The following is a 144,179-nucleotide window of genomic DNA, read 5'->3' on the forward strand; positions in this document are numbered from 1 at the left end:
AGGTTTTGTATTTTGATCTTCTCCTGGGGCAGTAATTCATGGTACAATACTCTGGCAAACCTGGGCAGCTCCCAGCAGTCGTGCATCATCACAAGGGCAAACAACTGACACTGGAGTGTGGTATGGAATGAATTCTTCACTACAACTTTTTTCAACTTCACGGTGGATTTATCATAAGTCAAGGGGCATCTCTGTGTGTATATATTCATATTCTTAAGAAATTGGGGGTTCCTATAAAATGGTTTCTTTCTAAACAGTGCTGTTTGATATTTTTCATGTTAAATATATAGTCACTTTATTTAAATGAGTAACAGGTGACAATTACTGAATTCTGGGGAAAGCATCGGGCTCAGCCTGTGGGAAAATGGGACTCTTTCATACAGAGAAACCAAAATCTTCTAGGATATCAAAATTTAGTTGGAAAAAAATGGGAAAGAGAAAATATATTTTAAGTATTTCAAGGAGATAATATGGTTAAAACAGTACATGGGATGACATAAAGCAGTGGAGCAAATAAAGAATGTTTTATAATGAATGATACATTTAAATAGATAGTGAAGAATTTGATATACAAGAACAATTAATTTGATGGACATATCATAAGAAGTCATTTTCAGTTACTATTCATGCAGAAAGTTAAGAATCTGGGCAATCAGAAAACCAATGAGCTTGAAAACCTTGGATCTTCACAATTTATTTGTCAGATTGTAACACAGCAAAATGCATTATTCACCTTTATCTCTTTTCATTGAACAAACATTTCATAGAAATTTCTGCATGCAGCAGATAGGAGCACAGAGGCACAAGCAGGCAAACAGCCACAGCAAGGCATTAAGTGCAGACAGATCTGCGTACTACTTGTTCTTTTTTTTTTTTTTTTACCTTGGGTAATTTTATTAATTTTTTTATTGATTATGCCATTACATTTGTTCTATTCCCCCCCTCCATTCCCTTTCACTCTGCACACCCCTCCCCTACCATTCCCCCCCTTTAGTTCATGAAGCACAGATGGAGTACATAAGAAATAAAAAGATCCCAGAAATCTTCACAGAAGGCGTGATGTTTGAGTTATCTTTTAGGAAGAAAATAAGCGTGTCTGACAGGCAAGGGAGAGTAATATCTGCTACAATCACACTTTACTCAGTTCACCAGGATTTATATCACATATAACAATAATGAGACAAACAAAAGGGATCAATTCATAGTTTGTGTTAAACCCTTCCAATATGCTACGGAATGCAGTGCATATACCAAGTAATGAGTCAAATTGTTACTTCTCATCATGTCAATATAATATTTGTTGTCAATAACTTGTGAAATTCAGTTGTCCATATGGTTCATATAGAAGTAACCTCTTTGTATGTATTGACAATTTTTGAGTTATAGGTCTATGAGTTTTAAAACAGAAAATAAATTCTAAGTTTTAGACTCCTCTCCATGAGTAAAATAACATATTCCACCACTTTCTACAATGGTTTATTCTTTGGGAAAATGCTGCAATGTCATTGTATAATCTCTTTATTCTTCTTTAAGAATTGTCTAGTGAAATATATGTGAGGCAGCATAAGAGTCATTGTATATTAACTGCCTGTACTGTTTTTAATGAACCATGGAGATGTTTGGGATAGTCTTACTCATGTTATTAAAAAAATAATTCTTACTTTGGAAGGCAGCTTGGTAGTTTCTTACAAAATTAAAAATGATCTTGACATATAATCCCTGTGGTATTTACCAAAGGAGTTGAAAACTTATATTTATACAAAAAACCTGCACATGGGTGTTTATAGCACTTTTATTTATAATTGTCAAAACATGGAAGCAAACAAGATGCTTTTCACTAGGTGAATGGACAAATGGACCATAGTCCACTGAGGCAATGAAGTATTATTACTCAGCACTAAAAAGAAATGAGTTATTAAGTTATGAAAAGACATGGAGAAAACAAATACATATTACTAAGTGAAAGAGGTCAATCTGAAAAGCCTCATCCTATTTAATTTCAACTATATGACATTCTAGAAAAGGCAAAGTCATGAAGAAAGTAAAAAGTATCAAAGATATCCAGGAAACAGAGGAGGGAAGGGGTGAATAAGCACAGAGGATAGCAAACTCATTACATATGATTCTATCATGTTGGATACATGTCATTATATATTTCTCCAAACCCATAGAGAGCACAATGTCAGGAGTGAACCTCAAGGTAAACTATGGCTTTGGATGATGAAGAAGTGTCAGTATGGAGTCATCAGCTGCAAGAAGTGTAGCACTCTGACGGGGGGTGTTGATAACCGTGCAGGCCATGCAAGTGTGGGGACATGGATATATGAGAGGCCTCTGTATCTTCCATTCAGTTTTGTTGTAAACCCAAAACTACTCTAAAAAATTAAAGCCTATTAAATAGTTTCAGAAGAGAGGTTCTACTTTGGTTGCACAAACCACCTTTATGAATGAATACTGATAATCAGAATTTTTATTATATATTATTAGTAATTCACCTATTCTGAATACAATGTCATAGTATTCTCCTTTGCCCATCAAGGGGTGAAACTAATATATCAAATATTTAATATGTCATTTTATTCAGTGTTGAGTATCATATTATTTTACAGTTCTTTTCTTTCATTCTAATGTCACAGTTCTTTTGCATAAATTCCTATTGATCATCGAGTCACAGAAGTTTTTGTTAAATTGGATTATATACATTAGGTGTCAAGTGCCCCTATTTAAAGACAACACTAAAAATAAAAATACTAAGAATGCTATTATCCTTGATCTGTCATTTTTATGTGTTCTTTTCTATCTTATTTAACTTTTTACTTTCTTTTTTTTGAAAACTGATCAAATACAGTACATGCTTTTTTTAGTATATTTTATTGATTATGCTATTACAGTTTTCCCAATTTCTCCTCCTTTATTCCCTCTCCACCCTGTACCCCTCAACCCTCCAGCATTTCCCCACTTAGTTCATGTCCATGGGTTGTGCATGTAAGTTCTTTGAACTCTCTGTTTCCTATACCATTTTTGACCTCTCCCTGTCTATTTTATGCCTACCAATTATGCTTCCTTTCCCTGTAACTTTTCTCACTGATTCCTTGCCTCCTACTCCCCACTGAAAACCTTCCATGTGATGTCTATTTCTCTGATTCTGTTCCTCTTCTACGTGTTTGCTTGGTTTTTGTTTTCATTGTTTTTCTTTTTAAGGTTCGTTTGTTGATAGTTGTGAGTTTGCTGTCATTTTAGTCTTCATAGTTTTTTATCTTCTTCAAGTTCTTAGATAAGTCCCTTTAACATTTCATAGAATAGGGCTTGGTGATAATGAACTGCTTTAACCTGACCTTATCTGGGAAGCACTTTATCTGCCCTTCCGTTCTAAATGAAAGCTTTGCTGGATAGAGCAATCTTGGACGTAGGTCCTTGCCTTTCATGACTTGGAATACTTCTTTCCAGCCCCTTCTTGCCTGCAAGGTTTCTTTTGAGAAATCCGCTGATAGCCTTGTGGGAAGTCCTTTGTGGGTAACTCTCTCCTTTCCTCTTGCTACTTTTAAGATTCTCTCTTTATCTTTAATCTTGGGTAACTTGATGATGATGTGCCTTGGTGTGTTCCTCTTTGGGTCCAACTTCTTTGGGACTCTCTGGGCTTCCTGGACTTCCTAGATGTCCATTTCCTTTGCCAGATTGGGGAAGTTTTTCTTCATTTTTTTGTTCAGATAAGTTTTCATTTACTTGCTGTCATTCTACTCCTTCTGACACCCCTGTAATTCAGATATTGGAATGTTTCAGGTTGTCCCAGAGATTCCTTGGCCTCTCTTTATGTTTTTTGAATTCTTATTTCTTCATTCTGTTCCCATTAGATGTTTATTTTTTCCTTTTGTTCCAATTCATTGCTCTGAGTGGTGGTTTTCTTCCTCTCACTGTTGGTTCTCGGAATATTTTTCTTTATTTCATTTTTGGTACTATTTATTTGTTTTCTCCTTTTTTGACCAAGCTCAATCAGTTCTGTGAGCATTTTGATTACCAGGGCTTTAAATTCTCCATCAGATAGGTTGGCTATGTCTTCATTGCTTAGCTCTGTTTCTGGAGCTTTGCTCTGTTCTTTCATTTGGGCCATATTTCTTTGTCTTAGATACCTGTTGTCTATATCTTATTAACTTAATAGATATGTATAATATATTAAGATAATGAGTTGCTGATAAGACATTATCATTTAAATTCATTTTTCTTTGACAGTATCATTTATTTATTTACTTACTTTATCTTAAAAAAGATTTTATATATTTTATTTTTAGAGAGAGGGGAAAGGAGGGAAAAAGAAAAGGAAAGAAACATCAATGTGTGAGAGAAACACTGATTGATTGCCTCTTGCATTTCTCCAAGAGGGGATCTATTCCCTGACTGGAAATTAAATCAGCAAACTTTTGTTCTACAGGCTGGAGCTGAATCCACTGAGCCACCCCAGCCAAGGCAAATAGCATTGTTTAATTCACTTCTCCCAAACCTCAGTTAAGAACTTGTTTCTCTTGATTTTGATATATATTTTTTATTTTTCATAATTATTATTTACCCACTATATGAAAACTTAGTTAGAATTATTTTCAAGCATAGTGATTCTGGTTTGCTGTAGAACTTCAAACTTGGCTTTCTCTCACTTTTTTTGTACTAGTTCATGTCATTTTAATAAGATTCTCATGGTTGTTTTGCAGAAATATAATCTCTGTATTTTATGTGTTTTTAGGGTCATAATTTACATTTTTATTTAATACTGCCATTTGCAACACCATGGATGGACCTTGAGAATATCAGGCTGAGCAACATAAGTCAGACGGAAAAGTTAAGAACCTTATAATGCCTTATAAAAACTGAAAGCAACAAATTAACAAATAAGAAAAACAAACTGAAACTCAGTAGTCAGGCAACAGTGTGGTGAATACATAGGGAAGGGGTGGTGAGGTAGTAAAGGGTAAAATGGGTCAAATATATGGGGACAGAAGATGAGCTGACATTGGGTGTGGTAACAGTGCAGTATACAGGCCATGTATCACAGAAATGTGCACTTGAAAACTATATAATTTTATTAACCAATGTCACTACAATAAATTCAATTAAAAATTCTTATCTAACTGCCATATCATTTTTTATGTGTGTGTGCATATCTTCATCTATGTAGCTGCCAGAGAAGTCACATTTTCCTACCAGAGGCCAAGGCTCCCCAAACTGCTAGGTTTCTTTTTTCCCTTTTTATTTAATTTATTGGTTTGACATTGGTTAACAAAATTATACAGGTTTTAGGTGCACAAGTCTACAATAATCAACTGTAAACTGTGTTGTGTGTTCACTACCCTAAGTCAAGATTCAATCCATCACCATTTATCCCCCAATACCCTCCTCTACCTCCTCCATCCCCAAACTTCAAGGTTTCAAATTTTAAACAGATGTCTTTTCTTATTTGTTTCCTCCTAAATTTCTTTCCTCAGTATCTTATAATTTGCCAAGTATAGGTCTTTTATTACCTCCTTGATTAAATTTATTTCTAGGTCTCTTATTATTATACTTCTGCAATTGTAAATGGAATTGTTTCCTTCTCTTTCTGATAGTTCATTATTGGTATATAAAATCACCACCAATTTCTGAACATTAACTTTGTGTCCTGCTACTTTATTGGATTCATTTATGAGTTTTAGTAGCTTTTAGTGGAGTCTTTAGGGTTTTCTATTGTACATATATAGAATTATGTCATCTGCAAATAATGACAGTTTTACTTCTTCCTTTCTAATTTTGATGCCTTTCATTTCTTTTTCTTGTCTAATTGCTGTGGCTAAAACTTGCAGTATTTTGGTGAATAAGGGTGGTAAAAGTCAACATCCCTCTCTTATTTTTTATCTTAATACAAATGCTTTTAGTGTTTGACCATTGAGTATAATGTTGGCTGTGGGTTTGCAATATATGGCCATTATTATGTTGAGGTATGTTATCTCTGTTCCCACTTTTCTGAGATGTCTGACTTATGACCCAGTGATTCTACTACTGGGGATATATCTGAAGAAAGCTGAAACACTGATTCAAAAGGATGCCTATATATCCTTTTGAATATAGGCATATTCAAAATGAATGTAAGTATATACATATACCTATGTTCATTGCAGTGCTATTTATAATAGCTAAGATTTAGAAACACTGCAAGAGCCCATCAGTAGATGAGTGGATAAAAATCTGTGGTACATTTACACAATGGAATACTACTTGGCCATAAGAAAGAAGGAAATTTTACCTCTCAAGGCAGCATGGATGGACCTAGGTTATATTAAGCTAAATTAAATAAGCCATTCAGAGAAAAGTGAATACCATATAATTTCATTTATGTGTGGAATGTAATGAACAAAGTAAACAAACAAAATAGAAACAGACTCATAGATATAAAAAACAGACTGACAACTGTCAGAGGGGAGGACAGCTGGGGTCTGGGTGTAACAGGGGAGGGATTAAGGAAAAAAAAATCAGAGAAACAGACAACAGTATGCTGATTACCAGAGGTACAGTGGAGCGGGAACAGATAGAAGAGGAGAAGCAGGGGATAAATGGTAATGGGAGGAGACTAGACTTTGGTTGTTGAACATATAATACAATATACAGATGATGTATCCAAAATTGTACACTTGAAACCTATATAATTTTATCAACAAATATCACCCCAATAAACTAGAAAATAAAAAAATACACTATAAAAATAGATGTCTTTAAAAATTACATTTGCAGAGTATTTTTTTTACTTCCAGACTCTCCTATTTCTCCCAATGTGTTATTTATTATTTAGCATTGGATTCTTTCAAGTATCTTTTTAGTTTTATCTCAGCACTAAGTTTCCACAAAGACATTTTTACCTTCATGTTTAAATAGCTTTTGTATATATGAGTTCAGGATATGAGCAATATATATATACATATATACTGCTTTTTGCCTCCCATTCTTTGTAAAGAAGCCTTACAAAGCTTCTTTACCTAAGTAATAAATGTAGACTTTGTGATCCTAGAGAATTTAGTGGGGCATTTTATGAACAAAGAAGGAGTAAGCAGGATCAGGGCATAAACTCTGTTGATCCGGAGTATGGTTACAATATTTTGTCTTCCCTCATGATATTTGAGATTCTCTACTGACTTAATTGCTAAGGTTACCCCCATATATAACCTAAGAAAAACCTTTGCATCATCTCTTATTATGAACCATATGCCTTAGATAGACACCCTTGTTTAAAACGCTCATTAGGTTTCATTAAAGGGGACATAGAAATTAGACAGGGTAAGATAAAAATACTATATGAAATTTTGTTAAACCAGAGATTTAAGCCCTTGCAGAGAAATAAATGAATCAAAGGACTGGTATTACCTGGGTTGTGTAGCTTCCATTCTCATTAACTATTATATTACATCATTGATGTGAAGTTGTTGTATTCCTTTCATCATTTTTGACTCTGTTGTCCAATCATTTTATCTGAGGCTCCCTGCTGCCTTTTAACCAATCCATCTCACTGCTTTCTTTCCTCCTCAGTGTGTATCTGTATATGATCATCCACTGTTGTGCTACTTAACTAAATTACCTCTGCCTAAAGCTTCATTTCTTGTCAGAGGAAGTTTTGCCAAAGTGTAGTGGCCAAGCTGGGAGCCATTCAGGGCAATGTGATAGCTACTGTATTTGAGTGATAGAGAATGCAATTCTGAAAGGTAATGGGAACAATAAGGAGGTTAATTAAGGAAACTCTAATAAGGATTCTGAAAAGAGAAATGATTCTCAAAGCTACTCTTCAGAAATAATAGCATATTACATTCTCAAATGTTTGTCAGAACATTATATTTGCAGAGGATATGAAGATAGGCTCTCTCACCAGAAACATTCCTTTCCAGTTCACTTCCAGGAAGCATTGTATTTTGTTGCTCCTTCAAAATGACAGTTTTCATAATTTTAAACCAATGTATTATATTTAAGAAGACATATAACATCATATATGATAAAAAGCATTCATCTATTTATTTAGTGAACAAATTTCTGCAGAGTACAAAACACTCACTAGGAATTGCTGATTCAATTTCTGAAATGATACAACCTCTACTTTCAAGGAGTTTATTTTAATAAGGAAGACAAGCAGGTAAACAGGTTATTGCATATGACCTGTTAAATGTTGTGATAATATTTTGTACAGCATTTTGTGATCCATTTGCTTATAGGCCATTATGCTCTCTGTTTAGTATTCACATATTATTAATAGACTTACCTGAATATTAAAGACATGTGGAAGGGTATATGATATTGGTTAGAGACCTTCTGATTAGAATAAACCATCATTGGAGAGTTTGGAACCTGCCTCATTGGATGGAGTCTCTGGTGAGCCAATAGAGAAAATTGATTGTGCCTAAGATGTTGCCTTAATGTTTCAACTAAAAAGTAAAAGTAAAATTTTACTTTTCAGAATGTACAGAAATAGAGATATAAAATGGGTAAACCGCAGTACAATCAGGATGCTTTTCAAATTCCTACCATATTGACATTAACCTTTTAAATAAAAAGGAAAAGATTGCTAAAGTTGGATTTTGTGTCCTTTATCAGTTTAATCTATTAAAATTAGAAAATCTTTTCATCAAAAAAAGAGTAAAAGTACCAGTTACAAAGGGGAAGATATTTATAATTTTCACAGCCCAAAAAGGAATAGTATCAAGAATATTTTAAAAATAAATAGTACTCAGTAAGAAAGGCAAAACTACTCAACTGAAAAAAATGGTGGAATAGATGAATAGAAATTTTGCTGAAGAAGAAACATAAATAAAATTATTAAAAATCAGGGAAATTCAAATTGATATCACAATGAGATGCCTTTCAACATTATTCAATTAATAAAAACTGAGTCACAATATCAAATGTTAGATTGTAAATAGTCAATCAGAATCTCATACATTTATATTGAATATAAATAGATGCAAATATTTTCAAGATACTTAGCATTATCTGCTAAGGTTGCACACTGCAAATCTTACAAGGAAATAATTCTACTCCTACATTTATATACAGGAGAAACTCTCGTTCGTGTACAATAGAAGACATGTGCCACGCTGCTCACAGCGATACTGCTCGCAATAGAAAAACAAATTGGAAACACTCCCAGTGCTCATGAAGAGAACGCAAATGAGCTATAGTATATTCCTACAATGGATGATCATAAAATGGTCAAAATGAATTAACTATGGTAACATGTCCAACATGGTGAAGCTCAAGAGAATAGTATTTAATGAAACCACAACTCCATGAGTATTTCTAAAGTATGGTGCTTTAAAAAAATGGAACATAACTAAAACTGAAAAAAATCAGTCGTGTTTTAGGCAACAGTAAACAACTGTATACATCTTGGGAAATATTCAAATGCACAAAACAATATAAAGAGGAAAGGCCAAATGATAAACACAGACTTCAGAAAGATAAGAACGCATCAAGTTTTTCCTAAAGCAAGGCAATGGGATAAATAAGAACCTATGTTTAGATGTAGGTTAAATTGTCTTGTGGATTCACTTGTACTTGTTACATACATGAAAATACTTATCTAAATATTTGTAATTAATAAAAGCATACCATATTGGACCAGCAATTAGAGTGAAACAACTTTTATTATTAATTGAGAGGAGAGATTTCTAAGGAATTTTAATTGGTGATCATAGGTAGAAAAAATGCAAGTCATACAGACATGGCTTGCCATAGAAAATGACTGGGTAAACTGATAAAGAAGGCAAAAATCCAACGTCACAAGTTTCCTCTGTCACACTTCTCAGGAAATTATTTGACTTATTCTTGAGAACATTTTATATCACATGAGCAATTAGGCAGGTAAAATGACCTTCAAACCTTCCTTCTCCTGACCATTTCACACTGGCAAAGATGCTGTGAAAGACTGCAGGGAGAAGCCATGACATAATCTCCTGCCAGAGACCCACACAGGGAGCAATAGACAAGAACTCCTTTCTGCTGTAATTACACTCACTTGTCTATTCTCCTTTTAAGCTAAAGTCAAAAGAAGAGAAATCAGGTTGTCAACTTATTAAAAGCCAGCATCTCACCTCTCCTTCACATTTTTCTGTAATTTTTATTTTGATCAAATGAACAAGACTTACAGCTTTCTTTTTTGTTTTGATTATTTCTTACATAAAAATGTGTGGTCTAGCTTTTCAGGCCTTGGCCATGATGAGATAGAAGAATTTAGAAAATCATTCTCAATGCAACACTATTAATTGAAAAACTATTTCTATTTATATCTCTTCTCTAACTCTCTAATTTTCCTCTTCCCTAAGGCAGATATATATTCCAAATTAAGCAACTTTGTGGTCATAAACTCAAAAATGTAAGAGAAAAACTCATACTCATTTTCAAAAGGAGTATTCACACTAACCAGGATTTAAATAGAAAAGGTGATTCGTGCTAACCAAGATTTAAATAGAAAACACTATTACAAATTATGACATTTTGGGACACAACTTCTTGCTCACTTGAGAAAACAAACATGGAAAGTGTAGTATGTTCTCTTTATAGATCTTTATGAATAAGGGTGTCCAGAACTGAAGGCAATTTAAAAAAGCAATTAGGTATCAAACTACTTCCCTAATTCAGTTTTTATACATACCAAACACAAACACATTTCTCATGAGAATTTACTTATTAACAAAATTAGTTAGCTTTTCATAGAGAAATTTTCAAAGGAGACTATGCTTCACAGAGGAAGACCATGGATAGTTATAAGTATTTTTGATCTGAAAAATGAATTTTGCACTCTACTAAATATCATACTCACAAAAAGAAAACCAATTCTAGAAATATTATAGAACTAGATATGAAAAATGTAACAACTAGAAATATAAAGAGAAGTAAACATGACGGAAAACACTAAGTCACACTATATCAAAATTAGGAATGAGGGTTGATCAAAAGAATTTATCAAAGGAATAAAAAATACACAGCAGAGAAGATATTTACATGTGTGACTGAAAGTCAACTTTTAGCCAAATAGCTAATATACCCTTAGTAGTCAGTCAAGAAAGTCAGATGATACCCTTAGAATGGGCATGCCACAAAGGAGAATATCCAAACGCCAACATTAGTAAAGAAGGCAATGCAAATTAACATTGGTCATTATATTACTTTACTAGCGTGCAGTAACCAAGGACCACAACCTGGGTGACTCAACCACAGAAATTTACTCTTATGTTTCAGAGACTGGATGTTCAAAATCAAGGCATCAGCAGGGTTTACTTCTTCCAGGGGCTCTGAGGAAGTGTCTGTTTCCATGTTTCTCTTATAGTTTCTACTAGTTTGTTGCTAATCTTTGACATTCCTTGGTTTGTGGCAGAAAACTGCAATCTTCACATGACATTTCTCTTGTGCCTTGGTGTCCAAATGTCCCCTTTTGATTTATTTTTATTATTTAAATTTAATCTTTATTGTATTCTTTCCATTATTATTTAGTCCCCTGATAGAAACTGAAGTTATTTTGGATTAGGCACTCACCTTGACACTCATATGATCTGATTTTTACTAATTACATTTGCAGTGACCAGCTTCCTAATAAGGTTATATTCTGAGGAAGGAGGGATTAGAATTACAGCATAGAAATTTTGAGGAGAACACAAGTCAAGCCATAACAGTCATTAGAGAAATTCAAATAAAAACCACAGTAAATACCAGGACATTTGTAAAAGATAGGCAACACCAAGTATTGTTGGAAATACAAACAAATAAACAAACAAAAAATACTGTGCTTTCATACCTGGTTTGTGAGCTTGGAAAATCTCTTTGGAAAATGTGTTGACAATAAGTATCTAAACTCAATGTATGTATACAAAATTCTTCTTTAGGATATGGGCTCAAATAAAGTATATGTTCCCCAAAATATAACTAACAACATATTTATCCTAACTCCAAAGTGGAAGCAACACAAATGTCCATCAACAAGAGAATGGAATAAATACATTGTGGATGAATCATAATACCAAATATTATATAGCGATAAAATAGACTATTTTATTAGCAACAGTGTGACTAGAGCACTTGATTATAGTGCTTAGTAAAATGAACCAGATGCAGAAGAATTCATCTGTATAATTCTACTTATACAGAATTCAAATACAGGAAAAATTAATCCAGAGTCTTAGAGGTTAAGGTAATGGTATCCTTGGGGAGGGAAATAAAATAAATGATGAGAAGAAATAAGAAGAAAGTCTGGAGTACTGGATATTGCTATTTCTTAATCTGGATCTTACAGTGATGACCTCACTATGTGATAGTTTATCAGCAATATGCTTGTGATTTGTTTACCTTTTATAATGTGCTATAGCTCATTAAAATAAATCATTTTCTTTAATAATAGCTCTGTTCATAAGAAATAACAAGTATTGGTGAGAATGTGAAGAAAAAGCAACATACACACACTATGGTGGGATATGAATTGGTACAGCCACCGTGGAAACAGTTTTGAGAGTTCTCAAAAAATTAAAAATGAAAATAGCATGTGATCTAGTACATTCCACTACTGTGTATCTATTTGAAGTTAATAAAAACACTAATTAGAAAAAATACATGTATCACTATGTTCATTGCTGCATTACTTACAATAGCCAAGATCCAGAAACAACCTAAGTGTTCATCAATGGATGAATGAATTAAGAAGACATTTTATATATATATATATATATATATATATATATATACACACACACATATATATACATACATACATATATATACACACATAGTATATGTATACACACACACATATGCTACTCAGACATGTAAAAGAATGAATTCCTGCCCTTTGCAACAGCATGGATAGACCTGGAGAGTATTATACTAAGTGAAATAAGTCAGAGAAAGTTGAATACTACATGATTTCATTTATACATGCAATAAAACACACACACACACACACACACACACAACGTAACAAAATCCAGATTCATATACAGAGAACAGATTGGTGGTTACCAAATGGGAGGGAGGTTCTGGGGAAACTGTCAAAGTAATTGACTGGGATTAAGAAGTATAGCCTTCCAGTTAAAAAGTAAATGCCATGTAATGTACCACATAGGGAATATAATCAATAATATTGCATTATCTTTGTAAATCAACAGATGGTAACTACCCTTATAGTGATCATTTCACAATGTACACAAATGTCGATTCACTATGTTGTACACCTGACACAAATATAATTATATACATAATATCAATGATTTCTCAGTAATAAATAATAAATAATAAATCACACCTCTCAGATTTTTAATTTTCCAAACATCTGTACAAATTGCAGTTAAAACTGCAAAATTGACTGGATTGATTTTTTAAATAAATAATCTCAAAAATAAAAATAGCTCTTTCAACTTCAATTTTATTTTTAAAATCATGGTAAATTAAGGTTCTGTGATGGAAAATGTAATGACTGTAGTATAACCTTATGAAACCGCTATAAGGCATTTTTTTTAGTTTCAGATTTTAGAAAAGAAATTTTGTTTACTTTTAAGTGACATTAATTTTTGAAATTAATTTCATCTGGCTGGTTTTATGGCATAACACCTGTTAAATAAGTGAAGAAAAGGTGGTAAAATAATTTTGTACATACATATGTGTTTTTAAGTTGCTTGTCTATATGCATTTTCCTAATTTTATCAAAATATCTGTACTTTTCCTTTGCTGATTTTTTAAAATTTTATTTAGTTATTTTTTAAGTACAGTTTTTTGTCTATTTCTCCCATCCCAGCCCCCCCTGCCCTGTCTCCCCACCTCCCTCCCATTTCCACCCCCAGTCCTCATCCCTGTGTCTTTCATACTTGTTCCTCAAAATCCCTCCCCATTTTTCCCCTTAAATTCCCTTCCCTCTCCCCTCTGGTCGCTGCCCACTTGTTCTCTATTTCAGTGTCTGTTTTTATTCTGTTTGCTTGTTTGTTTTGTTGTTTAGCTTCCTGTTAAAGGTGAGATCATATGGTATTTGTCTTTCAATGCCTGGACTATTTCACTCAGCATAATGCTTTCCAGTTTTATGGGTAGTAGCTCCTTCTTTCTCTCTGCTGCATAGAATCCCATTGTGTATATGTACCACAATTTTTTGATCCATTCATTCACTGTCAGGCACCTAGGTTGCTTCCAACTCTTGGCTATTGTAAATTGTGCTGCTATGAACATTGTGGTGCATAGGTCCTTTGCTGATTTTTATTTTTCACACACTTAATTGAAAGTATCATTCAATCAATGTATGTTGAAAACTATTCACAGTAGCTCTATAAGTTTGCTTTGATCACTATTTCACAGAAATACAAACTGAGGGACATAACATCAGTCAACTCCCAATAAGAAGGATGGAATCAGTTGGAAAACTGGATCTCCATGCAAAGGGGGAACTGCCTCCCCTGTCTCATGCTGTCTCAGAATGTCCAGTTGCACAATTCTCACCTCCTATCTTGGATTATAATTTTCAAACTCAACACCTCTTCCTTTCTAAACTATAAACTTCTTCACTGAAGAAAGCATATCACAATAATTTCACAGTAAGTTGATACAGATATTTGTAGAGTTAATAGTAGATTTTATTAAATAAGCCTTCATAAAAACACATACATATTACATACACTAACTACTCTTCCCATCGGTGGAAAACTAATTTAACCACAACCCTTCTGAAGCCTAAACGCCAACCGAAGCTTATCATGTTCTATAGAGAAAGCAATCTCCATAGTTTTAGAACTTGTATTTTTTTCTCACTTTTAGTGTTATTTTTAACTATTCAATTAATTTCCAACTATTGGCATATTTCAAGTTCACTTCTTCATCTGTTTTCTGATAACTGTTGAATAATTATTTGATCATGTAATGATAGAAAACAAAAAGGTCTAATATACATTTATAATAAGTAATAATTGAAACCAACACACAGTAAGTGAAAAGATTAGAAGTTTTTTGTTGGTGTGCTTTTATGCTGCTGTCCTTGTTAGTGTGTTGTTTTGTTTTTCAAACAGCCATGCCTGTTTAAATGGTAGGCTTTCTTTATTTTCAGATCAAAACAATTGATCAAACCACACTCCTATATAAACTATGAATGTTGGCAGAGGATCAATATTCCTAATTTAAAAATAAATTATGAGAATCAAAAGGAATGAGCCTTTTCTTTAAATAATGAAATGAGATAAGGTACTCTATTTTTAAATGTCTGCTCTTACAGGCTTAGAGTGAATGAATTGAGCTCTTTGACTATAAATATTAGGAAATATTTATAGCAGTGCCACTTCTAACATAGTGTGTCGACATGCTGACTTGCCGTATTCATGGGCAAGTGTAGAGTGTAGTCCAGCGAATCACTTACATAGTTCTTTCTGTGAATTAAAAAAATATATATCCCCTATATGTAAGGAAATAGAAAGTCACATACTTCAGTTTACTCCTTTAAATTCAATCAAGGCCTTACAACTCAGCTTTTAAAAATGAGTTTTGTCTAGTGTTTTTCTCCTAAGTACAGTCTTAAAAAAAAAAGCAGAAAAATACTCACATACTATTTTTAGATAGAATCTGTTTTTTTCCCTAATTACAAATGATTCTGAAAAGGAAAACAAGATTATAAGAGTACTATCTATATGCACCATTGTTGTAGACCGCTCTGCCTGGTTCTAGGAATTGTATCTCGACCCCTTGTGGTTAGGGGTGAGGGATGACCTCTGGAATGTGGACCTAGATGCAGGAGACAAATCCTATCTCTGGTAGCAAACACTGCCTCAGTTTCCTCTCCCTGCCCCCAAAGCTTGGTCGGAAGTCAATGACGGTTAAGACCCCTCACAGTGGGGGGCAACCTAAGGCAGACTGGATCACTTGGGAGGCCTTCATGGAAGGACTTGGGGGTTGCAACAAAAAGCAATGGACTCTCACCCCCCGGCTCTGACATAGCCCAAGTCCCCACGTTCTGTGGGAGAAGCGCTTCCTGGCTCTAATCCCCTTAAGCCCGAATACCTGCTGGGGAGAGGTGCAGCTCCTTGTCTTGCTAGAGCGTGTCCTGGGGAAAAATCTGGCACCACAAAGACTTCCTGATAACCCTGTGAAATCTGCTCTGCTAAGAGTGTTTTCATTCATATGTTAATGGTTCGAGCAAGAAACTCTAAAACTCTGTTCCTGACAGACTCTGACTCAGACTAAGCACTAAGATTTCTTCGAAATGTTATCTACTGTTTGCTCATTGCCACTCAGTATTCTGGTGTATTAGAACCCAATAAAAGGTCCTGGAGGAGGAGGCTCGAGCGAGGCCTTTCTCCCCTGAGAAACTGGTCGCTGCTCATGGCCTTTTTCCTCTGGGAAAATGGCCACTCCTCCTCCCCAAGAAGATCACATCATGTCTCAGTCATATTTACTCTCCTCCATGGCACACGGGGGGACTTGTGAGGAAAGTCACCCCCACACACCATGAGAGTTCATATTTTTTAAATTTTTCTTTTAAAGAAGAAAATAAGTCTGTAATGTTTGCTAACTTATTTTGATACATAGTTATTGACATTTTAGTATATTTCTTGTCTCAGTTCTAGATATACTGATATAAAATATAAAAAATTAATTATTTACTACCTTTCCTCCAGGCTGTTTAACTATTATTGGGATGTGTGTCTCAAAAAAAGCTCAGAATTAGGGGGTCATAATTTTCTAAGATTAACTGGTCGAAAAAAATTAAAAGAATAGGTGTAAATTACAGCATGCCCATTTTGCAAATAACAGAATAATAGTCAAGAAAAAAAACATAATTACCCACTTCAGACCAATACCAAGATGTGTCCCAAGCTGGACCTCAATCCCCTGCTTTTTAAAAAAGATTTTATTTATTTATTTTTAGAGGGTAAGGGAAGGAGAGAGGGAGAGAAATATCAATGTATGGTTGCCTCTTGTGTATCCCTTGCTGGGAACTGGCTTGCAACCCAGGCATGTACCCTGACTGGGAATTGGACCATAGTTATTTGGTTAGCAGGCCCACGCTCAATCCACTGAACTACACCAGACAGGGCTCAATCCCTTTTTTTTAATCCAAATTTTGCCTTCCCTCTACAGTTGCTCTCCTCTCCTGGCCTTTGGAGATCAGAAAGCAGAGAGGAAGGGAAGGAGGGAGGGAGGGAATAAGAAAGGAAAGAAAGAGGAAGGAAAAGGAAAGAAGAAAAGAAAGAAAAACTTTTCCATTTTATGATTCTATTGCTACTGGAAAGAAAGAAGTGATGGGCAACCCAATTAGATATGTAGATGTTGTAAAATTTCCAGATATCTTACACATATCTTAGAGAGTTCTCATTGTAATTATTTGTTGGTTTATTTGTTTTTTTCTTAGAATATTCTCCCTCTATCTCTAGGTCCCTTCTCCTTTAATCATTCTAGAAATCCTGGAGTCATCTTCAAGACATTTAACAATCTATGTTATGATATTTAACTGCTATGTTATGGGCATCAGCCAATCAGAACAGATGTCAGCCATAAACAGTGACGCCCCTCCTGGTATATGCAGCCCAGCTGAAACTGAACACACATTACCTGCTCATGCCCCAGGGTTGGATTATACCCACTTCAATGTGCACCTTCTTTTATGAGAATAAGATATCTCACAGTCTTCTCATGTTAAAGTAGGTTCACCCGTCCTTATACTAGTTGTTAATACATTTGTGTTAATGCACCACTGATATTTTATTCTCAACAACCTATTTTTCCTATTCTCTTCTTGACATTCGAACTTAAGACACAGAGTTCTGTTCTTATCTGTATGTCAAGAATGTTAGGACAGATGAAGTGGTGAGAGTCAGGAGGTAAAATTTTACTCTACAAAGTTTTCTAAGGCCAACAAGGATTAAAATATGACAAATATTTTTTATAATCTAGTAGTAGAAATAAGATTTAAATTTCATTACCAACTGGTGCTTTTGAACACAATACTTTACAAAGAGCTGGAAAGGACAGTCTGGCTTTAAAAAATTTGACTCAGCAAATTGTCTTATAATATTATAAAAATACCTGTAATATTACAGAAAGACTCCACCAAAAACTAGGTGATCTAAACATTCCAAGTTTTCAAAATTAAAGTAAACTGTAAATAGTATGAACTTTGAGATTACCAGTCAGCCGTTATAGTAATAGTAGTTTGTCTTTAGATGCAAGTGATTGGATATAACTCAAGTCACCTGAAGGAAAAAGGAAAATAAATACTTTTCAGCTGGAAAGAATAGGCACACCTCCTATATAATTGCATTTTATTGTGTTTTACAGGTGTTAACGTTTTTTAGAAATTAAAGGCAAGGTTTCCCACCAGCTAAAACATTATAACTTGCTTTACTGTGGCCGTCGGGAATGAACCGAGGTATTTCGGCCTGAACTGGAGCAGCTCACAAAACTCAAGGAAGGAAAGTTAGCATCAGGCCACAGGCACTGACACTGGAATTCAGTGCTGGCCAGACTCTGTCTCTTCTGGGTTCCAATTTTTACATTGTGAGAAATGACTAATGAGTACCCCATTATCTTACACATGAGATCCAAGAAGATGGGAACCCTCCCTTCCACTTTTGATTAAAAATTATGGGAAGGCCTCCAGATGACCCAGCCTGAATTGCATGTGCACCCCTAGAGTGGGGGCAGATGCAGTTCGGAGCAGATGATGCTGCAGCAATAACACATGGAATAGGGTTGGGTGTTCCAATGTTCCTCCAAAATGAAGGGGTGTTAAGGAATTAATCTTGGCCCTTGCAAGTATGAGCACCAGGGTGCCTAGGGGCATACGCACACAGACAGTTATCATGATTTAATTCACTCCGGAATCCCTTATATAAGGAACTATTTCCAGTAGGGACTGACCGTGACAGATGTAGTGCATGTGGCATCATCCAGTACCAGGCTAAAGAGTAACCAACTGCAAAGGGGGCCGCATGGCCCCAATTTCTAGAATGGGCTTTTTCGTTTTTTGCAGAATGGTAGCAGCAGTGACGTTTCTCGACTACTGGAGAGGCAGAGGCTGTTCAGTGGGTAGAGTCAACAGAGATGCACATGAGTAGATTCTGTACCTGAGACAGAATACCAGGTTCCAGACCAGGAGTGCATGTTTGAGTCCCCCAGGGTGTGTTTGTGTACAGGGATCAGCTGTGTTTGGGGCATTGTATTCTCTACCTAGGCCAGAGGTGTATTTTGTGAAAACAGATTTTGCCATCTCACTAAAAGACAGACATTTTCCTTGAACTTAATTCATCATATGTGTAGTAGTACTTAGACACTCACTATTGTAGGAGGAGACAAACTGAAGTCTCTATCGCCCAAGAGCTCGTGATCTTGTGTGTCAGACCCTCCTCCCCCCGCCCACTGCAAGCACCTACAACTAAACTACTACTAAACTACTGCTAAACTACCAGAGTGATGGGAGGCAGGAATGAAATGTTAAGGAAATATTGTTGTGGGGGAAGGTAAGGGGATCAATCTGGGAGAGCTTTTAAAAGAACAAATGAGGGATATTTGAGGCATATTCTAAACAGTGTTGCCATATTTATGAATACTTTCCCCTTTCTGTTCTATCTGGTGAACTTCTACTTAACAAACCTTGAAGATGAGATTGGAGATAAAACCTGCATGGAGGAGAAGGTCCAAAGTTAGGAAAAGCTAAGTCAAGAGCGTCATGAGAAACTGAACTATCATAGGCCAGAGAGAATCTGGAAGTGTTCTCCCAAAGTGAGGGCAACAGAAGAGACTATTTTAATCTGAAGTGAAAAGCCAGGAATCTGCAATTGAGGAAAATGAGCAGAGAGGGGGTGGGCTTGCGCAGGCCTAGATGAATATAAAGTGAGAAGCTCTAGGCCAAGTGGTTGCTTTTGGTTACGTCTGGGCTCGTGACTCTGTGGTGCAGGTCAGCCTTCCTCACTCACGGGGCTGCCGTCGTTGGTGGGGGGAGGGGGCACGGAATTCGTGTTTCCAGGACCTAGTTCCCACTGTTCTGCACAGGTAAGAGAAATAGGCTTCGCTTTAACTACTACTTTGATTTATCACACGCCATTTTACAATTCTAAATAAAAAATCAAAGTCCGCTGTAGACTTTTAATGCAAAATGTAATGAATAAGTGAGATTGATGATGTGCCAAAATAAATACACTTAACTTAGATAACTACATCACATAACTCTTGTGGCAGTGGATTCATTCAGTGTTTTATGAGAATGGTGGATGTATGAGGTATGTAAACTTTGCTTGGGGTACAGAATGAGGGAATTTTTTTAAAAGAGCCTGTTTAGGTAATGGGCTTACATATTCCTCTGACGTTTATGATGAAGGGTCAAGGTCGCTTGTGCAACAAGCATTGCTGAACCTGATAGAGGATAAAAATGTTTAAATGAAGTAGAAGGATTTTCTGGCGATCCATTGTTGAGTTATAAAATCACAGTTTGGGTAACTAAAACATATACATCAGTTTGATGCTTTTCATTGTAGAGTCTGTTCAAACTATAAATAAACAAAATCATGGAGGGTTTCCGTAAGTATGTCTTTTCTGTAAGTGTTGGTTTCTGCAAGATGCATGTGACTAATGAAGTGCTTATTCCAGTTGTTTTACTTTGCTTTGATTTTTGCCCTTGCTTGAAGAAACTCACAGTTTTCATTTAAATCCTGTATCCTGGTATCTAGCTGCTGCAAGTTTGACCCAGTTTGGGGATCCTGTGATTTTTTAATTTATTTTAGTTAAGATATATTGTAACTTGGAATATTTTAGTGGTGCTTTACATAATTTAAAATAGAAAACGTAGGAAAAATGTTTTGAAAAGAAACTCCAGAGTCATTCAGTAATGCCAAGGTAAATAGGACACGTACTTTTTTTCCCCCTGAGCTATGAGGCACACCTGTGGGGCCACAAATCATTCCCCAGCTGTGGATGTGTGCCTGGCAGGGTAGGTCAGTTGGTTGGAGTGTCCTCCCGTGCACCATGGCTGTGGGTTTGATCCCAGATGAGGGCACATACAAGAATGAACCTATAATTGCATAAATAAGTGTAACAACAAATCCCTCTCCCTGAATAAACATTAAAAAATTAAAAATAAAAAACAAAAGCTGTGGATCTGTACTACTGCACAGGCATAAAGTACAGCTTCTTGGAGCACATTTAGGCTAGGGAGTTTTCTGGATTTTTGTTTGTTTGGTTTTTTTTTTTTTTCATTCTTCCTATCATGAGAGGTTTCTTGGAGATAGAAAAGGCAGGAAACAAAGATACTGGCGAGGATAACAGGTAATTCAGGGGCTGAAGGAGAAGTCGTAAGTGGCCCAGTATTGTGTGTCAGTCACGTCAGAAGGTCAGGTGAGAAGGCTCTGTGATGAGAGTCTGCCACAGTCCTGGTCTCCTGAACTACTTCTGCACCCTTTCCTTTCTCTCCTCATCTTCACTTACTATCCTACCATGTAAGTCACAAATACAACATAAATATAAAGTGAGCTAGTGGGAGAGAAAGACTGAGACTCTCTTAATTGCCCTCTATGAAAAGCCAGTCAGAGTAAGTGGCATTCCCTCTTTCTTGTACAAACCACAGGGCCAGTGCCCCCACAGCACCCGTGACATGAGCTTGCAGCCTGCTCTTCAGTGCACCCCAGCAATTCTGCTACAGTACTTGAGTTGTGTGTTTACCCCTACTAAGCTGTTTTTCCCCCTAAAAACGTGTATGCCTGTAGGACTTTTAATTAAATAATACATTTAACTAAGTACATAAAAATCAGATTATACTTTTATAGTCCAAATGTTACTGCATTCACAACAAGTATGAAACAGAGTTGCTATTGCTATGAAAGCCAACTAGAATATATGTATTATATTCTGTCTCTGATTCAAAATGATATTTTCTTATTTTTTGTGGTGTTGCTACACATTTTTAGAGTTGAAAATCTCTAACTCTTATGAAAATATTTCTTATTGTTGCTTGGCTTGCTATTATGTTTCTGGTGCATCCTGGTTTTTATATTGTTTTTGTAATACACTCATTTTTGGATGAAATGAAGGGTGTCATAGTGTGGTGGTTATTAATACAAAGTGAAGTATCCCAGCCTGGTTGACACTTGAGATGCGTAACATGTTGAAGGCCCTAACTCCAAGTTTCTCTTTGTCTACATGCTTCTCTCTATTTCTAATACATTTGGTATCTAGGTTATTTTTGGCTTGCATTTTCTAAATTTGTGACCCCTTGATGTATTGGAAAATAGTAACCTGCAGAATGTACTCCCACAGGATTCTTCTTGTCTCCGTTTGTACATAAACCTCTGACTTTAGGAACCAGAGCACAAGGATGAAATATTTCCCAGCTTAAAGGATTCATTTCTTCCTAAGTTTATTAACAAAAATGAAGGGAAATAGAAGAGTGAAAACATGGTCTTCTTTATTTTGTTCAAAGCTGCAGGCGGTTGGGGGAAGCCGACTCACAGTCGGCTAGCCAGGTGCCCAGTTTTCACCCAGAGAGCCCCGGGCGTTTGCTGTGGTTGGCCCTAACTCACCGCGTGACGTAACATACGACATGCATTTTTCCTGTGTCTTCTCTTAGTGTAGGTTATATGTCATTTTTGTCATGCAAAAATCTAGTAGATCACGTAAAACTAAGTCACTTTGCAATTCTAGGAAATTGTTTAATATCTACTTTCCATATTAAATAGTATTATTACAATTTTTGCCCCATATTTGAAGGGCAAAATGAATTACATTTTTGTTACAGTTAAAGGTAAATCATGCTCTGAATATATAACTAGGTTCTTCATTGATGAATAAACATGATTATAGCTTAAGATATATAGTGATTTAATATCTTTGCTCCCTTTAAAACATGTTTTTAACAGTGGTATTTAAGGAAGGTCAGTGCTATCAGCTTAGTATTGCCATGCTGACTGGCACTAATTATTTACATCTCATTTTTTTTTCTGAAAGTTGGGGAATGACCTAGACTGATTACTAATCCTGCTCAGCAGAGAAAGATCAGCAATGGGTCATCTCTTGCATAAAAGAAATGATTAGGTCATCCTTCTACGAGCTGCTCAGTAATTTTGAGAAAATCTCCAATCGAATCCAAAGTAAAATGCTTATAGTGGTTTTTATGGCAATCTTGAGATTAATTACTGATGTTCTTAAAAGGTTACATGTTTTTCATCAATTACTGTGAGTATCCTGAAGAATCAATGCATAATTATAGAAAACTGCTGTATCCTTATTTGAGAACATTGAAGGACACAATGATACCAAAGCACCAGAGTGTTATGGCTGCCTCACCGTGTACAGATTTCCTGTGTGCTAGTTTATATTAGGTTCTGTTTCTCACCCTCCCTGAGAGGAATACAGCCCAGGTATTAGCACTGATGTGGCATTTGTTGCATGACTAGTAACCTAAACAACACCATGTAACATGTCATAAAGCACAAAAGCACAAATTCTCTAGCACACTATTCTAAAAGAGTGTATGCAGGAAAAGTTTGGGATACCTAAAAAATAACTTTCCATTCTAAAAATGACTTAATGGATATTTAAACTAAAGTCTAGACTGTCTAACATTCCTATTTTCATCAGAGTCCTGAAAAAGAACTATGAGCTTCTCTGGCCAGTGTGCTTGGCCAGTTTTAGCATTGTCTCATAGACAATGATCCTTCTTGTAGAAGGGTCAAGGGTTTGATCCATCCCCTGTTGGGGTGCATACAAGAAGGCAAACAAGCTAGTGTCTGTCTGTCTGTCTCTGTCTCTCTCGCTCTATCTTTCTTTAAAAAGAGGGAGGAAGGGAGGGAAGAAAGAAAGAGAGAGAGAGAACCTTGAGACATTAGCCACAGGGAAAAGCAGGAAAGAAATAATCACTCAGATATAATTAATCTCCTATGCTTTCCGAGATAGTGATGGGGATGCCTCGGAGATGGGGGGGTGAATAGGAGCCCTGGAAAAAAATATCAGATCTTTTCCAGGGCACGTCTTTAGCCACTTATATCTGATAAAGTGGATTGCTCTTCCAAAAGTCACTGAGGGCAATGCACATGTATCTGTGATTATGTGTGTCAAGGTATTCTTATGCCCCTTTGTAACTTCTTCCAGGAAGAATACACTTCAATATGATAAGAGTTTCAAAGTGGTAAATGATCCACAAAGTGTCAGCATTCAACTATTCCATCTGGGAACAGGGAGATACCAAAGATGATATTCTATGTTGCTAGCTAACATATAATAAACAATAATTTTTTAAATTAAGAATGCTTTAAAGACAACTAAAAACATCTGGTTAGATTAAAATCTTAAGAGTCCTTGAATATTCCATGTGCATTTGAAAATAATATTCCTTATGTTGGGTCCAATGTTTTATCACTATCAAATAGATCAAGTTATTTGATATTACTGCTTAAATTATCACCCTTCCTCCTTTGTGCTATTGATTATATAATTTATTTCTACTATACTGTAAATAGAATATTACATTGTTATCTTTATTTTTAAAGTCAGTAGTGTTTAAAGAGATTTTTATGTCCTTTATCAGCATACTTAATCATCTTCATGTTCTTCATTTATTGCCACAAAAATTGATTTCTAACTGTATTTTTCCTCTATCATAATAAAAAAGTCTTCAGTGTCTCTTGTACCACAAATATTTTTCAGCTTTCAGATATCTGTGTTGAATGCCTTTATTTAATTAAAAATGTGTTTATTTTTGATGAAAGTTTTTGCTAGCATAGAATTCTTGTTAGGCATTTTACTCCTTATACTTCAAAGGTTTAACTCTATTGTTTTCTTGCTTCAGCCATAATTTTTAAGTTTGTTTCACTGTATCTAAGATTTTTTTCCACAGAATCAAATGTTTTTCTTTTTCTTTCTGACCACATTTTTAATAAAAAATTTTTAGTTTGATTATGCCATGCTAGATATATCTTGCATTGGTGTTGTTATATCTTCAAGTATTATTTCTCCCCCCACCTTTTTTCCCAGAAACCCATGTTACTGAAAAGCCTAGTACTTCATTAACCCACGTCATACTGTTGGATATTATCATGCACATCTTGAACAATTTTTGTTTTAAACACTCATTTTACCCATTATATTTTAGTTTGGATCATTTTATGACATGTCCTAAAGTTTATTTATTTTCTCTTTTATGTCTAACATAATTTTATGCCCATTAAATCTTTTTTTACTGATAATCATATCTCACATGTAACTTTTGCATTTGGTTCTTTTTTCATGTTTATATCTTTACTAAATGTCCTAACCTTTCACATACATACCCAACTTTTCCATTAGTTATTTTAACGTGCTGATCTAATAATTCTATATCTGGTCCATCTTTGAGTCTGACTGGATTGACTATTTACTCTCTTAAGAGCAAGTCACATTTCTTGTCTTTTCACATGCTATACTTTTAGGTTTCATGCTAAACATCCTGTAGGGAAAAAAAAAGAAAACCCATTAGGGTGAGGTGGATAATACTCATGACCATGAAAGAGCTTGCTGCTGCTTCTCAGCCATCAGAGTGGGGATTTGAGTCAAACTAATTGGTAATTTAGCCATCCCAATTTTTGTTGTTCCCATAGTTATGTTCAGTTTACACAGTTCAGTTCATTTCTGACAGAAGGATCATAGGCTCCCTTTTATCAAGGTTTGAGTTCTGAGGGCTGGAAGTTGCCTCAGATTCTCTGCTGTGTCTTCCTACTTGCACTTGCCCTGTTGACTGCACCTTAAGAGATGTTGCTCCCAGTCCTCCACCCTTTCTCTGGTCATGGATGGTGTTCTGACTGACTCTAAGGGAACCTCCTCAAAGCATCGGGGAATGTACCAGATTGCTGTGCTAATGACAGGGCACACACCAAACTGAAGGCCAATGTGTTAGTACACACGTTCCCGGAGACAATGGGCTTTTCTCACCTGAGGTTGGCAGTGACGGGCATTGGAGAAAAAGCAGGATTTCAGAATTGCAAATATTTATGCATTAATTAGGGAAGGATTGCATTTCATATGAGCTGTCAACCAATTGATTGAGTTTGAACCCTAACTGACCCTTGCAGGTCCTGCCAAAAAGGAAGTTATTTTTCTAAATTTATCACCACACACCATGAGGACTGATCATCTATGTAACATACATGGGATTATTTGAGGGGCTGGTTAACAATGGAGTCAATTGGGGAGAGGACAGTGAGGAACCTTTATGAAACACCCCTGGCTCAAAAAGACTTATGTCACTTGTCACTCAAACATCATGAACTGATAGGCCCTTCCTATTGCAGGTGGCTGGTGCCGTACACACAGTGTAAGACCTAGAGTATGAAGCGTTTCGATGCTCTTGCTCTGCCCTCTCATGACATGCTGAAATTGGTCTTAATTCTCAGAGGAGGTTTTTCTGTCTTACCTTGATTGTGCAGAAATGTGCTTAGTGGTTTCCTGTCCCACCTTCTGACAAGGTCATGCTTGGTGCATCTCTGTCAGCGGAAGTCTTTCTCAGTTCTTTCCCCTTCCCACAATTTTTTACCTTCAGTGGATCCTATGAAAAAGAATTGACAGGTGGGTGCAAATTCTTCTTGACTGACTACAGGTCACCCAGGAATTTAAACTATCAAGGGAGCTCACACTCAGCTTCTTCAAATTGATTGAAACTTTCATTTCCTCTTATTTTTCTGAGGCTGGTGGTGGTTCCCTCCTCCTCTCCTTGCTCTGCCAAAGAAGGAAGCAGCTTGTATCTGTGAGAGCTGTGGGAGATATTACCTATTGGATTCTATCTAGTTCATTAGGTTGCTCTGCAATACCAGTTCTCAAATAAGCACAATTTCACAGGTAATTCATCTTGTTCTCATTGTTCGAGCAGAAGAGTTCGTATTTCTCTACTGAGACTTCCTGTGTATGGATCACACTTTTTCTGCAAGCCTTTTATTTTGTTATCATCTATACATTTTATTTATTTTTTGAAATATATTTGATTGATTATGCCATTACAGTTGTCCCACTTCCCCCCTTCATTCCCCTCCACCCTGCACACCCCTCCCCCACCATTCTCCCCTTTAGTTCATGTCCATGTGTCACAAGTTCTTTAGATTCTATATTTCCCATACTATTCTTGCCCTCTCCTCTGTCTATTTTCTAACTACCATTTATGCTACTTATTTTCTGTACCTTCTCCCCCCTTCTCTTCCTCCCACTCCCCTGTTGCTAACCCTCCATGTGATCTTCATTTCTATGGTTCTGCTCCTGATCTAGCTGTCCTCTTAGTTTTGTTTTAGGTGTGGTTGTTAATAACTGTGAGTTTGCTGTCCTTTCACTGTTCATCTTTATCTTTTTCTTAGATAAGTCTCTTTAACATTTCATATAATAAGGGCTTGGTGATGATGAACTCCTTGAACTTGACCTTATCTGAGAAGCACTTTATCTGCCCTTCCATTCTAAATGAAAGCCTTGCTGGATAGGGCAATCTTGGATGTAGGTCTTTGGATTAGATGACTTGGAATACTTCTTTCTCATCTCATTTACACATTTTAGATCATATATTTTGGTGATTGTGGATTCTGATTTTTTTAATGTAGAGTATTTCCTTGTTTACTCTGTTGATTGTCTCCCCCTTGCTATGTGGTTGTCAATGCCTGTGCTTTATTTTTCAAGTTATTAGTTTTATTCTTTGCATGGTTTCTCAGGAGTTGCCCCTGTGTCTGCATAGCAAACAGGCCAGTCAATTATTTGGGCAGTAATTATGTTGATACTCTTTGAATCTATGAGGCTTCTACCTGCAGCTGCTGGATCTCTGAGTGGTTGGGAGAGTTCACTCAGAGTAGTTTTTATGTGACTCTCTCTCAGCTTTTACTTTGTTGTTGTCTTTAGATTAAAAAAAATAAACCTATCTTGGAACAATATTACAGAATGAATGTCTAACAGAATAATTTGTAATTGCAAATAGTTACATAGAGAATTCCCATACACTATTTTAACATCATACATTAATACAGTACATTTGTCACAAGTAACCAACATTGATACATGATTAACTAAAATCCATAATTTATTTAGATATCTTTAGCTTTTAGTTATATCCATCCTTCCCTGGGTTCCATCTATGTCAGCTTGTACTTTCTGCCGGACCCCCCTGGGTCCTCTTTGTACATGTGCAGTGTACCCAGCAAGGTGTATGAGCAGGGCTTATTTTTCACCTTCTGTGGGTAAGATGTGTCACCTTTCCCCATGGTCATGGTAACCCTGAGGCAGAGCTGCATGCTCTCCCCGTTCCTTTCTGAATGAGTCTGCTTTTTGTATATACCGTGCTGCCATGAGTTTTACCCTCCTCTCCAAATCAATTCTTCCTCTGGTGGCAAGGCTGATAATTTTCCTGTGTGAGTTGTGTTTTGTAAGAGCATAAAAAACAATGCATTTTTCCCTGTCAGTGTCTACCATTATAAATGACTTCTGTCTGCTTTTGAACTTTATATAAACAGAAACAAAGAATTTATTATTTTGTGGCTTATGCCCATCATACTGTTACATATACCAGTATTCTTTTTTCTTGCTGTATAGTGTTCGGTTGTGTGGAAGCAGCCCATATTATTCCTCCTTTATTCTCTCAATAGATATTACCAAGATTAGCTATTTTGTATAATATCACTGTGACTAGCCTTTCATAGAGCATATCTTTCAGTGCACATAGTTCTGTTGAGTTCATTCCAAAAGAGTTGCTGGGTCACAGCTCCACCAGTTCCAAACTAGCTATACGATTGCGTGCCTTCTCCAGTGGTGCGTGATGGCTCTGCTTGTTCTATAGACTCTCAGAGACTATATTGCTTGCTTTTTTCATAGTAGCCAATTTTGTGTGAAGGTTTAATTTGCATTACTCTGATGACAAAAAAATCTGTACTACTACTTTTAGCTGTTGGTTATCTTCTTTTTGGAGTCTATAGTTAATACTTCTTCTGGAGTGTGGTCTTTCTCTCATTGATTTGATGTTGTATAAGTCCTCTGTCCTTGCCATAGTGCTGATTCTGAGGATACAGACTTTGGGTTAGAGATATACTGGTGGGCAGTTTATGGCAGAGTGTTCAGTCTCACATGAAAACCCGTGGAGGAATAAAGAAAAAAAGACCTAGGACAGATGAAGAGTGTGCTATGGTGAGGTCAAAGCAGAGACCGCAGCTGATCCCTTAGGGCAGGGGTGTCAAATTCATTTTCACTGGGGGGGTCACATCAGCCTAACGGTTTGCCTTCAAAGGGCTGAGTGTAATTTTAGGGCTGTATAAAGTAACTATTTCTTAACAGTTAAGTGAGACCTCAATACTGCCACTGGGTAGAAACAAGGTCCTGAGCTGGATTAAAGAAGGTGGAGGGCCGATTCGGCCTGTGGGCCTTGTATTTGCCACCTGCACCTTAGGACCTTTTGAACTGGAATGGTTCCGCAGAACATTAGCAAACTGGAACATAAGAGCTAAGGTTTTACACCTCTGTATCAAGTCATTAGATGCATGCTACCTCCAGGAAGAGGTCTGACCTTAGACAGGATTGCCGTTTTCAGTGGAGGGCTATTGCCAGGAGGGAAGACTGAGGGGCACTTGCCGACTGTCCCCGCGGTTGGTGAAGTGAATACTGATGGCTAGTATGTAACAGAATCTAGCACATTTAAATACAGGTATTGCAAACACTCTTTTTGGTTTACCCTTTCTTCTGGATGTCTTTGGGTAAACAGAATTCTTAATTTTATTGTGGCTAATTTTATAAGTATTCATTTATGACAGTAGTTTTTTTGGAATTTTACTTATAGAATATTTTATACTGTAGTACTGTGGAGAGTTTCCCTGTGCCTTACTTCAGAAGCTTTACTGTTCACTATTCCATTTATATATAAAATGTATCTGGAATTAATTCTAGTGTCTGATGTGAGCTGTTTCAATTCATTTTCTGCCAATGACTAGCCGACTGACCCAGGACCATTTACTGAAAAAAGTAGTTTCACATCGTTCTTACTATGGTCATAAATAAAACATTTGTATAGGCTTTTTTTCTTTACTTTGTGTGTTGTTCTATTGGTCTATTCATCTTCTATCTTGCCAAAACATATGTGATATATAATCTAGCTATTTGGATATCTGGATGATCCAGAAAGACTAAATCCAATTCAGTATGTGCATCTTGTTTAAATTCTGCTTCACATAATAAAACTATAAAAGACAATTTGGGGAAATTTTTAGATATTTAAATATGAGCTATGCATTAGGTGAATATAAAAATAGTATGTATATGATAACTCAATACATTATGAAAAGTATTTTCCTCACTTTTTGTAGATTTATAGTAGATTTCTTAGGATTTAAGGGTTAAAAAGTGTGCAAGCTATTTTCAAAATTTTCAGCAAATATATATATATATATATATACACACACACACACACTCACACACACACACACACTGATGAATAGATAGACTAAAAAGGACATTTTACCAAAAACTGAATCAAGTGTTCATATTTCTATTTCTATGGTTTTGTTTCCAAATGTCATAAAAAAGTTGGAAGTTTCAATTGGAAAAGAGAAGATATAAGTGACTTATTATGTAATTCTGTATGAACTTCTTAATAAGTCTAGGTGAACTCTTAAAATAGAGAAAATAAGAGTAAGTACTAGTAATCAAATCTAAGATGAATTTGAAAACATTCACTTTTAAATCGACATGCTTTATTTTATTATTTTTCTTTTTTTTTTGTTGTTGTTCAAGTACAGTTATCTCATCCCCCCCACACACACCCCACCCCAGCTTTATTTTGTGATGAGTGCACAACGTGTTTGGTTCAGCAGTTTTCCTTCGATCTTGCAGAGAAGAGGCTGCATTTATAAACGGATGAGGTTCCTAAAAATAATGCTATTTAAGAATCCACTAAGGGGGTTGGAAATGGGAGGGAGGTAGGGAGCACAGGGCAGGTTGGGCTGGGATGGGAGAAATAGGCAGAAAACTGTACTTGAAAAATAAGTAAATAAAATTTAAAAATAAATAAATAAATAAAAATGCAAGAGACATTAAAAAATAATTGGCATGCTTTATGCACTATTGGCCATGATGTTGCAATATATTAAGAAACATTAATTTTGTAAGCTAACTAATTAAGGCATTAAAAGTCAGTGCAAAATGGTCTTACAGTGGTAAGCTGATAGAAAATTACTTGAGGAATACGGAAGTGATAACTATGAAAAATATACTATTGATACAAAAGAGATTTCAGACTTTTCAGAAATTTGTTGCCAAAATTTTTATTGTAGAAAATTTTAATAATAGCATCGAGGAGGCTAATCTGGACTATAAGTGCTCTGGTGAACTTATCTGTAATTTACATTTATATATTTTGCCACTTTGTGTCAAGACCAGACTCTGCATTGGAACCAGCTTTCCTTTTGTGAGCTACACCCTTTTTATTTTGTAAAATATACATTTGTATGTATTACTATCTCTTATTATTCACACATTCAAAAACATACACATATAGTATTCTATAAAATAGGTCTAATAATATTATTTAATAGGTTGAAACTCCAGATTTTAAAATAGAATTACTTTTATCATACCTGTATAAACAAAATTTACAATCCATTGATTGAATCCATCATCATAAGTTGAAAGTTATAAAGAAGAATATACTTATATATCACAAGAAGACATAAGTTAAAAATACATTGAACTGTCTGTTGGTTGTGTAGTCTCTTTTGTCTGTTTATTTGAACTTTAATTTGTTTTTCAATCTTAAGTATACAGATCAAATTATTGCAATATTTCATTACTCTAAACACTGAAGTATATTAGGGATATTTAGAAAATATTTCTAAATTAACAGTAAATAATAGAAATCACAGTTTATATTGGGGATTTATTATTTAAATGTGACTCCTAAAACTTTGGATAATAAAAATAAACTTACTTTGAGACAGACTAAATATTTTGGGGTGGGGTGGGCAGGCAACCACAAACATGCAATTCATTGAATTATATTTTAATCTAATGCCCATCTAATCTACCATTAGTTCTTTTAATTACATATATCATTAGTATCTATAAGCTGTAATATATCTCATAAAAATTTTCTTAATATTTAATTCCTCCAAGTTGTATTGTATTACCTTGACTAATAAATTTATATTAGACCTTGTTGATCTCAGGAGTATCACAAAGTAGTATATTAAATAGATTGAACATTTGTTTACAAGGCTACTAGTAAATTATGTAAATCTTCTCTTATTATAGATCAATTAAATTACCAAAAACTATACTGGAAAAATGTATAATCATCTCACTAAAAATTATAATAATTAACACTGTGCTTCACTAAAAATAGTGTAATAAAGTTATTAAGGCTTACAGTTACCTTCTACTATAGAGGCTTTCATAGATATAAATAAAAGAATCATGGAAAATACATCACTCACGTACTTCCATAAATTTTTTTAATTCCATGATGCATTTCTTAAAATAGTGTTTTCATCCTACCAGGCTCATGGCATAGAAACCTTGGAGTTGCTTGTCTCTCATCAGATCCTATCACTACCCTCACCACCTACGCTGACATCTGTGGGAACTGCCTAGCAGTTTCCTGTGAACAGTGTTACCTGCTCTGCTACACAGAGCCCACTGATCCCAGATTAATCCTCCTGAAAGACTACTTTAGCCGTACCAATCTTTCCCATGAACCTGCAGAATCCTCTAATGGCTCATCATATTGAGTTCACGTTCTTATGCTTTGTCTTATTAAATGACTCTAAAACATATTAACATTTCATTTTTCTCTCCCTCCTCTGAGAATTCTCAGCTAACTATTGTTCGGACTTATTTTTAAACGCAATAAAGGTACAGGACAAGGAACTGAATTAGAGAGTGAATGCAAGGAGAGAGCACAGAAAGGGAAAAAAACTTACGGAAAAAGAAAAAAACAAAGTAATCTTGGGTTTTGGAATTCAACCAACAAAGCGAAGAGATGGGAAGAGGAACCCCACCCCCACCCTGGAGCTAGAATGGCCCTTTTGAGGCAGTGCACTCCGAGAAGGGAGCGGGAAGCACTGGGGACATTGGTGAGGAGATAATCGAGGAACCACTTAGCGGTGACAGAGGGATGACTATAAAAATTCAGAATGTAGGAGTGCGATACTTCTGAATTTTGAAGGATTCTATGAGGCATTTTAGTTGGCTTGGGTAAGATCAAATTTATATTATTAGATCAGTCCCACTCTTTAGTGAACCAGAGTAAAAATTTAAATCATATTTTTAATGATCTTTGAGAGTGACATTTACCTACCCTTAACTAACTGGGATCAGGATTTGTGATCTTACTAAAATACTAGTCATTTTAACCTGATTCGCTTGTATAAAAACATCCTCAGAAGGATATGGGTCATATGGCCACTAATGTTTTTACAGCTCATCTCAGACTTTGTTTCAGGGAATCTTACATAAATTACACCCAAATGCCTGTCATCCTAGGACTGTACATTCAATTTTACCTTGTTATAAATTAGATATCAAACCCTTAGTATTACCGATTATACCTTGAATTTTAATCACTCGTACTTACCTGATACAGCATAGCATATCCAAATTATAGCACACAGAAAGCATACCCCAAAATAATGAAATGAACTGTTCATATTTTAAGAGACTATTGGCATTCAACTATGTACTTGATGCTATTTTTCTGAAAATGAAGGACAAAGCAGTCAATAAGCAGATAAAATAAAATCATTGGCTTCATAGTTTTCATTTTCATAAGTGGAGATGACTGACAAATGAAGATTAAAATATGTCTAACGGGGATCATAAATAGATATAAATAAAAGAACCGTGGAAAATTCATCAGTCATGTCCTTCTAAATTTTTTACTTGAAAGCCTATTTCTTAAAATAGTATTTTCATCCTTCCAGTCTCACAACTTAAAAAACTTTGACTTTTTTTAATCTCTCATCAAAGTCTGAAAAAAAGGATAAAAATTTAAAAAGGAATAAGGAATGACTCAGTAAGGGCATTATCTTTTAAATAGAGAAGTTGGTTAAACCTTCCTGAATGAGGTACTGGAGAGATACCTGAGGAGGTAGGTGTGAGGGCAAGTCCTAGGAGTCTACTGAGGAGTCAGAGGAAAGCTCTGAGCTTGGGGCATGAACAGTGCGTTCCAGAAAGAAGCACCCTCAGTGTGACTAGAAAACGCCAAGCAACAGAGCAGTGAGGAGCAAGGAACAGGGCGAGAGAAATATGGCTGGGGCATGATTACGTAGGAGCATCTAAGTCATACTACAGAGTTTCACTCTGTCCTGACTGAGATGCATTAGGCTTTCAATTCAGGCTGCTCGTGATTGTCACCTGAGTGATTTCAAAAATGATTAATATTCGGGTTCAGCTCAGAGGTGTAGAGAGCTGGAGAGAGTGTTGCTTCTACACTAATAGCAGGGGCAAACCTGGGGAAACTTTTTTTAACCATAAGAGAATGGAAGACATAAGGGTATCAAGCTGAAATATGGGAAAAGAAAGGAATCTGCAGAAAAAAATAGAACTTGAGTGTTTGTGTAATTGGGACAGACACTGCTGGATGAATGTAAATTATGGAGAAGATTCAACTAAAAAACCAAAACTGCTAATGCCTGAGCATGCACTGGCATGATAGTGTGGAGCCCTGAGGACCACGACACCAGGGAGCTTGAACAGGCTTTCCTGCCCGTCCCACTAATCCCACCTGGCACACAGGAAGGATCAGGAAGAATTCTGAACGGCTTCTTTTGTGATTCTGCCTGGGAGGGCAACAGCAGCCACTGTCACAATTCTGTATGGATCCAAGTCCCTTTTTTCCCCTAAGGAAGAAAGTCTTATACTGCAGGGAGCAAGCACTGAAAGTGGTTGTTTTGAGTCACCCGCGGACGTTCATTATGGCTGGGGCAAGAAAAACACAACTGCCCCAGGAGCGGGCAGGGCCGCCTGCCAGACCCATCACTGTAGCGGGGTAAGAGACGGACACACACCTGAGTGCTGCACTCCTGAGACCCAGGTGAACAGAGCCTGAGATTGAGGTTTCATCAGAATTTCAGAGAATGTCCTCCTTATTCCACTACCCTCCCACACTAAAACACTTCAATTAACAACTCTAAAACGCATCTGAGAGACCTGAAGGAAACAGATTTTCTCTGGTAAACAATACAGTGAGAGAACTCAAGGCAAAGAGTGAAGTAAACATTGAGAGGAGCCATCTGAAAAACAAGATAAAACTAAAGAATTGGATATTTGTGTTGTACTGAGTGTAACCATAACAACCAACTTCAATTCTCCACATACTCCTGCCCAGAATAACACATTTACACAAAAGACTTTGAGGATGTACTGCTCACTTATAATCATAAAAACGTATTTACCTCTGTATTCACTGATGTATATAATTTGTCCAACTTTCAGTAAATAATTGGGATAAGACAAGGTAAGAGAAAACAGTCCAAAGAGAAAGCAGTCATCAGAACCAGACTTGGGTATGACACAGGTGTTGCCGCTGACAGGATATTTAACACAATTCTGATAGAATGTGCTAGAAACAAAAACCAGTAACAGGAACTAAAAATGCCTCTCATGGGTTCAGCAGTAGACTGGACTCAGACAAAGGAAAAATAAGTGAACTTGAAGATAGGTCACTAGAAATCACACCAACTGAAATGCAAGGAATGGAAAGTGTGAAAAACAAACCAACCAACAAATAAGGCAGAGAACAGAGCATTAAAAAGTTGTGGAATGATATTAGATAATTCAATATAGTAGGATCCCAGAAGGAAAAGAAAGAAAATGAGAAAGAAGCAATATTTGAATATATGAGTATAGGGGATAAGAAGTTCACAAAGTTCATTTCCAAAGTTAATGGAAGCATCAAACCCCAAATTCAAGAAGAACAGAGAACTGAATGCAGGAGCAACAAATAAAAACCTGGGAATATTATTCAACATATTAGAAATGTGGAAAACTAGAAAGTTTTTAAAATAGTGCAGGGAACACTAGGACAGAAACTTGTTCGGCCCCGTGCTTGATGGTGGGTGAAGGTTGCATGAGGGGCATTTGAGTTGTTTGTGTGTCACTGGGGTGGTCTCGTGAGGAGTCAGAGGAAGTTCCATTCAGGAATGACGGAGTTTTTCAAAACCCATAGAAAGGTACATCACCAAGATAAACTTTTAATGTCTACCCATTCAAAATGATATCAACAAAGATATAGGTGAAGTCCAGGATCGAGTGTAGAGTGAAAAAAATGATCAGTTTGTGTTACAAACATATGGTAGAATCTCCCTGAAGGGGTACAAATTAAAGGAAGCAGGCTAACTCTGAAAGAGCGATGTGTCTAGATGCTATAACACTAAATATAAAAAGAACTGTACACAGACACTGTATTCCAGTTGGTAAATTTGTTTTTTTTCACAAGGGGATGGATTAACAATCTGGAAAAAGATTTACACACCTACTAGGATTGAGCAAATAAGCATATAAATTGTAGATAATGGCAGCCAGGTTCCCTACTGGCAGACTCAGATATAACTGTGAACTTATATTTATTTTATTGTACTTACAAACATACTGATCATACATTAGGTACAGGAATAAATATAGCCATTTGCATGTACATGGGTTAATGTACATGCACATGTTTTCTCTGAGGGCCTGGAAACTGTGATATCCTGGAAATAATGAGCTGAATTCTCTCTTGGTTTCTAAAAGAAACTGACCTCTTGGGGAAATACCTGATTCAAACTTTGAGGCAAAGAAATGTAAAATAAATCTGCAGCATCTTGTAGTGCCACAAAGTAAGAAGGTGCAACATCAAACAAAAAAAAATGATGGGGAATTCCAAAAAGATAAGAGACAATCCGAAAGGGCCTCCAATGGCCAAAGATGAGACAATGTGAGAAAAAAAAGTTTAAACCAAATAATGAAGTAATTATCCATGAATCCATCCTCACATAAATGAAAAAATTTAAAAATTGAAGAATTCCATATGAGGCTGAAGCATGTAACAGGAATAGGAAAACAACAGCAGCAAAAAAAAAACAAACCACTATTTCAGCACCATAGTAAAAATTGCTGATGAATACTAAAATTAGTTTCTAAAGTTAGAAACTAACTTTAAGTATAAATAGGATACTTGCAGTCCAAAAACAACCTCCCCAAAGATACTGATTATATAATTCATTTTAACTATGTCTACAATTTCTTAGATACTCTTCCGTTTTAGAGGTGAATCTTAATTCCCTATCTTTTAATGTGGGTAGTACATATTTAATCGTCACTAATACAGTGTGGAGAGGGAAAAATAGCAACTGTACAGAAGAGTCACACGTCTGGCATCACCTTAACAAGCAATCAAAGTCAACGACACTAGTAAGTCACGTGGGTATCCCACAGCCCATGGAATGGTACCATGAGAAGGGGCACATCACTTCTGTGATTCTTTCACAAGTTTATAATCTCAGCACAGCAGACAAAGCTAAATTGATGTATCTTCTACAGATGACTGTGCATTCTAACCACAATTGTTCAAAAAAGTATCTAGGTGCTAAAAAAACGAGAAAAGACAAAGAAACATCTCAGAGTAGGCTAAGGAAACAAGAGGACTCAAGACAATATGATATGCTGGAACAACAACAAAAAAGACATTAGTGGGAAAATTGGTGGAATACAAACAAAGTTTCTAACTTAATTAATATTGAATCATTTTTAATTTGTTTTCAACAAATGTAGCATAGTTACATAAGATGTTACATAAAACTTGATCTTATCTTTGCAACTACTTGGTAAATCTAAAATAATTTCAAGATAAAATCACTGAATTTTTTTAAAAACCAATTCCTGTCTTCACTACCAGATATTTTAAGTTTAATTGGTTTAAGGTTGTACCTGGGAAGGAGTGTTTTAATTTAATATTTAAAAAGGAGTGTTTTAAGTTAATATTTAAAAAGTGAATATGATGGTTTAGTTAAACAATAGCAGTCATTACTGTAAATAAAATAAATGGCATTAAATATATTTGGTAGGAAATAGTTTTCATTCACAGTCCAGCTTTACTTCTTGTGTCCCCAGATGCCTGATAGCATGTTAAACTTGCTTGGGGAATTTTTCAAATGTGTTATCATTGTCTCTTTTTTAATTTTCACTAATTGACTCTATTTAGGGGTAAATTACATAAAACAAAATGCAACTATTTAAAATGTCCTGTTGAAAAAAAATTGGTAAATGTGTTCATCCACTTAACAACCATCTCAATCAAGATGTAGAATTATCACAGGAGTTCCATACTACCCTTTTGAATTAAACTCATAAGTCATTAACCTCCCCTCTCAAACCCAGGGAATGGCTGATACTTTCACTCACCAATGATTAGTTTTTCCTGTTTTAGAGTTTTACATATATGAAATAACACAAGGTATGACATTTTGTGTCTAGCTTCTTTCACTCAGCATAAGCATGTTTTTGGGCAAACCAATTGTTCAGGCCTCTTTATGGACTTTGGAGTGGTGTCCAGTTTGTACTCTTATGGATAAAGCTGCTATAAACATGTGGTCTAAATCTCCATGTGGCCGTATGTTTTCATTGCTCTTGGATACATTAGTAGGAGTTAAATTATGGGGCCATATGATAAGTAGTTGTTAAACTTTGTATTGCCAAGTTCTTTTTGAATATGGTTATAAAATTTTATACTTTCACTAGTAATTCATGAGAGTTCCTTCCCTCTACATCTCTGCCAACACTTTTGAACAAGTCATTTTTCTAGGGCACATGGAGTATCTCATTGTAGTACTGATTTGCATTTTACATATGGTGACTTAGGTTGGGCACTTTTTCATGTATTTCCTTTTCACATGTGTTCTTTTCTAAGTCTGTTTAAATTCTTTCACAATTTTAATGGGCTATTGATATTTTTATTATTGAATTATCAGCATTTTTTTCATATTTTCTGGATATAAATGTTTTGTCACATATATGCATTGAAAATATTTCCTCCCACTCTATGACTTTTCTTTTCATTTTTCAAAACATATTTTTCAAAAGGCACATTTTTTATTTTAACAAAGTATAATTTATAATTTTTCCTAATGTTTGAAAATACTTTTTCAGTGTTTTCTCCCACACACTTTGTGTTTTATACAATAGTTTATGAAATTAAAACCATGTTTCCTAGCTAGCTACTTGATTAGAAGTACTGACATATTTAAAATTTCATCCTCTTGGGATTAGTTTAGCATTAATTAAGACTGCCTTTATCTGGTCCACTCTCTCAGAAGTTGTATAAATAACAGCTATTAGAAGTTTTGCTGCAGAGAATGAGTCAAAATGTATCTGTGGACCTCTGAGTCTGGGTTCTCTATTTAATCATAAGCCAGCCAATCAGGCTGAGAATATACAGTTATTCAATGTGCTTGCATTTTTCCTTAAAGGATTGAATTATAATGTGTGTGTGTTTTTAAGCACATGAGATAATTATGTTTATAGCTCATGGTGTCCACATCTGATTAACATGCTACAAACTCAGTCCTCTACTACTTATACATGCTTTATTTTATTAAATTACTAGCTTTGGTAAATTTGGACAGTGCTGTCTATTTTAACCTTGGCATATTTCTTTTGGGGCAGTGTGAAGAGTGTAAATACCTAAACAGTGAATGGTACTGAAGCCTTAAACCCAGGAATCACACTGTTTTCACTGGGGGGTTTGTCTGAACGCCATTCCACATCTGTTCAGCAGTCCCTGGCAAGCATAGCTGACAGAATGGCAGAATATTTCTGGGATGTTGTTTATTGAGCAGAGTTGCAGTCACTACCTTCCCAACCACATGTGAAAAGTATTTTCTTGGGAAAATATGGTACCCAGAATAGGACTCTGGTGAGACCATAGTGTTTCTAGGTAGAGCAATGAATAAAATCAATATAATGCAGTATCAGAATATTAATTAATTTTATTATTTAATATAAATTCAATTTAAAAGCTTGCCAAATAAAGCAGTTTTTATCTTTATGCTTTGTTCAAGGACTGAATGCTAGCTTTTCTTTATGAGTTATACTTTATATGTCTCTTCAAAATTACACACACACAAACATACATACCCACATGTATATACATATATGCCTATATAGACTCATAGGCACAGGTAGTTTTTGTTTTTTTATTAGAATGGCAAACCTAGATAGGAAGAAAAGCTGACAGGGTCTTGATTGTTCCCTTTCTCTATAAACCTGTATTACATGTACTCTCCACTATAAACTCCATCACTGATGTAGTCCTGGACTTTCCGATTGACTGTTTTCCCAAATACCCTCTGTTTATACTTCAGTGTATCACTAAAAACTGATCATGACCACTTGACACTCTTGCCTGAGCTGCCCATCCTGGGTCTCTCTGTATAAGAAGGAGTGTTTTAGTTAGGATTGTTTATTGCAACAGCTGACCTAAGCAGAAATGTAAATTATTTAAGTAAATTAGGTTTCTCAGATAAGATTAGAGAACTAGGCCAACAGGATTAGGCTGAAAAAAGCACAGCCATCCATGGTCAATCCTCAGGACCACTCTAGTTAAGAAACTGCCCAGAACAACAGAGGCCAATGTTCCCGGAATCTTGAAACTTGCCAAACTCTTTCTGCATCTCTTTGTTACTCCACCAGAGGCATAGCCTCATGAAGGAATGTCCTGCTTTCCAAGACTTATTAATGCCTTCATTCTCCTGCTAGGAGATGGTTGGAGAAGGCAGTGAGTAGTACATGGACTCTGTCTTCTGCTGAGAAAAGGCATGATTCCCTCCCACCAATTCACACTTGTGGAGATTTTGCCAAACGAGAATTTTTTTTTTTGGATGATGGGTAAGTATTGTATTACCATAGACAACATAGACTCCAAGGTTTTCCAGTCTAGTACAACCCACCCCCACTGCAGTTCACCCTCTGGGCTCCTGCATGTCAGGGGAAGGTGGTTGTGAAGAATGGGGTACAGCTAAGTAGGGACCAAGCCCACGAGCTGTAGAGCGGTGGAGAAAGCAGCCTCCACCACTCAGGCTTGGAGTTGGCTGCAGACTGCAGAAAGGATGCGGTGAGGCTCAATCTCAGTCTCCTTCAAATGTAAGGGTTGAAAAGTTGGAATATGCCTTTTTCTCCTTCTCATTACTTAAGGCGTGAAATTAGTGCTATTTTTGTATGTCCCGAGGTCCTAAAAGTGACTTTTTTCTACATATAAGTATATGTAAAATCTCTTTTCAGTATATTTTAATGAGAAAATGTACGCAAAATCTCCAAATACTGTACTTAGCACATAACAGCATGATGTTTTCTAATGTATCTAACCCAGTATATTTTAATAATTAATACTTACAATCAAATTTTTCCTCAAGACCTGAGTCCAAACACCTAGCACAGTGATTGATTCAGGGTATATACTTCATAATGCTTGCTTGAAGTGAACGAATATATTTTGTTTCTCTGTACTTTTCTTTACTTTGCTTATTTCCTTTTTATTTATTTCTTCCATGTCTGTTCAAGTAACTTCTTATAAAGATTGTCCGATAAAGAGTAGAATGGCAATATATTTGGAAAGAAAACAAATGTCAAATTATAAGAATTAACAAAAGAAAATACATTCTCCTTGGATTGTAGGGACTTGAGTATTTTTGTCTTCCGAGAGAAAAATGTCATTTTCCATTTTATAGATGAGGAAATTGAGATCAAAAGTAAAAAGCACGAGTAACTCCTCACTATTGGTTTTAATATTTCCTTTAATCTTTTTTACATTTTTTTCATTGTAAATATGGTTGGTATACAATATTACATTAATTTCAGGTATATACAGTCTTTTGACATTTATATACCTTATAGTCACTACAGTAAGTCCTAGTAATAATCTATCACTGTACAAACTTATCACGATATGATTGACTATATTCCCCTTCACTTTTTTCACTTTTCCACCCATCTCCCTTCTGGGATTCATCAGTTTGATCTCTGTTTCTATGAGTTTGTTTTTGTTTTGTTAGTTCATTTGACCTTTTTAAATTCCACCTGTAAGTGAAACCATGATGCATTTGTCTTTCTCTGTATGATTTATTTTGCTTAGCACAATACCCTCCAGGACTTCCATGTTGTCCCAAAAGGCAAGATTTCTCTCTTATGCAGAGTATTCCATTGTATGTATGTGCTACCTCTTTCTTCATTCATTTATTGAGGGATACTTAGCTGCTTCCACATCGGGGCTATTGTAGATAATGCTGTATTGAACATAGGAGTACATATATCTTCTCAAATTAGTGTTTGCACTTTGTTTGAATAAATACCTAGAAGTGGAATTGCTGGGTTGCATGGTGGGACTGCAAACTGGTGCAACCACTGTGGAAAATATTATGGAGATTTCTCAAATCCTGACTATCCTACTATCAGTAGAATTTCTCAAATCCTACCATCTTTTATCAGAGTAGCTAAAATATGTAAAAAAAAAACTTGACATTAGTTCACTTTGACCCTTTTTTCTCACTAATGTGTTAGATGATGAACGATTAAAGTTAATGTGACATAAACTATTCATAAAGTCAATCAAACACTACAATAACCAAAAGATAGCTGTAATTTAGTTTTCTGACTCAATGTTAAATTGTAAATATTTTTTTAATTTAATGAATTCAATATAATCAACTCTTTTTAATCTTATGTAGAGATGTTGAATAATGTTATGAGACAGGGAGGGGCAATTTTATGAGACACAGAATGAACGAACAACTTCTGAGTTATTTATATATGGAAATGCGCGTCCATTTGAGTGTGTGGTGGGAGAGCGCTGTGTTCCTAGTTTCCTGGGAAACTCTGGAGGCAGCCAGTGGAGAGATGGGGGGAAGGCCCGAACCTTCACACCAATGCATTTTTCCTTGTTTGGTCCTACCTAGGCAGTGATAATTGTATCCACATGTAAGTTCACATTTTAGCTAATGAATCTTTATTTTTTAGCATGGCTTAAAAATCAGTGCCAAATTTCATGACTAGAAGTATGGATGAAAAGCCTCCCAAATATAGCTACCATGATAGTTACCTGGGTCATATGTCCTTTCCTAATTTCAATAGCATTACAAGGTGTGTGCAGGCAAGGAGACAGAGCTGCCAAGTGTTTAAAAGAATACTGTCCACTATCTGCTTCAGTAAGAGAGGAGACTGTCTTCAGCTTTAAATCCCACTGGAATCAGCAAATTCCATTGTTCAACAGTTATTGACTCAAGGAACATCCTAAACCATATGTTCCATTTGATATTTTGAATAGTTCAATTAGACCAGGAAAATTTTCAAAAATTAATAGGTATCAATATGTAAATGCAGGTAAATTGATAGGTAGCTATTATGTTAAATACATATAATGAGGCACACATACTGGGTTACATAAACAATTATTAAAATGACTTTAAAATGGAAAATTTTCTATTACTGCTCTGTCAGTCAACAGAAGCAGGTGATCGATTTAGTTTATGATGTCTGAAGCACCACTAGCATTCTATGTAAGGATACACCACAACATACATCTTGGGCAGCGGAGAATTTTTTTTCACTTTTTAAAAACTTTTTTTTTTGCATTTTCCCATTACCATTTAGTCCCCTTATAGCCCCCTTTCCGCCCATAATCACCGCACCATTGTCCATGTTCCTGAAACTTTTTCTTCTTTGCTCAATCCTTCTGCCCCTTAACCTCCCCCTTCTTAGCTGTCAGCCTGCTCTGTGTCTATGAGTCCATCTCTGTTTTGCTTGTAGCTCAGTTTGTTCATTAGATTCCACATTTGAATGAAGTCATATGGTATTTGTCTTTCTCTGACTGGTTTATTTCACTTAGTATAATGTTCTTCAGGTTCATCTGTACTATCACAAAGGGTAAAATTTTCCTTTTTTATGGCCAAGCAGTATTCCATTGTGTAAATGTACTATAGTTGTTTTATCCACTCAGCTACTGATGGACACTTGGGCTGCTTCCATATCTTGGAGATTGTAAATAACATTGCAATGAACATAGGGGCGCTTCTGTTCTTTCAAATTTGTTTTTTGTGTTTAAAAAATATTTACTAGAAAAATGTGTTTTTTATGTATTACCATATTTATCTAGACTAAAATGAAGGGCCTACAGAAATCCAAAATAAGGCAGAAATTAATCTTAATACACTTGGAAGTCTATTTTTAGTTAAAAAAAAACCCTGGTTATGAAGACCTAGAATTTATTAATCTTTCATATTAATAAATTATGAATTATGAATGTTTCTATATAGTCATTATATCATGAGTATGGTGCTCCATGATTTCCCTATGCAAAGTTCAGATAATTGAGTTTTAGTGGGTTCTGTTTTTTTAAAAAACATTCAAATATTTGGAACAAATAATTGCCACATATACTAAATACTTGATTTATAAGTTTCTTTGTTTTAGGTATATTTCACAACATGTGCTCAGGTAGTTTTATTCATATGATTAAAGTTAATGACAACTCCTATAATTCCTATTTGGGTTTCAAAAGAATTTGAATTACATACACAGGAAATACTGTTGCCTAAGCAGACCTTAAGCTGTTCATTGTTTCATGTTCCACACGAGCAGCACTGTCCATTTCCCGGTATCTAGGTATTTGCTGTAACCCTCACATGATTTATAAAGCCAGCCTGGTAGAGAGGGTCTTTCTTGCAAATAAAAACTCACTGTTTTTCCACAATGGTCTCAAACGCTAATACATTATCTACCTATTATGATCCATTCACTATTTTTGATGGTGACACTAAGATTATTTGCTACAGTTACATAAATAATTAGTAGGAAATTTTCAAAAAAAACATCTAGCTTTTTATCAGATGAATTCTATTTTTTCATTTTTTTCATTCCTGATTTTTTCCCATTCTTTTATTGCATTTTCCCAACACCATTTATCCTGCTTTTTCCTTCTACCTCCACACCCTCTTGCTCCCCCTCCCCCCGGTCACCACACTGTTGTCCATGTACATGAGTCCTTTTCCTTGTTGCTCAATCCTTCTACCTACCTCCCCACTCTGGCCCCCAAAGAATTTTAAATCCTCCTTTATGAGAGAGAAGAATTTTTGTAGCTGTAAAAGACTGCATTCAGATATTACCAAACACACCAACTGAAAAACTCTAGAAAAGATAAAACATTTCTTTGGAAATGAAACAATCAATTCAGTTATTCGCTGTTATTCAGTTATTCAGTTGTTTCCTTTTTCTCTGAGTGGTTAATATTTTGCAATTCCTATTTTTCATATTTTGACAATTGCTTATTTTGGGACTGTGATAAATGAGGACTATACTTAATCAATATGAAAGAATCTGACTTTGCAACCCCATGATTTTTTTTCAATATATTACCTAATAGATTAGAACTGTTTGAAATGCAAGTATCATCACTAAGCTTTCTTCATTAGAATCCAAGGGGCCTAGGAACCATTCTGGCACATACATGCTGCTTCTTCCCCAGCTGGAAGGGTGAATGATAGAGGTTTGGGTTGAAAATGTTTGCCCCAGTAGTCACTCCTTGTTCTTTCATTTTCACAGGCAGAGTTCATGAGCATGGTCTTCGTAGTATCTGCCTTGTCTCTCAGTTCCTACAGCTGGGAACACGAAAGAACCAAAGGGTTTTTTTTACTGTAGAAAGAGGCATAATCACAGTTACACTGATTGTGTGAGACTGCTCAAGCCCTGACCTGTGTGGCTCAGTTGTTTGAGCATCATCCAGCAAAGCAAAAGGTCACTGGTTTGATCATGGTCAGGGCACAAGCCTGGGTTGCTCGCAGGTCCCTGGTTGGAGCTCTTGTGAGAGGCAACAGATGGATGTTTCCATCACACAACCAGGTTTCTCTCCTTCTGTTTCTCCATCCCTTCCCCTCTCTCTAAAAAAACAAATGAAATCCTTTTAAAAAAGTGCTCTAGCTGGGTCGTAGTGGATAGAAGCTGTGCTGGTTAGGGGGCTCCTCCTCCTGCTGTTAATCACGCTCATGTGAAGAGTTCTGGTGAGAATATCAAGCACTTGATGGACAGTAGGTTCTAATAAAAGTCACTCCCCTTCCTACTTCTGTCATTCAGGCATTGCTAAGTCATGTGGCAGGCCCTGGAATATATGAACTAGTAGATACTTACCAATTTCAGTAACTATTTTCAAGTAATATATTTTAAGTGAAGACTTCTGAAGGTAAAACGCTTTAGGTAGAATGAGTAGGCCTCTTGTGAACAGGATAAACTCAATTGCAGGTCAGCAGGGTCACAGGATATTTTGATGCTAATTGGCCCCATCATATCTCATCATATAAGACACCAACAACCACTCTGACTGACTGAGGTTGATGCTGAAGAAGAAAACCAAATAACATTTCCAAGAATTCACTATAATTTTAGCTTCTTCCACCTCTTGTATAGCTTGTAATATTTTAGTATTTAATGTCTACAGCCCATGTCTTCCAGAAATATAGAATATTTCTTTAGTCATTGCTCGGTAATGACTTATAACTTAGCGCCCAGTGACAAAACTGCAAATCTGTGGCTCCAATGTCATCTGCCCTCCCCTCTGCCTCTTTATCGCAGAGAAATGAAAAATGAACTTATTGGGTTGGAAATGTTTTAGGATAATTGTAATATTTGGTATTTTGGAGGATATATTATAAGATTTAAAGTGCTTAACTAACTGTATAATCTTAAATAAAATGCTAGAATATATCACCCACTGTACAGTGACAATAAATGATTCATTTATTGTCAAGGGCGCATAGTTATCTCAGTTGGTGACTATTTACTGTTTCTATTGGTGCTGCTAGAAGTAAGTGACAAGAGTGATTAGGTTCTACTTTTTTAATTCCTTTTTATGATGGTTGAGGGAGAGAAACAGGTCTTATATAGGAAAAAATTGGCAAAAGGGTCAAGCAACAGCTCTGCTCGTGTATCACATTAATTAGGATGAATTTTTCCTTGAAAAAGAATATATTTGAAGTAATCATTAAAATTGCTATGATCACTAGTTTGTTAACATTCCATCAATGTTGCATAGGTGGATTATTTTTAAACCTATTGTTATTTTACCTGAATTCAGGTCTTTGTAAAGCAAAAACGGAACTCTATAATTTCTAAAGAGCTGCAGCTTAATGATGGTTTCATATAGCCTTTGTGGGAAAAGGAAACACACAAAAAAATTGTTGACCAGGGACATGTAGAGGATTTACAAGCAGTGCTGATGGTACTCCTGATAATTCTGCCAAAGGTGAGAAACATAAAGTTTTGTGGCACTAATTCCATCAATTGTGTAATATCCTCTGGCAGTGCTCAGCAATCCAGGTTTAAAGCTTAATTATATGAACAAAGCATGATGGAATCAAGAGTTAATTGTACTTATAAATAAAATGGCTGATTCAGCTCTAATTGAGTCCTGCCCGAATACCCGATTTGCTCTCCTTTGCTTGTTGAATCAAGTCTTAAACCCTTAGTTTGCTATTCAGTGTTCATACCTACCCCCACCCCCATTCTTTTGCATGTACATATTTTCTTCATCGCATTCCACTCTTAACAATGATTATTTTCTTCTCAGCTTGCCACTCTTTTAATTGAATAGAGCTACTCACAGCTCCATGGAGAAACCCTTATTTCCCTCTGGTCTTGAAGTTTTTACTTTAAAGACACATCTGATAAAGGACTATTATTAATACACAAAGAACTCTTAAAACTCAACAATAAGAAAACGGACAACCCAATTAAAAAATGAGCCAAAGACTTTAATAGACACATCACTAAAAAATACACACATGGCAAATAGACATATGGAAATGGTCATCAGGGAAATGAAAAATAAAACAACTATAAGATATCACTGCAGTCTTGTTAGAATTGCCCAAATTTGTAACAAAGACACCACCAAATGCTGTGGTGCATAGGGAGCAATAAAGCTATTAGTCGTTGTTGATGGGAATGCAATTGGTATAGCAAATTTTGAAGGCAGTTTGGTGGTTTCTTACCAAACTAAATATACTCTTAGTATATATCCATGGTATTGACCCAAAGGAGTTGAAAACTTATGTCTGCACTAAAACCTACACACAATGTTACTAGCAGCTTTATTCATATTTGTCAGAACTTGAAAGCCAGCAAGAAATATTTTAGTATGTGAATGGATGTATAAACTGTGGTGTAGCTAGACTATAGAACATTATTAACATTAAAAAGAAAGGAGCTATCAAGCTATGATAAGACAAGAAGATACCTTAAATATAAAGTGGGGGGAAAAAGCCAATCTGGAAAAGCTCACACTGTGTGATAACAATTATATAACATTAGGGGAAAAGCAAAAGTATGGAAATAATAAAAAGATTTAGTAGTCCAGGGGATGAGGAGGTTGAGGAAGGATGAATGGGCAAGGAACAGAGAATTTTAGGGCAGTGAAAAGACGGTGTATGATTCTATGATTAAGGATAAATATCATTATGCATTTGTCCAAACCTGTAGCATGAACAACACCGAGAGTGAATCATAATGTAAACTATGGACTACGGGGGGAAATGATGTGTCAGTATAGGATCCTCAGTTGTAACAAACACACCGCTCTGATGTTGGACAGTGGCAGTGGGGGAGAGCCTGTGCAAATGTGGGGAGCTCTCTGTACCTTCCCCTCAGTTTGGCTGTGAACCTTAAACCGTTCTAAAATGTAGTCTTAATTTAAAAACAGGAAGGTGGGGATAAATTGGGGAAAGGATCTGAAGAGATACATTTCAAGTTCATGTTTACAGTCCTTAAATGCTGCCACCCTCAGGGATCAGTCCCAGGGCCTCTTCCCTTCCCTGCCTTTGGGAAGTTTTCAACTTCTGGGAGGTTTTCCCAGCTATCTAATATCCAGTACAATCTCTATGCTGATAAATTCTAACCTCTACATCTTCTGAGTTATGTATCTAGGGATGGGCAAGAGTAGGTTTACTGTGCCATTGTGGCTTTCTTTGGAGTTAGTAAAGCTATCGTAATAATCATAACTGGCACATATTTTTACATACAAACAACTGCAAACCTATATTTATTCACCCATGTGTGTGTATCCTATCGTGAGGTGAAATTTTCACTTGAATATTCACAGGAAAAATAAAATTGAATATTACAAATACTCCTCCCTCTTCCTACAACTGCTTTTACTTTAGTATTTTTTGTTTGAGTAAATGCCACCATTCAACTATTAACCCATATCTGAATGTTGGGCAATTTCTCATAACTGCTTTTTACCCCCAGGTTCCAATTGTCTATTACTCAGTTAAATTCTCCACCCTATCATTTTACCCCTAAATATCCCTAGACTGTTTTTTGCCCCCAGTTTTTATAACCATCATGCTAGTACCAGTTTGAAATATTAAAATATGCTCCTTGTCTCTCAGCTAGAGTCTGCAGACACATTGTTCTCTCCAAAAAACAAAATGAAATACAATAAGACTTTGTCTCTCCCTGGCTTAACGTACTCCGTTCCATGGCACTTCTACAACTCTAAGATGAACTTCCTGGGCATGGCTTGCCCTGTGTGCTGCATTCTGCCCAGCTCATCATGTTCTCTGTCTGCACTCTAGCCCACCAAATCGTCAGCTGCTGTGCTTCCTTTCAGCTCTGGCCCTTACCCACACTGTGTGTTTATTCTGCTCTCTAAAGCCATCTGGCCTGCTTGTGTATGTTCCTTAGTTGTTTCCAGACCCCAAAACTAATGTTTTTATATTCAGAGCTGAGAGCAAAGTCTGGAACATGGTAGCTAAGCATATTTTATCCTAAGCTCTCCAATATCTATGGAGTAAATTTTCTTTTCTTGTATGACAATGACATACAAGGCTCTTTTAGATTTTTCTTTACATTTCTAAATTTATGTGAATGTTTTAAAATCAAGGGCAGGAATTTTCTTCCTGTAGTCTCATTTGTTTAATCTTCTTGGGCTGTCCTCCTCCAAGTATGTTTAAGGACTTATTATTTTATAAATACTATTATTACTATAACCACTAATGGTGATAGCAACAGTAATAATAGTATACTATCAACTAATATTCATTGAGCAATTTTATGTGCATGCATTTTTGTGGTAGAATTATATTGTATATATTCTTTTACATAGATATAATGGATATTTTTAAAATGTACAGTTAAAAGGATTGAAGGAAGAGCACTAAACAGCATTTAGAAAGATGCATTTAGTAATAGAATTGTCCAGCAGTACTTTAATAATTTATTCTATTTTAAAAGTTTTTGTGGTGGGAGGGGGAGTACAGGACAGAGGGGAATAAAGGTGAGGAAAAATGGTACAACTATGATAGCATAATCAATAAATAAAAATTATACTGGTAATCCATTCATTTAGTATTCATACAATTAAAAGAAAAGACAAAACACAAACAGGATAGCTATTGATCTGAATAATACATCCTTGGTTTTAGGTAAGTGGAAGAGAGGAAATATTTTAGAAGTAAAAAACTTACCATTATTATTAGGTTAAGGTAATATTTTCCCAGAACTATGCTGCAAATTTTATGTTTAAATAAATAAAATAATAAATAATTATTTTATTTAAATTTTATTCTATGAATAATGCCATTGTTTAAGAACTGTTTTCAAGTTTATATAATTTTTGTTTTTATTATTTTTTAAATACTTATTTATTTTTAGAGAGAGGGGAAGAGAGGGAGAAAGAGAGAGACAGAAACTTGAATGTGAAAAAGAAACGTGGATCAGTTGCCTCTTCTACAAACCTGCACTGGGGTTTGAACCTGCAACCCATGCATGTTCCCTGACCAAAAATGAAACTAGTGACCAATTCCTTTGTTGAGACAATACTCAACCAACCAAGCCACACCATCTGAGTCAGGGCAAAGGAATTTTTAAATGAATAAGTTTGTAGTTGTATTTAGATCTTTTTCTCATCACCAAACCATTTAATCATTAAACCCAAGAGATACAGGAAAAGTTACACAGAGCTGAGTAGAAAAGAGGGAAAACAAGCCCATTCATTACATTACCAGAAAGCCAGATCGAGGCAGTCCAAGCCATCAGTTAGTAGATTAGATGAAACTGTGACAACAACCTGGTATCATAGCACTCAGCATAGCAACTTCACCCTCAGGGGCATGGAAAGAGTAACAGGTTCAGAAAAGAGGTGGGTGGATAATGCAGAAGTATAATAATGAAATAATTTACGTTCAAAAGAAGGTATTTAAGTTCCTTGAGCATCCTTGCAACCAGTGTTTTGAATTCAGCAATCTGATAGATTGCTTATCATCATTTCATTTAGCTCTTTTTCTAGAGTTTTGATATGCCTCTTTTCATTTGGTTTGTGTTTCTTTGTCTATATGTTTTGGCAGCCTCTCTATTTTGGCAGCCACCCTGTATCTGTTTCTATGTATTAGGTAGAGCTGCTTTGACTCCATATCTTCATAGTGTGGTCTAATGTAGTAGCTGTCCTATAGGTTCCAGTGGCACAGCTTCATCATTACCCAAGCCGGGTACTCCAGGTGTACCCTTTTTACACCTGGAAGTGGGCTACGTATACCCTCCTCTCGTAGTTGAGACTTGGTTGCTCTTGGCAGATCAATGGGAGGGATTTACCCAGGCCTGTCAGCTGCAAGGATTGGCTGTGACCACCTACCATTAACCTCCACCCTCCATGGAAGATCAGCTGTTCAGGAGAATGGTGGTAGTGCTCAATGTGGTATGTAGCTTCTTCACTAGAGTTTCTCAGGTGGTACAGATGAAGGAACCACATGTGTTTTTCTGAGCACACCCTGCCTGAGCTATAAAGCAATCTGAGATGGCCCCTACTTGTACTGAGCTTGGATATTCCCAGGCAAAATCAAGCTGGGAATCTAGGCTGGCCACTGCCAGTGCTGGGCCTGGGACTCACTGAGGCCAGCTATTGCTTGGTTGATAGGATTTAGGAAGTTGTAAAGCATTAGCCAAGACCAGCCATTCATATGGAAAAGCAGCGTGGATGGGCCTGTATATTGGATGGCACAGAGTCTCTTGAGATCTCCAGGATGGGTTAAACAGTGTTGGCCTATTGATGGAGTTTCAGATACAGCACCAGCTTATGAGCTCTGTGGAAGGAGGGTTTAGAAAAGGGACAATGGCCTCTGCTTGCCTTGTGAGGACCTCAACAGCATAAAAAAGATCCAGTCAGAAATGAGGGATCCACTAACTGAAATAAAGAACAATTTATAGGGAAACAACAGGAGAATGGGTGAAGTCCAGAATCAATCAGTGATTTGGAACATGAGGAAGCAAAAAAACAACCACAGAGAACAAGAAGAAACAGAATCCCAAAAAATGAGGATGATATAAGCAGCCTCTGGGACAACTTCAAGAATTCTAACATTCACATCATGGGAGTGCTAGAAGGAGAAGAGAAAGAGCAAAACATTGGAAATCTATTTGAGAAAATAATTAAAGAAAACTTTCCTAATTTGGTGAAGGAAATGGACATGCTAGTCCAGGAAGCACAGATGGTCCAAAGAAGATGGATGCAAAGAAACCCACTCCAAGACACATCATGATTAAAATGCCACTGGTTAAAGATAAACAGAGAATCTTTAAAAGTGGCAAGAAAAAAAAAGTTAGTTACCTACAGGGGAGTTCCCATAAAACTGTCAGCTGATTTCTCAAAAGAAACTTTTCAGGCTAGAAGGGACTAGCAAGAAATATTTATAAGTCATGAAAAGCAGGGACCTACAGCTAACATTGCTCTATTCAGCAAAGCTATCATTTAGTATTGAAGGTCAGATGAAGAGCTCCTCAGACAGGGAAAATCTAAAAGAGTTCATCCTCACCAAACCATTATTATATGAAATATTAAAGGGACATACTTAAGAAAAAGATCAAAACTCTAAACAATAAATACAAAAAGCTATCAACAATGAAATCTAAAAAACAAACTAAACAAAACAAGAAGAACAGGGAATTATGGATGTGAAGGAGGTTTTGATGGCTGCTGGATGGGAGAGGGGCAGGGATGAATAGGTGAAGAGGCGAGGGGATTAAGATGTAAAAATGGGTGGTTACAGAAAAGCCACGGGGATGTAAAGTACAGCGTAGGACATGGAGTATCCAAAGGACTTATACTCATGACCCATGGACATGAACAATGATGGGGAGGTTTGCCTGAGAGAGTGGGGGTGCTGGGTGAAGTGGGGGCAAAAAGGAATAAACCAGAACAACTGTAATAGCATTATTATTACAATATAATTTTAAAAATCTGGTTATTCATTGATTTAATCATTTAACTAAAAACATATAAAGGAAAAAATATGGGAAGAGTTTACTTGGATTGTACACCTGAAACTAATATATTGTATGTAAACTACAACTAAAAAATGAAAAAAACATTTAGAGTAAAAAAGAGGAAGATTTCTTATTCTGTTGCTTCCCCTCTGTTATGATTTCTTTATTTTTCCCAAAGTTCTAATGTGTCCACCCTGACTGGCAGGGCTGAGTGGGTTGGGTGTCATCTGGCAAAGCAATAGGTTGCTGATTTGATTCTTGATCAGGGCATGTGCCTGGGTATCCTGCCAGGTCCCAGGTTATGAATGTGCAAGAGGCAACTGTTTGATGTTTCTCTCTTACACTGATGTTTCTCTCCCTCTTTTCCTCCCTCCCTGCCTCACTCTCTAAAGCTAAACAAAACTATAATAAAAAGTAAAAGTCCTAATATTCCCAAAGTTACTAGCCCAAACTCTCTATTCTCTCTCTGCAAGCTCTGGTAAAAATCCTCGTTTACTGTGCCTAGTTACTTCAGCTGTTGGTTGTCATCATCTGCAGGACTCTTATACCTCTAGTTCCCCTTTAAATTACCATGTAAGTGAGCAAGCACCACCACAGATGTCAGTGTGCTAAACAAAATACATGAACTGTCAAAGAAAACATGCAAATCTGGACATTAGTAAGGAAAACTTTATTAAAGGGAACTACTGCAACAAAGAAATGCTCCAACTATTCAGTTTATAAATGCCTTAAAAGTCAGACAAAGAGCTTTTTTAGGGAGGAATACACAAGACTAAAAGAATACAGCAATAGGGGACTGGTGGCATTATCAGATAATTGACACATCATCATTAAAATGTCAGAGGTTAAAGAAAAAGAATCTTAAAAGCTCCAAGAGAAAGTAAATTAGTTACAGGGGAGTTCCTATAAGACTGTCAGCTGATTTCTCAAGAGAAACTTTTCAGGCCAGAAGGGATTGACAAGAAATAATTCAGTCACGAAAAGCAAAGACCTACCCAGCAAAGACATCATTTAGAATTTAAGGGCAAAAAAAGATCTTCTCAGAAAAAAAAGTAAAGGAATTCATCATCACCAATCCATTATTATATGAAATGTTAAAGGGATTTATTTGAGAAAAAGAACATCAAAATGGTGAATAATAAAATGACAAAAAATACAAATCTGTCAACAATGGAATATGACAAATTAAGCAAATAAGAACAGAGATAGAATCATGAATGCAGAGAGTGGTTTTTTTTTTAAGATTTTTATGTATTTCTTAAAGGGAAAGGGAAGAAGAAAGAGGGAGAGAAACATCAATGTGTGGTTGTCTCTCAAGTGCCCCCTATTGGGGACCTGGCCCGAAACACAGGTATGTGCCCTGACTGGGAATTGAACCGGTGACCCTTTGGTTTGCAGGCCCGTGCTAAATCCACTGTGCTATACCAGCCAAGGGCCTGGATACAGAGGGTGCTTTTGATGGTTGCCAGATGAGAGAGGAGTGTGGGGAATGGGTGAAGAGGTGAGGGGATTAAGAAGTATAAATAAGTAGTTACAGAACAGCCATGGGGACATAAAGTACAGTATAGGAAATGGAGTACCCAAAGAACTTATATGCATAACCCATGGACATGAACAGTAGTGGGGGTTGCTGGGTGGAGAGGGTAAAGTCAGAAAAATCAGGACAACTATAATAAAATAATCAATAAAATGCAGGATTTTTTAAAAGGGATTTAAACTTTAAAGAAATGATAATACCTGTCAGTTGTCTAAAAATCAACCCTTTGATATGTTTTCCCCTTCTTACTACTAATAGATACGCAAATAAAGTAGGTAAAGACAGGTAGTTCATTATTCTGTCTCAGTTAAATATTTTATATTTATTGGTATCAGTGAACTTATTTGCTTTCTGAGAATCAATTTTACTGATCTACATTCTAAATATGAAAATAATTACATTCAATAAATTCTTTGTTAAAATATCTAGCTAAAAAGAGGGGAAGGGTCATCAAGGAACACGTATAAAGGACACATGGAGAAAGCCAAATGGGGGGGTAGGAGCACGGGTGGGAGGTGAGTACGGCTGGGGTCCAAGGAAGTGATGGGGGACAAATGGAGGCAATTGTACATGCACAACAATAAAAAATAAATATATTTTTAAAATCTAGCTAAAAATATTTCAATATCAATTACGACTTTAGGTAATTCCTTTTTTTGTATTTCACATCAATGTTTTTTTCCCATTCATAATAATTTTTCAGCCTATGTAATAACTGCATTCCTAGCCCTGTTCAGCATAACTCTTCTTCAGGATCTAGAATTTGCATTTGAAGGGTTAGTTATTCATTTGTAATGACTATACTTACTTTTATTAACTGAGTTAGGCTGAAATTCAGAATTAATCTGCGTAAGTTATGAAGGGCACATATTTTAAAAGATGCCATATTTGCTAAAGTAAAAAAATTATAATTCAAAATGATGTACTTAATTATTGAATTCTTATTCAGTCTTTATTATACATGAGCTGTGTTTGTTGTTTGGAAAATGCATTTAAATTCAAATGAAGTAAGGATAATAATTTTTAAGACCTCTTTGTCTTCCTAAAAAGCCATTGCTTACATGGATTTCATGATTTAAAAAAGTAAATCTCACGCAAACAATTAGTCCCATTTTCTTGTTTAACAGAGACCTCGCAATTTAAAATGCTTATTTAAAGAAAACTCTAGGGACCCACAGGCAATTGCCTAGAGATTACCTAAATTATTCAAAGTAAACATTCATTAAATTATATTTGCACAACATTCTAATGTATTCACTTTTATAAACATATCCAAGTGGCAAGACTATTTTTATTCAACATTTCTTCAGATGGTTCACCATAGACAGTGTAGTCAGTTGGACACCTTATGGTATGTAACTCATGTAAATTATACCTGCTCATTTTTTTGTAGCACTTATGGAGCAACTTGAAATTCTCTTGTTAGAATATTTTTAAAAGTCAACTTGAAATCCTAAACTGTATATAGGTATTTGGATATGCCCTCAATATATAAAATTATATTATTTTTTCTTATACTATGTCATTTAAATTATAATTTTCTCTGTAAAATTATGTTATTATTCTCTTATAATTTTTACTATTATATTACAGAAATAACATTAAATATCTTATGTTATCAAGTTAATGACTGCTGATTTGGCTTATTTGTCTTGCTTTATTTAATATGATTTCTTTAAAATCTGATTGTGTTTTGTTTACTCAGGAAACCAAAAGAGCTATTGTTTATTTATACATACATCTTTTTTTAAATTTTATTTAATCTTTAGAAGGGAAGGAAAGGAGAGAAGGAGAGAAATATCAGTGTATGATTGCTTCTGGTGCATCCCTTGCTGGGAACTGGCCCCTGCTGGGAACTGGCCTGCAACCCAGGCATGTGCCCTGATGGGGAATCGAACCGAGATAGTCTGGTTCGCAGGCCCGCACTCAATCCACTGAGCTACGCCAGCCAGGGCTATACATACTTCTTAATTTATAGGGTTAAAAAACAGCAGAGCATGTAAGACTATAAAGTGATGCATATATATAAAGCTTCTCAGCATATAATTTAAAATTTTGTATCTGATACATCACTGATAGTAACTGGGCACCCGTAGAAGAACATAATGGGCTATTTTGATTGCTCAGGTGACTTTTCTGATCCAGGTCTCTAGATAACACACTGTACTGGTCTGTATATATTCTGAATATCAGCTCTACAAATAATGCATAATGTATAGATCCATAAGGGTACTTTTACTGTATAAAAATATAAATATGTCAAATAACCATCCAGTTTCCAGTTTGCATTTGTTGAGTGCTAGTTCAAACCAAAACTGTGCTAAATGCTTTTTATGCATTAATTATTTAAATATTTATAGCTACTCCATGCTGCTATAATTAACCCTTTTGTGGGAAAGCAGAAGTACCAGAGATCAATTAGATTTTACAAAATTATATGGACAATAAACATAACATTGAAAGCCTAATCCACCACTGTTTGATATCAGAATCAGAGTTTTAATCCTGACTTCCACTTATTTTAAAAATATAAAATGTATCTTCCTTCTTTAGAGTAGAATATAGTTAGTCCAGTTGAGAATATTGTTAATTGTTCTTGACTCATGGAGGATTTTTTAATTTTTGAATTATATCAGTCACTCATTTAATGGTGATTGATATAATTCATTTAGATAAATTCTATACTATTATTCTGATCTAGAGCTTCAAAATGATTACTCTTTTCCTACATAAATATATTTGAGAAGAGACAGAAAATAGCTATTATTTTTGTGAGGTAGGGAAATAAAGAAATCACCTAACCAGAAAGAGTTGCAGTTCTGTTACCTACGTGACTTTGCCTGTGTACAAATCTGTATCTTAAAATAATTCTTGTTTTGTTCCTCAGGCTGGCAGTTACAGAAAATTTAAATGAGATTAAACATAAATTGCTTTGGAACTTCTAATATAAAACTCTATGGATACGGCCATGGCTAAATCTTGATATTAGTTTCAGAAATAATCCTTGTGTAGTGTGAAGGCCTGATTTACTTTTATATTAATTATAATGGCCAGTCCATGCACTGCTTAAACACGTTGTATACTCATATATATGGTTTTGTACTAACTATAGTTTCAGACATCCACTGAGGGTCTTGGAATGTATCCCCTATAAATAAGGGTTGATTTTCTGAGTTTTGGTTTCATGGTATCTATTCTTCTATATGAGAATTATTATAGATGTTATTAAGCAGAATAACATGTCATAAATATTTAACAGTGAAAGCATATGCATATACTAATAGAAATTAATAATCAATGGTAAAAAATCTGAATTTAAAATCCTGTATTTCATGAAAAATTTGGAAAGTGATGGGGGGGGTGAAAACGTGCACATTTCCCTGCTTTATATGACTGGCTAGTCAGGGAGAGAGAGAGAGAGAGAGCAAGCTTGTGCCAGTTTTTCCCCCCCTTCACATGCAAACTAGAGAAATGTGGGTTCAAGTATTGTGGTATAAATTACCATATTTTTTGTACTATAAGACACATTCCCTCCCCAAATTTGGGAGGAAACGGGGGTGTGTCTTATAGTCAGAATGTAGCTTACCTGACTCACTGTGAGGTAGGGGGGCCCGGAGGCCTATGTTATTTATGCTATTAAATATTTTACCACATTTTTTGCTTCAAAAATTTTTTTTCCAATTTTCCTCCTCTAAAACCTAGGTGTGTCCTATGGTCCCATGCGTCTTATTGTCCTAAAAATATGGTGATAACATTTAGTTGTTCCAAATCTTATGTTCCAAAGTAGAAAACAGGAAAGATGCATTTCACATTTAAAAACCAAAAAAAGTTTATATCGCTTATAAAAATTTACAAAATGAATATAAATAGCATATTGGAAATACTTATCTGAACTTGTTGGAAAATAACTCTCTAATTATAAAAGGAACAGTAGTTTATGATTCTACTTAGAACGTAGAAGTTCACAGGAGAGGGTGGCTCCCACCCTAACAAGAAAAAGCCACATAGTTTAAATGTATAATGACCTGAAGCATATTAAGCAACTGAGTCACAAGACTATCAGTTGCAACTGAAAGGAAGACAGGCCTCTTGGAGAAAGGACAGGACACAAGAGAAATTTCTGACTTTTTGGAGAGCATGGAAAAAGAGGTGGCTGTCATAAAAGGCAGTATGAGTCCACTGTAGGGAATGGGTCTAAAAATACCATTTAATAAATATTGTTAATGTATACAGGTTCTGTAAGAAAACAGCTAAAAGCCAGGGAAATTGGAGAGAATTCACAGAGGATGTGACATTTTGAAAGGTCGGTATTCAGTTTCAGTCCAGCCAGTTTAAACAGAAATAACCTTGATACTGTATACTTAAGTCTTATCCTAAACAGAAAAGCTGAAGAAACAAGTTGGGCTTATATGAATGGCCCCCAAAGCCACACCCCAGACCTGAGAAGTTGAGGAACTGCATCTTCTTCCATGCTCAGGAACCTGCCTGAGTGGAAAGCTTCAGCAATAGCTGCTGGAACTAGAACCAAGTTACCACTCTGCAGCCAAGAAGCAGACAGGAATGAACTATGATAGCAGCCAGCAATAGAACAGCAACATGCCCGCCATCATCCATACCAGCAGATCAGATGCCCCATACCTGTGACAGCCATGAAGCCAATAACTATGCATTGCAACTGCTGCTAATATTATCCCAGGAAAAGTAATTCTACCCAGATCTCATTTGCAGGTGAAGACAGAAAAAGGAAAGAAAATCTGTATCTTCTCTCTGACACTGAAATTTTCCATCAGAGTGCATCTGATGGAAAGATTGTGAATTCCTTCTAGTCACAACCCAGGCTGCAGAAGAAGCTAGAAAATGTAGTTTTTAGCTTCCCAGTCTCTGTGGAGGAGTTCTTCCATTAGAAGCCGGTTAGGATGGATGACTAACATCCTTTTATCACAGACATTCTCATTAGGTTTGCACTGTGTTTTAATGGGAATGTTCCAGGAGGGAAAATTGGAAGGAGGTCATAGGCAGAGGTGGCAATGTTTGCAGGAGTAAAGGAAAATAAATACAAATGAACTGGAGTTTATTTTTGAGAAGCATAAGCAGATTGGGTGACTGAAAAGTGTTCAGGTGGATGGTTGGGTTGCAGAATGGAAAGACTTTGAGTACAATTTTATAGTGATTGTGTTTTGCTTTGGGAAAAATGTGGAACTAACAAAAGTCTTTAAAACTAAAAGAGTGCTTAATTCTTTAAAAAAAACAAACAATCTCAATTAGGATGACACTGTAATCAAAGGAATTTTAGTGGTTTTTAATGTGTTTCCTACAGGGATCTTGATGTACTCCTACAATTTTAGCTCCCCGGCATGAAATGCAGGCTTTGGTGTAGAAACAATGTCGAACATATGTTTATACCTGTCCTGAATGTCACAATGCCTGAGATATAATTTTACAAACAACAATAAAAGCCTAAAAGCAGAATGCAAACTTATGCAATATAGTATATATATATATATATATATATATATATATATATATATATATGTGTGTGTGTGTGTGTGTGTGTGTGTGTGTATAAAATCTTTCTCTGTACTAAATGAGCTCAGGAAAGAGAATCATAAACTGGTTAGAAAATTCCTTAGGATAACAAATTTGGGAATTTTTTAGTGTAACCCATTCTCAGGGTTTATGGCAAAATGCTCAGATTTTATAAACTAATGTGCAGTCTTCGTGTCAGTGGTATATTCATGTTTTTTCACAATTATTTGACAAGAGACATACATTTTTCCCACAGGACTATAAAGGACTAGAGTTTCATGGAACAGATTTAGGATGTACTGACTTAAAGTCACTGAATTTCTCAGTTATTTCCAGACTCTTTGGGAAACAATGTTTTTAAAATTTGGGTTCAGTTATCACTTAATTTATCTTTGGAATTTTGTATTAATTTTAATGTGCTTCTCTTGAGCATACAAACTAAGCAATTCTTAATTTAACTTGGCAGCTGAAAGGGAAAGATAGCATGTACAATTAAACTTATAGATTATTTTTTAAAACATTTTTTATTTGTTTTCTTAACACCTCCTTATATAACAAACATTTTCTTCTAAAAAATGGAAAAATAAAATTGGCAGCATCTTCTCTCCTTTCTTATGCTTACCTACTAGGATTTTTTAAAAGTGCTATAAATGGCTGAAAGCCAAGATGTTGGACAAATGAAACAAAAGTTTGAAAACCCATAGGTAGAATTTGATCCTAAACATTTCAGATTATTAAGAATGCTAATTTAAATATAGGGAAAATATGATATTTTAGCAGATGCCAAAACAAAACTGCTGAATGAGAACTCTACAAAGATAAACAAGAAAGGCGGACTTTAATCAAGGTGATAACCGTAGGGTGAAGAGGCCAGAACTCAGTCTGAGCCCAACTCTATTTGAAATGTAGGGCTGGAGAATTTTTGAAAGCTGCAGTGGGAAATCATGGGACCTCTCTTTTTGATAATTGGCTTTTCTCTGAGGAAAAATAAACTATCTTATTTTTATAACTGGAGGTAGTTTTACAACTTGGAGCAAAAGTTAGGCTTCTGTCCTCCCACAAAAACTGGGAGACAGGGGTTCTATCTTCCATGAGGATTAGGTTTCAAAGAAATGTCTCCCAGGTCTTAGAGAAAGACATGACCAGGTTGTAAAACTTGCAAGAGGCCTTTTACAAGATTTACATCTGAAGGGACAGTGAAAAGATTTGCAATTAAATGTTTTCCAAAGTAAATTGTCTAAGGAAAGGGCGGTCAGGGTTCACAGTCAGGAAGGAGCCTGTCTCAAATTTCTCCAAGCTGAGGAACAGATTAAGCTGTCTCACACATGAATATAACCACAGGGTTTGAATAAGTGTGAAATTTTCTGGACATTTTCACAATGTTAAGTTTGGAATGTATGCATTGGCAGGTATACAGATCAGGAGGCCATCTCTTCTCAGGGACTGGACTAATTCAGTATTTTTTACTATATTTCCATTTCCAAAGACTGTTCACTGAAAAGCAGAGCAAGGCGGGACATACTTTTTATGCCTTTCCTCTGAAATTGCTCTCTAGAAAAAATGTTAAAAATCTAAGAATTACTATAATCCTAAAATTCTGATGGCAAAGGATAAAAGCTACACAATAATATTAATACTTCATATTTTAAGTTACATAATAATGTGATCATAGTAGAAAATATATATAGATGTATTTCTGTTCTACTGTTCATGCTAGTTTCCTAATTTTCCCAAGCCTAATTGTCCAGTAGTTATAAATAAGGTCACATTTCATGGCTTTTCACATCTTCTTCATCGATCCTATCCAACCTGAATACTGTGGGGAAGGTTAAGAGCTACCTGGTATGTGTTTATGTACAAGTCTGGTCAGCCATCTTGCAAGTTTTTTTGTTTTTTTTTACAATTTATGCCACTGAGTTTACTTTCACTGCACTTGGGTTTCGCTATACCCTCAAGGCTGTTCATCTGCTGGATGATGGTCCTATTTCATAAGGCCCTGTGGACTTAACCAGGATTCCTAATGATGTGCCAATGTTCTCATTGGGATGTTTCCAACAAACTAGCGGTTGTAGTCCTCTTTCTTCTTTTTATATAAAGTCACTTTATGCTGTGTGTGCTCTTTTGTGTGATAGTTATATGAGTTAACATTTTCCTATATTTTGAGTGGTACTTCTTATTAGGACCCACAGGGAACTCCATGATGGCGTGATATTATACCCACTACACTCTTCAGTATTCTTTTCCTTTGCCTTTCCTTGATCCTTTAAGAATATGTGCTATGCTGGTCACATCTAGATCTCTCTTTTTTTGGAGGATGAGTTCTTTCAAGAGATTCATTAGAAATTCTAACACACAGATTTCTGATTAAACAACCCCACACATTTTTTACATGCTCTGACACATATAATTTCCAGTTGAGGTTTAATATGGGGTCTATAGTACATTATTTTTGGAAGTATAGGTTCTTTTGCTTGCCTACTTTTTCTATTTTTGTATTAAGTTCCATTAATACAAGTGTATGTGGTCCCCAATGCAATCATTTTAAGTAGGCATGTATGTTTCTGATTTGCTTTATATAAATATAAATACAATTTTCAGAAATATTTAGAACATTGCTATATTTTACAACTTACAAGAAAGAATGTCACGGTCCATGTACTATTCACCTGCAGTGGCAAACTGCTATTTTGTTATTTCTTTAAAGAAAACCCCTATCTTGTGTCAGCCTAAGATATATATATCCATATGAAAAACATAAGAATACGAATTTGTCTTCTATGTATGAGGTCTGTCTAGCCATGTACTAAAAAATGGAGACATTTATTGAAGAAGGTACAAGGGACAAGAAGCATTGCACATAGAACAATGATTCCTCAAAGTCCCCTTCATGGTAGGTGCCTTGGGACCTCACATAGTTCTCCCAGTCTCTATCAGCTGCTCCATTGTGTTTTCCTGAATCTCATTAACTATCTGAAATCTCTCCCCTTTCGAAGGGAATTTTAGAAAATTCCCTTTAATTTTGGAAAAAGCCAGAAGCCAAAAGGCACCAAGTCTGGGCTGTTGGGGTCTGAGTCACCCTGGTGATTTGATGTTTTGCCACAAAACTGCACAAGACAGGATACATGAGTGGACATGTTGTCATGATAAAGCTGTCAATCATCAGTTGCCCATACCTGTGGTCTTCAGAATCATCTGAATAGTTTCCACAGAGAAATGTTGAAGCTTAACACAAAATTTCATGCAGATTTGTTGCTCTAGTCACTCATTTTGAATGTGACAGCCACACAGTACACATGCGCACTCAATGGCATTGACCACCCCCACTGAGTACTACGGTGAAGTCATCACTGTTCACACATGTGCATTCCAGTCCACTTGCCTTGGCTGCCAGGTTGCATTGATGTCAGGCAAACTGTTCTTATGTTAACAATGGCTGGACTCCCCATTGCTTCTTTTTGTCCTTACTGTTTTCATAAATGTTTTTATGAATACAATAAAATTTTACATTTTTTTATAATTAACGGTGGCAACTTCTTCACTTTGTGTTTCTTTTTTACAGAAACATTCACTTAATATTTTAAGACAAAATATAAAATTGTCTTATTTTTTCCAAAATAAAAATTCCTAATAAGAGGGCAAGACAGTGAAAAAAATGTGAGATTCAAGAATCTTGGCTCCACTCTTTATTTTGTCACTCTGTAACCACTGACCGACTGCTCAACTGCTGTGAATCTGTTTCTTAATCTGTGAAATGCAGCATAATTTCTTCAATGGGTTGTTGCCAGAATCAAATAGCATAATAATTATAAGCTTGGCTGTTGATGTGCCTGGGGCTTACTGAGCACTTACAGCAATGAGTGTGTTCCTTGTTACTCTAATTCTCAAAAATTAGGTCAGGCTATTAACAAATCAGACTTGTGTTAAGTTAAGAAAACTGGTAAAATTTCTGTTAAAATGGCTTCACCACATTTAAGACCCCTGTTCAACCCCTTTTATATATAAATTTTGAATAAAACACTACCTTCTGTCTTATGTTACCTTCTTATCTAATGTCTCCCATGATAGTATGAAATCCTTCATAATGTTAATCAACAGTCTTTGGTGCCAATTCAATTCCAACAAGCATTCCAAATTGGAATGCAGTGAAGAAGGAAACTTTATTCAATGCAGATGACTTGATTGTGCTATAATATGGATGTGAGAACAGCACAGCTGTGAAACAGTGTTACAGCTTGATTATGTAGCAGCAGGGCATTGAGGAAGCCCTGTGGCAAGGTGGCCCTGGGCAGGCCCCTCTCTGGCTAGACAGCTCTGCCTGTTCCACTCTACTGCCATGCTCTGCCTGCTCTTCTCTCTCCTGGTTGGATGAGACATCTTTGATGTTCAATCTTTAGTGTTTCAACTTCAGCCAGGAAAACAGTCTTCAGTAGAAAGGAAAAGTGTGCTCTCTAAGCTATAAGGGGGCTCACTTATAAAGACAAAAGTCCATACCCCTGGTTGCTGATTGGTCTGTATTCATGCAAATGAGGACTCCAAATCCTCACAGTTCGGTTCAAAAAGCACTGTCCTCACTTGTCAGAATGGAGCTGCTCTGATTGGTTGGTGAAGATGCTGATGGGGATAAAGCTATGCAGCTCTATTTCAATGAAGAAAGACTCAGTCTTAATGGTCAACAATCAGTTCCAGGGACCCTTTACTAAGGGCTGGCTCTGATGTTAGAAACACAGTGCAGGTGGGCAGTTCAGGGCAGGAGACAGACATTTCAATGCAGGTTTCTCCCTGAAGTGCGGTTTGCATGAGAGGTGTTCTTTTAGAAATGCCTGCTAAGCTCTACTTTTCAGTTCGAGCCAGTTACCCACCAGGAGTCCTTCATAGGCAGCTTCTTTCTCCGGGTCCATGATGGTAATAAATATGTCAGGATTATCTCTTTGTTCTAAAAGTTGACCTTGAAAAGGGCTTTGCCCAAAGTATATTCTTAATAAGTAATTTTCATATTGTTAATGTGTGGATGTAGGTAAGTTCAAAGATGTCTCATAGTAATATATTTTTAAAACAATAAAAGTATGCCTTATTTTTAGAGTTTATTCAGGAACAATTGATGATGTTCACCTTTAAAAGATATTCTCAAGTTTTGTTTTCCTCAAATTAGCTTTTAATTGAGAGTATTTTTAAATGCATGCAAACATAAATCTCATTTCTTTCTGAATACTCAGGAGTCTCTAAAATATATTGCTTCTGTTGTAAGGGACAACCAAGATAAATTATATTGTATTATAATGCATGACAGAGCAACAGAGCACCACTGGGCCCAATTCACTCAATTTCTACATCTTTTTTATGAGCTTTCCCACATAGAAGCAGAGGATTTAAGTACTCAGAAAGAAGTATGTCTCCCAATCATATAAATTCTCTATCATTTTAAAGTGGAATACAGGCTTTGCCACATTCAGCCTCATCAACCATGTGTCTCAGGGGGAAATAAATCACCGAGGAGATCAAGTTGGCAAGATTTTCACTTGACTAAGTAATAGCACTCATAGGGAAAAAAATGCTAAAAAGTTTCCAACTCTGCCAGATGCATATTAAAACATTTAGGAGAAATCATAAGCAGTGACTCCCTTAAGCCTTATTTTACTTCCATTTAACAAACTAGAGATCTTTTTTCTGAAAAACAGGCAGTCAGATCTAAAAAGACATGGGAATCAAGAGATTGGATTTCATTCGCAAACCTCCTCCTGATTTAGGTAATTTTCGCAACTTTTTAAAAATGACTCTATGTCCTTTATATCCCTGCTAGGAGGCCAGAATTGAGAATTGGACATTTTCCAAAGCGAACAGGGAAACAATGGAGAAGAAAGTAGTTTTTAGTTCCCTGTGTAAAAAGTCACTGATGGCCCTGGCTGGGTGGTTCAGTTGGTTGGAGCACTGCCCTGTACAGCAAAGGGTTGCAGGTTAGATCCCTGATCAGGGCACATACTTAGATTGCAGCTTTAATTCCCAGTGGGGGTGTATATGGGAGGCAATGAATCAATGTTTCTCTCTCACATCAATATCTCTTTCTCTTTCCCCCTTCCTCTCTCTCTAAAATCAATAAAATAAAGTCTCAGGGGAGGATTTATTTATTTAATTAGGAAAGAAGCCACTGACTGATAACAACAGGAATGGGACAGAAATTTAGAACTGTTGGGCTGACATTTTAAGGATGATGGAATACAGTATCTTGGACACAAGAATCTGAGCATGCATTAGGAAGGTTATGGTCGCTAAAACTGGTATAGTTGATTGTCTGAAAGGTTCTATCATTATTTCATTTCCTTCTTATACATTGACCATACCCGTCCAATCTCCCAATAATAGCAACAACAAAAGGTGCTGGGAGAATTGAAGGAAGGGAGGGAGGGAGGGAGGAAGGAAGAAAAATGAAGATTTTTAAAAATTAGATTTGTTGGTTTCATCATGGCACTTCTTCACAAATAAACATTATACCAGGGTATAAGAAAGTGAGAAGAAAGTTTATACTTTCCATTTAGAGGAAACTGAGCCATGGGGTGTGCTGTCTGTGACGTCAGAAAAGAGAGCCTGAGAAAAGCTCTCTTGCCGTTGCTTGAGCAGCTGCCACACTTTCGGGAAAGCCACAAAGACATGGCTGATAATTAGGGGCAGTAGCTAATCTTTATACTTGACATCATTGTCTTTAATTCTAATTACCTATGAGGTAGGTATCATTATTACTCTAATTCTACAGATGAGGAATTAGAGGCTCGGAAAGGTTAAACAATTTCAGTTACATACCAATTACTATATTTTTCCCGTACCACTTCTCCCCCACCCCACCCATCTCCACGTCCCACCCTTGACCCTGTCCCTCTTTGGATTTGTCCATGTGTCCTTCATACATATTTGACTAACAGTACTAACCATTTTAGAAGTGGAGCCAAACTTTGCATTTATTTTTAACTTTATTTTTTTATTATTGACACCATTACAGATGTCCCTCTTTCCCTCCCTCTTGCCCACCTCCATCCAGCCCCTGCTTCCTCCTCCCTCTGGCCATCTCCATGTTATCTGCGTCTGTGGGTAATGCATGTACGTTGATGGGCTAATCCCTTCACCTGCTTTCATTCAGTCCCACCCCTCCCCCTGTCCTCTAACAGCTGCCAGTCTGTTCCAGGTATCCATGCCTCTGTTTGTATTTTGTTTATTAGATTTCACATATAAATGAGACCACACGGTGTTTGTCTTTCTCTGACTGGCTTATTTTACTTAACATAATCATCCCCAGGATCCAGAAACAGCCCAGGTGCCCATCAGTAAATAGTGAATAAGAGCTGTGGTACATTTATACAATGGAATAGGACAAGGCCACATAAAAGAATGAAATCTTAACTTTTGCATAGCTTTCTTTTAAAGATGTTTGTGTCTCTTCCTTTTAGGTTGCAGAAACCCTCCCTTTTGTTATAAAGCTCTACCTATTTGCTGGTGTCAAAACTGCTATGTTTAATCTTCCGGATCTTTTAATCCATGTTGAATTACTCTTATCTATTTTATAAATCACAGGTAATCAACAGTTCAGCTTTATGTTCTATAGCCATTGACTATCTCAGTCTATAGTGATTTCTGTCTCCTGACCCCATGTTAGCATATTTTTGTGTTGTCCGAAATTTTAGTTTTTAATGTCTTGATATGTCTTACAGTGACAATTTAATTGCAAACCCTTAAGCTATTTTGTTATTCACACAATGCCTAGTAGGGTATCTTGAGTCTAAAAACACTTAGGTAACTCCACTGATGGTGATTAATAGGGTAGTATCTTCAAAAGACTAATTTAAAGACTTACTATGATAATAATTGTTATATCAGGTTGTTGTTACCCATCTCCATTTTCATCAAAGATCATTTTTAGTTTAATTTTTTAATCCACATTTTTTCTGTCATTTTGACATTTCAATTTAAAAAGCTATTAAAATAATTGGAGAAGTTATAGTATCTTTTATTGGAACCAGTTTCTTAACAGGAAATCATATCGAGAGCAAGATAGCCCTGGGCTAATAATTGACACATTTGTCTATTCTCCAAATGAATAATATTTTGTAAACAAATGGAAATTTTAGAAGAGAGTCACATATCATTGAATATGAAATTTAAAATAAGTTAGCCTAAACATAGGAGATAACATAAATGAGAAAAATGCCCTCATACTTTTTCAACATGTTCTTAAACTATTAATTAACTCAAAAATTCTATTAAATATCTACTATGCATAAGCACTGTTCTTAGTGCCTGGGATATAGCACCCACAGGAACCCTTGCCCTGGATTTATAATATACTCTAGGTCAAGGACAGACAACTGTATATGAATATATTAAGTTGTTACAGTTGCCTTGACTAAAATTAAAAGTAGGTAAAGCATTAGAAGTAGCAAGTGACAATGGTACAGTGGGGTCCAACCTGCAGCCCAGGGTGGCTGTGAAGGTGGCCCAACACAAAACCGTAAATTTACTTAAGACACTGTGAGATTTTTTTTGTGATTATGTGTCCCAGTGTATTTAATGTGTGGCCCAAGACAACTCTTGTTCCAGTGTGGTACAGAGACACCAAAAAGTTGGACACCCTGGTAGAATGAGAGGCTACTTTAGAGAGGGTCAGAGAGAGCTCCTCTGAGAAATCTGTGTTTGAATGAATGCATGAATGAAACGAGGAAGAAATATAGAAGAATCTGAGTAAAGAGCCTACCTCCAAGTAGAGGGAGGAACAAGGGCGAAGTTTTAGGGAGGGCCTGAGCTTGGATGTTTCCTGTGTGAAGAAAGCCAGGAAGGCATGTGTAGCTAAAGTAGATACGGTGAAGGCCTTCTAGCTGGAAATGGGTAAGGATTATTTCCTAAACAGGATAGGAAGTCAATGGATAGTTTTGAACCTGGTTTTGAGGCTTTTTAACTCTTCCCTCAGTGGGGAATCTCCACTTCTTCTGCTGAGCAGGAATAATCAGATGGCTTTGAGCTGACTGCACTCAGCTCACAGCACAGAGTTGACTCATGTTGTCTGAGAGTCTAAGTGAATAGCTGACTGTAGGAAACTACCTATGGCAGTTAGTTCCCATTTAGTTCAAATTAATCAACTGATTTATTAATACCCTTCTGGGATTAGAGAATAACTTAAATTAAGATGTTGTTATAATGAGTAGAGACCTCTTAGTTTAAAAAAAGGAGTGAGATAGTTCTGAGCTCTGGTTTTAAGGCTCCCTAAACACTTGGGTGGGGGCACAAACACCCACGGTGCTAAGAGACAAAGTTAAATACATCAGGCATAAGTATCTTTATCTCTCCTCTGGTGGACAGTACCTGCATGGGCTAATTGAGGATTCACAAAGGCCCCTGGCCCTGGTAATGTCTCTCTTTCCTGGACCCACCCGATAGAAAGCTATTAAGTTTTCAGTGTTTTGTTAATTGTTGAATAAGATAAGCATATCTTTTTGTGGAGTCTAACATTTCTGATGCACAATGATTCATTGATAGTCACCTTATCTTTGGTGGATGTCAATAGATCATCTATTTTCCTGATAGGTCATTTCTCAGAGTTCACTGTGTATTCAGGTAAGTAAGATGTAATACTCTGCTTTCTATTCCAACCTATCCTTAAGAGGTTCATTTTACGAGTGCATCAAAATAATGTTACTGAAGTCATTATGGAGAGTCAAATATTTTAGAGTGCTGAAAGTTGGGACCCTATTTTAGGGCCATAGTTAAAACCTAGAGGAGTAAAGATGCTGAAATTGAAGTAAATATTATATCAGATGTTGTCATATATTTGCATCCATTCAATGTTTTAAAAAAATCTGCCATCCTAGTTTGTTCCAGGTTAAAATACACGTAGATTCAGACTCTGTTGCCAGGGCTGGTCCTCATTACCAGCATTACTAAGCCCACTTGAGCAATAACACTTCATATTCTAGATACTGCCACGCCCATGAAGACCCAGGAATTCTTTGCCCGGTTCCTCAAGGCATGGTTTTCTGAACAAACCAGAGAAGTCAGCATTCCCACTATGCTCACTGTCTCTCCATCTAAAACGCATTTTAACTTCTCTACGAATGCAAAAAGTGTAGGTAGAATCAGAGAAGTTGACTGGGTAAGTCAGAATAATAGTTATTTTTATTTTAGTATAAATGTACAGATGTACTGCTTTAAAAAAGTGCCCTAGAAATTCTTTACGGGCCTTTTTTTCCCCTCTGACTCTTACTGTGCACTGTGGTGGCATGAATGAGGCCAGAGACATGAAGACAGAAATATCATTAGCAAGTAACAGTTTTTATACATATGATTTTGTGAATAGTTTGTAGGAGGGAAATGGGTAGAAATTGGGAGATTAGTAAGGAGGCAATTTCAGAAAGTCAAATGAAGGTGTCTCAAAACCAGACAGCGACAGTGAATATGGCCAGAGATGGCCAGAGTCTAGATATATTTTAAAGCTTGAGTCCACAGGATTCCCTCCCTCATTACATATGAGATAAGAAAAGAAAAAGGTGAAGTTTAAATCCAAGGTGTTTGTTGTTTGGAAATGAAGAAGGGAGTCCTCAATTTAAAGTATGAGGGTTCTAGATAGAGTAAGCTTGAGAGATCCAGTCAACATTCAAGCAGAGATGTTAAATACACAGTTATTCACTATATATGAGTCCAGATTTATCAGAAAGATATGGAGAAGAGTTCTTAATTTTATGGTAGCCATCATGAATATGGAATTTAAAAACTGGATGAGAAAATTAAGGGAATAAGTTTAGATAAAGTAGAAGAGTAAGACAAATTCTACAACACTGTGTTCTACAACAATGTGAAGAGGTTCGTTAGATTTAAAATAAGATACACTTGAACCAGGTTACTCTGCATCAATCATTACTCTAAAATGAATCAAGAGAGAGAGAAGATTTTAAGGGCATAACCAGTGGGATTCTAAATGGATGCATGTTATTTTTTGCATTGACGTTCTGCAGTTAAGCATATGAAGAATTTCTAGAGAGCAAGAACTATGCTCTTTGATTATTTTAATGATTTACAATGTTTTCAAAGTATTATACTGACCTTATAGTACAGAAATAGAAGATTTCTATTTTTAGGGAACAATTTCTATATTTTCAAGAGTATCTGGATATAGTAAAATTTAATTTCCACAATTCCTATTTTAATTTATGAAACAAAATGATATTTAAAGTTGGATATTTGCTTTGCATTTCTTTATTAGCATTACTTTTCAGGTGTTGTTTAGTTATCCCATTATTTTTGAACACTGAGTATTTCCTTGTTATTTAATTAAAGTTTCAGAAAAATAACACACAGTACACCCTAGGAAATACCTCTAACTGCAAGATTTCTTACTTTCTGCAGTCCTATTTTGAATGTTAATTATATCATGAAATAATGTTATGGATGTGGTTGACATACATATTATTGTAGCATTTACTCAAACTTGCTAGAAGAATGCATTTGAAAGTCAGGGTTTGTTCTTAGTCAACACTGATGGGAATTAGGGTGCCCGGCTGTATATGTCTGTGTGTGTTTGTGTGTGGATGTATGTACATGTGCAGAAGTGTGTCTACATATGGTATGTGTTTTTCCAAGAGCACATTTTTAGTATTTCTTGCTTTTCATGTCAGACTTCATAAGTTAGACATAAATATCTTATAGATCAGGCAAAAATTAAAATTTATTGGTCAAGTGCTGAAAGCTAGGCAGAAAGTCATACTGGCACAAAAAAAGCATCCGTACTGCTATCCCTATAACTGTCAGTTTACCTCCTTTTCATTGCAAGATTCCTGAGGCTTTATTTATTTATCCCTAATTTCAGTTGACACAATATATATTAGTTTCTGGTGTACAACAGAGTAATTAAACACTTACGAAGTGATCCTCTTGTAGAGTTTTAAAATGCAGTGATATGTTTCTGTAAATTTTTAAAGTTTCTTCAGGTCAATACTGCTTTGGAAGAGCTCATAGTTTAGTGTGTTAAAAAAACTGCCAAAGATCATTATGATACAGTGTGAAAAGTGAAGTGACGAGTATAGATTGGCTGTTACACAGCCAAAGGAAATGATTAACTTCATCAGGTGTAATGGGGAGGGTTTCTATAGAGTAGTGGCAGTTGGTGTACTTCTGGGCGGTCCCGTGGAGGACCTGTAAATTCTTAGTTAACTGCTAACCATGAACCAGCTCTCGGCTACTGTCATCTTCTCAAGAATGCCTTTCCTAATTCCTCTGGCTGATACATGTTCCTGTGTTATGTATTTGCTTCCTACCAATGATTTTCCTTTCCTTAATCGGTAATAATACATTCATTACTGAAATTATGTGCCTGCCTTTTGCCGTGCTCCTCTCCCCATTAGAAGTCCCATGAATGAATGCTTGGGATATGTCATTTGGCTCAGCTTTGAATCCCCAGAACCTAACAAAGGACCTGGCTTAACCAACAGGAGAAATTACTAATCACTTGCTAGATGTGGAATTAAGATATTTTAAAGAAGAGTTTAGATGTGGGGTGTCTTAGTGGAATATGTTTGTATACCTATGAGATCTTTAAATAAGTAATTGACATTTTTAGGTCTCTTTGCAGTAACTTTTCTCAACTAGAGTGACAACTTGCATTGTTGAACTATTAGATGTAGTACTTATCAAACGTACTTATTCTTTTTGGCTCTCTAGTAAGATTAAATATTGTTTTTAGTAATTCATAGAGTTCTGCTCATGTTTACCTTCTAAACTATCTCATAATTTGTCTTTTTCATTTCAGCTTCTTCATATCTCCATCAGAAATCTTAGACTCTGTATTTTTTTCTCTTTTTTTACCTTGGTTTCCTTCTGTCCTCAAACATACCATAGTAGGCTTATCAGTTATTACTTCTTCTAAATTCTATTTGCAATTTTGAAATTTTCAAATTTCTAATTTGAAATTAACAGTAATTATGACTTTAGTTAAAAAGGTTGTTTAAATTTTAATCATTTTTAAAGCATTGAAATTCTAACATCAGAAAAACAAAATATTTTACCTTTGAAATGCTCTTACCAAAGGAAATAAATCTAATTGAATGTACGAATATTTTTCCTACAAAGAACTTATCATTTTCAGTTAATCACTACTTAGAATCAGTTATAGCTAATAAGACTGCTTCTGTCAGGCAGAAACTTAAAAAAACAACTAATTTTTCATAACATTACAGAAGTTTTCTACTTGTTGGCAGTTTTTCCTGTCAGATTATTATTTTTATCTCAGATTAATGATGGAAGTTAATATCAAAAGGTAAACAATTTACAGGCCTTAATGAAAGGTCAGATTTAGGAACATGTTAAAATCCCAAGGAGTTCTAGTTCATTAATTTAAGAGATGTACATATTTATGCCAAAGATTATTAGATACACTTTACAGAAAAAAAAATGGGCAAATCTATGTATTGGCTAAAGCTAACTCTGTTACATTTAAATGAATTTTTAATGATAAAGGACCCTGTTAACTCATAAAATAATGTCCTCTGCCTTTCTCTCTGAGCTTCCACTGTTTAGTAATATCTTCTTTGGAGTTAAAACTTTGGGAGCATTTCTCATTAATACATATTAGTAAATTGACATGGACTATAAATGGATTAGTCACTTGACAAAAATCAGAATCCTAAGATTAAAATGTGTTTTTAATTCTATAGAAATGTGATGCAAATTCTATAGAAATGTAATGCAAATGCTGTGAAGGCTCTGGATTCTGCTATATTTCTTGGAAGAGTGTTTACTTCTGTACTTTAGCAGGCAGACAGGAAGGTATTAAATTCATTGAATTTAAACTACAAAATCTGGCAATTGGGTGTCAACTCAAATCTTAATTCTATTCTGTCTCTAGCAGGACTGTTTGGAGTTATCACCTACTAATGCATAACTGATTGGCTTGGAAATTATGGATGAGTTTATAAACCAATTTTGAATACTCCTTTTCTAGGTCTTTTCTTTCTGTCATCTCCCTACGTCTACAAGAAACTTAATTGATATTCTGTTGAATTCCTCAGGCCAGTTACAATTTTAGCCATCACCATGGTCCAACTGGCTGCAGTCCAAAGGAGGCTTGGCCTTTCAGTCCACATACCACTAAAATGTGGAATCCACCCACTCACTGCTACTGTCTTTCTCCAAATATCAGCCCCCTTCCAGAATGACTGCTTCTGGTCTCTCTTCAGTGCATTTACAAGCTAATTTCTATATGATGTCTGGAGCATACAGCTGTCTACCATGGGAGACTTGCTCCAAGAGTAGCCAACTTCATCATGTGTGTAATTTTAAAATGCAGTCAACTGTACTTGAACAATAATAAAAATAATTAAAATCAAAGTTGTGATTTACTCATATGTGTCATCTATTTATCAGAAATATTACATGGACTTCTTTTCTAATATAGTTTATAAATCTATGTATTTATAAACCAAAATTTAAAGATTAAAAACACCGTTTCACAGCTTTAAGAGCTACACGTGTCTTATTTTTTAAGTCAGTAATAAAAGTCATTACAAAACAGTAAAAACTAATTTTAGGTTGTGGCTTTTACAGCAAAATGAAAGGAGATGCCAATGCATGTTAATCTTTGAAGTTTAACTTCTGCTCTTGCTGTCAAATTTTATGTTGTGTTAGATTTGTTTAACTGGACAAGCTATACTGTGAGTGCCCAGGTAATAAGAGAAAAGGCTTTTGGTGAATTAGTCTCAAAAGAGAAACAGAAAATAAAGAAGCAAAAAGAATATGAATGAGAGCAGCCTATGGCCAGATGCAGAGAAAGTTACAGTTTCTGCTTCAGTCAGAGGGAAGTTGTGAGTTAATTATAACTCTGAGGGATAAGTAGAGGAACAGGAAGGAGCTATATTAGACAAATAGAGCCTGTTCTTGTAAACGATTGTTTCTGAGCTTCTATTATTAGAGAGAGCTGCCCTTGGAATTTCACTGTCATCAGAATTTGAGTGCCACAGTCCCCTTTGAAACCTATTTATAATATGTCAGAGGTTTCTAGTTCATTTGGTTTGTTTTCGGAAAGGATATAACAATGACCAATCTGGTGTCACTCTGGTGTCTTATGTGATATTGATAAGTCTTTCATTTTCTGACTACACCAAAAAATTGACAGGTTGGAAGAAGTAAAGTAGGCCTGGAATGTATACACTTAGGACCAGGCTGAATTCTTCAACAAATTTTCTTTTTCCATCCTGGGACTTAGGTAGCCCTTAAACATGGTACAGAGAATTGAACACAATCAGAATTTAAATGTTTTAAATTAGAAAACATTTGGGTTCTGCTCTGGCCAGGTAGTTCGATTAGTTGGAGCGTGGTCCGATACAGCAAAATGTTGCAGGGTTCGATTCCCAGTCAGGGCACATACCTAGGTTGCTGGTTTAATCCCTCCTTGGGGTGTGTGCAGGAGGTGACTGATAGATGTTAGTTTCTCACATCAGTCTCTCTCTCTCTCTCTCTCTCTCCCCACCCCACTTCTTTCCCTTTCTCCCTCCCTCCCTCCTTGGCTGAGGATTTTAAAAAAATCATTAAAAAATTTGGGATCATTTTATTAGAAGATTATAATTTTGAAGAATTGAAGTAGCATGAGCAGTTGAGTAAAGGAGCTAAAAAATGTGAGGAGGGAATAAAACAACATGTACATTAATCTTTGGATATACACTAAGGAAATATACCATATTTTGCCATGTATAATGAGCAGTTTTTTGCCCAAAGTTTTGAGGGGAAAAAGGGATGCACATTATACATGGGTAACGCCAATTTCATATCTATATAAATGTTTTTAACTATTTTATTTATGCTTATGTGTTAAAAGTGGAATTATAAAAAGCAATAATATCCATATGTTCAAAAACAAATGCTAAAACTCCTTTATAATACAAAAAAGTATCTAATATAAAAGATAAAAATTTAATTAAAAATTAAAACAAAAGATTATTTTCCTAAAAGTTTGCGCCAAACACGTGGGTGTGCATTATACACAGGAGAGCATTATACAAATAGTTTTAGCTTAAGAGATTTTTAAAGTATGGGGGAGATAATTCTAGATTTGAGTTATCACTTAGTCTCCTATTATTTAAAAAATGCATACCATTCGATAGACAAGATTTGTTTCTCTTTTTTTCCAATGTATCTCTCAAATAAATAACCTTGTTCATGTCTCAGTGTTCGAAAGTAATTCTAAATTATCCTTAGTGAGTGTATGCCAATGCACAGATGGAGATATGCATGAGTTAGCTTTATAATATGAAGAGATGATGGAGGCCAGTGTTTCTCCCAGAAGTGGCCCAGAATTACAGTGGTGTGACCCAGATGTCCTGAGCCTAGGTCTCCAGTGCCTGGCCAGGTTTGCAGGAGCACGCCGGGGGTTCTCACTTATGCAAAGTGTTAACCAGGCGAAGAGTTGGAGATGAGGAACTGGAGATGATGAGTTTATTTACTTATTTTTTAATGTATTTTCTTTTTATTTTAGAAGTAATATAGTGCATAAATGAGCAAGTAAAAAAAAATCAAAAAGAAGAAAAAGCCATGGTTAATTTTTCCCTAGAAATAAGAATTTAGACTGTTAGCTTAAGACATTGTGCGGGAAATGAGAAAAACTGTTGAAGACAGTGAAAGTTAGGTTTTCATTTCACTTAGTTGTTTTAAGATGGTAAAGATTTGTGTGTATTTAAGATAGAGGTAGAAAGTAGATAAGAGGTAGAAGATCATTTAGGCTTAAAAGAAGGAGGGTGGGGTTTGGAACCTAAGTGGAATGATCCCCTTTAATAGTTTGGAGACATTGTTTTTCTCCCTAAAGCTTCCAATACCCAGAGATTGTGGGCCTTCATTTTGAATCTTACCTTATTCTAATAACCCCCAAATCTCCAAAATAAGATTTAAACATTTTATTAGCCCCTTGCTTGCCTAATAGAAAATGGAATAAACTATTCTGTCATCTGTAGACTATAGTCATCAATTGATGAACTTAAGAAAATAGTCTTAGTATCTTGAGAATCCAGTAAAAAGTAATCATCTTCCTTTGCACAGGACTTTCATTTCCAGTACAGTCAGTGTTTTAAAATGACTTGCTTTGTCTCTTATATTAACAGTAACAATACCACCTCCATTAACAACACATGGTTTAGGAATACCCATTCCCCTTCACAATCTCTGTCTCTCTGTCAGTGGCAATTTGGAGGGACAGCTCTCTTGCCAAGAGGGACCTTACACTATTACAGCCAAGAGCTGTTTTAGCTTACATCCTGGTTCTGAAAAAATGCCTAGCACTTACCACCCCTCCATAACACAGAGCTATTTGATGTTGATTTATTTGTTAGCATTTGTAGTTTTTAAACTTTTTTTCATTATCATTTATCCCCCTTATCCTCCCTACCCCAGCAATCACCACACTGTTGTCCATATCCATGAGTCCTTTTTCCTTTTTCTCAATCCCTCCACCTCTAACCTCCACTCCCTTAGCTGTTGTCATCTGCTCTCCATCTATGAGTCTGTCTCTATTTTGTGTGTCAGTTCAGTTTGTTCATTAGATTCCACTTACGGGTAAAATTATATGGCATTTGTCTTTCTCTGCCTTATTTCACTTACCACAATATTCTCCATGTTCACCTATACTGTTGCAAAGGGTAAATTTTTCTTCTTTTTTTATTGCCAAGTAGTATTCCATTGTGCAAATGTCCCATAGTTATTTTATCCACTCATCTACTGCTGGACACTTGGGCTGCTTCCACATCTTGGTGATTATAAATAATGCTGCTATGAACATAGGGGTGCTTATGTTTTTTTTAATTAGTATTATGGGTTCTTTCGGGTATATTCCCAGAAGTAATATCTCTGGGTCAAAAGGCAGATCCATTTTTAATTTTCTTGAATTATCTCCATACTGCTTTCCACAGTGGCTGCACCAATCTGTATTCCCACCATCAGTGCAAAAGTGTTCCATATCCTCACTTGCCCTGGTTGTGTGTTGATTATTGATGATAGCCATTGTGACAGGTATAAGATTATATCTTAATTGTGGTTTTAATTTGGATTTTTCTGATGATTAGTGACATCAAGAATCTTTTCAATATGTCTATTGGCCATCTGTATGTCCTCTTTGGAGAAATGTCTATTCAGCCCTATGTTCATTAAAAAAAATTAAGTTGTTTTTGCGGTGTTGTTCTATAAGTTCTTCAGAACTTTTAGCTATGAACACTTTATCATATGTATCTGTGAATATGTTACCCCATTCCATGGGTTGTCTTTTTATTTTGTTGACAATTTCCTTCAATGTGAAAATACTTTTTAGTTTGATATAGTGCCATTTGTTTATTTTATTTTCCTTGCCTGGGAGATATATCCAATAAAATATTGTTATAAGTAATGTCCAAGATTTTTCTGCCTATGTTTTCTTCTACAATTTTTATGGTTTTGGGTCTAACATTTAAGTCTCTGATCTGTTTTGAATTTATTCTCATGTGTGGTGCAAGAAGGTAATCTAGTTTCATTTTACTGTGCATATCTTTCCAATGTTCCCGATACCATTTATTGAATAAAATATCTTTAGTTCATTGTGTGTGCTTGCTTCTGTCAAATATTAATTGACTGTAAAGGTGTGGGTTTATCTCTGGACTTTCTATTCTGTTCCATTGATCCTTGTGTGTTTTTATGCCAGTACCATGCTGTTTTGATTACTACAGCCTGATAGTAACTATGGTTTCATATTAGGAAGCATGATTCCTCCAACTTTGTTCTTCTTTCTTATGATCACTGTTGCTATGTGGGGCCTTTTGTATTTCCATATACATTTTTGAAATATTGTTTTAGTTCTGTGAAATATTTCATTGGAATCTTGTTAGGAATTGCACTAAATCTGTAGATTACTTTGGGTAGTACGGAAATTCCAATGATGTTAATTCTTCCTATCCATGAACATTGTATGTGCTTTCACTTACTTGGATCTTCTTCAATTTCTTTCTTCAGTGCCTTATAATTTTCTAAGTGCCAATCTTTTACATCCTTGGTTAGATTTATTGCTAGGTATTTTATTCTTTTTGAAGCAATTGTGAATGAGATTATTTTCTTAATTTTCCTTTCTGTTAGTTTATTATTACCACATGAAAATGCAACTGATTTCTGGATATTAATTCATACCCTGCTATTTTGCTGAATTCAATGATTAGTTCTAATAGTTTCTTGGTAGAATCTTCAGAGTTTTCCATGTAGTTTTTTTTTTAGCTTGTTTCTTAAGCAGGACCCCTCCTACTACTACAATTGGCTTCAAACTGTGAGGTCTGATCTATCCCCAACCTCCTTGGCAATTGCTCCTGTTCTTTAAACTACAGAAGCATCTACAGACTATGTGCACACTCAGGACTTACCAGTCCACTACAGTAAATTCAGCTCTGCCTACAATTTTGTATTTCCACTTCCTAAACTGTTTATTTTATGAAGGATTGAAATAATTTTACATTGCTTTCATTTTTTTATCCTCTTCAGCCCGGTTTTTGTAACAAAGGGGGTTTATAAGTATGTGAAATAATCCCATTATCTTGATCCTTTTGTTATTTAAGAGTTTGCTGAATATCATAGCCTAATTTTAAATATCAGCTTTAAATCAAGGTACAAATAGTTTTCACAGTAAGCATCAGATTGTTTAGACTTACATGGGTTCAGGAATCTTTTTATTTTTAATAGATTATAATTTACAGCACTTTTAGGTTCACAGCAACAATGAGCAGAAGATACAGATACTTCTCAGGCACTCCTTGCCCCTACACATGCATAGTCTCCCTTAGTATCACATCGCACGCCAGAGTGATAGATTAGGTACAAGTGATGAACTGACCCTGACACATCACTACCACTTGCAGTCCATCATTTATATTATGGTTAGCTGTTCGTGTTGTATATTCTCTGGATTTGGATGAATGTATAACGACATGTATCCACCATTATAGTATCATACAGAGTAGTTCTGCTGTCCTAAAACCCCTCTGTGCTGTGCCTTTTTATCCCTCACACTCCCCCGACCCTGGCAACTTCTGACCTTTTATTTTCTTTATAGTATTGCCTTTTCGAAATATCATACAGTTGGAATCATATAGTATATAGCCGTTTCAGATTGGCTTATTTCAGTTAGAGAAGAGTTATTAGTCACTCTTCACATTTACTGAGCATATACTCAATGAGTAATATCAGGAGATGAGTACTATGCATCCGAATTTTTCCCATGTCTCTCAATGGGTTGATAGCTCATTTTTTTTAGTATTGATTAATATGCCATTGTCTGGATGTACTGTCATTTATTTATTCATTCACTTACTAAAGGATACCTTGTTTGCTGCCAAATTTTGATGATTATGAATAAAGCTACTATAAACATCTGTGTACATGATTTTATGTAAACATAAGTTTTCGGCTCATTTTGGTAAATACCAAGGGGAGCACAGTTGTTGGAAAGTATGTTTAAAATATGTTTAGTTCAGTAAGAAATCATCAAATTGCCTTCCAAAGTGGCTGTAGTAGTTTGTATTATCACCAGCAATGAATAAGAGTTCCTATCGTTCTATATCCTAACCAGTACTTGGTGTTGTCAGTGGTACAGATTTGGGGTATTCTAATAAATATGTAGTGATATGTCATTGTTGTTTTAGTTGCACTTCCATAATGATATATGATGGGGAGCATCTTTTCATATGCTTGTTTGTCACCTGTACATCTTCTCTGGTGAGACTTCTAGTTAAGGTCTTTGGACCATTACTTATACTGTTTTGTTTGTTTTTTTATTCTTGAGTTCTAAAAGTTATTTATATTTTGGAGGAAAGTCCTTCTCCAAACCTTTCTTTTGCAAATCTTAATTTTTAATAGTCTGTGGCTTGCTTTTCATTCTAATTTTATAGAGAAAAATTATGATTTTTATGAAGTCTAGCTCAGCAGTTCTTTCTTTTATGGCTGTGCCTTTGTTTTATATCTAAAGTCATTGCCAAATTCAAGATCACCTAGACACAAACAACAGTGTGGTCATAGAGGAAAAGAAGAAAGGGGCGACGGGAGGGGAAAATGGGGACAGAAAAAGACTTCGCTTGGGGCGGTGGGTACACAATACAGTGTGAAGGTGATGCTTCATTGAGTTGTACACTTGAAACCTTTATGGTTTTACAAATCAGTGCCACCCCAATAAATTCAATTAAAGAAGAACATCTAGATTTTCTCCTTGTTATCTTCTAGGGGTTTTATAAGTATGCACTCATTATTTATATTTGGATCTTTATTCCATTTTTGAGTTAATGTTTTTAAAGGCCTATAAATAGATTTATTTGTTTGTGTATGTCCAGTTATTCAAGCAACATTTGTTAAAAAGACTAATTTTGCTCCATTATATTGCTTTTTATTTCTTTCTTTTTTGGTCAAAGATATGTTGACTATGTGGGCCTATTTCTGCACATTCTATACTATTCTATTGACCTATTAGTTTATTTTTTCCAATATCATCATGTTTGATTACTGTTAAGTCTTGAAATAGGGTAATATCAGTCCTCCAAATTTGCTCTTGTCCTTTAATATCATGGTGGTTACTGTGGGTCTTTTGCCTTTCCATATAAACCTAAAGAATCAGTTTTTAATATCCACAAATAACTTGCTGGGATCTTATTGGTATTGCATTAAGTATATTGTTGGGAAGAACTGACATCTTGACAGTATTGAGTCTTTCTACCCCTAAGCAGGAATTAAATATCTTTTCATTTTATTTATTTGTTTGTTTATTTTTGCAAAGACATTATAAGCTCAGCACCATAAGGAAATGGCAAACCAAGTATCAAATATCAAATTACTGAGTTTATTGCATTTACTTATAGTATTCCTGATAATATTGCTCTCTAGGAGTTTTCTCATATCAGTAGCAAAATAATCAGTATTTTGCAAACATAAACATAGCTGATATTACCTTCACTCTATTTCATGTTGATTTCTCTTAACCTAAATCTTTACCTATATTTCCAGCACTTTCATATCACATTGTACTATGCCTTTTACTCATATTCTTCCAAAATTTATTCTCCTTGTACAAGTTCAAAACACAGTGAAAGAGCATTTGATGGGCATGATCCCAGGTGTGATACACTATATTCTGCTGATAAGTTGCTTTTACACAAAATAAGAAGTAGCAAGTTGGAACTACTATGGTGATATTTGGTGATTTGCCATTTCCAAGAGTCTAAATGTTTTTATTTGATTGTTAATCTATTACATTTTCTGAAGTACATTTCTCAGGGGTATCACCAGGGCATCAGGAAACAAAATAATTAATAATATAACTGTAGCAAATTGAGATTTTTATAGGAGCAGTGTGTAATTCAATCATTGACATTGTAATTTTTAATAGGCTTGTAATGGAATGAGAGTTGAATGTTTTGTAGAGCTGGCATTTTCCTAGTTCTAGAAAAATAGAGCATGGTTTTTGAAATTAAAAAAATAAATGGACTTGTCTGGAGAAGTTTAGAAACCCTATCATAGGTAGTAATGGGCTTTTGGCCTATTAATACATCGAGACACACTCTGAAGACACTGCTGTGTGGGCATAAACAGTGATGCACAGAACTAACTTGCTTGTCCCTCACAATCTAAAATGGTGATATGAAATACAGAATAACCAATTAAGGTAATTAGATTATGAATATGATCATCTCACCTAATTAGCAAATAAAAGCAATTTTTTTGAGATAGAACTGTTTCAGGTACGTGGACTTCTGTGAACAGAAAATGTAGAGAGAATAACACTGTTGACAGACAAGCTAATGGGATATAACAGTAGAAATATAATTCATATATTCTTTTAATATTTTTCATCTGACTTCTCTTTCCCTTGTTAACAAAAACAAATAAGGACAATAATAAAAATCACTATCCCAAATTCTAGGTTCATCACAAATCATTATGTTTGTTAATATTACTCACTTCTTAAAATTATCCCTCAAATATTTCTATTTCATCTATTAATATCTAATACGGGCTTTTATGCACATGATATAGAAAACTTAAAGCAATGTTGTTCTCACTACAACAATGAGAAAAAGCATAATAACTTAAAAATGAATAACTTTTCTTGAACTCATAAGAGAATTGAATTTGCAAGCCATGAAGTAACCTTAAGTCCAGAGAGAAACAAGCCCCTGCTCAAAGAACCGGGACTTACCTGTGACAGAGGACAGGTGCAAGAGGCATCGTGCTAGCTGGAATAAAAGCAGAAAAGAGGTAGAACAAAAGTACAAAAAAAGTAAACAAAAAATAAGCTAAAATGTGTGATTCTTCCCAAAGATACCCTTGGATACTACACAGGCAGACATGTACAAGACTATCCTTATTAGCATTCTTCGAAGTAGTAAAACAGTGTCACCTGAAAAGCGACCATGCCCACGTGCAGGAGAGTGGCTAAATGTATTATGACATAAGGCAATTCAGCTCTAAACCACAATTGAAAAGTGGGACCTACATGCATCAGGAGCCATGAGTCTCAGCATCAATATTAAGCATAAAAGCAAATCATAAAAATGTATACAACACAATGTCATCTGATAAACTTCGAAAAATGTATAATACTAATTAATAGTTTATTAATATGTGCTAGATATTAATATAAAAAGTGAAGCTTTAAAAAGTTATACTTGTTTGATAAGGAAGGAGAAGTTAGAAATGTTTGAAAGTGGGAACGGCTATACTATACAAGGTATTTGGTAATTATATTTCTTCTTAGCTATGGGTACTTAGTACTTTAGAGCTACTAAATTATTTTAATCAATTAATAATTATTTGCTGTTAATAGCAATACCTCACTACTATATTATAGATCATCTTATGTAAATATAATGTATTTCATAAGTGACTCATTGAAAACACTAGAAAATATTTTAAAATACCAAAACAACTATAGTAACATGTATGTTCTCAAAATTAAACCTATGTGATATGAATACCAACAATGGCTCTGCTCGACAGAAAGTTTCAGGATTAAGATAAGTGCTGTTTTACATAGGATTGTAAAAGAAGGTTTCTCGAAGGTGACAATTTGAGCTGAGAACTCAGCAAAGTCAGGAGCAAATTAGATAATTGCTGGCAACTGTGAGAAGAACATAGACAAATGCAGGTAACCATGGAAAGAACATAGATAAAAGCAGTTCACTGTGGGAAGAACAGTCTAGTAAAAGGGAAGTCTATGTGTAAAAGGAGCTACTTGAAATGTAGTTGCTGTTTATGGATACATGATTTTCTTCCTGGACAGATCAAGGTGCCAGGGGATAAAAGGGAAATTAAAATGAAGACAAAGAGACATTGTAATGAGCATTTGTCAACTTGGGGCTATTCAAGTGTCCTGTCTTATTTTAGGAATTAATCGACAGATTTATTAGGTCACCATTCAAAAGGACATAATTCTGACTTGTAATAAAAATTGGAGGTATACGCAAGTATATACTTTTTAAAGATTTATTTATTTTTAGAGAGAGGGAAAGGGAGGCAGAAAGAGGGAGATAAACAGCAATGTGTGGTTGCCTCTTGTTGCCCCCTACTGGGGACCTGACCAGCAACCCAGGCATGTGCCCTTGCTGGGAATTAAACCAGTGACCCTTTGGTTCACAGGCTGGCACTCAATCCACTGAGACACACCAGCCAGGGCAAATTGCAGAGATCTTAAATGACTTAATAAAACTCATGTCCAGTGAATGAAAAGAAAAATAAATCCTACAAAAATAAAGGGTCTTATCAATTTATTGAACTTCCTGAGCATATGAAAGTGTGGGTTACAGTATGTTATCCCTAAACTAAAACATAAGCTGGCATCAGAAATCAGCACACATTTATTTGGATTTTGAATTTTGTAGGAAGCCTCCAACACATTTGGCTGGGTGTTTTGATGTAATTGTTTAAACAATGAAAGGCTGACAGCTTTGAAATGAGGCGAGAGCAAAAAAGTCTCTGAAAATGTTTCACACCGTAGCACAGGCAGTTCTTACCATTGGTGCCTACGACCTAACCAAACAATTTATTCAGCTTGAATGTGTCATAGCAGAATATATGCCATGTGTAGCCTTCAGGAGCTCAGACTGAATTATAGTGGAGTATCCTGGGGTTTGAAGACAAAGCATCCCATCTTGCCCAAGACTGGGGATGCACCTGTCATCAGAGATTGAATGCAATGTAGCTCTACAAAAAGAAAAGCTGATAATGGCATAGTATCTTGTAAGAAGGATCAAATAAGAATAGAATAATAAAGAAGCTGCATTTTTAGGAAAAGAATCTCTCCCTCTCTCCTTCCCTTCCCCTCTAAAGATAAATAAATTTAAAAAATCTTAAAAAAAATAAAAATACATATTAAAAAAGCTGCATTTTTAAGTGTTTTATTAATTATATTATTACAGTTTTCCCAGTCCCCCCTTATCTCCACCCTACCCTGCAGCCCCAACCCTGCAGCATCCCCCACCTTAGTTCATGTCCATGGGTTGTAGATATAAGTTCTTTAAGTCCTGTTTCCTACACCATTTTTTCTCTCTCTCTATTTTATGCTTAGTAACCATGCCGCTTCTTCCCTGTACCTTTTCCCCCCAGTCCTCCCTTCCCCCACCCCACTGGAAACCATCCATGTGATGTCCATTTCTCTGATCCTGTTCCTGTTCTAGGTGTTTGCTTAATTTTTATTTTTGTTATTTTTCTTTTCTTTTAGGTTCATTTGTTGATAGTTGTGAGTCTGTTGTCATTTTACTATTCATATTTTTTATCTTCTTCTTCTTAGATAAGTCCCTTTAACATTTCATGTAATAATGGTTTGGTGATGATGAACTTCTTTACCTTGACCTCATCTGGGGAACACTTTATCTGCCCTTCAATTTTAAATGAAAGCTTTGCTGGATAGAGCCATCTTGGATATAGGTCCTTGCCTTTCATGACTTCAAATACTTCTTTCTAGCCCCTTCTTGCCAGCAAGGTGTCTTTTGAGAAAGCAGCTGACAGGCTTATGGGAACTCCCTTGTAGGTAACTGTCTCCTTTCCCTTACTTCTTTTAGGATTCCCTTTGTCTTTAGTCTTGAGTAACTTAATGATGATGTCCCTTCGTGTGTTCCTATTTGGGTCCAACTTTTTTGGGAGACTCTGGGCTTCCTGGACTTCTTGGAAGTATATTTCCTTTGCTAGATTGGGGAAGTTTTCCTTCATTATTTGTTCCAATAAATTTTCAATTTCTTGCTGCTGTTCTTCTCCTTCTGTCACCCCTATAATTTGGATATTGGAATGTTTCAAGTTGTCCCAGAGGTTTGTAAGACTCTCTTCACTTTTTTGAATTCTTGTTTCTTCCTTCTGTTCCCATTGGATGTTTATTTTTTCCTTTTGTTCCAAATCATTGCTTTGAGTCATGGTTTCCTTCCTGTCACTGTTGGTTCCCTGAATATTTTGCTGTATTTCATTTTGGTATCTTTCATTTGATTTTTTATTTTTTGACCAAGCTCAATCAGATCTGTGAGCATTTTGATTGCTAAGGGCTTTAAATTCTCCATCAGATAGTTGGCTATGTCCTCATTGTTTAGTTCTCTTTCTGAGTTTGTGCTCTGTTCTTCATTTGGGCCATATTTCTTTGTCTTGGTGCACCAGTCTGGTTGTTCTGATTGATTTTTTGTTTAATTGCATGGTTGTTGGAGTTCCATGCAGTTTGATTTTCTGGTGCTTCTGGTTGTTGATTGATTTTAGATTGGTCGTTATCCTCCTTTTGGTTGTGTGAGGAAGCGAAAGGTTTCTACCTATGCCTCCATCTTGGCTAGAACTCAGAAGCTGCATTTTTATTAGTAAAAGTTGTGATTAAATTTCTAAATATAGAGGTGAGACTGTTGAGTATGGGAAGAACCATACACAGAGAAATGCAAAAAATAAAAGTATATTAATATACTACAGAATACTCTTCATTTTTCTCATAAGTTCGTTAAATCAGTGCTATCTTATGTCTGAAAGAATAGCAATTGTGAATTATTCCTTAGAAGTTTTCAATTTTGAAATGCTTTTGAGGTAACAGTGGAAATTTTACATAGGGTGGAAAACCGGGGTCCTGAGCAAATATAAGTGACTCGGACATCAAATGGAATCAGACTAATGCAAGGGCGAGTAGGAATGAAAAGTGATGATGATGGTGTAAATAGCATATCCAGGTATTTCCCAGAGAAAAAAGCTCTACTTCATTGAAATGCTGCAGACCTGTTAATCTATTTTGAGCTATAAGGTCAACAGATGTTTCCCTCTGAATACATTTCTGGCCATAATTCACCAAAACAAGCTAGAATTTTAAGATACTCTAACTGAATTTCCACATCACTTTATCTACACAATTTTTCCCTGAGTACATTATTCAACCATGTAATGATTTTTGAGTACATTTTTAGGTGACAGTTAATGTGCTAGGTACTTTGTTTACACTGGCGAACAGAAATGATATCTGTTCTCCTGAAGCAAAAGCATGCACTAAGGAACACAGTATTTGATGTTGAGGTTGCCACTACTTTCTAAAATCAGTACTGCATGAACAGTTTTAGACCCATACAAAAGCACACTCCTGAAGTGCATTCCAGCCTTTGCTTCTACATCATAACTTAGATAAACTGCCTGCATAGGTGGAAAAAGCAAAAAATATATTTAAAGTAGCTTTAAAATAATGAAAGAAAATAAAATAATTGTTAGTTCCCTTTTAAATAATTTCATAACAGATAGATGTGTATCACCATATAAACCAGATACCTACTGGCTAGTATATCTTCCAGGTGTTTATATGGCAAGTAAGTATATGAAACAAGGTCAGGAAGTATTAAAAAACTGCCAGCATAGGCTAGCCTTGAGGACTTACAGAATTAGTAGATCTACGTGAGTAATGCAGTGTTGTTTCTATTTTTTAATGTTCTATGATGAGGATGCATTAATGTCTTACCTATACATTTTAAAGGTCCTGTATTATTTTTTGTTACTGCAGACAGGCCTCCTGTATTTGCCAAATAATAAAAGGTTAACCAGAGCTAGTCTACTTGGAATGTAAATTCATGATCCTATATCTTATTTCACAAATGACCTAACATAAGGCAAAAGGATGAGAAATACCATTTCCCTTCCAGCATTTTCATCAATGTAGATTTGAGCCTAAGAATATTAAAACTGTTGTCTGTTTTCAGCAATGGGACTAAAGACCAATTGAAACAAATCAAAATAAACGGATTTATCTAAGCTACCAAAAGGACTGATTTGTAAAAACATTAGTGCCAGAATCTTAGATAAAGCACCAAAAATTCTATTTAAAAATTCCTCATTTCAATATTCAGTTTTCTGTTTACTAGAATATAATACTAAGCCATAAATTTGGGCTTACATATGTGAATCTCACTTCATAGATATGCGGCTTAAGCAAGTTGTTGACTTGTGAGCTTTTCTTGGTTTTCTCAGAATCAACTTAAAATGAAATCCACATTGAATGAAAGTAGCAGAAAATGTATCATTTTTACTTAAAGGATTACTAGAACTTAACATAAATTAATGACTTTGCATTTGGCTAAGGTGTTAAAATTGAAGGTTTAAACAAAAAACAATACTTTGGGTTAGCATGTATTCTGTAATTTTTTGTTTGATAGAAAAAGATGTTAGAAATAGAAGTTTGAGGGGTTGAACATTCAGTGTTCCAAGGATTTGCTATAAATCAGAATGGTGATTTGGCCCACAGTAAAAACAAACTGCTACAACGTTACTAAATGTTGGATAGAAGGAAGGTTTGTCAGTGTATGCACATTCTGTGTGCTAAATCATTGCCTCTGATAACCGTGAGCTTGAGTGGCTCTTCAGCCCCCTCCTGTCCGGTGTCCTGTCCGGTGTCCTGTCCGCTCCAAGCACACCAGCCTCCTTTCCATTGCTAAAGCACACTAGACACAATTACTTGGCTCTTGTATTCTGCTCTTTGCCTTGCCAACTTCCTCACTTCTTTCAGTTATCTGCTCAAAGGGCACCTATCACTGCAGTCTTCTCTAACACCAGAAAAAATAGTAAACCACACACCTGAATGTGAGCAGCACCAGCACCATAGCCACAGTCACCACTACAGCTGCCCACTTGACCACCACCTCTGTCCAGCCTCTGCCACCAATGGGCACCGTCACTACCGCTGAGCCTCTTTACACACTAGTTTTCTCACTGTGCAGGCCACCATCTAACATACCATATATTTGTTTCTTTAACTTCTGTTTCTCTCCATTAGGTTGTAAATTCCATAGTGGCTGAGACTTTGTTTTATTGTTGGGTATAGCTCCTAGTCTCTAGGATAGACTGTGAAGCTTGGCATTTAAAAGGTGCTCAGTAAATATCTGTAGATTGAGTAAATAATGTGAAGTTTCATTTTCTCGGTATAGAAAGCCAGATGTTTAAATACTACCTTCTATACAATTTATAATTCCCTTTTTAATAATATTAGATTATGTTATCGTATGAATCTATCTGAATTTTTTCATTTCATTTGACTTTCATTTCTTCTAGACATATTAGCATTATTTTTTAATCCTGAAATTTTATAGTATATATCAATAAATTGTGGAGCAAATCCCACTTCTTGGTTATTCATTTTCGAAGTCACCTGACTTATTTTTGTATAACAATACACCTGGATTTGTTGTGTGATTACATAGAATTATGAAGTTTATTAGGGAAAGCAGATAATTAAAATAATTTATAATTTTAGTTTTTTCCCTGAATTATTAGAGAGGGGTTTCAGGAAAGTTGATCTTATATTTATTTACTTTGTCAAAAATAATGTCTTTGATTTTTTACTTGGTTGGCTATACTCATTTCTGTTAGTGTTTTCTAGGGGTCCGGGGAGGGTGTCACACAGTTTTTAGAAGGTCATGCCTTCTCCTAGATATGAACCACAGCAACCACCTCGTTGTATTTTCTCCTCTTACTATTTTATTCTCTCTCTCTCTCTCATGTTCAAATTTCTATCTGCATTTATTCTGATACAACATGTAAGATACAAGTCTAACTTCATTTTTCTCAAATATATATCCCAGTTTCACAAGACTATTTATGGAGTTCTCATTTTTTCACACAGATGTAGCTACTTTCCTGATTTTCCTGTGTGGATTTTTGACACCTATAATAATAGTAGTAATATCATTGAAAGCCAAGCTTGCACTTTTTATTGCTCACTCTTATTTTAATTATGGGTCATATCTATCAGCAATAACAAAATACTAATTTACTTTGTAATGTCTTGATCTCAGGCTTAAAAGAAAGGCCTGCCATATTTTTCCATTAAACATGATATTATCTCACTGTATGGGCCTTTCTCTTCACCCTCTTCATCATATATTTTAAGAAGTAGGACTTTTAATTCTCATAGTTTAATTCATCAAGATTTTCTGATATGGTGAATGCTCCTTGTGTTATATCATAAAATGCTTTATTTCCCTCAAAATGATAAGTATATTCTTATCTTAAAAAAATACTTGTTTTACTTCTTTATGTGGAATAACAGTTTATGTATTTCCTAATATATATCCAATTGAACCAGCAGCAATTTCAAAACATCACAATCTCCCACATTGAACTTCCGCCACATCCTTATTCTAAGTCAGGGAACTGAGTATGCTTCAGTGTGTTGCTTAACTCTCATTTAGTCCTGATTATTTTGTTGATTCTCATCTCAGTACCACTGTATTTTAAATACTGTAGCTATCTGATTCATCATAGCTGATAATATAAGTCCTTCAAAATTTTTATTCAACTTTGTCTTCTATTCTTGGTCCTTTTCATTTCCATGTAAATTTAAAATCAATGTATTAATGTCCATCTATATGAAATTTAAAATTGTGTGTAAGTTATGTTGGTGAGGCATTGAACAAACTATTGACCAATTTTGTTTGTTTACAAAAAATTAAAATCTTATATGTCTTCTTACCCATGAACAAACCCATAAACCCAAAAGTATTTTCTTACATAATTAGTTTTGGCCTATAACTATTAATTCCTGTAATGCCCTTGTTAGATTTTAATATCAAGTTTATTTTAGCCAGAAGAAGAGTTACAAGCATATCCCTTTACTGTCTCCTGAGAGATTTTGTGTAAGATTGATATTAGTTTTTACTTAAAAGAAGGTGTTGCTAGATCTACCTCTTGCAAAGTTTTTATAGTTTAAATTTCCTTAATAGACACAGACCTATTTATATTTTCTGTTTCTCGTTGGATCAGAATTGTTTGTTTTTTTCATGGAATTTGTTGCTCCTTTCAACATTTTCTTTTTTTTATATATATATTTTATTTATTTATCTTTAGAGAGGAAAGGAAGGAGAGAAGGAGAGAACTCCCAACGGCCCTACTCGACCGGTTCGTCCCAGGCCCGCGCTCAATCCACTGAGCTACACCAGCCAGGGCTCCTTTCAACATTTTCAAACATGTCACATAACATTGCCATTATAAATTGTCCATATCTCTGGAATTTGTACAGAAGTGACCATTACCACTTCTGACCCTTGCACTTTTTAATTCATATTTTTTCTTTATTACTGTTGTTATAGTCCTATCATATTTACGAAGCTGTTCAGAACCAACTTTGGTTTATTAATTTTTTCCATTCTATATTTTCTAATGTAAAGAAAGAATGTGCTCATTCTTTCCTTTCCTTTTCTTTGAGTTTAATCTGCTATTTACCTTTTGGCTCTTTGAAACCAATGCTTACAGAATTTCTTTCTTTTTTAACTTTATAAAAAGTAGTTTTAATTGATTCTCAATTTCTATGTGCCACTATTTTATTGCCATTCAGTTTGACACATTTTCTAACTTGTATTGTGATTTCATTAAAAAGCCATGGGTTATTTAGAAGTGTATTGTTAATATTTGGAGATTTTTGAAGTATCATTTTGTTACCGAATTCCACTCAGGCCAGGGACAATACTCTCTATGATTCCAATCATTTGAAATGTGTTCAGCTTTCTCTGTTGTCTTCTGGGTTGGTCAGTTTTTGTAATTACTGTTTGTACTTCTTAAAAACAATTTTAATATGCAGTCAATGAGTGCAGAAGTCTTTTCATGCTATTATGTAAAATTTGTTAATCAAGTTGTTCAAATTTTCTATATACTTAATATAATTTTTCAGTGCTGTTTTAGATTTATTTCTTCTACACATTTTGCCAGCTTTGTTTTTTATACACATTAAATCTAACTTTTCCCATTCACAAATATTTAGGATTATTATATTTTCTTATAGGAATTCATCTCTTTTTTCTATTAAATAAGGAAATATCCTTCTTTGTGTCTAATTCCGCTTGTGCCTTAAAATCTATGCCTGATGTCAGTAGAGGTGGTTTAGACTCTTTAGTGTTTCCATGTTGTGTATTTCTCAGTCTTTTCATTTTTATATTTTCTCTGTCCATATTTATAAGCTTTCAATTGTTGCTATTTTTGTCATCGTGTTTTTAGTCCCAACTGATTGTCTTTGTCTTCATAGGTGAGTATACCGAGTATTTCATTTGGTGATCACTGATGAGTTTTATTTTAAAATCTACCAACTTCATGTTCATTTTCTATTTGTCCTATTGTTCCTTTGTCCTTATATTTTTCCCTTGTTTGCCTTCATTTACTTTTATCAAGTATTACTTTATTATTACATTTCCTTCTATTGACCTATCAGAATATATATATTTATGACTTCTTTACCTGTTAGATTCTAACTTAAATCATGCACTACCAAAATTAAATCATCCAAGGACCTTATAATTCTGTGACCTCACTTACTGCTTTATCTTATTTTCTGTTACTTGTGTCATGTGTTTTAATTTTCAGTGTAGAGGGTAGGTCAAAAGTAGGTTTACAGTTGTGAGTATGCAAAGCACAGAGTTTATTCTTATATTATTATTGATTATTGTATTATTTTTCATTCCAACAACTGTAAATCTACTTTTGACCCATTTACTATTTTAAACAGCCCAAAGTTATTGTTGGTGCTCTTTATTTTTTCTTCATAAATGGATGAATATCAGAGATTATGTTCCTTCTGTGTAGATCTCTTTAGAATTTCTTTTAATTTTTGTCTGTTAGCAGTAAATTCTGATAATTCAAGGTACAAAATTTTTTATTCTTAATGTTTTGAACTGTAATTCAATTGTTCTCTAGTTTTTAACTTCATTTCTGATTTTTATTTATTACTTGAGAAAATAAGTGTTATATTTAAAGGTACTTTTGACATGAATGAGAGACATTAATGATATGTTAAGGTGAAAGACAAACCCAGGTGAGTTAAAATGAAATTTGAAGTGAGACAGAGTATATCTTGCACTTTCTGACTAGCATCAAACTTTAAAAAATCGGGAAGAAGAAACACCTCAAAGAAAGAAAAAAGCACTGGGAACCAACATATTTACATAAACATGTACAATACACCAAATTTTGTAGCGAACTTTGTCAAGCATTTGCACTGGTGAACAGTCCCGGGGAGGACTCCAAACACTTCTGTCCATTGCATTGTGGTATCAGAATCACCAAGAAAAACAAATGACAGTCAAACACATAGTGGAAACAATGCTTCACAAAGAGAGGAGGGAGTAACATCAGCTCCGACGGTGTGGGTGGATCCCTTGCGCCTAGCAGGCCCCTTCCTTCCCCACAACCTATGCTGGAATTAGTCTATTTTACCAGTTTACTCTCTTATGCATCCCTGATCCCTTTTTGGGGAGTCCGAAATACTGAAAGCTGGGGGTGTCCCTGAGAGCTATTGATGGTTAAGTGAAACATTTAAACAGAGCAAAAGAAGTCTCATTGAGCATGAAATAGGGAAAACACTCCCACACATGGGAACCACCTTGGCACAGGCTGCATGGTGTCTTCATGTCTTGCCAAGTCCATCTTCCAGGCCCCAAAACCCATTCTTATTCAGCCTAGGAAGGGTCTGTTGAAACCGCCTTTCCCAACAAACCTAACAACCTGAGTATTTTAATACTTTTGCTGGAGTTTTATTTTGTTTTGAAAGAGACCTGTATTTCTGGCCTAACTCTAATCGTATGCAAAATATTCTAGTCCTAGGCCAAATTACCTGACTGTCACAGAGGAAATAGCTTTCCCTCTCAATTTTAATGTACTGTTCAGGATAAAGATAATTAGAAGAAAGGAAGAAGAGAGGGAAACGAGGAACAAGGTAGGTTATAGAGAACAGAGAAGGACAACACTGAAGTTGTAAGAAACAGAACTAGTGCAAGAATCATTTGGCTTGATTCACTTGATTCTCAGAAGCTGATTCTAGCTATCTGAACATCAACAAGACACTTAAAATGCCCATGCTTCTGTTTTTATCACTCTAAGAGTCACATCTACAAAAATATTTTGTAAAGTTAAACATAAATAGAACAACTGATGTTGTCAGACACTTGGTTCTTCTTGCCCACACAGTAAAGAATTAAAGATCAGCAAGTTGTTAGTTCAAGCAGAATTCATTAATAATATGTTCCCAGGGAAGTGAACAGACCTTGTGGAGGTGGGTGAGAGGGACATAGGTCAAGGCAAAGGAACCTTTGTTTGGGGGACTTAACATAGTTTGGCGAGTGGGGCGAGGTGGTCCCTGCCTTCCACTGAGAGGATGCGACCCACTAAATGTAGATATACATGGCAGTCTGCCCCCCTGGGTCCTTACCTTTGCTCCAGACTCTGTCTGGTCACCTATTGTAAAACAGATCTGTGATGAGAGGCAGTTCATCAAAGTTATTTATAGGCTCTTAAATGCTATGGATCCCTCCCACCCCTCTTCCTTCTGCATTCTCTAAGTTCTGCCTAACACACTGAAACAAATACAGTTTGATACCAAAAGTTTTGGTTTTTCATATTGAAGTTTAAAAAAAACAGTAACTGTCTAAAGTTAAATTCCTTACTATACTAAGTAAAGCCAATTGAAGTTATCAGACAGTTAAAATATCTCGTTCATCCTATAAATATTCTGACAAAGGCAGTTCATTGCCAAAAGGATCTATTATTTTAAGTGAAAGCTCTATGAACCCAAAAACTAATTTTGAGTTTTAGCTGTATTTTACTTGAACATTCTCACTATTTCAACTACATTCTGCCCAAGTAAACATACTAATGCTTTAAAAGTAGGTTGGATGAATCAGTGATGGAATAATAGTGACCACGAACCAACGTCAAGCTGAAAAAACAAGAACCCGTAATCTCCATATGAGATGAAGCTACGAGGAAAGAATTCAATGGGTCTGGGTTAAAGTAGTAAAAACATGATGGATGCAGTTAAAATAAACAAAGCACAGCTTTCTAAACCAGCACAAGAAAAATAGAGCAAGGCCATTTGATTTCATTAACAGGGTACTTAATTTTAAATCAAAGTAACAGAGATAAATCATTACACATAAAGGTTCTAGGTAGAGTTCGCTGTGTGAGAAATTAGCTAGTGCTTTCAAATAGCTTCACTACTTTAAAGCTATTATAATATTTATCTTGGACCAGGTTAAAATCATAAATATATTGAAATTCAAAGGAGAAAATCAAATGCCTTTCTGGGGTCAAGAAGTTTGGGAGTCAATAATTCACATATTTTCTTTTATTCATAAGAAATGAAATTTACTCCTTTATTTTTCTTCTCATCTAATATAGCAATATGGCAACTCTGCCAAGCAGGGAAGATAAACATTTGGGTTGCTTTGGATAAGTTTTTCCCTTGACTTGTGTTAAGGGCAGCTGTGCATTTCATTTTTCTGTAATATTGGAAATATTTTACTGTAACTATTTTTTTCTACATTTTATCTCTGTATTCTGCTTCATTACATTTTTAAAAATTACCTACAAAGTTTATTTTCTTTTTGTTACATTCCAAGCAACTTTATGCTTTAATTTATTCACACTTAACATCATAAATTATAGCTTTAACATTCTTTAATTCTAGTTCTTATTTAAAAAGTAAAATAATATTTTCCCACTTAAAATTTCTTCTTTTGATTATATGATTGAGTTTGATTTCTATGTGTTTCTTTCCTGTTGTTCATATTTTATTCCAGTTTGCACCTGACATCAATACAAATATGTTTTTAAAATGTGCCTTTGTCTCCATTCACATAACCCTTGGGGGAAGGAATTTTGTTTTTCGTGAGAATGAAGAAATATTTTTAAATTACATTTTTTAATTCCTTATGGGGCAGCCAACTCTAAGCCAATCCTGGTATTTAGAATGGTATGACCAGTCATCAAAATTTAACATATTTATTACTAAACTCATCAAACAGACGGGAAAACTGGAGATCACAGAGGCTAAGTAACATGCCAAAGCCAGCTAATTACTAAGCAATGGAATCAGAATTTGAACCCTCTTATTGTACCAGGTTTTTGTTTCCTTATAAGTTGCCTGTGCAAGAATCAGAAACTTAAAAATCTGACTGTAGCACTTTTGGAAGTTTTCTTTGTTGCATCATTTAGAATTTTGCTGGTGGTGCTGTTTATTGGTATTCTATGTGTTCCCTATTTATTTAAATTTCAATAATCTGACAATTTGCACGGCAATTAAATAGTATTTATAAATAGAAAAGATTTTATGTGTTATGAATTTATCAAATTAAGTAGAAAACAGAATGCTGGATGGTGAATCTTGTTTCAATAGACCACAAGAGAAACTGAACTAGAGAGGCTTATAAGGCACAGGTTGGAGAGAAAGTACCTAGAGTGCCTCGCCTTAAGGGCCTCAGGGGAGGCGAAGGCAGAGTGCAGACTTACTGGAGGCAGGCCCTTGAGGGCACATGCCTTTATTAAGGTATATGGCTGGAATGCTTTGGGGTTCCTGGACCAAGTCCACATTGGTCAAATCAAACCACATAGTGGAGTTTTGAGGCTCCATGGGGTTCACCTAAGGGACACATAAGGGAAAGGTTCTGGAAGGCAAGACAGGCAGTTGATCCGAAGGGCTGTTGGTAGTATCAGGAACTTACATGTGGGCTTGTGACTTCGTGGGCTACTGTCTAGAACATGAGGATGCTTGCCTGGGCCAGTGTCAGTGTAAAGAGTTATACCATGAAATCAAGATATCTCTTAGAGGTAAGATATCACGCGTAATTTTTAGTTTCTTAGTTATAATTGATATTAGTTGCTTTTCTAAATTTTCTACACATAATGTTTATGCACAGTATTTTTATAAACAACAAAAATAGATAGTACAGATACCAAAGGGTAATTAGGTAAATTATCCCTAATCATTGAATAGCATTTCTTTCTGAATCCTGGAACTGAGAGTAATAATTCAAAATGTAAAAGCAGACCCAAGTTTAAGTCTCAGCCTCACCACGTAATGTTTAACTTCTGCATTATAATGAAGTTTAAATTTCTAATAAATGGAAGGCACTGAAAAGTGTTCAACACACAGGATCTGTGTGATCTGTGAACAATAGCGATTTTGCAAAGTACGTGCTTGTCAATTTTACAAAGCCCTGGGAGATACTCTTTTCTGACCTTGGATATTGGGACACCCGAGAGGAGAGTTTTGTTTGGGATGGAATGAAAAAGGGAACATAGGAGATGCAGTGCAGTAGCTATGCTGATTTTACTTTTGTTGTGCTGCAGAGCAGTACCACTATGTCTAACCACTGCCCTGCCAGCTCCAGCCAGGAGGAAAGGCATACAATTTTCTCAATCTTCTTGGTATCCTCAGATCATGACAGTAGAAGGGGTGTCAGGTTTCTTCAGCACACCCAGTGACAGTTATTCACTTCATCCCAGGGAGAATCTGCCTGAGAAAGCTTTGCCCCATTCTGCCCTAAGAACTTTTAACTGCTCTTTACAACATTTTCACTAAAAGCTGATCAGATCACAGTTTCCCAAGGAATCTTTTCCTATGAAATTTTTTCCAAATACATTTCTGTGTTTATTATGTTACTACTTAAAAACTCATATATCTAAGTTGATTTCCATTTGTTTTGTAATACAGATCATAAATTCTACAGAAAGTGGTCATGCAGTTTTACTCAATAAATTACATCATCTTGCTTTATAAAATCATTTAACATTTATTGAGTGCCTGGATAATGTCTTGTAGATAACTTTAAATAAGTACATTGTCATTTTATTTATGCCACGGAACTGTAGTTATCAGGGATTTGGCAGGAGGTGATACAAACGCTTGAGTAACAGAAATTTTTCTCAATAATTCAAAGGACTAGAAAACAATTTTGTTAGAAAGCAACAAGGAATGCTTCTTGAACCACCTTGTAAATAATTAAGCAGATGAAATAACTTTTCTAGCCTTTAAAGACAATAAGGTGTTAAGCTTTATCCTAAATGAATAAAATATAATAGAAACATCATCTGTCTGTAGTACGTAATTGAACTATAATCTAAAGGCATAAATAATAAAAGGCCGCTCAAGCAAATGCAGTCTTTTAAAGTGATCACTAAGATGAGGGTTTGGAACAAGCAGCAAATGCATTCAATGTTAGGCTTTCTAGTATTCTTTGCTAAAGTTCCTTTTTCCTTCAAAGTTATATTCAAAACAGTCACTGTATATTACCCAAAACATCATCTTTGCACATAGGAAAGAACAATTCTGCTGAAAGGATAATTCTGGTGAAAGCTATGAGGCTAGGTTAGTAAGTTAAAATTCTCAGTAATTCCGAAGGTATTTTCTAAAGAAACAAATGGTAAAAACATTTGGAGAATGGAAAGGGAGAGTAAAAAAAGATGGTCTCCAGTGTTTTGTTGAATGGGATAGACTAAAGATAGGAAATCTTTGTCTCAGAAACTCTCTGTAGAAGTGCTAGAAGTAGATGGTTTATGTAATTTTTACAGTGCTTGTCTGAACAATTAAATCATCATAAGCTTCTATTCTAAAAAGTATTCTCTGCTACAGTAGGTCTAAGTGTCCCCATTTGTTTCTACAGTTGCAGTTTAATTAATGGATATATTTAGGAATGTTTCTTAGCAAAGGGTATGAAGTAACTGAAAAGTTTAGAGGAACATTCGCTCCAGCGCCCGTTAACAATATTGTAAATGGCAGCCTTGGCAATGGTGAGAGGATCATGGAAAGAACAGGTGCTTTGCTTATCTGTGTACGGAAGGAGACTAGGATTCAAATGATGTTCCCATGCTAAAAAATTGTACTTTGCTTTCCTCGTCATCTTAATTTGATACAGAATATGATGTCTTAATTAAACTTTACAACATATATTTTAATTTTTTTATTCTAAATCTTCTATTGTATAAACAACCTGAGGCCCATATTGCATATTTTATAGTTTGATGTAAACTAATTGTGAATAAAGTGAAATACTGTCAAAACTTTGCCCTGTAACATTAACAAAGGAAACAATGATTTTTAAAAATAGATCCTTTTGAATTAGAAAACAATCAGTGTCATCAATGCCAATAAGATACAAGTGACTTGAATCTGAGCAAAAGGAATTTGTAGAGATAAATATATAGGTCTCTATAAAAACATTTGAAACAATAAAGATTTATAGAACCCTGCAATTATTTTTTAATTGAGTAATTTAATATGACACAGTTTAATTTTCAAAGATAAAAATAGTACTGAAATATAGAAGGAGATTCCATTAGTGTGTGACTCTTCATGGACAACAATGTGGTGATTGCAGGGGCAGGGGGTGGAGGTGGAAGAGCATATGAGAGATCAATGGGAATGGAAAACATACAATACAGTTAGAAAAAATGGAGTTAGAAGCATCAACAAATAGTAAAGGCATACAGCAAATGTGCACCATGCAGTAAATATTGTTACTATTCATCACAAGGCAAATTATCTATGATTAAAATTCCAGTAATGGCTAATAATGTAATTAGCATTTATTTCAAACACATTCAGTTGCCTAGCAAAATAACTATAATGTTTTGCCTTATTGATTTTGTATTTGTTACAAATACTAAATTAAATTATATTAACTAAAATACTTTTGCTTAATGCTTTAATCTCATGGTTTGTTACTTTTGCAGAGTGCAGGTGTAAAAATATGCTATTAAAAATATTCTAGAAATTGTTTCACCCTCTCCAAACATCCCTCAAGCCTTACCAAAATTACATTTGTGGAATAAAAATACCTTTAATATGGTATTAAATATGGTATTAAAGGTATTTTTACTGAAGTAATGAGTGTTTTGATATCAGACATTTAAATGTGTAGTTTGAGTTTCTTGAACAAATAACATACACACTTAATGTATATAATTTAAGCACTTTTGCATATTAACTTTATGTAGCAATATATGCATACATTGCATTTGCTTTTTTCATCAAGATTTTATTTCCACATATCTCTCCTAATTAGCTTCACTTCTAAGAAAAGATATAATAACAGGCATTAATCAATTGTATGCTGATTGATTTTATTTATTTTTGACTATATTTATTGGGGTGGCATCAATTAAGATTACACAGATTTTGCTTTTACCATGTGAACACATGAGCAACTGGAGGCCCCTTACAGGAGTTTCTGTAGATTATGTCAAAGCATGTCTCACAGCTTTGAGCACATTTTTATTCTTGTAGGCACTTTTGTTCATGATAATGTTGTCTAAATGTAGGCCAAAAAACACTGAAAGAAAAACAATTCTAATCACTACTTGTTTAAAAAAAATTTTAATTTTAAACAATTTTTCTGCCATCACTTTCCCCTGCCTCACCCAACCCACCCTCAATCCTACCCGCCTTTGGCTTTGTCCATGGGTCCTTTATACATGTTCCTTGATGACCCTTAAAGTTATTGAGACTTGTTTTGTGGCCTCACATGTGGTCTGTCCTGGAAACTGTCCCATGTGGACTTCAGAAAAATATATATTTTGTCCCTGACAGGCCTGGCTCAGTGGTTGGAGCATGGTCCTGCAAAGCAAAGGTTGCCAGTTCGATTCTTGGTCAGGGCGCATGACTGGGCTGTAGGCCAGGTCCGCAGTGGGGGTGCATGTGAGAGGCAACAGATCGATGTTTCAATCACAGAGCGATGTTTATCACTCTTTCTCCCTCCCTTCCCCCTCTCTAAAAATAAACAAAATCTTTAAAAAATATTTATATTCTATAAATATTTATATTTATATTTATATTTATATTTATATTTATATTTATATTCTTTGCTTTGGGTTCAAAGTCCTAAAAAATATCCACCAAGTTCCTTTGGTCTAATGTGTTATTTAAGGTCATGATCTTCTGTAAATTACAGCATAGGGAATATAGTCAATATTATTATAGTAATTTTGTGTGGGGGCAGGTAGGTACTTCAAGTAGCAGAGTACCACTCTATAAAGTACATGGTTACCTAGCCACTATGCTGTATGTCTGAAACTAATACAGAATAACATTGGATATAAATCGTGATTGGAAAATAAATAAGTAAATAAAGTCTATTTTGTCTGACATAAATATTACTTCCCCAGGTTTTTTCATTCTATTTGCATGAAATATCTTTTTTTATCACTTAATTTCTGTATTGTCTTTAGATCTGAAGTGAGTCTTTTTTAGTCAGCTCAAGTATGGGTCTTTCTTTTTTATTTATTCAGCCACCCTCTGTCTTTTGATCTGAGCTTTTAGTCCATTTACTTTTAAAGGTAATTATTGATAAATATGTAAGCATCACTGATTATTTTTGCATCTTCTTTGTTCCTTTTTATTCTCTTGCTTTCTTCTCTTGTATGTGGATGGCATTCTATGGTGTTATGGTTGGATTTCTTTCTCTTTAGTTCCTGTATATATATATCCTAGATGTGTTTGGTTTGTGGTTACCATGTGCTGCATAAATGCCAAGCTATTATCATAGCAGTGTGTTTTAAATTGATGGTGACTTAAACTTGAACACATTCTATAATTACTCATCCCCTTCACATTTATGTTTTTGCGATTAATTTTTGTTTCTTTGTGTGTTGGTGATCTTCATACTTTTTTATTTAACCTTTGTACTGGCTTTATAACTGGTTGATCTATTGCTTTTACTAAGGGTTTTCCTTTAACAGTGAAATTTGTTCTTTTCTATATTTTGTTCATATTTTATTTTTATTTGTATTTTAAAAAGTGTTTTGGGTTTTTTTTAATGGTTTTATTTATTTATTTATCTTTAGAGGGGAAGGGAAGGAGAGAAGAGAGGGAGAGAAATATCAATGTATGGTTGCCTCTCATATGTCCCTCGCTGGGAACTGGCCTGGAACCCATGTGCCCTGGCTGGGAATCAAACCATGATCCTCTGGTTCTCAGACCTGTGCTCAGTCCACTGAGCTACACCAGTCAGGGCATTAAAAAGTTTCTTTAACACTTATTTTAATACAGGTTTAGTGGTGATGAGCTCATTTAGTTGTTGCTGTATCTCCTTTGATTCTAAATGATAGCTACTGAATAGAGTAATGTTGGTTGTAGGTATTTGCTTTTCATCACTCTGAATATTTGTCATTTACTTCTGACCTGCAAAGCTTCTGTTGAATAATCAATTGTTAGTCTTATTGGAGATTCCTTGTTCATAATTAACTGCTTTTCTCTTGTTGCTTTTAAATTTCTCTCTTTGCCTTTAACCTTTGACATTAAAATTAGAATGTGTCGTATTGTGAGCCTCTTTGGGTTCATCTTGGTTGGGGCCCTCTGCAACTCCTGCACTTGTAGGTCTATCTCCTTCACCAGGTTGTAGAGTGAGTTTTTAGTTATTATTTCTTCAAATACATTTTCAATTCTTTCCTTGCTCTTCTTCTGCTTCTGGTATCCCTGTAATTCAAATGTGGGTTGGTATGCTTGTGTTATTCCCTTAGGTGCTGTAAACTATCCTTGTTTCTTATAATTCTGGTTTTTAATGCTGTTCTCAAGGTGTGTTTTCTGTTTTCTTCTTCATCAGGCCACTGATTCTATCCTCTGCTTCCTCCAATTTACTGTTGATTCCCTCTTAGGGCATTCTTCATTTCTGACTCAGTTTTTTATGTTTTATACATATATTTTTTATGTTTCATACCTCTTTGGTGAAATTCTCACTGAGTTCATCTATTCTTCTCCTAAGTTCATTGAGAATTCTTAGAAGCAGTGCTTTAAATGCTGCATCTGATAGATTGCTTATCTTTATTTCATTTCATTCTCTTTTTTTGGAGTTTTGTCCTGTTCTTTCATATGGGACATGTTTATTTGTCTCCTCCTTTTTTCTGCCTCTCTGTGTTTGTTTCTGGGTGGGTTGTGGGTGCCCTCCTTATTGTCATTGGGTCCAGATTACTGTCGGCATGTAAGTTGGTGAACCTTATGCCCAGGCTGACTGGCTGAAATGGCTGGCCATGACTGCAGCAGATGGGTTGTTGTGGGGTCTGTCCCCAGTGAGCAGCACTAAGGCTAGTAGGGCTCTCGTGCCTACCCCGTCCACCTTTCAGGTGTGTCATTTGAGGAGCTGGCTGGGTGGTGTTCTGGTGGGGTCTGAATCTGGCCACCAGATCTGTTGGGTCTAAAACTTTCTGGGAGGAGCTCGCGTGCAGGCCAAGGTCAGCTGCCACTTAATGCTGGGCTTGGGGCGCTAGGTGGAACTACAAATTTGGTTGTTGGTTGCGGTGGGCTTCAAGTTGCTTGTAAGAGACTACACAGTGAACCCAGGCCCACTGCTGCTGTGCTGGCCTTGGGACCCTTTTGTGGGCACTGAGCTGAGGCTTGTGCTGGGTTTGTGGCTGCTTATTTGAGACTACCTTCCAGGCTAAGACTGGATGACACATATGCCAGGCTTGGGGCCACATACTGGGCATTATAATGCTAGTTGAGGCTGGTCACCACTTGTTCTCAGTTTAGCACCACTTAGCAAGAGCTAGAAGGCACGCCAAGGCTGACTGACTGTGCTTGTTTGGGGTTTGAGGATCTCTGACTCATCTTAGGCAAGTACATAGCAGGAGCCGAGGCAGCAGCCTGCTTGCATGGAGGAGCTATGAAGAGGTTGGGAGAGTAGCTGAGTTGGGTGGGGTGGGGTCTCAGGGAGCCACCAGGACAGGTGAACTGTCAGCCAGGTTAGTATAGAACACATGCTTGGCACCCATTTGCACTGGGAAGTCTGGGTAGGAGGAGGTTTAAGAAAGAAACATTGGTGCCTGCCAGCAGTTCTGTACCCAGAGAAAGTTGCCCTATCCCCTGCTTCTCTATCACCCTAAAGTTAGTCCGTTGATACTAAGGGAAATACATTTGAATGTACAAATTGATCTTGTATACAGGAAAATTTCAACTGAACCGAAACTACGACCGTTTAATATTATATCTATAAAGTGTTCATGGAGAAAAATACATAATTTACGAAACATACAGTATAATTTAATAAATAGTACTGTCTATACACAGCTCTGGTAGTCCTCCAATTTTTATAAAATCTCGCCATCAATGATCTTCTCTATGTTAGAATAGTTAATTGTAGAAGTATTTTAAAACTAACTCAGATGTCACTAGTAAGTGCTATGGTTGGCCGTTAGGGTAAGGAAAGAAAATTTCTAAATCACTTTATTTTTTAAAGACTTAATTGGTTTTTTTTTAACAAGGGGAAGTGGGGGAGCAAGAGAGGAAGAGAAACATCAGTGTGAGGTTGCCTCTCACACTCCCCCTACTGGGGAGCTGACCCCCAACCCAGGCATGTGCCTTAACTGGGAATTGAACTGGCAACCCTTTGGTTCACAGGTGGGCGCTCAGTTCACTGAGCCACATCATCTAGAGCCTAAATTGCATTAATAATGCAAAGATCATAATGCTAAAATTTAAATCACTGTTCAAATCTGTTTGTGCTGTAGTTCTTGCCTCACCATAATTAACAGTCTCTTCATTAATTATTAATGTGGCCTGTTGTTTCTCTCCTTAATTTCAAAATTTATTTTTTCTTCAGAGTTCGTTTTAAGAATACTGATATGCAAAATATAAACTATCTAATTAAAATGCATGCAATTTAATCACACTGGTGCTGGTATAGAAGCATTCATAAGCATGCTGCTTTTAAATTTTCTTAATCTTGGAAACAAAAATATGACAGAAATTAAACTGTAAGTTTTAAATTTTATAATTTATGGACCACCAGAGAAAAGCATGTGATTGTCTTGTAGTGCTGTTACTTTATTCAAACTTAGTAATTTTGGTGTGAGGACATTCTAGACAAGATTAAAATTCATTGGTATGAGCCTACAAACTCTTATTAAAATGTTTTAAAGGTATTCAGTATTAAGAGAAATAGCAGTGAAGAAATGCATATTTTTAAATGTATTTTATTAATTATGCTATTACAGTTGTCCCAGTTTCTTCCCCTTTAACCCCTCCACCCAGCACTTCCCCCGCCCCCGCTCAGACAGTCCCCACACCATTGTTCATGTCCATGGCTCACAGGTAGGCTTTTCCACTACTCTATTTCCTATTCTGTACCTTACATTCCCCATGGCTATTCTGTAACTACCTATTATTTAAGGAAAAGAACATCCAAACTGAATAATCAAATGACAAAAAATACAAATGTATCAACAACTGAACTAAGAAACTAAGCAAACAAGTAGAAGAGACAGAATTATCGATAGTTTTGATGGTTGCCAGAGGGGAGGGAGTTTGGGGAAATGGGTGAAGAGGTGAGGGGATTAAGAAGTACAATAAGAAATAGATATTATTTAATGATCTAGGTAATGTCATCAGTTTATGGTGATCACATGGTGCTTTAATCTCTAACTCGCAGCACAAGAAAGCAGACACTGTGGGTGAGCTATCCACAGAGAATTATCCCAGTGTCTTTCTCTGGTGCTAGGATACTTGTTTGCCTGGCCATCCCAACTGGGTCTGTCCAGTGACTCATCAGTGAGATTTGCTGCCAGGCTTCTGGGAAAACCTTTGTGCTGGATAAAAAGAACAAACCCAAAGAGGAGGAGTTTCTTAGCTACATCTTCTTGATTCTCCTTTTTACCTTGATGTTGCCATCCCTAAAGTATTGGCACATACAGTTTTTTCTAAGTTGACATGTGAGAATGAAAAGCATGCCTGCTGTGGATGGCAGAGCAGAAAGGCAGAGCGCTGGACCTCACTGATAAGCTGTCCCAAACCCAGAAACGTCTACTTCTCGAGTTCCCGTTGTGTGAGATAAATCCAAGGTTATCTCTTAAATCATTTATGCATTTGTTTTCTCACAGCATAAAGAATAAGATAATTCTGACATGTTCATACTATAATTTATTAATTATATTTCTTTAGTGGACTTCCTTTTGAAAAAATCCATTTACTTGATTGGCATGTTTAATTATGGAAATAATTGCAAATTATTATTGCTGCAAAGGTACATTAATAGTAGGATTTGTTTTCATAGATTACATTTACATTTATTTGTTACATTTATTTTACATTTATTTATGCCAAATAAACAATACATTTATTTATTTGTTGTTATTACATTTATTTATTGTTTATTTATGCCAAAATACTGGGGAGTATCTCTTGTATTTGATTTGCAATTCCCTGATTAATAGTGAGGTGCATCTTCCTTTTGTATGTGTCTTGGCTGTTTGTGGTCCTTTTCCAGCAATTTGATCTCATAATTATCTTGGTATTTTTAGAGTTTATGAACACTTACAGTCAAATATATTAATATTTTCTTCTATAAAAGTGTTACTGAACAAGAGGTCCGAGGGAGGGGGCAATATGTGGCCCACTTAGGGATGCCAAAAACTGCTAAAGAACAGGGGCCCCTCCCAAGGATGGAATACTAAAATCTACTGGGCTCTTTTGTCTGCTGCCAATTGGAAAGACATCTCTCAATGCCAGAGATTTGTGAAAAGGAAACAAAATGTTTATTTAATGCTATTCAGGCCTAACACCTCCACTAAAATATCCAAGTCCTTTAGAGTGTACACCTACACCCACACAGCTACCCCTTCTCTCACTGTCCCAACTCCAGGTACCGTAAATCAGGAAAAGAGCACACGTCTGTGTTTCAGGCCACTGGCACCGTCAGCTGTGTCAGGCAGGATCTCTAGTTAATCCAAAGTACTGGGCTACCTTCTCATGGTCCACTGGCAAGAGTTCTTTGTACCCAGTTCCAGTCAAAGTCTCTCCTGCTTTCCAGGCCACGCAGCCAAAGGGGGCACCCCAAAGTTGCGTGGGCCTCTTCTACCAAAGCTGCAGGGGTTCACACTCCACCAAAAGCGCATTGTCTTTCTTCTTCACCTGGCTGCAGGGACCTCCATTCTGGCAAAGCTGCGTGATTTTCCCTTTCACCTGGGAAAGAGGGGGTCCGCACTCTGCCCAAACCACGTGGCTCCCTCCTCAACTGGGCAGTTATCGCCTCATGTCCTGGAGCCCATCTTTTCCAAGCTCTCACACCGGCCCTTCCACTCAGGGGCGCAGCCCCTACTTTCATCCTGAGTCCCGAGCCACTCCCTTCTCCCTGGCTCCAAACTTGGCCACTGCTATTTAACATATCTATGAAACCAGTTAAAGGTTATAGATATGTTAAATAACCATTCCAGAGGTTAGCTGCAAAACTGTTGCTATGCAAAATAGCTCTCAATGGCCCTGCTCTATTTGTCTCTTCCCCCTGTGTGAGGACATCTTATATGTCTCTCCAATATTCCTACACATTTTGAATTCTGGACACCATTCCAAATCTTTTTTTTTTGGGGCCCCCCTTGGCTGCACCCTGTATCAAAAGGTCTTTGCTTTTTAAAAATTGTATGATCTTCACCCAAGGATATGTTCATTGATTTTAGAGAGAGGTGTGTGGGGGCGGGGGAGAGAGAAGCATCATGTGAGAGACGAAACATCAGTTGCCTCCCACATGCATCCTCACCAGGGAGTGAACCCGTAACCTTGTGTTGTACAGCAGGATGCTCCAAACCACCCAGCCGCCTGGCCAGGGCAGGTCTGCTCTTTCTGGTGCCTCACGAAAAAATTCCTCTCAACTGAAACATTATTAAAATATTACCTTTTATTTTTAAAAGTTGCTTTTACATTTAGCCTTTTAATCTACACTTAATTCATATTTGTGTATGCTGGGAAGTAGGAATATTATTTCATTTTATATTGACTATATGCATAACATTTTTGCTATTTAAAATGGGCTCATTTCCTGCTATATTTTTATAATTTTGAGGAGAAATACAGGGATGAAATTGTGTTTTGTTTGTTGATTTTGACCTTTATCTAACCACCATGCTGAATTATTTTATGTCATAATACTTCATATATTTCCGTATTTCCTAAGATTCTCTTTTGTGTAAAATCCCTTGCAAAAATTTAAAATTCTTATTATTTTATTTGCATGGTTTGGACTTCTAAAACAGTGTTGGAAATAAGTAGTTGTGGTTTATAAAGATTACTGCAAAGTATTTGATACAATATTGCTCCCATAAAGTTACAAGTTTCTCTCCTCCTAGAACTCAAATTTGTGACTTTTTTGACCAGCAGAATATGGCAGAAGTGGCACTATGTGATTTCTTAGGCTACATCATAAAAGACCTACAGTTTCTGCCTTCTTCATTAAAACAAGGGCTTCCCTCAGCTGTAATGTAGCGTTTCAGTACCATAAGGCCTTCATGCTGAGAGGAATGGCAAGACATGGATGGAGTGGCCATGTGTGGGGGCGACTACTTTCTCGAGGTCTCCCCGGTGCCACAGACACGCATGAGTGAATAAATATGGCCGAGACAAGATGAGATCTGTTTGGGGATGAAGGCGTGGGCTGTGGCCAGTTTCTCTGGGGAGAAAGAGACCAGCAGTGGCCAGTTTCTCCTAGGAGAAAAAGGCCCCAAGCGCCTTTCTCCATAGCCTTTTATTGGGTCGTAATACACAGGAATACAGGGCGGCAAGGATCAAACAGTAGATAACATTCAAAGAGGTCTGAGGGCTTACTATGAGTCAGTGTCTGTCAGGAAGAGAGTTGCAGAAACTTTGGGAGACATACTCATTTCCTCTCGGACCCTTATCATATAAATGAAAGCATTCTTAGCAGATTTCACAGGTTTATCAGCAAGTCTTTGTGATGCCAGATTTTCCCCCAGGACACACTCTAGCAAGGCAAGGAGCTGCATCTCTCCCCAACAGGCATATCAGGCTTAAGGGATTAGAGCCAGGAAGCGCTTCTCCCAGAGGACATGGTGACTCGGGCTTTGACAAAGCTGGGGGGCGAGAGTCCATTGCTCTTTGTTGCAACTTCCTGAGTCCTTCCATGAAGGCCTCCCAAGTGATCAAGACTGGCTTAGGTTGCCCTGTGCTATGAGGGGTCTTACCAGTCATTGACTTACGACCAAGCTCTGGGGGCAGGGAGAGGAACTGAGGCAGCGTTTGCTACCCGAGACAGGCTTTGTCTCCTGTGGCTGGCATTCCAAAGGTCGTCTCTCGCCCTTAGCCACAAAGGGTAGAGATACAATTCCTAAAACTAGGCAGAGCGGTCTACAACAGCCATGTGTACGCACTCCAGGTGACAGTTCAGGTGAGCCCAGCCTAGTTACCACATCTGAGGTGGGACCCCCCAAAACAGAATTTATTTATAAAAATACTGTGTGTCTATTCTTACAGGTTTAAACTTTAGTCACCTTCATTTATTCTCCATTTGATACACCTAGCGAGATGTTTTTTTTTTTTCCACTGCTCAAAACAGTGTTTGAAATTGTTGATTTGGATGCCTTTTAGTGCTTCTGCTGTTTTTACCTTTTCCACACTGGCAAAACTTTTCTCTTTGAGGGCTTTTTTCACCTGGGGAAACAAACAAACAAAAAAATTGCATGGGGTGAGATTAGGTGAGTAGGGAGGGTGGGCATGGGGGTCAGGCCATTTTTAGACAAAACTGCTGAACACTCAGTGTGGTATGGGCAGGTGTCCTTGTAAATCACCCATCAAGAAATGGGCAAATGCAATTTTTTTGAACCTTCAAAAAATTCACTGAAGCTGAACAGTGTCAGCTGGTACACTGATACAGACGAGTTCCTAGAACCTTACAGGGGAAGTCTGCATGAACAAGGGGCCCACCCTCCAAAAGATAATTCCAGTTTATTTTGTGTACCCCTCAAATGTGAGTGAAGAAACCACCAGAAGATTCCAGCGCCCAGAAATTGGAGTCTTTTCAAGGAGGTCCATGTGTAATTAAACAGAGAAAAATCATTTCTGTTGTGTCCAGACCAAATTTCTAAGTCATAGATCCTATGTGCATAATACAATTATTATTTTATATCACTAATTATTTGTTATGCAGTACTAGATAACTGGAACTGGAAAACTATCCTAACTCTTTTTGTGGACTTTAATGAAAATACCTTGAAAATGTGAACATTAAATATGGTAGTTGGAATAAATTTTTATATTGGGTATTGGCTGCTCAAGGAAATTCCTTTCTCTTTCCTTTTCCAGCTTCTAGGAGCCTCACACTTAACTTATGTTTGGGTTTGTTATTGCATCTTCAAAGACTTCAACATAGCTTCTTCAAGTCACTCACTCTGATACCCCTACCTCTCTCTCTTATAAGGACCTTTACGATTACGTTAGGTCTACCTGGATAATCTCTCTATGGCAAGTCCCTTAACAGCATTTAAAGAATTGTTTTTTGCCATGTAAGGTAACATATTCACAATTTTGGGGGATTTGAAATGAGTATCTTTAGTGCAGAGGAGCAATTTATAATTGAGAGTAAGATTAACCCTGCCTTTGATTTCCATAGTGACAGTCCCCAGCTGTCTAATGGGATCTGCCCTAATAGAAATCCTCAAAAAAGACAGCTTTAGCTGATTTTAGTCAAATACAGCATAGAACGGCTTATGCAAAAAGGTATATTAGATCAATGGAGTTTTTTTTTTTTTAAATAAAACTGCAAGACTGCAGCTTTGGATAGTCACGAGGTTCAAAAAAGTTTGGTTTGGGAAACAAGATTCTAAAGCAGATATCAGTTCTAAAAGGCATATTTAGAGAGTCAGATATGTTTAGACAAACTGATATCTTTATCAAGAACAGCTCAACTCTTCTACAGACAGCCCTGATCCATAAAGTTGAAGGCAGATCTTACCTGTATTGCACCATATTGATTGTTTTTATCAAATGGATTCAAGAGATGAGGCCTGATCACCAATTAGCCTTAACATCTGGAAGTATATAACCAAGATATTATTGATTGGTATATCCCAGTAAAGGACAGTGTATGTACTTTACCCACCTGGAAATTCCAGATTCTTAAAAGGTTGCTGTGTTACTGCCTTTAGGGAAATTGGGTACTTAGATAACATATGAGGAGCCAGTAAACTCTCTATTAACACTGATATCAGCCACCTCCTTTTGCATGGAGGTCAAGGGTAAAAAAAAATGAAAACACACAGTTGTAACAAAAATGAATTGACACTCTGGGAATTTGTCTCAAAAGGCATGTCCCTCATTTTCAGCATGGTATCCATTACATATAAACTACTTCTTGTACAAATAGAAATTTATTATAATTAATATTATTATCAGAGGCTGTTAAGTAATAATAGATAATAACTAATTTTACTCTGTTAAAGTGGATTCTATAGATTATTTTCATAGCTAAGCCCAACCCTCCTAAATTCAGTATAAGAGCTCCTAATAATAACATAAAAGGATAGCTTTCTGGCAAAATGAATTAAAATACTAAGTCTTCAAGGAAACCATAAGCTTTGAAATGAAGTTTTATAGGCTTTTCAATAAATGGTGTTGAGAAACCTGGATATTCACATGCAAAATGATAAAAATTGAACTATTTACACCACTCACAAGTAAGTTGAAGTGGATTAAAGATTTAAATATGAGACCTGAAACAATAAAATACCTGAAAGAAAACAGAATAAAAGCTCTTAGTATTGGTCTTGACATTGATTTTTTTGGATATGACATCAAAAGTGCAAACAACACAATTAAAATAAGCAGCTGGGATCACATCTAACTGAAAAGTGTCTGCACAGCAAAAGACAGTCAACAGACTGTAGCAGCAACCTACCAAATGGGAGAAAATATTTGCAGGCCAGATATCAGAAAGGAGTTAATGTCACAAATATATGAGGAATGCATACAACTCAATAGCCAAAAAAACCCTCAAGTAATTTTATTTAAAAATGGGCAGAAAACCTGAATAAATATTTTTCACAGAAGACAAAAAACAGCCAAAAAAGTACACAAAAAGATCTTCAACATCTTTAATCACAAGAATTGAAAATCAAAACCACAGTGAGATATTACTTTACAACTGTTAGAAGCTGAGCAGGATCAAGGGTAGGAGGCGGGAAGAGATGGGTAAAGAGGTGGGGGGGGATGGAGACAATTGTTCTTGAACAACAATAAAAAGTAAGAAAAAAATTAAGTCCTGCCCAAAAGAGGACAAGATGGAAGTGTTAGAGAAAGTGAACCCTAATGGACTGTTGGTGGCAATGTGAATTGGTTGAACCACTCTGGAAAGCAGTATGGAAGTTCCTTGAAAAATTAAAAATAAAGCTACCGTATTATGTAGCAATTTTACTTCTGGGTACCTATCTGCAGGAAATGAAATCACTGTATTGAAGAGATATCTCTACACTCATGTTCACTGCAAAATTTTATTCACAAATCCAAGACATAAGAACAACCTAAGTGTCCATTGGCAGGTTAATGGATAAGAAAATGTATGTATGTATACAAGTATACATCTATGTGTTTTATATATGAATATTATTCAGTCATAAAAATGGAAATCTTGCCATTTACAACAACATGGATGGACCTTAAGGGCATTATACTAAATGAAATAGGTCAGACAGAGAAAAGCAAATACTGCATGATATCACTTACACGTGGAGTGTAAAAGCAAAGCCAAACTAATAGAAGCAGAAAGTAGAATGGTGGTTGACTTGGGGTGGCGTTGAGGAATATGGGAAGGTGTTGGTTAAATGTGCACCCTCCAGTTGTAAATGGGGTCAATTATGGGGATCTGATAGCATGATGACTTTAGTTAACAAGACTGTATTAGATACTCGATAGTCAATAAGGTAAATCTTAAATGTTTTTCACCTACCTCAGAATTATTATAATTATGTGAGATGATGAATGTGTCAGATAACCTTTTTGAAATAACCCATTTTCAATATTCATGTGTGTCAGATCATATCGTACACCTTAAACTCATACAATAAGTAAACTGCATCTCAATAAAGCTGAAAAATAAAATGAAGATTACATTATCTCTATTGGAGCCTATTTTTTACATGTTAAACTCATTTGATGTAATGAAATGCTACATGCAGAGACATAATTAGTAACTTGGATGATTATGGTAAGGCACTAAAATGGTAGACTAAAATTATCCCACAAGGAAGAAGAATCAGATACTGTATCACAGATCAAAATACTTAAATCCATGGCCATCATTAAAAATAAACTAAAGAAAGAATGGGAGTAAAAAAGTTTTCCAAAGGGGAAGCTAATTATTTATGCTTGATTTATTTGGAAACTAATGTTCCTATTTTTCCCTTTAAATATTAACAAGCAGGATGATTTATTATACTGCAATAGGTGTTCTTTAGAACCCTGGGCAAATGATATTCCTCTCTGGGATTTTGATGTTGCCATAGCTTTTGCTTGCACCAGGTTCATTCATCATCTCGTTCTCAGGTTTATGTATGAGTCACCATGCTACAGGTTTCTTCACATGGCTGATGTTGTTGCATACTAATTGAGGATTTTTTGAAGAACAAACAAAATTAGCATCAACAATAATTACTAGTTTATCTCATTGCTTGGATTACTTGAAGAATCTGGTTTGTTGTCCTTTTTAAATATTAAGTAAATATTTAAATCCAAACCATACTAGCAGTTTATCTTCTAAATGCTGCATACCATGTTGTGTATAAATACCACTTGATTTCAAAAGCTATTAACCTGGATTTTAAAACTCTTATATTAGGCCAAACATAAAACACTAGTACAAAGAAGAAAGTGGTTTCAGATAGCCTATTTTTCTTGAAGCATCTCTTTTCATTGCATATCAGTACTCTATGCTAATTGAAACCCAGTTTATTTCTATGCTTTCATTCTGTGGCCACAACTCATTTCTAGATATTGGAGGTCAGGTAATGATATAAAAGAGCTTAAACACAATTAATGCAGAATAAGTGATCTCTGAATATTTTGCATTTCTATTTTCCTCCCAGTTGTAGTTGCAAACTCTGGTCTCTACCATCCATTTATTATGACAGTTTTTCATTTTTGATGTAGAGAATGTTTCTATTTACCTATATGTATTACATATATTTACTCCATGTTGAATCAATAGTATTAGCTATTGAATTATAAAAGGTATCTATAGATACTGGATAGCATAATAAATATTATACTTGAGTATGGATTTGTGAAAACTTGCAAAAAACTTTCTTCAGAAGGACATTTCATAAAATGCCTAGGGCACAAATAATAAACCCAAATTTCAGGGATTTTTTTTCCCATGGGGATCAAATAATAAAAATTTCAGGTGTTTTGCTTTCTTTTCAGTTAACTATAGACTTTTTTATAATTTGCAGATACACTTCTACCAGCGAATTGCAATCTCCTCTAAATCTCCTATAAGTCATTTCAGATAAATAGATTTTTGCCCCCTTTCCTGAAGGTTTTGATTTTATAAGTCTGGTCTAGAATGTACGAGTTCATATTTTTAATAAGCTTTCTGATTACATCCGACTCACTGACATCTGGAAAGAGTCCCCTAGATTCCTTCTTTATCGCTCTCCAATCAAAAGTCTACAGTAAATTTTCAGAAAGTGCTGGTTTATTGCCAATTCATGGTCAAATTCTTTTACAGCCACTATCTGTGACAGAGGTCTGCATTGTTTATTCAAGATAAATGTTCTCGCCAGATGGAAGGGAGGAAACGTTTCAATTTGTTGTGACATTTACGCCCATCCTGGATTATTAAACTTCTACATGGAGTCATGACACAGGAGTGGCTGTTTCTGACAAAGGCCATCATTTTCGTCTTCAGAGAACCTTTATATACTCATCATTTTTGCACATGCACTTAATCGAGACTTCATTGTAAACCAACAGAAAGGACAGAAAATTCTTTCTTGATCAGCAAAGATTGCAAGAGTCGATAATAATAGGCTGCCTCAATTATAAATAAATCTCAGAATGTTCACTACAGAAGATGGAAATTAGAGGATAATTATCTTCTAATCCATACCCCACCCTGGGATTAAAAAGAATTGGCTTGTTACGGAGTATGAGATACGAGGAAATAGCGAAAACAAATAATGCTAATACAATTAGTGAAATTAACTAATAATAAGAGTTATTACCATTATGCCCCATTTGACACTGGGCTGCCCTGAGGACTGACAGCACAAACAGGACCACATCTTTCATTGAGGTCGCACCCTGGCAGATGGCATTTAAGCACAAGAGATGGATGGGCCCTGTAAAATGTTTATTATGTGCTGTTTCCTCCGTGACACAACATATATCCATCAAGAATACAATTATTGGACCTAATGAATGCTTGCTCCTCCTGCAAGATATTTTGGAAACATTATTTTTGAGGGACATATGTTAGAGAAACACATGTTGACCATTGTCAGAGTAAATTTAGCCTGGAGTTTTAAAGGTAACTGTTTTTTTAAAAATATGTGAGTGGACCACACTTTGGGTTGATCTTGTTTTAAATGAAATATTTATTAAGGTAAAAGTTTGGAAATTTGATACTAGGATATTGCATAATGTTTTTCTGCGTTCTTGTTTGAGGTTTAATTAAGATGTTTCCAAGTACATATAGATAAAGAATCCCAGTCACTGGAGTTGAGTCAGATCTGCAAAATGTAAAATGTGTGAAATGAGAAGTTTAGCCACCAGCATTCTAACGAAAAAACTGCTCTGATTTGTGTCATTTTCCAGTTGGAGTGGTGTAAGTACACCAACCGGGGCTGACACCAGCCTAGCAATATTACGTCTTTGCACACGGACTTGGGAAGAGACACAGAACTGGCTGTCATGGCATCTGTGAGTAGGCACTGGTGTGCATTATGTGTTTTTTTTTTAAGATTTTATTTATCTTTAGAAGGGAAGGGGGGAAGGAGGGAGGGAGAGAAACATCAATGTATGGTTGCCTTTTGTGTGTCCCCTGCTGGGAACTGGCCTGCAGGGAACCGGCCCGCAACCCAGGCATGTGCCCTGACTGGGAATTGAACCACTATCGTGTGGTTCACAGGCCCGAGCTCAATCCACTGAGCTACACCAGCCAGGGTGCATTATGTGTTTTATACTGCCCAGATACCAGCAGAGAGTAATTTTGGGGTATGTACTTTTTTACATCACTCTGTGGGAAGTTTTTGTTGTTGCTGCTTAACAAACACTATATAAACAACAGACTGTACAGTGATCCCCAGTTATCCTGGCCTTTTGGTGTCCACACCCTTGTTTAATCTTCTTCTTCAGAGTTTGTTTTTAACCAGTGGAACAGGGCAGATGTGATCAGTCTTCATTTCCATGGTTATCTTACATGAGATTATAATATCCATTGCAGAAGATTTTTCTGTTGCCGGATTAGATAAAGCAAACAGCTGTATTAGGAAGTTCCCCAGGCAGGGAACTGAGGGAAACCTCAGGATGACAGCTAATAAGAAACAGCCCTTGACCCTGGGCCACAAAGAACTGAATTGTGCCAAAAACAAGGTAAGCTTTTAAGCAGATACTTCCGCCATCACGACTTGGGATGAAACTGCAACCCAGGGGAGCATATTGATTGGAGCCTGGCAGAGAACTCAGCTTTCCTCTGCCTAGAATCTCGACCCATGAAGACTATAAGGTAATAAATGTATATTCTTTAAACCAATATATTTGTAGTAATAGGGTTACACAAAAATAACTAATACAACTAATTGTACATGGTGCTTACTGTGTGCCAAACACTATTCTAAGAGCCCTAGAAAATGTTTCCTCATTTAATGTCTGAAAGTTCCAACATACTACCCCATTTTATAAATAAGACAGTGAAGGCACATAGTGATTTAATAATGTGTCCCATTCCACTGGGCAAATAAGTTGACAAGACAGAATACAAATCTAGACAACGGGGCTCTGGAGCCCGTTCATTAACCTCCAAAGCACATGCCCTATGGTGTCCCCGTGACAGCCCTAATGACACCATTAGCCCAGTCTAAACCTGCAGCTAGGATATATCATGACATGCTTCTTTGATAGCATAATATTTTGCTTGTTAATGGATTGGAACTTAGTAAGTTTGTGTGTCATCTCATCTGACTTCCACTGTGGTATATTCTCAAAAGCATTGCCAGGATTTTCTGTGCTTCTTGGCAAGTTCAATCAAACCAAGAAATGGGCTGCCTTCATTGGTTACACAAGAGAGAAGTAAGACTGGTTGCGGCCCAACTACAATCTGTTTGTGTGTAGTTAGAGAAGAAACCTCTGCCAGAAGACAATTAAAGGAGAACTCTGAAAATATTTTAGCCAACATTTTGTAATCCTTGCTTCATCTTAACTATCACATCCCATGATTTCAACCCCCCGGTTTGATTAAACAATCCTGACATTGCCCAATGTTAAAATCAGATAAAAAGGGAAACTCATAACTTGGTCTAAAATATCCTTTATAAATAAAGTTAAGGAAATGACAATTGATTACAAAATAAAGGACGGTGTTTCCATGTTTATTATATTGTGGTATTGGATATCAGTTACATGAACTGATATCCACGTATACTGTGCTGCTGACTGAGGTGAGATTCTATATGAGAGATAGGGGCTGCGTATAAAGCAGAAGTTCTAGTTGATTCTCTAAATCAACTCTAATACTCATCTCTACGTAATAAGTGGCAGTCCTGCAGGACAATGTTCAAATTGTCCACATTGATTATTATATTAAGTAATCCATGTTTACTATATTTCAAACAGAGGTATGGCAGGTTCGTTTGTAACAACCTTATAAGAGCCCAGAAATAGCCGTCCTTCCCTTGGTGGTCAGAGTACTCAGGACGTGTCAGATAATCCTCCAAACCTTAGTGAATTTTCACACAGCCATAGGTTTCCACACATCCCTTGAATGTCTACTTTGCTTTTACCTGACTATTGGTTAAGCCAGTTCTATATTATGTAACCTTAACATCCACTGCCTCTTTACTTCTTAAACCAACATCTATTATGATGATATCTGTTTGAATTCTGCTATGTTTATATGTTGGTGTAATCCACCAGATTCTGAGATCAGTGCTCTTGTCATACTCATCTTTTTAATATTAATACATAACATGGTAAGTTTTCAACAAAATAGTGGCTTATTGTATGAGTGCATGAGTTTGTTAGCAGTTCATGTCCTTATAGAAAATACATTCCCATGTGCGTAAATTGTTCATAGTGTTGTTCAGTTAAACGTGAACCTCATACTTATAAATACAGCTTCCCTGGGAGTTGCCACAATAGAGTGGTATCATTTGCATGGAGTGTCTATTGTAGCAGAGAAATGGGAGTCATTAAATTCATTCAATTTTAGGTTTTTAAAAAGTATTAATACTTAATATTTATTTCACCTTTTGTCAATGATAAATAAAGACATGAAAATCAACAAAATGGAAAAATCCTCATATTGTTTATTAGGAAAAGCTTTATTTGTAAGTAAGTACCTCAAGGAATTTTCTCCTTTTACTTTCATTACTTCTCATAAATTTTCTAGAAGGGGCAAGGAGATGAAAGAAAGGAAGTGTAAACAAAGAGATTATACTATATAATTCATTAATCCAGATAATCTAGTTTTCATAACACTGGGTTTTCTGTCCTTTTGAGGACACATGCTAGTAATTAACTTAAGGGTTCTAAGCAAATCATATTTCACTCAAAACATTCTCAGACACAATCTGTTCCATCCAGCAATGTTAACCAAGATTTTCATATCATTTATAGAGAAAACATCAGATTTCCAACTGCATTAAATCTATGGGTATTGATTTAACTTATTTTCATGACCACAAAAAAAGGCAGTTTGCATGTTTTCACACTCAAACATGAAGCATACAAAAGGCTTGAGATGACCCTTTGGAATGATAGATCTGTTTTCCCCCTATTAAATGCAGATTCAACTTAGAAAGGTAATGTTGTGAACTGTTCAATCTTGTAGTCAATGCAAAATACTCTTGTCCCTTTCTTTTATTTCCTAAATACCAGTCTGGAAATGTAGCCCTAGTCTTAGAGTAGTTGGCATTGTGGCCTACACCATTCCTTATGATGATGGAATGGGGTCAGTAGAAATGGAAAACAGGTGACCTCTCTTCTTGCTTGACTGCCTGCAGCAAATTTGCTGAGCACTCTTTGTTGTCACTTTTTTCTGTGTAATCCTAACTGGGAATTGGTTCTTGAGCAGCCATCGAATACTTTGTTCTCTTGAGGGATTTTTATTGTTGTTGTTCCTTCTTCAACAGCCTTCCTCCCCATGCCTAGTTTCTTGGTGCTAGAGACCTGGTGAATGTTTAAACTGTTCTTTAAAGCTTCTCAAATCACCTCACTGCTTTCTGTTCTCTGCGGTTCCTCTGCATAAGCTGACTTTTGCTCCATGACAAACCACCCCCAAACTTAGTAGTCTTATAATTATTGCTTGTAATTACTGCTTATATTTATTGTTAGGCATGGGCCAACTTATCTGATATCGATTTGACTCTAGTATCTATAGTCAACCAACATGTCACCTGGCCAACTATAGATAATCTGGGACAGCCTTGCTCATGAGTTTTGTAGACTGATTGGCTGAGGCTACCAGAGATCATATCCATGTGTTGATTTTTTTTTCATTTTCCAGAAAGTTTTGGTAACTTTTTTGTAGCTCAGATTTTGTAACGTGGTAATCTAAATTTCCCAAGTGCAGTAAGAGGGCAAGACCAAAGATACAAGAACTTTTCTGAACAAATGCTTTCTTTGGGAAGATGATTCTACTTAGATCTCTCATGATTCTTTTCCCAGTATTATTACCTAACTGAGCAGAGGAGAGGAATTCTGATAATTGTCTATTACTTAAAGTTTGGTAGATGTATGTTTGTCATTACTCTTTAAATTCTTTAGATTTAAATGTGTTGTATAGATATGTATCTTTTATATGATATGACATATTTTAATATAAGCTTTTTAATATTTTGGTAATAGAAGAAATAAACAGACCTATAAATGAAATAGACCTACTAGCTTAGCTCCCAGCATTTGCTAATGATAACAATATAAGAATTAGTCATTGAAAAAAATCAATAATCAGACAAAATAAGAGTGAAGGAATGACAGTGTATCACAAAAAATAAAGCTGGTAAAACTTACCTCCCCAAATTTCTATTTTGTTTCTTGCTAGAAGGACATTAAACTAGAAATAAACACAAAAGGAATATTTCTGGGAAATTTCCCCAAATTTAACATTAAACAACACAGGTATGAATCACACATGGGCCCATAAACAAGTCACAAGCCATATCAGCAACTATTTTGAACTGATTCAATTAAATATCTTGATTATAAATATTAATCTTTTGTGTTCTTGTACATTTAGGGCTTTTTCCATTTAGGGCTTATATTTTTATTATTCATAAGTTCAATATAGTTGTGTTTCTTATCCTCTCACTTATGATCCAGGCTTTTGTATCTTGATGGAAGCATTTTCCTTTATCCTAAAATTGAGTAGACATTTCAGACTCTAAGAATTCCTAACCTTACACCTAAACCTCTTTCTTCCCTAAAATTCTTCATTTTCTATGATAGAAATGCTCACCTTTCAGTGGATTTAAGCAAAAAAAAGTGTAGATTTATTCTTGACAACTCTCTTTCTCTCACATTTCACACACGATTTATCAGGAGAGCCAGTTGACCTTATCTACAGAATATTTTCACAATTTGACGGCTATTAGCTCCCTGTCATAACCATGGTCAGGATGGCCTACTCAGATTAATGCCGTGTTCACTGAACTTCTCTCCCACTTCTTACTCCACCTACTTCAGCGCCTTCTCCGCAGAACAGCGAGGGCAGTCATTTAAAAGGCGGTTTATCATGTCATTAATTTTTAAAACTAGGCCTTATATTTGTATTGTTGGAAGATTTTTAATTCCTGATTAAATTCCTTAAAATTTTATAGGTAAATTCATCTTTAAAAACTTATTCTCAGTTTAGAAACTGACACATAGCTCAATAACCCAACAGAGAAATCAGAAATAAACCGATGCATATAGGGTCTAGGCACCAAGACTATACTGTGGGGAAAAGTCTCTTCAATAAATGGTCTTAGAAAAACTGGACACTTAACATGCAAAAGAATGAAACTGGACCCCTGCCATACACCGTACACAAAAATCAACTCAAAGTGGATTAGAGACTTGGAAGACCTGAAACTGCATCCTCGCCCACAACTGCCATGTCCTGTCTCCTTAACGATAGCCATTCTCACTGATATGAGGTGATGCCTAATTGTGGTTTTATTCTGCATTCCCTGACACCTAATGAAGCTGAGCACCTTTGCATATGCCTGTTGGCTGTTTTGATGTCATATTTTCAAAAAGGCTGAGTTTTTCCTTCTCATTTTTAATCAGATTGATTGGGTTTTGTCTGTTGGATGAGCTTCTTGTATATTTTGGATATTAGCCCCTTGTCCGACATATGGTTTGCAGCAGTTTTCTCTCATTCTGTAAAGGGTTTTTTTTTTTTTTTTTGCATTTTTAAAAATCTTTTCTTTTGCTGTGCAGAAATTTTTGAGTTTGATGTTGTCCCATTTGTTGATTTTTGTTTTTGTAGTTTTTGCTTTTGGTATCATATCCAAAAAATCGTTACCAACACCAATGTCAAAAAGCCAGTTTTCTGTATTTTCTTCCAGGAGTTTTACGGGAACAGGTCTTGTGTTTAAGTCTTTAATCCACTTCGAGACAATTTTTGTGGGCAGTGTGAGGAGAGAGCCAATGGCATTGTTCTGCTGCGTGTATTTATCCAGGTTTCTTAGAACCACTTGAAGGGACTGCACTTTCCCTTTTTGGTGTTCTTGGCTTTCCTGACCGTGTATCCTGGCCGTATATGCTGGTAGTTAATTCTGGTCCCTTTATTTTGTTTTATTTGTCTGTGTGTCTACTTTTGTGCCACTACCTTGTGGTTTTTATCACCATGGTTTTGTAGTACAGTTCCAAATCAGTAAGTGTAATTTACAGTCAGTTTGATGCTGTTGATTTTTCTTGGAATGATTTGGCTATTTGGACTCTTTTGTGGTTCCACACAAGGTTTAGGATTGTTTCTTCTATTTCTGTGAAGAATGCCTTTGATATTTTGATGGGGAACGTATTAAATCTGTAAATGGTTTTGGGTAGTTTGGACACTTTAACAATTTTAATTCCTTTGATCCATAAACTTGAGTTATCTTTCCACTTATTTGTTTCAGAAAAGTCTAGTAGTTTTCATTATAAAGGTCTTACACTTCCTCGGTTAAATTTATTCTAAATATTTTATTGGTTTTGATGGTATTGTGATTTGAATGGAATAGTGTGGTGAAATGGGAATCCTTATACACTGTTGTTAGGAATGCAAATTGGACCAACTACTATAGTGTGGCAGACTCCGGACCACAGAGTCTATCTGTTGTGACTGAAGATAAGAATAAATGCACAGGCGACAGCAATCCTGTGGAGAAAAAGGGGACGGCATGGCCACTCTCTCAAGGGGAGAGTGCCTCTGAGTGCCTCAGCCACTCTCTCAAGAGGAGAGCATCCCAACCCTTGCCTAGACAGGCTTTTATTGTTTTTTCTCGGGTCTTACATCAAAGAAGGACTTTTAGCTATTACATAGAATATTATTGTCTACATCTTAGGTACAATCAAGAAAATAACACATACAGAAGGGAAAGGTGGTAAGCTAATTAGCTCTGTCCTTGGGAAAATTAACACAGGCTTTGGAAATTACCTTGAAGATAGACAAGACACATTTACTGTTCCAGACCAGGGTAAGGGAGTTTTAGCAAGAGCAAACCATAACAATCTGTATGCATTTTCTAGGCCTGATTCCCATGGGAAAACTCGGTTTGAAGGTCTTGCTCCTGTCCACCACATTTGCTTCTGTAGGTTTTCCATACACAGCTGAGTCACATTTGCCAGACCAAGACAAACCGGTCCCCTACACTGTAGAAAAAATGTGAAATTTCCTCAAGATATTAAAAATACATCTACATATTATACAGAAATTCCATTGCTGGGGATATACCCAAAGGAAATGAAAACAGGCTTTCAAAGACATATTTGCACACTTATGTCTGTTGCAGCATTATTCACAATTGCTAAGTATGGATACGATCAAAATGCCCGTCGGTGGAGTGATGGTAAAGAAGGTGTGTATGCATGTGTGTGTCCTGCCATTTGCAACTATGTATTTGTTTGGGCCTTGGACAGATTATGCTAGGTGAGGTACACCAGACAGAGAAAGAAAAGTACTGTTTTATTTCACATATATGTGGAATCTAAAAAGTCAGACTTATAAAACAAAGCAAAATGGTGTTGCCAAGGTACATGGGGAGAAGGGAATATTACTGATGTTATTTAAGGATAAAAACTTGTCATGGGTAATAAATAAGACACATAGATTTAATGCACAGTATAATGAATACAGATAATATTTTACTATAATTATGTGTTGTAATTAACCTAATAAATATCACTACAATGGCAATCATAGTACAATGTATAAATGCATCAAATTAATGCTGTACACCTTAAATGTACACAATGTTATATGTCACATACACTCATTTTAAAAATCATCTTAAAAAAACTTAAAGCTGTAAACATTGAGGGTAAAGCTCCTTGACATAGGTTTTCGCAGTAATTTTTTAAATTTAACACCAAAACAAAAGTAACAACAAAGTAAATAAAGAAGTAGGGCTACATCAGACTAAAAAGCTTTCCACTCCAAAGGTCAATTTCAAAAAAAAAGCAACCTATGCAATAGGTGAAAATTTTTGCAAACTGTGTGTCTGAAAAGGGAGTTAATATTCAAAATATACAAGAAACTCGTACAGCTCAATTGCAAAAAATCAAATAACCCAATTTAAAAATGGGCAAAGATACTGAAAAGACATTTTCCGAAAGAAGACATACAGATGTCCAATGTGAATATGAAAAGATGCTCAATATCAGTAGTCACCAGGGAAATGCAATGAGATATCACCTCACATTTATTAGGATGTCAACAGTCAAAATAACAAGAAATAAAGGCAGGTAAGGATGTGGAGGAAAGGGAACCATTGTACAACATTGAAGGGAGTATACACTGATAAAGCCTTTATGGAAAACAGAATGGAGGGTCTACAAAAAATTAAAGAGAGAATCGTTACATGAGCCAGCAATCTACTTCTAGGTATGTGTCTGAAAGAAAGGAAATAGACACCTTGAGGAGATGTCTGCACCCCCAAGTTCATTACATGTGTTGTTCACAACAGTCAGAATATAGAAACAACCCAAGTATCCCATGTGCATTGACACATGAATAAAGAAAATGTGGTTCATATTTACATTATGTATATATGAAGTGTAAATATATGTGATTATATGGGTAAATGCTCATATCCATTCTCTAAGTATAGGAACCCTTTAGAAACATTTTTTTAAGTGACTAAATTGTGAAACTTGTAATTTACAAAAAACCTTGTCAGTCTTTGAGTTAGGAATAGTTAAGAAACATTCATCCATAATGTTTGCTGGAAAAAATTGTTCTGCTTCAGCCCTCACATGTGGAGACAGGATGATTGTCTCCAAAATTGATACCAGTTTTGTCTGACTACTCATCCAACCTTGCAGACTGATCAGCAGCCACCTTTGTTACTTTGGATAATTACAACCTGACTTTCATCCCTGTCTTCACAATGTGTCCAGCGAGTGGGTGGACATGCTGTCAGTGATCCCATTCAAATTATCGACTCTTTATTTCAAGGTCAGTTCAGATGTGTTTCTAAATTACAACAAATGATTGCTAATATCTGATTAATTCTATTGTTAAAATTTACCTAAGATGACTTTTAGACTATTGCATAAAATAAGTCAATGTAAGGGACCAAAACACAGTTCCCTCCTTTAAAGACATTTCCAATTTAAGGAGCTGTGACAGATAATTTCTAGAAAGATTGAGTGTTTTAAATTTCAGGAGATTTTTTTAATCCAAACCAAGACCAGGCCATCACCATGAGAAAATGCCGGGCACTGCTGATGTTCAGAGCAGGTTCTACTGTCTAAGATTCACAGTTGTTACCATGAAGCCATACATGATTCATAAATATAAAATACAAATATTCTGGAACTCTCTAAGGCTCTCCCTCAAGACTGTGCAACTTCAAACACCCATGCTTTTGTGCCCTTTTCCCTTGCAGGGGTGCCAAACTCCTTTTCACGGGGGCCACATCAACCTCCTGGTTGCCTTCAAAGGGCCGAATGTAGTTTTAGGACTGCATAAATGTAACTACTCCTTAACAGTTAAGTGAGAGCTTGGCACTGTTGCCAGGTAGAAACAAGGTATAGGGCCAGATAAAACAAAGTGGAGGGCCAGGTTCTGCCCCCAGGCTTTGTGTTTGCCACCTGTGGTCTAGACCCTCTGCTGTGGGATCTCCGCTCTCCTGAGGGCCTCGGACTTACTGCATTTTCTTTTTATATGTAAAAGAGCAGTGGATGAAATTGTCCACTACATCCATAACTTTTTCCTGTATCTTGTTCCAGCCTCCTTTCTTTTCTACAGTCTGAGGGCTAAATCAGTGTATAAGCAGCATGACACTCTGGGTTGCAGGTAGAGGGAACTCTGTGGACTGGACTCCTGATCAGTAGAAACTGAGATGATAAATACGTATTAAGTTACTGAGTTTGTGGTGACTTGTGACACAACAATAGATACAGTAAATGCTAGACAAATATTTGTTTAAAATGTATTCCCAGGGTTCACTGGTTCCTGGACACTTCCTTTTAATCCACCATTTGTTCAGCAAACATAATTTCACTATGAGTGTAATTAATAACGAAGTGGAATAATTTTGTAAAATGTCTTGCAAACACAATTTTATTTATAAAGCTTTTCTCACTTCAGGATTGACATGCATTTTGTAAAGTAGTTTTGAAAGTTTAATGTTTTAATTGGATATATTAATGTTATGGTCCATAAGAGTACTTTTGCTCTCAGTTTTCTCTCAGTCTGAACATTTCTTTGTTGATAATTTAAAATAACTTTGCAGGGATGCTTCAAGTTGGTCTCTGGTGTTGAACTCTGAGCATTTTTATTTTGGCAGGGATCGTATGTAATTCAGCTTTGTTTTCTCAACACATGAAAGTTTCGGACACATATTAGTGTACAATCAATGTTTCTTAAAAATTATTGTATACAATATGTAGTGAGAGTGCAGTGCATTTGATAAAACTATATGGGCTGATTCTGAATAATTATATTCAAACCCTATATTTATAACCAAATTTTAAAGCATGCATCATTAGATTAGTACATGGCATCATTAGTGTGTGCGTGTGTATAGTGTATTTTACAGGCTTTAACCACGGAAAGATTCTAATGCTAATTATAAATGTGATGTAGATCTGTGTCTTGCTCAGATTCCCTTTTTCTGTAAGGTTCACCCATTTCCCAGCTGCTGTGCATGTCGGCTGCTAATCACTGACCCTTTCTCCAGAGAATGTCTTGTGTGATTTACACTACAAAGACTGATAATGCATAAGGTCACCAAGACCACCCTCTATCTACTTTGCCTCTTTCCATCTCTCCCATACAGGTCTATTTTTGAAGAGTTCTTCCTCAGTAAGTCATGCGTGTCTGCACCTAAGTCCATGATATTCTGATCTATATCTGGTCCAGATGTGCAAGAAGCTTCTAGGCCACAGCTTCCCCCACGTGGCTCCTCTTCACTCCAGACACTTTAGAAAATTTATCCATGACCATCGCCCTCTCCTTCCCAGCACATGCGCAACAGTGACACAGATCAAGCCATGATAACTGCATTCCATGAGGGCGGTGATGGAGACACATTCAGATTCACTGGCTCATAGCAGCACCAAAATCCATCTGAACAAGTCCCCTTACTTCCATACAGGGAGTGTTCTCTGATGATGGCCTGAGCAGGTTTCCAGCCTGTTTCCTCCTACAGACAATTGACAGCTCAGCACCCGCTTCTCATTTTTAACTGTTGCAGGTGCTCATTGTCCAAGCCGGTGGGTGGTCCTTTGGCCAGGACAACTCTCAACATCATTGTTAATTTTCAGTCAATCTCCATGTTCCAAAGTAACATCCAGTGTTATTTCTGAGACTCATTTCCATCTGTTTTTGGCCTGGTGGGCTGCTGTGGAATAACACTTAGATTCTTCAAAGCCCTTTTATCCAGTTAAGGAAGACTGTGAACATGGTCTTGAGTAATTCTGAACACTTAACAGATTTTCTTACAAGTCTTGATTTGGTCTTTAATGCATTTCTTTGAAAAATCTTTGAAGACTGGAGTGGAAATGAGAAAACCTTTTTCTCCACTCAAGTCTGCAGTCCTGAGTCCTCTGTATTTCTTAGAAATTCTGTGTGTATACTGAAGTTTCTTCACTTATTTCTTCTTACAGAATGTTATCATTCTCAGTTGGAAGAACTCAGTAGGCTCTTTGAACATTCTAACTAGTTACCTCCTTGTCTGCATCAAAAAGTCCATTAAATAAATTTTCTAACTGCTAGCACATGTAACTCATAATTTTTGCCATTTTTTAAAATGTCAGTACAAAGGTCAGGTTGCCATTTTCAGATTCCAATGCAACTTCTTTTTCTGTCTTTCCAGTGTTTTTTTTAAACTTTTCAAAAATTAAATGTGTTGGGATAACATTGGTTAATAACATTATATAAATAGCAGGCTACAACTTTGTAATACAACATTTGTAAACTGTTGTGTGCTTACTAAAATTTGGGAACATAACATGTTTTTGAAAATAAAAATACTAAAAGATATTTTCTGTGCTTCATTAAATAAGATGAAACATAGTATATGAGAGAGAAAAAATATTATTTTTCATCATTTACACAGATTTCTGGGCCTTAAAAGTCATTTTTCTCTGAAATGTGTTCTTAAGCATTAGCCATAGTTTGGGCCCAACATGTAAAAAGCTCTACATAGCTCTGTACATTTAGCAGATGAATGTCTGTTCAGATCTTTCATTTTTAATGAGAAATAACTTGCTTTTAAGCATGAAATTTAAGTCTGAAATTTAATGACTTGTTATAATAAAATTAATGATTACATTACCTGTTCATCGCATTTTCTTGACTATTTCTTAGATATCCAGGAACATTTGTGTTAAAATAAAATATATATCGTCATTGGCAGATTTAACAATTTATCAAGTATTGCCCTACCTTTTTCAACAAATTAAAAGAAAGCTACAAATTAAAATGTATGAGGCTAAATATTGATTGTATTATTTTCTAATAATTAAAAATATTACTTAATGTTATATATTATCCATTGCATAATATATAGTCTAATATTCTAAGAGTCTCTATAAGCATTTTAAATTAAGCTTATTGCATATATAAGTATGTATATTTATATATATAAACATGATCAATTAAGTCCACTGATAAATTCAGCCCAATATTCTAAATCTTTGTAAATGATATTTAAATTTCTCTTCTGCCAGTAGAGTGTGAGCTCTATAAAGGAAGGAACTATCTCTGGTTCAATGACGTACCTAAGCCCAATAGTCTGGCATATATTAGGTGCTCAATATGTACTTCTTAAAATATATACTATATACATTTTAATTCTAAGTAAAATATCAATTATATTAATGTGACATCTTAAATATAAATTTAATGATATAATAAAATATAGGCTTAAAAACTGTAGTTAGCTTATGTCTGTATCTATACTGATACAGTGTTTAGGTTACACTATTCTGTTGAGCAATTTAAGACAACCCGTCAACAGTGGGTAATTTCACTTTTCAAATGTATGTTTCTATTTCAGTAAATGTTTAATTGATAGAGAATGATAAGGTTAGAGGAAAGAAAATTATGAAAATGGATAAATTATATTTTCATGTCTCAGGAAATTATGATATGAAAAGCAACCTCTATCTTTGCCCAGAAAGGCAAAAAATGTTTTTAATTTTAATAATGTTTTATTAGTAATATTAGGTAGGAAATTGTATTCATTACATGGTTTAATAATTGCCAGTTCAGATATTGCAGAGACAGAGCTTAAGAACTTAATTATCTAAAATATTCATTTAAATGAATTTCTGAAAAGAATATTCCAGGAGAATGAATGAACAACTAAAGTTTTCACACACCAGGATACTTTTTTAATTTAAAAGATAACACTAAATACATGAAATACAATGTATTGCTTGGCCATTGGCTTGGTTGTATGAGCATCATCCTAAACATGGAGAGGTGGCAGGTTCAATTCCCAGTTCGGGCAGTTACCTGGGTTCAGTCCCTGGTCAGGGCACATACAGGAGGCAGCCAATGGATGTTTCCCTCTTCTCTCTCACATTGATGTCTCTCTCTCTCTCCCTCCCTCCCCCTCCCTCTCCCTCCCCTCCCTCCCTCTCCCCTCCCTCTCCCTCTCCCCTCCCTCTCCCTCTCCCCTCCCTCTCCCTCCTCCCCTCCCTCTCCCTTTACCTCCCTGTCCCTCCATCCACCCTTCCTTCCCTCACCCAAATTTTCTCTCTTTCTCTCCCTACTTCCCTCCCTCTGTCCACACTTTCCTTTATCTCTAAAATCAGTGGAAATATCCTTGGGTTCGGAAGGGCATGCTGGTTTTAGAAAAACTACTCAGAAATGGTCAACCATGAGACATAACCCAATAAAGTTATTTGAATATAAAAATAAATAAATAAGTAAGTAAATAAAAAGGAAATATCCTTGGGTTAGGATTAGAATAAAACAATGTATTAAGAATACTCCAGTGCATTTTAATATTTCCTAAGGCATCAAAGTGTCAGCCTTTTGAACATGTTTTGATACTTCTAAGGCTTTAGGTATACTTTATAGCAGGGCAAATTGCATTATGTCAGTATCATGGGAATTAAGTTTTAATTTGCCTTTTAATTTTCTCTTCTCATAAACTGCTTTTAGCAAATGTACAATTAATAAACAGTGATTTATGAGCCTTTTATTAAATTCACTGTACAGCAGATTATTTATAAATGTGTAATAGCTTAAATTAGTTCTAGATAACTTATTAATTAAGTGTGAGAGATTAAAGGCTTATAGATCTTCCACTTGATCAACTATCATTTTAGTAGAAAAACTTGGTTTAATAAGTATTGTATTTAAATGTCATACTCAGTTTAAAGCTTTGTCTATAGCTACATTGCTCTTACATATTATCCTTTGAGATTCTGTTTTTTTTAAATATTTTAAGAGGATAATTAGAATTATAAATTAGAACAAAGGAAATAATATTTTATAGTCAAATTAAGGTGGTACACAACTCATGTTTGTTAATGTTATCTTTATCATTTAACATAATGAATAATTAAAGTAGTTCTTAAATCAACTTAAGTAATTTAAGCAGTAAGAGTAGCTAGCAAAGGGGAGATTAGAAGTAGGAGCTGAATATATCTGAGGTGTCCCATATCCAGAAGCTTACATTGAATGTTTCAAATACGTGATTGCACACGACATCCTAATGGCAATCCTGACCACAGTGAGGAAAGATGACCAGATCTCTGATGCTACACTTAAAGGAGGTGATCCATTTTTCATGTGACCTGAAGGTTTACCCCATATAGCAACACATACGATAGCATTGCCTGTAAAATATCACCACTGATTTATTGTGTTAACATCTATATTTAGGTCATCTATATCTATAATATTTATATTAATATTTTAACCCTCACCCAAGGATATGCTTGTTGATTTGAAAGAGAGAAGAAGGGAAGAGGGAGGGAGGGGGAAGAGAGAGAAAGACTGAGAGACAGAGAAACATCAGTTGGTTGCCTCTCATATGCACCCTGACAGGAGACTGAACCCCGGGGATACAACATTTTGGTGTACGGGGCAGTGCTCCAACCCACTAAGCCACCTGGTTATGGCTGAATTATACACACACATAATATGTATAATATATTAAATTCTATATTATGTATATAATTTAATGTGTGTTTATATTAAATTATATATACATATAATTTAATGTATATTTTATTTGTAATTAAAAATTACATTTTCACAGCTTCACCAGGTTGTAGGAAATAATACAGAGATTCATGTTACCACTTACCCAGTTTCTCCCAATGGCAACATTGTGTAAAGTCACGTAGTGCAGTATCACAGCCGGGACCCTGACACTGGCACAGCAGGGGTACGTACGGAACATTTCCATCATCACAGGATCCTTCCTCTTGCCCTCTTACAGACACATCCACTCTCCTTTGTTCTCATTCCTTTCTTACTTAACCTTTGAAAACCACTAATCTATTCTCTCTTTCTGAAATTCTGTGGTCTCAAAAATGTTTTCTAAATGTAACCTTTGGAGAGTGGCTTTTTCTACCCCCAATAATTTCTTACTGATTTCTTTGTTTTTGTCTGTATTGATAGTGGATCCTCTATATTGCTGAGTAGTCTTGCATGGTATGGATGTAACGGTTTCTTTAACAACTCACCTATTGAAGAAAATGTAGGTTGTTTCCATTTTGCTATTACAAATAAGTTTGCTGTAAACATTTGTATACAGGTTTCTTTGTGAATAGTTTTTTTTTAATATTGCTGAACTTATTTCTAGGCTTTGTTTTGTTTTTAGTCATAAATTCCTTGGGATTTTCTGGGTAAAAAGTCATGCCATCTGCAAACAGGAATAGTTTTATATCTTCATTTCTGATAGTATGTCTTTTCTTTCCTTAATGCACTGGATAGAACTTGTATTTTGATGTTGAGTGAAAAGGTGAGACTAGACATCTTTGCCTGGTTCTTGATCTTAGAAGAAAAAGTAATATAGTCCTTCAACAATAGGTATCATGTTATTACAGATTTTTTTTTTGCAGGTGTTCTTTATAAAGTTGTGAAAGTTCTCTATTTAGGAGTTCTATAGTGAATGAGTGATGAATTTTTTCAAAGTCTTTTCTTCATCAACTGATATAAATGTATATTTCTTCTTCACTTGTTAATATGGTGGGTTACATTGTTTTTTGAATATTGAACCAGCCTTGCATCCCTTGAAGTAGACTCATGTGGTCATAATGTAGAATTGTTTATTTGTATAATGATGAATCTATTTGATTGTGTTTTACTAAAGGTTTTTGCATCTATATTCATTGGAGATACTGGTTTATAGTTTTTTTTTCATTTTTTATACTTTGTTTTTCTGATTTCATATCAGGTAAAACTAGCTTCATAAAATTAATTGATAGTTTTTTCCTCATCTTCTATTTTCTGGAAGACATCGTGCAGTTTGAGTGTTGATTCTTCTTTAACTATTTGTAGCATTCACCAGTGAAAACCAACTAGACATACAGGGATATTTATAGTATCTATTTTCTAATCTTTATTGTATTTTTTCCATTACCATTTAGTCCCCTTATACTCCCCCTCCCCCAGCAATCACCACACCGTTGTCCATTTCCATGAGTCAATTTTCCTTTTTGCTCAACCCCTCCACCCCCAACTGGCTGTCGTATTATCTATTTCATGTAAGGTAACATGCTAGTTAGCACTTTTGGAGGGATATGTATGTAGTATCATTACTCATAGCATTCCTTTACTTTCCTTTGAGAGTTGCAAGATCAGTTGTGCTAGCACCTTTTCATTCCAGATGTTTATTATTTGTATCTTCTGTCTTTTTTCTTTGTCAGTCGTGATAGAAACTTGTGCATGTTATTGGTCTTCTCAAAAACATAATCTTAGTTGCATTTATTGTTCTCTTGTTTTACTGTTTTCAGTTTCAGTGATTTCTACTCTTTGTTTTCCTATCACTTGCTTATTTCAACTTTTTAAAGTTCTGGAGGTGGGAGCTTAAATGATTGATTTGAGATTTTTCCTCCTTTCTAATGAGTGCATCTCGTGTCATAAATTTCCCTCTCAGTCCTGCTTTAGCCGAGTCCCACAAATTTTGATGTTTTATTTTTATTTAATCCAGTTCAGTGTATGTTTTTAATTTCCCTTAAGGCTTCCTTTTTTGACCCATGTATTACTTAGAAGTACATGGTCTAGTTTCCATGTGTTTAGAGAACTTCCTGTTATCTTTCTGCTATTGATTTCCAGTGTGGTTGGAAAATACACTCTATATAATTTCAAAACTTTAGAATTTATATTAAGTGTGCTTTTATGGCCCAGAATATGCTCTACATACATGTGCCATGAAAATAATTTATAGTCTCCTGCTGTTGGGTGGAGTGGCCTTTAAATATTGATTAGATCCTATTGGTTGTTGGGGTTGTCAAATTCTATACTCTCCCTGATTTTCTGGTTAGCTATTTTTTTAAATTGTTGACACAGGGATAGTTAAGTCCTTGTTTATTTCTCCTTTTAGTTCTACCAATGTTTGGTTCATACGTTTTAAGCTCTGTTTTTCCATGCAAAGACTCTAGGACTGACACATTTGCTTTGTGGATTTACCTTCAAGCATTATGTTCTGTCTCTCTGTGTCTTGGAAAATTTGCTTTTAATTTCTTACGCACTTTTCTTCCTGTCTCCCTCCTGGACTGGATGATGTGAATGTTAGATTTTTTTTATATCATCCCATAAATTCCCTAAGGATCAAATCAGTTTTTCAAGTCTATAATTTTTTGTTCAAATTTAGTCATTTCTATCTTTCTGTCTTTATGTTCACGTATACTTTTCTCTTACCCTTGCCAGTCTACTATTGTTCCTTCCCATTGAGCTTTTTTTTTTCAGTTACCATACTTTTTTTCTGTTGCAAAGTTTGATCTTAATTATATCTCCTGTTCACTTGTTGACACTTTGTTTCTTTGGTGAGACTTTCTATATTTTTCATCTGTTTCAAACATATTCACCAAAAAAACCATCATTGAAATTGTTTTCTTTTTTGATGGTTGCTTTAAAATGTGTAATAATTATAATATCTCTATCACTTTGGTATTATCATTTGTTCATCTTTTTAATTCAGTTTGAGATTGTTCTATTTCTTGCCATGACATGTAATTCTCTATTGAAATGTGGATATTTTCAGTATAATATTACAAGATTCAGGACCTTATTTAAACCCTTTTTAGTTGCCTTCCCATGATACCAGTCAGTCAGGGAAATTGGAGGCATTGACTCATTACTGCCAAGTAGAAATTCAGTTTCCTCACTCAGCTGTCATTAATGAGAGACCTCCCAGTTGCTGTTGGATGAGTATGAGGATGTCAGCTCCATATCAGTCCTCCACGTAAACTTCTTGGGTTGATAAACATAGAAACGTGTCTTAATTGCTCCCCACATGGCTTCCACTGACATCATGGGGAAAGAGTAGTAGCTTTGTTCACACTGGTCAGGACTGGTCAGTCCTGACTCTCCACTACATCTCTTCTTACTACATCCCAGGGTGATGTTGAGGGTGGAGTTACAGGTTTTCATTGTGGTCTCTGCTAATTCTGCAGGGAGAAGGGGGCATGATTACTTCATGGCAGAGGTGAAAGTGCACTTGCCTAGTCAGTCTTCTCAACACCACCCCAATGGGCGTTGGGGTGACTTATTACAGACATGCAAGGGCAGAAGTCTAGGCTGTCTCCTCAGCATTCGGTGGTAGGAATGCCTGTGGTTTGTCTGTGCTGATCTGTGGAGTAGAGCAATTCTTGTTTAAAAGTTTTCTGGTATTGCCACGTTTCCCCTTTACTGGTCTCCTTCTGACTTTTTTGTCTACACTCTTTGGTATTTCCAGTTTGACCATTTCTTTAACTCCAAGCCTGAAATAGATGAGGCAAAGCAAACACATACACAAACAAAAAAATCCACAGTGAACTCACCTCAGTGTTGTTCCTTGGGATTCGAATTTTGAGTCAATTGCCACCTTCTTTACCTTTTGCGTCTCCTTGTATTTGTATTTGAGGAATACTCCACCTTCCCAGAACCAGAAGCAATGAATATTTTGAAAGAAAAAAATGTGTTTGTGTGTGTATCTCCACAAATAAGGCTTTCCAGAAATTTTCTGTCTTTTAAACTTACGGTTATTACAAGGTTTACTCCCAGAAGTGAAGAGGGGGTAGCTGTGATAATAAGAACAGATCTATTGATAAACTTTGGTTGATTTATTGTGTTAAACTGTTGATTGTAAGGGGTAAAAAAAAAACATTGTTGATTCTTTTACATAGATAAAAAATATTATTTCCTTTTCCATAACTCTCTTTTATTTCCTTTTTTATCTCTCTTTCTATATCAGGACATGTATTTTAGTCTTGATGATAAATCATAATAGAAGGAACTAGGATGTTTCTTTGCATGTAATATACCAAATTCTTAATTCCAAGGGCAAGTAGGAGGCCCTTTAAATGGTTGAGACAGAAGGGAGGTAAAAGGTCTTTTCAATGTATTTTTACCTCTCAAGTTGAAAAGAAAGTGCAAAACATAGGGTAATCATGCCCTACTTTTGTTTCAAGACTCTGGGGAGACCACCTTGCAGAAAGTCTCATGGTAATAACAGTGGCCACTACAAAGCAGATATAGAGCTAGAAGTAGCTCCATTGTGCTTTACCAGAAGGTCCAGAAATTCCCTTTTCTCTCAGTTGGCATTGTAAGTGAGAATTGACAGCCAGTGAGCTTGGAAAGGGGCAGCAGCAGCAGCAGTGGGTAAGAGATGCAGTATTAGTGCTGTGACAAAAGTCAGGGATGGATAACTAATCCAGATGGAGAACATGAATGAGATTCAGAGGTTCACCAGGGTGAGCTGGAGTTGAAGTGCAGCAGTGCTGGTAAAGGAGAGAGGCTGTGCTGGGATCCAATGAATGGAGCTGAGAAGTAAAACCTAGGAGCACATCCAGTCTGTGTGAAAAAATCTCACCTCCATGAGGGCCAGTGAGAAATCAGAGGAAGAGCAAAAGAGTCACTCAGCTTGGGCACAATTTCCCATTGTATTTCCTTATATCCCAACTTTAAGCTGGAGAAGAAGTATTACATAGACAAACATTTGTGACAAGAAAACTAGTGCTTGAGTAAAATTCTCACCTTGCAATTTAACAAATATTTATCCACATTAAATGAGAACAAACTGGCTTATTTATTTATTTATTTATTTATTTATTTATTTATTTATCTTTAGAGGGGAAGGAGACAAGGAGAGAAACATCAATGTATGGTTGCCTCTAGTGTGTCCCCTGCTGGGAACTGGCCTGCAGGGAACTGGCTTGCAACCCAGTCATGTGCCCTGACTGGGAATTGAACCGCGATCCTCTGGTTCACAGGCCTGCGCTCAATCCACTGAGCTATACCAGCCAGGGCCCAAACTGGTATAATTTTAAAAGGCAAGTTTTGTTTGTATCCTATGGGTTAGGGACTTGATATGAATTGTTGCAAAAATAGAGGACATGGCAATAGTTGTAAATCACACCACTCTCTCCACCCTCACAGCCAACTCACATACATGCAAGAGGCATTCATTTACCATAAATGCTTTGCACTGGGTGGAAGAATGCATGTACTAAGCTACTTATATTGGACCTTAGTATACAGCTGCCTACTTAGATTACCTTGTCAAGTACTGTGCAGATACTCCGAACAGCCCAACGAAGTATCTACTGGGGCACTCCAAGATCTATTGGATAGAAATATCTCTACCCTTTAAGGCAGATTGAGCCATTTTTGAAGCAGTTGTAGCTTTTAGAAGGTTATTCCTAATATGGAGCCTAAAATTATCTCCTTGTAACTTGTATAAATGGTCTTGGGTTACCTGTCAGGTGCTACTGAAAATAATCCACCTTCTTCCAAACTTGCTTTAACTAATTGAAAATGACTGTGCTACAGTGCTAGCAATGTACAATAGGGCTTGTGCTGGCTTTCTGAATTATCTCATTATTGTACTCTTAAGATTTATTTTGCACTTTCCACTTGAATAATGGCAGTCGGGACAAAATGCAGTATTTCTTGTGGGATCTGGCCCGATCCAAAGGCAGTGAAGGTGACTATTTCTAAAGAACACTATACAACTTGGTTTATAATCTTAACTGATGGACTTTATTTTCCTTATTTCCTTTTGCATAAGGCTAGTAATGCATTTTGTAGAACACTGTACAGTTTTCGTGCACATCACGATAGGATTTTTTCTTGAAAAGACAAATGAACTGAAGGGGCTTGTTGATGTCATGACAAGGGGAAGTGAGACTCCCAACTCTCACACCTGCCCTGGTGAAATTCTATGGTTGGGGGTGGGGTTTGGGGAGGGAGATTTGCAACAAGCAGGAACAATCAAATAAACAGAGGAGTCTGGATTCTGAATGAGATTAAAAGATTGGCATCAGTCACTGATGTCAGTCACCTTCAGAAAGGGATTCAGGGAGCAGGAGGTACAATGTGTTTGTGGTAGGCAGCAAGAGAGTTAAAGCAGGCATGAGCTTGGGTCTCCCAGGGGCATGGACATAATTAGGCAATCAGGGAGAGACCGGTGAGATCAGAGAGAGCAATCGGTGAGTTATTACAAAAGGGTCCCAGATATGAGAAGGGACTTGTATACTAGTGTTATAAATCTTGTTGCTTCCACTGAAGCATGGAGTTTGCCTCAATTTAATTGCCTGCTAAATTAATACATTAGTACATGGCAAATATGGCATTCCAGTGTGCATCTTTTGACACAAAGATTGGTGATCTTTACACCATGTTCTGTTTCACTCTATGTTTTAGTTAGCTCATTTTACAAAAATGTTAAGTACAAACCACCCGCAATTCAGTGGCTTAAAATGCTACTATTTTATTCTCATCATCTGGGGTTCTCTGGAGATTCTGGTGATGCAGGCTGAGCTCAGCTGGACAACTATGATGAAAACTGTAGCAGCTGACCTGGAACTGTTTTTCCTTGTGGGCCTGTGAGGAGCTGCCCGGCTCCAGGGGCTTCTCATCCTCATTTAAGCAGTGGGCTAGCTGGAGCACCTACTCTCAAAGCGTGGCAGAGTTAAAAGGACCTCTCCTAGGCCTCTTAAGAGACCGACACATTGTGACTTCTACTTCATCCACTGGCCAAAGGCAGTCATGTGGCTAAAGCCCCAAACTGAGGAAAGGAGAAGCACTGCCCACCTGCAATGAAGTTTCGGCAACAGTAAGGCAGATGAAGTGCTGTGCTTCATCTTCCTGCTGTATGTTAAGACCACAATTTGATCACCAGAACAGAGCAATAGTTTATATGCCTGATAAGTATGTGGAGGATCCTAATTCTTCCAGGTGATATGAAATAAACTTACATCCAGAAACTTGAGCAACTCAATGTGCAAATGAAAAAACAGAAATGGAGGAAAAGTAAGAAGCTCATACACTTGTCCTTGTTAAACTTTTTCCTGTTTACACTTCTAAATTTATTCTACTTGTTTCAAATATTTATTTATTTTTCTTCAAGGCAATGCTTATTGCACCATTTGCTACCTTTAGTAAAATAACAAAATCTACTTTTAAATAAGCCTTTCAGCAAAGACAGGATGAAATAATGTGTAAAGGGTTTAATTTAAGTTCTTTCTCTAGTGTATCATTACATTTTTGAGAGATTTCATTTTATCCAAAATTTTGGATGTCCTTCTGAAGGAAACAGTGTAAATATATTTTTCCAAGTTTTGATGTAGAGCTTTTGATTATGAAATCAGAGGACTATCTGTTGTTCTGACTTTTTTTTTTACAGAGGGGCTCAGATTTGCTGATAATTTTCCTTTTTCTTAAAATTATGTTGTTTCTTTTTTTCATCCTTCTAACTGACATAAAAGTAATTTCAGATGTGTTTTCTGAGTTCAGCAAATTCTTTTAATCAATAGATATTTTGATGAAGCTTACATATGCTTTTGATTATAGTCATATATCAGTTACAAGCCAGCTATGGTTATTCTGCCATCCCTTTGCTTTGGGTTAATATGATCAATCAATTTTGTCAAAAGCTTAAAATCATTCTTATTTTTATCTTAACTCCTGCCCTATATGTTACTAATTCTTCTTATTGATATAATGTTACAGACGTCTAGGTTTTATTACTCTTATTTCCACTATCTACAGAGGAAAGTGATATGTTTATACCCTATCTTTTCTGCATTAATTATGGAAAATGTATTATTTTATGTTTTTTAGAACTACCTGGACAGCTTTGTGCTGTAGTATTAACCAAGGTCAGTGCAGTGGGAAAACTAGCTTTCGTGCAACCTAAGCATTGCTAACTTAGCACATGGAACCAAGCAGTGAGTGCCTGCTCTTCTCAGACTTCTCTTCCAGGTTGTAATACACCTGGCCCAGGACTTTGCTCAAAGTAGTGGGTGGCAATAAATATAAGAAAAATGTATTGCATTAAAGACCTTTTTCAAATTCTCATATGCCTTAAAAGTAAAGGGCACCCTTGACTCATTGCTTCCCTCCTAAGAGTTCCGTATCTCCCATCTGTGCAAGAACCACCCTGAAACTGTTTTTTTTTTTTAATTTTTCTTAAATTAAAGAAAGTTAGGGTCATGCAGAAATATTCTGCAATGATACTAATGTCATAATGATAAAAAAAAGGATCTTTCAAGTATTATTTCAGAACTCTTACAATCATCTGCAACCTGAACATACCTATACTTCTAATTTTTAACCAGTAAATGCAAATGGTGTACTTCGTATTTTTATACATTATTATTATATAAACTTTCCCAACATATATACCTAGTCTTCATAGTTATAATTTCTAGAGTCTATATCATGTTTCATGAAATTGATATTCACAATGAGGATAATGTATTTATTTTCAGTTATGTGTCTTATAATTTTTTATTATGCCACAAAGCTTCTATAAACATCAGACTATTTATCTTTTCTTAAGATATGTTCTATAAGTAAATCTTCATATGGACATATAGAGAGCACCGTATCATGGTGGTTACTTTGTTGACCTTTTTTTTCTTTTAATAAACTTGTTCCCAGGTCTAGTATTTAGAGCTGAGGTGTATTCAATTACCTGGTTAAGCCAGATATTAGAATAACAAAAGGAAAATTTTAACTCTGGAGAACATCTTACATTGATCATTCGCATTTTACATATTGGTTTCTGCCAATAATTCTTTTGGGTATATAGCTGGAAATGTGTCCTATAAGACTCTTGAAGAGGAGTCTTTTCTAAAATGCAGCACAGTTCTTATAGAAATAACTGCCAGTCTTTCTGTCCCCTCACTCTCCTGTGCCAGCCTGACAGACCCCCTCATTCCCACTGACCTGGACAGCCTGCCTGTCCCACAGCTCGACTGAGCCTCAGGCTGCCTTCTGCCTGCACCGACCCCTGACCTCCCTCTTTTGAGAGCAGCGACTTCAGAAAACCTGAATTGTAAATTCTTTCTCTGCCCCTTGAAAGGTCATTATCAAGAAAGACAGTCTGTCTGTCTCAGTGTGTGAAAAGGTGGAAGACTAACTTCTTTTAGTGCCAATCAGCAGCCACCAATGGCCTAATCACACTGAGCAACTTCCTGCCGTATTTTTCCCCCAGCTTGCCCCAGTGCTCCTAAACTTCTGTCGCAATAGTCGCGATAATGTCTTGGCTGTTCAACTCCATCCAATTTTTGTTTTACAAACACATTTTATATGTCTATAACATATATCTATATAATTCTCCCCTATTTATTCTATTTCTTTGGTGAACCTTGACTAATATATACACCAAGTGAATCTAGAAGCAAGGAGTTCCAACAACAGTGTCATCTGCTATAATTTCCATTTCATATATCAGTTCTTACTTTTGCATTTCAAAGGCCATCATTAGTGTGAAAATTGTGAGGTTTCCTCTTTGAATATTGAAAGATACTGCACAGTGAAAATATGACAGTCGTTTACTAGCAGACAAAGGAGGCCTGTGTCAGTCAGGCTTCACTGGATTATTCAATCATTTTCTGTGCCGTGTGGATCCTGTGCTCCTTTGGGCTCTATCGTTAATTAGGAGAATTGGAGAGGAGATGAAAGAAATTGATGGATAAGCTACAATGTGCGATTCCTTCCCTTGAGTAGTAGAAGGGAGGTGCCTACAGATAAGATATGAATGAGAAAATTGACCTGAGGACATATTAGAGCTCAGTATTTAGAATTAGATTAAACATTATGCTTCATCTTTTATTTCACAGTAACACAAAACTGTCTGTCTATGGTAAGATATCTAGTTATTTTGCTGAGTGAAGCTCTATGAAATTCTGATAATAGGGTACATTGATTAAAGTTACCCTTCATCAGTTTCTTAAAGGCTTATGCCAAACTGAATATCATAATTATAAAGAACACACTTTTAATGTTGAAAGATTATACAAAGGGACTTAAAAATTTAAAGCAACAGACTGTGAACACACACAGTAAAGAGTAAGTTGCTTATTTCATATATGTGCCATAATCTAAAAATACAAATACTGCAGAAAAGTAAACCAACATATTAATAAAACTATAAAGACAGGCTTATTAAACATTAAAATACTATTTTACACATTATAATTTTCCACAAATCAGAAAGTCTAATACTACTAATTGTTAACAAGACTGTGGGAAAGAGAAATCCTGACACTGATGAGTAGATTTCTCTGGAAAAGTTTTGGCAAAATTTTGTTATGTTAATGATGAATATATCCCATAAAACAGCAGATAAAAATATATAACTCCAAAGGGCAAACTTACATTTCTGCACAAACATGTACAAGCATTTTTATTTTATTTACATTGATAGTAGGCAAAATTAGGAAAAACACTAAATATACAAATATGGAAAATATATAAACAAAATCCATCATTCTACCAGTCTATTCATATAATACAGTCAATACAGTCAAAATGGACAAACTGAGTCTATATTTGTCAAATAAGGAAATCTTGACAGTGGTATGTATCTCAGTACTTCGAGAAATATGTTACACAATTAAAACGTGACTCACCTATGCTGGTGAACATGAAAAGCTACAGTATAATCTACAGATCCACACACATGCTGCAAGTTTCTATTAATCACACACTGGGAGATGATGTAATAACTTCAGCAGAGGAAGTGGGAAGAGAACAATGGACTGAGCACAGGAACTTCAATGTACTGCAATCTTTGTTTCTTAAAATCTGAATCAAATATGCAAACACATTATTTTTGAGTTTGAAACATTATTTCATCTATGTATTTTAAAATATTTGTAACTATTAAACATTTAAAAAGCAATATTAAGATATATTCTCATGAGTTTTAGATATAGTGATAAAAATTTTTGTCACCATTTTAATATTTTCTATGTGATTAGTTGGTCAAATAAACACATATTCTAAATTTCACTATAGAAACACTCAGATTTAGTGAATTAGAAAACCAAAAAATCTATACTAAAAATTGATTCAGTTGATCATGTAGAAAATATTTTAACTAATGTTGAAATCTGATGAATATAATAGTTCATGTATATAAGGAAAAAATAGAATTATACATTTTTGTGTTCTTTATTATATAAAAAATTGTGACATTAAAATGTTTTTCCTCAATATAGAATTACTTCCTAAAAAATAAAAAGAAATACTAGTATCTCTTTTTAATCAGGATTGAATTTTTGGCCAGAAACAAATCACACATTTTCTGTTTCTAGTGGTATGATCTTCAAAAACATATGGTGTTTGAGTAAACCAGTCGAATAGGTGGTCTCTTAGGCAATTGCATATCCTATGATGTACTGTTATTTCTTCCTTCCAAAAGATTAGCAGGCTCATTTTCATGAATGTCTGCATAGTAAAGTCCTTGTTCTTTACCTTGCCATTCCAGACCCTTGATGTGGCCCAAATTATTCCCCACTCACTTCCCAGACCCTTTCCTCCACTGACATGGTCACCATCTTATTGTCATTTAAACATGTCTCATATTCATCACCCTGTGTACCTTTTTGGTTCTTCCAATGTAAGCCACCTAACCTCAAATAAGTGATTTTTTCCCCAAAACAAGATTTGTATAACCTACCAAGTTGAAATAATTTTCCAAATACATATTTTATGTCTCAGTTAAGTATAATTTAAACATCTCAAGTTTATAATATGAAGTCTTTGTGAGGTCTTAATATGTACATTCATTAATCTTGTTCATTAGATACCTGATGCAAGAATATTTATTATTCAGTAAGAGACTAATTAGGTGTTGCTATTTTACAAAATTTGGTCATGTAGCACCTATGCCATATGTTCATGTTACTCAAACAACTTCTTTTGCCTTCCTAATTGCAATGATAATAAGTTCCCAGCTATAGTTTATTTATGCAAAAGTACACCAGTTGAAGGCTTGAGCATGGCATGTGGAATAAAAGACAAGACTAACTTTGACCAAGGCTCTTTATTTTGCATGTTAAATTATTTTCTGACTGAGCCTTGTTGAAAATGAAGAATTTTTGGATTTGTTTTACTGGTGAAGTGAAAAAATTTAAAGTGATATATGATGCACACACTAAAACATTAAATGGGCTGTTTCCTGCCTTAATTAAAGGCAATGTGGGAGTATGCCCCACCTGTTATATATCCTCGAGTGTTTAACCTTTACATGAGAACACATTTGAGCAAGTGTGTGTTTCATGTATAGAGTGACGTTTCTGATTGGTGTTCTGCATCATGTGAGGGTGGCGTCCACATCTGGTGTTGGGCTGATCCAAGCTCTAATAAGTCAACGATGTTTCAGTGCGGTCTCAGATTCGATGTGGCCAGAGAAGGATGTGTGTTTCTTTTTTTTTAAAAATTTTTATTTAGTTATTTTTCAAGTACAGTTTTCTGTTTATTTCTCCCTTTCCAGCCCACCCCTCCACCATGCACCCCACCTCCCTCCCATTTCCACCCCCCTTAATTATTGTCCC

The sequence above is a fragment of the Artibeus jamaicensis genome, unplaced genomic scaffold, assembly GCF_021234435.1.
Source record: "Artibeus jamaicensis isolate MK-2021 breed Jamaican fruit bat unplaced genomic scaffold, CSHL_Jam_final contig_402, whole genome shotgun sequence".
NCBI classification, from domain to species: Eukaryota; Metazoa; Chordata; class Mammalia; order Chiroptera; family Phyllostomidae; genus Artibeus; species Artibeus jamaicensis.